This window comes from Dendrobates tinctorius, unplaced genomic scaffold (assembly GCF_039654945.1).
Source record: "Dendrobates tinctorius isolate UK_male_01 unplaced genomic scaffold, ASM3965494v1 ptg000104l, whole genome shotgun sequence".
NCBI classification, from domain to species: domain Eukaryota; kingdom Metazoa; phylum Chordata; class Amphibia; order Anura; family Dendrobatidae; genus Dendrobates; species Dendrobates tinctorius.
Genome location: NW_027361772.1, coordinates 16,080,770 through 16,206,661, shown reverse-complemented (window position 1 = coordinate 16,206,661; position 125,892 = coordinate 16,080,770). Strand labels below are relative to the sequence as shown.

At 44.4% G+C, this 125,892-nt stretch overlaps 1 protein-coding gene across 1 annotated transcript; it reads right to left on the bottom strand.

The window, feature by feature from the left end:
• Positions 1-19,695: 19,695 nt before the first annotated feature.
• Positions 19,696-122,968, bottom strand: PLEKHA2 (pleckstrin homology domain containing A2). Its single transcript, XM_073588817.1, has 12 exons — positions 122,558-122,968; positions 118,139-118,299; positions 113,246-113,302; positions 103,185-103,233; positions 99,791-99,888; positions 72,028-72,159; positions 71,695-71,847; positions 51,390-51,458; positions 48,968-49,038; positions 33,401-33,464; positions 26,365-26,442; positions 19,696-20,234 (listed from the first exon to the last, which is right to left on the bottom strand). The coding sequence occupies exons 2-12, from the start codon at positions 118,289-118,291 to the stop codon at positions 19,923-19,925; spliced, it is 1,236 nt and encodes a 411-aa protein (XP_073444918.1). The 5' UTR covers positions 118,292-118,299; positions 122,558-122,968; the 3' UTR covers positions 19,696-19,922.
• Between the last annotated feature and the right edge of the window lie 2,924 nt (positions 122,969-125,892).

Genomic DNA, 125,892 nt, shown 5'->3' with positions numbered 1-125,892 from the left:
AAGCAAAGCCGTGACAAACCTTTGGGCAAATCCTTCTTCTTAGAAGGATCTCCTGGTTCTATTCTAATCACACGTGTCTCGGAACCCCCAGCAATTAACTGTAATCTGTGGAGAAAACTGTCAGTGAGCGTTCAATTTCCCTACAGCGTCCCCACAGGTGAAGTTATATTATTCCTTATCCATAATTAACCTTGGTCTGATATTAGGCATTGTGAGGGTGTAAACCTTTCATAGTGGGTGAGATCACGATACAACTCGGGTCCAGTGTCAGCGCACATTTGAGCCAAATTTGGATCAAGAATGTGAATTAATCAACTCTCGCCTGGGAAGGAGGTGTGGAAGACGGGCGCATCCAACATCTGCCGCAGCCCATCAAACTTGGAGAGTGAGGTCAAGTAATATCTCTAAATGCAATGTCTTACCTAATAAGACACTCAATAAAATACACACTAGCTGAATTTACTAAGAGAAGCACAACTTGAGTTCGAGGGCAAAATCTGTAAAGGAGAGCTAACCTACCATGCGCCATTTCAGGAGTGGACAGACCATTGGTGCAATCTGAGTTAAGAGGGTTCATTTCCCCCTTCAAACAGGTGGAATTGTGCATTATGATGAGATATTTGCCCTCAAAGGGCCCATATGTTGTTCTTACACAGGGGTCCTTATCTGTCTGCCATTTATAACACTAGCATCTTCTCAGGTGGAAGTGGGGCCTTTAGACCACCCAATACAACCAACTTCGGGGGAAATGCATCTTCTGCACCGCCTTCAGCTATGACCTTGAAGACCAATATGGCCCAAGACCAAGGGTCATGAAGAATACCCATATGACATCCACAGTTCACTGTAGAGGACTGTTCTCATGCATAATATCTGGGAGGACACATTTTTTGGCACATTGTAGTCACCCAGTTATAGACCTGTAGTCAAATTTGGTAGTTTGGTGAGACCACTTCTTACAGCAATACTTATTTGGCACTCTTTTACCATCTTTGGTAATTTTTGTCCTCAACAGGTGGCCTAAAAAGTTCTAAGTCGTGATTCGTTATATCTAGTGATGGGCAAACGTGTTCGGATAAGATGTTATCTGATCATGCTCGGGTGCTAACCGAGTGTCTTCGGCGTGCTCGAATATTATGCTCGGGTCCCCGCGGCGGCATGTCTCGCGGCTGTTTGACAGCCAAAACAGACACGGGGATAGTCTATCAAACAGGCAATCCCTGCATGTGTTGAGTATGTCGAACAGTCACGAAACATGCCGCCGCGGGGACTCGAACATATTATTCGAGCACACCGAAGACACTCAGTTAGCACACGAGCATGCACCGATATATCGCCTTATCCAAGCACATTCGCTCATCACTAAGCATTTTCCTTAATTTTTTCTTTAAGTCACTTTTCTTTTTCGACTTTTGGCATCCAAAAAGGGTTGCATAAGATTAAAATGTAAAATAGCTGCTTTATTATAGGAAAAAGCAAATAATAATTCATTAGACTAAACCCTGGCAGAGATTGGGTTAATAAATAATAAGACGACTCTTACCGGGAATACAGCTGCCCACAACTTCTCCGATAAGGGATTTTTTTTAAAGGCTGTGGAACAGCCGTAGGGGACACTTATCAGGACATTGAAATCTAAAAGATTTATTTTTTCTTTCTTTCATCGGCTTTTATGTCTCTGGAAGTAAACAAGATTGTTAACCAGTTCAAAAGTGAAATCTGCGCAGAATGATCAGAATTTTGTTAAAGATTAGGGTGTCTATGATTAAACTACTGTTCTAGACATCTGCTTTATAGGGTAGGGGCTGAAGACCAGAAATTTGGGATTCTTAAGAATTCTTGTCAAATGGGTAAGGAACATACTGTAGAAACTCTCATAAACGAGTCCATGGAAAACATTGGACTGCAGTCGGATGACATTTGAGTGCAGTCCCATTTCCACAGACTGATAGAATGGAGAAGATGGAGACTTTTTTTTTCCATCTTCCGAGAAAATCGGGTCACAAGGAGTGTGATTAGCATTATCGGCCCGATTCTCTTGGATGAGAGGAAATACGGTGATCTGACCCTCTGAACCCTATTCTCTGAATGGCAAGTGGGCGTTTCAAAAAGTTCCCCTTCTAGGTACTTAACACATTTTTTTTGAACATTGAAGGGACTTTATTCATACATCCTAATAAAAGTTACTATAAAGGGGATGTATTTTTAATTAAGGAGGACCTACCACTTGTTAAAAAAATAGAATTAAATACATTACAAAAATTCCTGAACTCCCCTAGTTATGCCAGTATTGTTCATTTTGTGCTGCGTCTCTCCATTACAGAGATATCCACATTTCTTTCTTCTGGAGAGCAGTATGTGAAATCTCTGCTTGCAGATCATCTGGGCGTTTCTTTAGAGTCTGGCAGTGTACATTTTCACCCCTCTTTCCTAGATGCTGCCAATCACAGTACAGCAGATGATGTATCTGTTTCAGACACATACGTCTCCAGAGAAGATTGTGAAAAAATGCCTAGTTGGTCTGCAAGCAGAGATTTCACAAACTGTCCTCCAGAAGAAACAAATGTGAATATCTCTGCAATGGAGTGAAGCAGTGCAAAATGGAAAAAAGCTACAGAATCAGTGGATCTCATAGATTTTTACAAGGTATTTAACTCAATTTTTTGATCAAATGACAAATCCTTTGTAATGCATGTATTATGAACTATTAGCATTTTTGCACCGCTTGCCTCTTATATCCTCTGTGTTATATTGTCAATTGCTGATTGCAGAATGAGTTAACTGAGCATCTGAAAGTAAGCCCAACTTTTTATGAGCTCATTTGTGACTACAGACCACATAAAAATTGAACATGCAGAAATCAACGCCCATAAAAGCAAAATGGTGCAACATTTTTAATGAAACCCAATTTCAAAAATTATTTTTGCCCCAAATACATATATTTAAGTAAAAAAAAAAGGCCCCAAAAATGGAAAACTCCTTTAACAGTAAATGCAAGCAAAACATTATTTTTTAGTGTTGGATTTTTAAAAAAAGGTCATATTTATACTATTATTTAACAAACTATAAACCTGAAGTTTGAAAAAAATACTAAAACACAATTATGGAAAAAAGCTGTATTGGTAAAATCATAGTTAAAAAAAAAGATATTAATGTAAGGTTGGGAGTACACCGCGATTTTGGCTGTGACTTGGATGGCATGGCCAAAGATCGCCCTATGCCAACGCTACATCGCAGAGTCATGTTGGTGGATGGGGTCACTTTGCGGTACACAACTGGTTCCAACTTTTTGTGACTTGCTACCCTATCGCTTGCAATGCGACCCCATTTAGAAGCATTAAAGCAGCGTCATACAGCAATTTTACGCTGTGCAAGTCGCCATATGTTCCCAGCCTATAACAAGATGGAAAACAGCTAAATTGTGTCTAGAAGATGAAGGTTGAAAATACCCTGGTCCTGATCTGGTTAAATGGAATAAAATTGAGGATAACAGAACAAGAGAAGGGCTTGGGTATTCAGGTACAAGTATGCCAAGCAGCAGTACACAATGTCAGGCAGCAGCTGCAAAAGCAAATATTATTTGGGGTTTAGAGAGAGAGAGAGATACAAACCAATAATCTTAATGTGTTGCTTCCCTTCTATGCATTCCTTGAAGGACCACCTTGAAGGTCCGAGCATTCCTACATGAACAGTTTCCTGGAAAGTGGATTGGTCGTCATGTGTCAGTTGAATGGCCACCAAGGTCTCCCGATCTGACCCCCTTAGACTTTTATCTTTGGGCTTATCTGAAGGCAATTGTCTATGCTGTAAAGATACGAGATGTACAGCATCTGAAACAACGGATACTGGAAGCCTGTGCTAGCATATCTTCTGCGGTGTTGCTAGCAGTGTGTCGGGAGTAGGAGAAGAGGGTTGCATTGAGAATCCAACACCATGGGCCGCACTTTGAACACATTTTATAAGTGGTCATAAACTTGTAAATAACTCATGAAACAATAAAGTTACGTTAAAACCAATCACACCATTGTTTTTCTTGTGAAATTCTCAATAAGTTTGATGTGTCACATGACCCTGTTCCCATTGGAAAAAATAAAGTTGAATCCAAAATGGCCAACTTCAAAATGGCCACCATGGTCACCACCCATCTTGAAAAGTTCCCCCCTTTGTACCCAGTTGATTCTTCTCTTTTCCATTAGGTCTATGAAATCACGTAATTAAAAAAACTGGCTAGCTGAATCCTTCTAAGCTCTATGTAGAAACAGGAGGTCAGTTTTCTCTGCACAAGTCTATGGCAACAGGGAGGAGGTAGCAGCTGGATAAGGAGGTGACGAGGGGAATGATAAATGCAGGGACAAGAGACTTCCTGTTTCTACATAGAGCAGAGTAAAGAGAAGAGTTATCTGGGTAGAAAGGGAAAATGAGCAATTGTAAGTACACAGCGCTATATAATAGGACGACTGCAATATATTAAGAGGATAAACTCTTTGATGGGAGGAGTGCTTGTTTAAAGGGGATGTCCTCTACCTGGACAACCCCTTTTTAAATTAAGGAGTCCGAGTAAAATAAAATAGCACACACTCACCTACCGCACCAGTGCCATTGCAGCAATGTCGGCACTGGGTTTGCTGGGATTCATGTGACATTATAATGCCGTGTGAGGGTTGCAAGCCAATAAGTGGCCACTATAGGTGCCCATTTATCAAGAAAGGGGTTTTGCATGCCGGGTCTTAATGTAAGGATAAGAAATTTACTCCAGTCAGAGAATGGAGTACATTTCTGTCTTCATTTACGCCACTTTTGCTGCACAAACTATGATGAACTCATTGGCCAACCTTGCCATGACCCCTCCCAACTGATATGCGCCCAATTGCCAAAAAGTTGGCTGAGCCGGCCAAAACTGGTGTCATAGTGCCTAAATTTGCAAAATTGCACACAAATGTGGAGACATTTTTATGACAGAATTAAGGCAAAAAAAAAGTGAGGGTAATTTTTCTGAATTTCACATACGCATGAGATGCACCCAAGGAAGAGGGAGTGGGACAAAAGGATAGGGGAGCAACCTTGTACTTAATTTCCTTTAATATGATGGTCATGCTAATTCGATATTGACTCCCTTTTTTATTTTTTTGTGCTATAATTTTGCAATTTTTTTTTCTTATGTTTAAAATGTCTAATAAAAGGGGAAAAAAAACAAAGGAATTGAATTTATTGCTCCTTTATGCCTACACTATCTTATATAAAAGCATTAAAGGTAATATGTCAGTAGGTTTTGCTATGTAATCTGACAGCAGCATGATGTAGGGGCAGAGACCTTGATTCCAGCGATGCATCACTTAGTTTATTGGGTGCAGCAGTTGTGATAAAATCACAGTTTTCTCTGCTGCAGATCTAACAATGCTGAGCTCTGTATATCACTGACCACACCACTGATTGGCTGACTTCTGTAAATATACGGTGTGCGCAGAAAGCGTGGTGGGGGTGAGGCACGAGACACCTAGTCCTGTAGTGATAATCTGCTGATAAGACACTGGTTTTATTGAGCCAACAGCACACAGCCTAGTAAGTGACACATCACTGGAATCAGGGTCTCAGCCCCTCTATTATGGTACTCTCAGATTATGTAACAAAAACCTGCTGAGAGAATCCCTTTAAAAAATTTTTTTCTTTTCGTTCAATATTTAGTTCACGTCTAAATACATTGATATCAGGCGATGGAATTGGAGTACAGAGGATCAATTCCACTCTTGCAGGACGCCTTTTCAGACCCTATTATAATAGATACCATCCTGTAACGATGAGCGAACGTGCTCAGATAAGGTGTTATCTCAGCATGCTCCGTGTGTCTTCGGCATGCTCGAATGACATGTTTGAGTCCCCACAGCTGCATGTCTCATGGCTGTTTGACAGTCGCTACACATGCAGTGATTATATAACAAACAGGTAATCCCTGCATGTGTTGTGGCTGTCGAACAGCCGCGAGACATGCAGCCACTGGGACTCGAACATATTTTTCAAGAGCGCAAAAGTCACATCGTTAGCACCTGAGCATGCTGAGATAACACCTTATCCCCCCAGTACGATCGCTCATCACTTTTGCCCACATCTTGCATTGGAAATGTATGAAATGTAAATGAAGGGTAAAATTTAGTCCCTGATGTTCCAAAATCCAGTAGATTAATTAATTTTCCGCTTTAAAGGTCACAGCGTGCAGCCCGACAACATGTCTGTGATGTCATTCAAACCTTACAACATCATTATAACAAATTACGTTTTATTATTCCTCAGCGGGATGTGACCCAGCAAATTAAAGGACATTAGTGCCCAAAGTCATTAATAACCGGCAAAGTCCAAATTCTTGACTGTTTGTCCACTGTCCACACGTCCGACGTGACAAATATCTGTAGGAAGGCTTCAATTTCATGTTCTCAGAAGCCAGGATTAAGGAGGTGACATAATTACACTGTGCCGTAATTAATTTTTATGTGTCGGAAAGGATCAAATGTTTTTTAGTATAAGACCATGGCCAAGATGAGAAGGCCACGCAGACTCACCCAAGAACATTAACCCAAAACAACCTATGGAGTTGAGCTCTACTCCTGCCGGGGCTGCAGGCAATTCACTTTTAGAAATCTCCTTTGTTCGATGGCTGCCAAAGCAAGAAGGAATTCTTTGTATGATTTTTGGCCAATGGAACTGTACTCATGAAAATTCAACGAATGGCTCCTGGGGCTAGTAAATATATCAGGTGGAAGAACTTAAAAACTTTCATCCTTGTGCATATAATGAACTAGACAATGATGCTTGTATTGAACCTGTAGCGTGAGCGGCTCGCCACGTGTGCAGGACGAGAAGACAATTCTTCTTTGTTGTGATATCCTGTCTAAAAACACTGCATAGTGTTGGCTTTGCACCCTCAACATTTTCTACGGCATAAGGGAACCTCCAGTTGACTGGCAGTCCCTAGCTTGAGTAAACGAATAAATGCCAAGGGCATATGGATAGTTTTGCACCTTTGCTGTTCTGTTGGGATTGGCAGAAGATCTACTTTTAGTTGATCATGTCTTCAGCTCTACGAGATGATAGACCTGCACTCCTGACTTTCGACTTCTGCGCCTTGGTCATTCTCTTGTCCCCAAGGCTGGTCATACACATTAGATTGCTGTACGATGCTTTGGCCGACTAACCAACAGCCATTGTTGCCAACTCTCCCATATACAGGATGCTTGTTTGGCTGAGTTCTCCTGCGTTCTCTTTTAGAAAGCCACTGAATGACATGTCAGCCAACAACTGACTCGTCTCTTGGAGAATAATGCTATCAGCATGTTGAAATCGGACATACACAATCGACTTCTTCCCCAGCCATCAGATGCCTGGCGCCTCCATACACATTATTTTTCGAACCCGTTGATAATGACGTCTTCAGAAGACATTAGTCTTAGGGTACCATTATGTGCCAGCTGGCACGGGAAAGGAAAGGAAAGAAGGAGAAGGACGTTGACCTGAAGCCTGGGCTTCCATAGAAGGGAAAGGACAAGTACGGAACGTAGGAGTAAAAGGGAACACAGAGGACATGGGTTAGATGAATAACTCTGATTAGAAGTTCTAAGCGCAAGGCCGGGGCCCGGTCCCCGAGGTTGTATGAACACTAATGGTTCTGCAGCAGACACCGGTGGAGTAGTGGGCTGTAAATGCACTACTCCCATCTAAGATTTGAGGGCACAACAGCAATACAGATAGAGAGCCGGGACTTAGGATTAGAGAGTCCCCAAAGCAGGCTACAGCTGTCTGCCGTGCAAGTAGAGTTCTTGGGAACATCTGTCAGGAGGAACTCCAGTGTAACACGGTACTGGAGATCTTCACACTTAAAGGCGCTATAGAGGAGACGTTCAGGAAAGGCACATAAGTTGGCGCAGTGTGGAAGGGAGCTTTCCATCTTGCCTGGAGGTTGACAGAGTCCCTGACCCGGAGGACACGGCACAGAAGCGGGCACTACAGACTGTGAGTAAAGCTTTGGAACTACATGCCCTGGTGTCCTCCATTCCTTCCTGCGTCCGTCCACCTGACACTGCTACATCCCCTGCGCCAAACACTACATCAACTAAGTGTCTCCACATCTACACTGCCCTGGGACAACAGCCCTGCCTGTGGAGGGCTATACCATCATTGCTGCACCACACCATCTGTCCCGGAGGTTCTGCATGCAGCGTCGGCTTAACATCTCCCTTGCCGAACACCATAGGTGAGGTGGCGTCACAAACTATTCATTTAACTCACATCTTTCTATTACTTGGGCGCCCAGGGCCACGGTCCGGGTCACCGCCGCTGTGACACATCCCACTGATACCAAATTACACTTAGTGACGCACCAGCGATCCCGGCAATGATACGACCTGGTAGGGATCGCTGGTGTGTCGCTAAATGGTCGCTAGTAAGCTGTCAAACAGACAGATCTACTCAACGACGCAGAAATGATCCAGCGATCTGTATAACGACCTCGGTGGTCGTTAGGACCTTGTCACACAGCAGCTATTCTGATGACTCAGACCTGCGTCCATGGTTTCTGAGTCACTAAACGAGGTCGCTCGTCGGTGTCAAACACAGCTATGCATGCTGGCCAGCGGGACACCAGCATTCAAAAAATGGCCCAGGACATTTGAGCACGATCAGTGACATCGCAGCGGGGGGGGGGGGCAGTCGCTAGCGATCTCGCTATGTGAGACGGGGCCTTTAGTTTGTATGGGGGCTTTCAGAGACCAGGCGCTTGCTTCAATCCTAACTCTTTTAAAAAAGATTCCTCTGATGAAGATTAGATATCTCCAATGTCCTGCAACTTTTTGTCCAGTTGGTAGCGGATGAACTGCTGAAGATGTCAGGAAAATGTGTGGAGAGTGATACACATGAAGTTCGCAGGATAGCCAAGGGTCAGTACCAGGAAGGATCAGAGGAGCTGATCAGAAAAGTCAGCAAATAACCAAGATGTAACCAAAAGATGGAACCCTGACCAATATCAGACCAACAATCAAGGCATGTAAATCAGGAGCACTAATTAGATCATAAAGAAAGTTTGCAACCATAAATCATTTGCTACAATACAAATCATTGAGGATACTGCTAGTTGTTGGGTAAACTAGCTTTGAAATCAGATGAGCTTAAAAAGGCCATCTCTCATTACATCTTTGGGCCAAGTCAGTAGCAGAGAGTCACTGGTGGGGGTTGTTCACCTGTCTTGGCTCCCATCTCGCTTCCTGCTCTGGCTGGCTCCTCTGCACGCTGGGTTATCATAGTAACTTGGAGCACATTTTTAGGTACACTATCCTAGACTTTATATCCCAGCTCTGGCTGCGGCATGATGCATGAGTATTCAGGCAGTCGACGTGACACTACTTCAGATAACTATACTGCCGATACACTCTGTTGATCATCGTTACAGATAGTCTCCAGAACATCTCCTGGCCTTCTCAACTCTGATATATCATTTCAGTGAGTGTCCCGACCTACTTAACTGTGCTACATTTCTGGTCAATGCCACTCAGAACTCTGACATACTCTGCTTTCCCACATCTATGAGTCTTCTCTGCTGTTATCATGATTCTGCTTAATCTATCTTCCTTCACTGAATCTTCAGCCTTCTTGTGGCCTACTACTCTACCCCTCCAGGCATTATAGCATCCATTGCAGCCTCACGATTATCTTGCTGCACCATTGTCAGGCTTTGAGAATCCACCTCACCAAGTGAAACCTAAGGCCTCTTTCACACATCAGTTTTTCGCCGTCAGGCGCGATCCGGCTTTTTTTTGTAAAACCGGATCCGGCGAAACGCAATGCCGGATCCAGTTTTTCCCCATTGACTTGCATTAGCGCCGGATCGCGCCGGATGGCATTGCGTTTTATCCGTTTTTTGCCGGATCCGGCTACTTGTCTCATTCCGGCTTCTGGAAAAAACGGCTACTGTAACGTTTTTTGTCTCTGGCGAAAAAGCCGGAAGCGCCGGATCCGACGCTTCCAGCATTTTGCCACAATGAAAGTCTATGGGCGCCGGAATGCGCCGGATCCAGAAAAAGACGGATCCAGCCATCGGATCCGTTTTTTTAAGTCTGCGCATGCTCAGATCCAATTGGCCAGCCCCCAGTAAACAGATATAACCTGCTAGACTGATCCGGCAGAAAAACGGATCCGTTTCTACAGTTCTCCAAAATTTATGCCGGATCCGTTTTTTCTAAAAATAGCCGGATCCTGCCTGACAGCAAAAAACTGATGTGTGAAAGTAGCCTAACTGGGGAGTGGGAGAGCACAATGGTATCAGAACAAGGTGAGTAAGAAATTGTTGGAGACCACTATAGTATAGTGACTATGCTTGATTCATATGCAATACCTAAACCCATTACTGACTTCATTCTACAAATTATGCCATGATTCTGCTTCTATAAGTTTCCCATACATTTACATGAAGCCTGAAGAGGAGTAAGGTCTATCGCTATGAAGGACGCTGTTGCCTCTGCCAATACAGGATTGGGCTCTCAAGTTTTTCCTCTCTCACCTGTAGACATGATTCATCCCCCAATTCTCTGAAGCCAGAGGGTTTTTATTAAAGGTAGACTAATGGTAAAGGCATGGTAAGCATGAAGAACCCTTTCTTGCGCAAAAACATAGTAGCTGGAAAAATGAATCACAGTTATTAAAGAATGAATTAATAAGAGACCAATCCAAATCAGCTCACAGTTATCTCTTCTATTTATATAAAAACACCAATCTTTATCATCCAAATATCAATACAAAATTAAACAATTACTAAATTACCGCATCATACCTTCCATCCCTAAACTGACAGAGGAGGCAGGCACCCTATGACCTGCGCAGTGGCGCCCCGCTCCACGACAGCTCTCCCTGCTCACCCTATCGGGCCCTATAGTGGCAGGGGGTGTGATTGGTGTTAAACAGGTGGGTGAGAAAGAGGAGAGATGTCTAAAGTGTCATCTTCTTGGCTTGATGATGAAAACTCTGTGTAGGTGTGATTCTATCTAGATGATGATTCTTCTTCTTGATGGTCTAAAAGAATTATCTTATAATACTAGCAACAGGCTGTCTGATTCTTGATAATCTGATCTAAGTCCTATACTAGTCCTTGTCAGATGAAAACGGTCAGGGTTCTTGTCAACCCAAATGTAAAGAGTATATTCTAATCCGAGTATATAGGCTTTTAATACCTTAATCAGGACTAATAAATAGCACAGCAACACAAATAATAATAATTCATAAACAGATGTGAGCCCACATACCTAGCAAGGGTTAAATAGATCAAACAAGCACCAAAAAAAGTCAAGGGCCATACCAATGTAAACAGATATTACCCCAGGCCATATTGCAACTCATAACCAGCAAGTGTTAAATAGGCCAAGTGAAACTAGGTCCAAGAACCCCCTTTTGTATATAATAATAATAATAATAATAATAATAATAATAACATTAATAATAAGCACTTTTTGATATAGGTATACAATTTTCATGTGAGCCTATTATCTATTTTTGGAATATTGACTTGGGTTATAGCCATCTCTATACACTGCGTTCCAAATTATTATGCAAATTTGATTTAAGTGAAGATGTAATTTTTTGTTTTTCAAATAAACTCATAGATGGTATTGTGTATCAGGGCTCTTTGGATCACTGAAATCAATCTCAAATTCCTGTGATAATTAGTTTACCAGGTGAGCCCAATTAAAGGAAAACTACTTAAGAATGATGTTCCACATTATTAAGCAGGGCACAGGTTTCAAGGAATTTAGGAAAGGAAAAGGACCTCTCTGCTGCTGAAAAGCATCAAATAGTGCAATGCCTTGGTCAAGAGATGAAAACATTAGATATTTCCCAAAAATTTAAACGTGACCATCATACTGTTAAGAGATTTGTGGTTGATTCTGAGCACAGACATGTTTGTGCTGATAAAGGCAGAATGAGGAAGGTTTCTCCCAGGCAAGTTCATCGGATTAAGAGAGCAGCTGCTAAAAAGCCATTACAAACCAGCAAACAGATATTTAAAGCTGCTGGTGCCTCTGGAGTCCCTCGAACCTCAATGTGTAGGATCCTTCAAAGGCTTGCTGTGGTGCATAAACCTACTATTCGGCCACCCCTAAAAAGTGATCACAAGCAGAAATTGTAGCAGTGGTTCTAGACATACATGAAGACTATTTTTCATACAGTCTTGTTTACTGATGAGTGTCGAGCAACCCTGGATGGTCCAGATGGATGGTTGGTGGATGGCCACTATGTCCCAACAAGGCTGCGACTTCAGCAAGGAGGAGGAGGAGTCATGTTTTGGGCTGGAACCATGGGGAAACAGCTGGTAGGGCTCTTTAAGGTTCCTGAAGGTGGGAAAATGACCTCTGCAAAGTACTGTATATAGAGTTTCTGACTGACAGCTGTCTTCCATGGTATAAAAAGCAGAAATGTGCCTTCAGGAGCAAAATCCTCTTCATGCGTGACAATGCACCATCTCATGCTGCAAAGAATACCTCTGAGTCATTGGCTGCTATGGGCATAAAAGGAGATAAACTCATGGAGTGGCCACCATCTTCCCCTGACCTCAACCCTATAGAGAACCTTTGGAGTATCATCAAGCAAAAGATCTATGAGGGAGGCAGTTCACATCAAAACAGCAGCTCTGGGAGGCTATTCCGACTTCATGCAAAGAAATCCAAGCAGAAACTCTCCAAAAACTCCCAAGTTCAATGGATGCAAGAATTGTGAAGGTGATGTCACAGAAGGGTTCCTATGATAGCATGTAACTTGGCCTGTTAGGATGTTTTGGAGTTAAATAGCTTTTTTGTTCAGTGAATGTGACCTCCTAATGCTGCAAATTCCACAAATGAACATTTTCAGTTCTTTAAAACAGATCAAATGTTTAGAAATTCTACTGTGCCTAATAATTTGGAACAGTGCAATTTGAGTTTTTATTCATTTTGGAGATTATACTGTTATCATTGGGAGGTTTCTTCAATAAAATTTGATATATACTCTAACGGGTGATGACTTTTATTAGACTGACTGTCATTTGTACTGACTATTTAGGAAAATCATAGAAAAATATCACTTGCATAATAATTTGAAACACAGTGTATATAAAACGGAATGTATGTGTGTGTATCATCAACCAATCACTAAGCATCTCTCATTTCCCCAGAGCTGTTCAAAAGAAGCTGAGCTGTGATTGGTTGCTATGAGCAAGTTTTCCCACTTGACAACACCTCAGCAGACACTGACAAGCTGGGAGAAATCTAGCATCCCTGGGAACATAAGCTCCCAGCCATTGTCTGCCCCCCAGAAAGGAGCACAGAGCACATGACAGAAATGAATCCCCCCTCCCGTGCCAATATACACAGGTACATCTTCCCTCTTAAAGGGATCTCCGGTATGGAAGTCAGGGCAAATCCATCCAGCGCTTTGGTTTTGACCCCAGGCCTCTCTTAAAGGGATCCCCGGTATGGAAGTTAGGACCGTTCCACTCAGCTCTGTGGTTCTGAACCCAGGGTCTCTTAAAGGGATAATTGGTATGCAAGTTAGGGCAAATTCACTCTGTGCTTTGGTACTGACCCTAGGCCTTTCTTAAAGGGATCCCCGGTATGGAAGTCAGGGCAATTCTATTCAAATGCTCTGGTACTGAACCCAGGCTCTCTTAAAGGGATCATTGGTATGCAAGTTAGGGCAAATTCACTCTGCGCTTTGGTTCTGACCCCAGGCTCTCTTAAAGGGATCTCCTGAACGGAAGTTAGGGCAAATCCCTCAGTGCTCTGATTCTGACCCCAGGGTTCTATTAAAGGGACCATTGGTATGGAAGTCAGGGCAAATCCACTCAGCGCTCTGGTTCTGACGCCAGTCTGACAGGATGATGTGGGATATTAGTGGTAGTAGTCCGGTGGCTCTGGCTGATGGGATGATGTGGGATATTAGGGGTAGTAGTCCGGTGGCTCTGACGGGATGATGTGGGATATTAGGGGTAGTAGTCCAGTAGCTCTGACTGACGGGATGATGTGGGATATTAGTGGTAGTTGTCCGGTGGCTCTGGCTGACAGGATGATGTGGGATATTAGGGGTAGTAGTCCGGTGGTTCTGGCTGACGGGATGATGTGGGATATTAGTGGTAGTTGTCCGGTGGCTGTGATGGGATGATGTGGGATATTAGGGGTAGTAGTCCGGTGGTTCTGACTGACGGGATGATGTGGGATATTAGGGGTAGTAGTCCGGTGGTTCTGGCTGACGGGATGATGTGGGATATTAGGGGTAGTAGTCCGGTGGCTCTGACGGGGAATATTAGTGGTAGTAGGCCGGCGGCTGTGACGGGATGATGTGGGATATTAGTGGTAGTTGTCCGGTGGCTCTGGCTGACAGTATGATGTGGGATATTAGGGGTAGTAGTCTGGTGGCTCTGGCTGACGGGACGATGTGGGATATTAGGGGTAGTAGTCCGGCGGCTCTGGCTGACGGGATGATGTGGGATATTATAGTGAATGTGGCTATGCGGAGTAGGTGGGGCTCTATGTGGCGTCCTCAGGAGTATGGTCGCCACAGTGACATTACCTTCCTCCTAGGGAGTGTGATGTCATGCCTGGAAGCAATGAAGGGTCTCTCTAGCAGTTAATCAATACACACAACACAGTTCCCACTCCAGGCCAGCAGAGGGAGCTCTGAACCAAAACTGGGGGAAGAGCTGCTCTCTGGGGGCCAGGAAGGGGAAAAAGTAGTTAGTTCTGTGAGGAGGGTGAAGTGTGTGGACATAAGGAGAGGAGCGGGGAGATTGAGCAGAGAGTTGAGGCTCATTCCCAGCTAGAGCGCATGATCTGGAGCCTGGTCTCCAAGGTTGTATGGATACTGACGGTCCTGCAACAGAAACCAGAGGAATAGGAAGCTGTAAATGCTCTTTTCCCATCTAAGACTCGGAGGCACCACAGCGACGTGTGAGCCAAAGGAGATAGAAGGCTACAGCTGTCTGCCATACGAGGGAGTTCTAAAGAGAATAATCAAGTGGAACTTCAGTGTAACACCATACTGCAAGTACCTAAAAATAAGCGCTAGAGAGGAGACCACACAACCCGTCTGACAGAGAGATTCCTAAGTTGCTTCCAGGCTAATCAGCTCCTGTGCCATCTGTAATCTGGACCCTGGACTGCACTTACAAAGTAAAGGTAAAGAAACTACATTCCGCTGTGTCCTTGTCTTCTTCCTGCAACTTCTCCAGCACTGCTTCATCTCTGTGCCAGATACTGCACCCTCTTCCTCAACCCCTATTCTCTTCATCTACTCCGCCCTGGGACTACAGCCCTACCTGTGGAGGGCTATAACATCACTGCTGCACCCCACCATCTGTCCCAGAGGATCTGTCTGCAGCGTCGGCTTAACACCTCCCTTGCCGAACACCACAGGTGGCGTTACGAATCACTCATAAACTTTATTCCACCACTCAACCCCTTTTACATGGGCACCCAGGGCCACGGACCGGGTCACCGCTGCTGTGACACCTCCCTCTGAGAGACCGGCCCGGTACCGAGTACCCCACAGCCCTGGGAGGGCGACCCATCTACACTCAGCTTTATATATATAGATATAATCATTATAATTTGCTATAACTAACCGTAGTTAGTTACTATGCCCGGGCAGCGCCGGGCTCTTCAGCTAGTTTATTATAAAGAGTATTTCTGGGCAGTTGTGTCTATATTGTGCTTCACTGTAATATATAATTCTTCTTTATCTGTTAGGCTAAGTGCACACGTTGCAGAAATTTTCTGCTCAAAAACCTGAATCCCTTCCCAGAAACCGCACCTATTTTTCCGCTTGCGTTTTTTGCGCGGTTTTGATGCGTTTTTTCCACAGCGGTTTAAAACCGCATGGAAGGGGCGTAAAACGGGGAAAATCCGCAAAATTAATGAGCATGCTGCGTTTTTTACCGCGATGCGGTTTTTTCGCGGTAAAAAACGCATCAACGTGCACAAAAAGTGCAAAATGCATAGAAATGACTGTGCAGCTTATTTTTAGTGGTTTTATAGCGGTTTTATAGCGAAACCGCGGTAAAAAACCCTAAAAAAACGCTGTGTGTGAACACAGCCTAAGTGTCCCCAGTTTTGTCAGTTCCAGGGGCCCTTACAGTTTTTATGTGACAAGGACTAGTACAGGACTTAGATCAGATTATGAAGAATTAGATACAGTAGTCTATTGCTAGTATTATAAGATAATTCTTTTAGACCATCAAGAAGAAGAATCACCATCTAGATAGAAACACACCTACACAGAGTTTTCATCGTCAAGCCAAGAAGATGACATTTTGGACATCTCTCCTCTTTCTCACCCACCTGTTTAATATCTATCACACCCCCTGCCACTATAGGGCCCTATACGGTGAGCAGGGAGAGCCGTCGTGGAGCGGGGGCGCCACTGCGCAGGTCATAGGGTGCCAACCTCCGCTGTCAGGTAGGGATAAAATAGGCCAGTATAGGGACAGGCACCTCTCCATGGTGTTTCATTACTTTTAAGGTATGATGCGGTTGTTTAGTAATTGTTTTATTTTGTAATGATATTTGGATAATAAAGATTGGTGCTTTTATATAAATAGAAGAGATAACTGTGAGCTTAGTTGGAAAAATCTATCACCAGGTATGGAGATGTAAAGATGTTGAGGCTAGAGATGGGAGGATACATTTGCAGTACTACAGTCCATTGGCCAGGTTTGGAGGTTTTGGCCGCTGGATGGTACGCTTGGGAATCTCTTCCCTTCCGGGATCACCATCATGGCTTTGGATTAGTCAGGGACCTCATGATGTAAAACGTAAGAAACTACTGACCTGACTGGACCGGAGTCCAGCAAATTAATCTGCCTAACTCTAGTAGTGGCATTACGCAAGTCATTTTATCTTCTACTTCGTGAAGCTTGCAGGGGTAGATGAGGCTGACGTTGCAATGTTGACTATATTTCTTGGTCCTACCGACCAGATATTGAATTATGAGACAGCTACCTTCAATAGCTGGTACGAGAGAGAGGCAGTTTTCTTCCTCTTGAACGAGAGACAAATTGCATGTCTTTACCCCGGGAAGCAATGTGTAGCCTATAGGTCTCCACAAAGAGAAATATGGCGCCCCTGAGGCTCAGTCGCCACAGAGGTACTGCACCTTCTCCTAAGGTGTAGTGCCCCACCAACTAGGTAGGTTGGGAACTCCTTTCCACACTCCAACACCTGCATCCCACACACAGGATAGTTCAGTAGGTCCACCTGGCAGCTTCAGGCTGGGGGTAGCAGAGCACCCTTCGTGGAACCCTGCTTTGTAACACGAGATGTGCTGGGAGGTGGGTGGAGTTAGTATAAAAGAAAGGGAAAGTAGAGAATAGTAAGTCAGTCTGACAGAAGGTCAGTCTGGGGTGAGTCCCAGAGAAGTTCAGTTCTGAAGTTCAGTTTGAGTTCAGTTTAGAAAGAGAGTGCTGCAGCTGCTTCAGTGATCTGAGCCAGCTGGCACGGGAAAGAGAAGAGAATGAGAAGGACGTAGACCTGCAACCTCAGCTTCCATAAGAGAGAGAAGGAACAGCGTGGAACGAAGGAGTCGGAGAACAGAGAGGAGTTGTGGGTTGAGAGAGTACCCTGCCTATAGGTTCTCAGCACAAGGCCGGGGCCCGGTCCCTGAGGTTGTATGGACACTTATGGTTCTGCAGCAGACACCGGTGGAGTAGTTGGCTATAAATGCATTACTCCCATCCAAGACTTGGGACACAACAGCAACCGATTTGCGAGCCAGGACTCTGAGAGGAGTCCCCGATAGAGGCTACAGCTGTCTGTCATACAAGTAAGGTTCTAGGAACATCTGACAGGAGGAATTCCAGAGAACTATGGTACTGGAGCTCTTCACATTAAAAGGCGCAATAGAGGAGTCGTTCAGGAAAGGCACATGTTGGCGGAGTGTTGGAGAGGAGAACCCTGACTTGCCCGGGAGGTTGATTGAGTCTCTACCCTGGAGGACACGGCACAGAGGCGGGCACCAGTGGGTACCACGAACTGTGAGTAAAGCTTTGAAACTGCAAGCCCTGGTGTCCTCCATTCATTCGTCACTAACACCTTCAGCACCGCTACATCTGGGTACCAGCATCTATACCATTCTGCGCCTCTCCTCATCCATTGCACCTACACTGCCCTGGGACTACAGCTCCACCTGTGGGGAGCTATACCATCTTTGCTGCACCACACCATCAGTCCCAGCGGATCTGCATGCAGCGTTGGCTTACCATCTACCTTGCCAAACACCACGGGTGGCGTCACGAACCATTTAATTAAACCTTAACACCATTAACATCACCGCCATTGATATTGGGCGCCAGGGCCACGGACCCGGTCACCGCTGCTGTGACACCTTCCCCCTGACACCGGCACGGTACCGAGTACCCCGCTGCCCTGGGTGTGAGGGGCGATCCAGAATCAGTATTTCGTAAGCCTCTGTCTGCTAGGCTTCTAACCCATCCAGTACCCTGTTCTGTACTGACAAGAGAGAGCAACCATGAAACATTATCCTTTTTGGAGGAGTTTGGATAAATAAAGTGATGTGACAAGGTTGGTTACAGGGACGGGTATCCTGTAGCTACTTCCAGTTTGTGCAGTAGAAAGCCATCTTTCTTCCATCCTAGAGTGAACTTATGTCTTCTATTCCAAATGTTACCCAGAATAACTTAGGACCATGTTGTGCCCAGGTCACCAGGCTGCGGACTTTCCATTCTGAAACTGATATTAACACCGATCACTTTCAGATTCACATGAAGTTGGAGGTCTGATGAAGACATGGGTTTCCGTACACCAGTACCTGGAGAAATAGCTGCCACCATTGACAGTAAAATAACCTCTTAATTCCTCTATATTCCAAGCCCAGGGATCACGATCCCCATTCCCTCATCACGAGAGATCATTCCCATTCCTCCTTTAGACACCTTCTTAGGAGGATTATTGGACCATTAATGGTTAACAGCCCTCCCGACACTTGGAAGACCATGAATTCTTTCTATTTCCCAACAGGACACTTTCTCTACTGAACCACTAGACAACTAATGATTACAACTTCCCTCCTAACACTGGGATTTTTTTTTATTTCTCCACTCAACACCTTCTGTGCAGGACCACTATCTCCCCAATCGACTCCTTCTTTGGAGGATCACTAACCTATTAATGGTTGCAACACCGCTATTAACACTGAATGACCGTGAATTCTTCTCAGTTCCCAACAGGACTCTTTCTCTGCTGAACCACTATATCACTAATGATTACAGCTCCCTCCTAACACTAAGCCACCAGGGATTCTTCTCATTTCTCCACTAGAAACCTTCTATGCATAACCATTAAATCACTAATGTCCACAACACCCTCCTGAAAATGGAGAACCATAAATTCTTCCAACAGGACACTTTCTCTGCAGGACCATTAATGAGTACAACTCTCTTCCTAACACTAGACCACCAGGGATCAGGCATTAAATATACCACAAATTTCCAGTTATTGGATGTATGACAATGACACCACAAATTAATTTTAGACTATTTGGGTTGCCTTTTTTTGTACTGTCCATGATGTAACATTAATTTCAAGGCAGAGAAGACCTACTGTAATCATCGTGACAAAACGCAACGTGATATTCAACCCAGCTCCATACAGAAGTCATTTTGTATACGCCTAGAGCATCGGCTAGATAAACTGGACACTAATTCTTTATTATACTGAGTTGAAACAGGAAGATTAGAAAATTTCACAGTCAAATGCCAGACCACGGCAGTAACGAAGCAATGAAGCAATGTAGGTAGTATCTCGTCAAAAATACTGTATAATGGTTCACCCGGTATGTAATGTAAGAGTCTGTAGATGCGGCAGCCATCTTGTCTCTCTTGTAGGCCAGCTTTGTAAGCTTAGGCTTGGTTACACATCTGAAGTACGGATTTTTATGTTATCTAGATCATATGGAAACGGGTCATCTGTTAACCGCTGGGGTTCAGACATGTGTCTGGCTCGTACCCCAAATTCACCGTCAATAGAACCCCCCAATGTCACTTTTGCGATGGACTCTGTTTCACATTTCGGGACTGGCGTCCACGGCTGCCATGATGATTTGATTGACACCGATTTTTCCAGGGGCCGTCTAACATCACGCGATGGTAGAGAGTGGACGGAGGCCGAGGAAGAGGCTGGAATACAGGAACGGTGTAACGACATGGTACGGCCAAAAGACTCCTAGGGTGAAAAAGGGAGATGGAGAGCGGTCATTTGTGATCACTACAGATCAAAAACATAGAGAGATGCTGGACAATCTGAGACCTTCAAAAGACTCCAGACATTTCAATTTCTGTCACCCTGAATTTCTCAAACTATTATGCAATTTTCGGGTTTATGGGACTGACTTCAATTCAACCGTTACTGTTGCCAACAAGGCCGGCGCCAGGTTTATGTTGGCTCTTGGGCCCCTTTCTTGTTTTTGACTTTTTCTCCTCACCATCCAGGAGCTATAACTTTTTATTTTCTGATCAATCGCTGTAGTTTGTATCGGTGCCATTTTGGAGTCCGTACAACTTTCTGAGAAGTAAGGTTTCTCCTTGCGGAGAGTGACATGCCAGCTGTGGCTTGTCAAGGTAAGGAGACTTATTCGCCGTGCAATGCTCCTCTGGGAAAATAATATGCAAATTGCCTCTTCAGAAAGAAAGAGGACTTTTACTCTACAGCGCCACCTATTGGTAGTAGCGATCCTACAAGTCACAATCAACCCTTTAACGAGTCTTGTAGTATGACTTAGGATACAAGCCAAATCTGATTTGGCTTGTATCCTAAGTCATACTACAAGACTCGTTAAAGGGTTGATTGTGACTTGTAGGATCGCTACTACCAATAGGTGGCGCTGTAGAGTAAAAGTCCTCTTTCTTTCTGAAGAGGCAATTTGCATACAACTTTCTGATCACTTTTTATTCCATTTTTTTGGGAGATGAAGTGACCAAAAAACAGAGATTCTGATTTTTTTCTTGTTTTGCCTTTTTTTTTTCTAATGGAATTAATACTATAATATTTCATTAGTTAAGACACTTACACATGCTGTGATACCAAATGAGTACATATTTTCCGATTTTATGTTCCAGGAAAAGGGTCTTATTTGAAGTTTTATATATTTTAGTTTTTTTTTATGTTTTTCTAAGGTTGTTTTTTGTTTTTTTTTTTTACATATGTATTAGTACCCTTAGGGGACTTGAACCTGTGATCATTTATACAATACATTGTTATACTATAACACTGCAGCAACCAATCACAGAGCAGCTTTCATTTTACAAGTGCAGTTTAAGAAATGAAAGTTGAGCTCTGATTGGTTTTAATTACTGTGACCCAATTAAGGAATAATGGATATCAGTCCGTCTTAGGACTTCGTGAGGATTTCCTCTCGTTCTAGTTGTTTGGACCACGTACAACCCCAATATACAGACACCATAAACAGATCCTAAAATCTGTTATGCAGTTCTCCATTTCCTCTTCTCTGATACTAATACATTTGTGTATTGGTCAGATTCAATTCAGTGTTACAAAAAAGAAACGATAAATACTAAAAGTAATAGTATAATACTATGACAAATAGATATAAGATAATATGTACAAAATAACATGATAAAGCCATATACAATAATATAAAAATATTATTATAATACTACAGAAATTAAATAGAGAAAATAATACTATAGAAGTTAATGCTATATAAATTATATATATATATATATATATATATATATATATATATATATATATATGTATATCCAGTGGGTACGGAAAGTATTCAGACCCCTTTAAACTTTTCACTCTTTGTCTCATTGCAGCCATTTGGTAAAGTTCATTTTTTTCTCATTAATGTACACTCTGCACCCCATCTTGACTGAAAAAAACAGACATGAAGACATTTTTGCAAATCTAATATATAAAGCTCAAGTGTATGTATGTGTGTGTGTATGTATGTATGTATGTATGTATGTCCGGGATTGGCATCTGCACCGTCGCAGCTACAGCCACAAAATTTGGCACAGTCACACGTCTGGACCCCGAGAGCGTCCTAGGCTATGTTGTGAGGTGAAATTTTAACCCCGCGCGTTCCAATTCACCAAACAATTTTGCCCCTATCTACAAGTGTGTGTGTATCAAGCCCCGCCCCTCATTATGATGTCATAATGGTTGCCATGGCGACGCTGATGTCATCATAGGTTGCAAGCCCCGCCGCTCATTATGATGTCATAATGGTTGACTATGGGATGGAGGATGTGTGATGGGTATATGGGCACGGGACTATGGGATGGAGGATATGTATGACGGGTATATGGGCACGGGACTATGGGATGGATATGTATGATGGGTATATGGGCACTGGACTATGGGATGGCGGATATGTATGACGGGTATATGGGCACGGGACTATGGGATGGATATGTATGATGGGTATATGGGCACGGGACTATGGGATGGAGGATATGTAGGATGGGTATATGGGCATGGGACTATGGGATGGAGAATATGTATGACGGGTATATGGGCACGGGACTATGGGATGGAGGATATGTAGGATGGGTATATGGGCATGGGACTATGGGATGGAGGATGTGTGATGGGTATATGGGCACGGGCCTATGGGATGGAGGATAATTATAATTTGCTATAACTAACCACAGTTAGTTACTATGCCCGGGCAGCGCCGGGCTCTTCAGCTAGTTTATTATAAAAGATAAACTGAAATATCACATGGTCATAAGTATTCAGACCCTTTGCTCAGACACTCATATTTAGGTCACATGCTGTCCGTTTCCTTGTGCTCCTCCTGGAGATGGTTCTACTCCTTCATTGGAGTCCAGCTGTGTTTAATTAAACTGATAGGACTTGATTTGTAAAGGCACAGACCTGTCTATATAAGACCTCACAGCTTACAGTGCATGTCAGACCAAATGAGAATCAGGAGGTCAAAGGAACTGGCCAAGGAGCTCAGAGACAGGATTGTGGCAAGGCACAGATCTGGCCAAGGTTACAAAAGAATTTCTGCAGTACTCAAGGTTCCTAAGAGCACAGTGGCCTCCATAATCCTTAAATAGAAGAAGTTTGGGACAACCAGAAGTCTTCCTAGACCTGGCCGTCCAGCCAAACTGAGCAATCATGGGATAAGAGCCTTGGTGAGAGAGGTAAAGAAGAACCCCAAGATCCCTGTGGCTGAGCTACACAGATGGAGTAGGGAGATAGGAGAAAGTTCCACAAAGTCAGCTATCACTGCAGCCCTCCACCAGTCATGCCTTTATGGCAGAGTGGCCAACGGAAGCCTCACCTCATTGCCAGACATATGAAAGCCCGCAGAGGTTACTAAAAAACACATGAAGGACTCCCAGACTATGAGACATAATATTCTCTGGTCTGATGAGACGAAGACAGAACATTTTGGTGATAATTCTAAGCGGTATGTGTGGAGAAAACCCAGGCACTGCTCATCACCTGCCCAATACAATCCCAACAGTGAAACAAGGTGGTGGCAGCATCATGCTATGGCGGTGTTTTTCAGCTGCAGGGACAGGACGACTGGCTGCAATTGAAGGAAACATGAATGTGGCCAAGTACAGAGATATCCTGGATGAAAACGTCTTCCAGAGTGCTCTGGACCTCAGACTTGGCCAAAGGTTCACCTTCCAACAAGACAATGACCATAAGCACACAGCTAAAATAACAAAGTAGTGGCTTTGGAACAACTCTGTGACCATTCTTGACTGGCCCAGCCAGAGCCCTGACCTAAACCCAATTGAGTATCTCTGGAGAGATCTGAAAATGGCTGTCCACCAACGTTCTCCATCCAACCTGACGGAAATGGAGAGGATCTGCAAGGAGGAATGGCAGAGGATCCCCAAATCCAGGTGTGAAAAACTTGTTGCATCATTCCCAAGAAGACTCATGGATGTACTAGCTCAAAAGGTGCTTCTACTCAGTACTGAGCAAAGGGTCTGAATACTTATAACCATGTGATATTTCCGTTTTTCTTTAATAAATTTGCAAAAATGTCTACATTTCTGTTTTTTTCAGTCAGGATGGGGTGCAGAGTGTACATTAATGAGAAAAACAATGATCTTTTTTGAATTTACCAAATGGCTGCAATGAAACAAAGAGTGAAAATATTAAAGGGGTCTGAATGCTTTCCAAACCCACTGTATATATATTTATATAATACTATATACATTACAGTATATATATAATTTTATAATGTATAAATATAATAAAATAATAAATAATGCTAAAATAAATAACAGTAAAATAAGGCAATGCTATATAAATTATATATGTAGTAAATTATATTAAATATAATATGTGTGTACATATAATATTACAATGTAATATAAATATCGGTAATATAAAAATATTATTACTATATTAATAAGTGACGTTATACATATAAAATAATGTTATAATATTATATGAAATAATAAATATATAAAATAATAACATATCGTGACAGTTTTCATTTGAGTTATATCACATTTTAAAGGGATAAGGCGAAACTTTTGCAGGCATCCAGGCTGTGCCACCCACATATAGGGCAGATTTATTACTACTTCGTATGATGACACGAACTTAATCTGTTTTACATTCCAAACATGAAATTGCAGAATCTTGTTTTTTCCTACATGTAGAGGCTAAATATAGTTTCTTATGAAATCTCAGACTTATTTTGTGAAGTAAGAAAGTTGAAGGGACCTTAAAGGGAATCTGTCACCCTATTTTTCGCCTATCAGCTGCCAGCACCGACATCAGGGGCTTATGTACAGCATTCTGTAATGCTGTAGATAAGCCCCCGATGTAACCTGAAAGAGAAGGAAAAAGAGGTAAATTATACACACCCCGGCGTTCGGTCCAGTCCGATGGGTGTCGTAGTCCCGTCTGGCGCCTCCCATCTTCTAACGGTGACGTCCTCTTCTTTGCTGCCTGTCGTGGATCCTGCGCAGGCGCACTGCTCTGCCCTGTTGAGGGCAGGGCAGAGACCTGCACAGCGCAGGCACCGGGAAAGGACAGAGAGGTCTGGCGCCTGCGCTCTGCAGTATTCTGCCCTGCCCTCAACAGGGCAGAGCAGTGCGCCTGCGCAGGAGCCGTGACAGGCAGCAAAGAAGAGGACGTGATCGTTAGAAGATGGTAGCCGCCGGACCGCAACACCCATCGGTCCAAGACCGGACCGCCCCCCCGGTGAGTATAATATAACTCCTTTTACTTATCTTTCAGGTTACATCGGGGGCTTATCTACAGCATTAGGATCCCGTTACACATAGCAACGCTCCAGCGATCCCGACAACGATACGACCTGGTAAGGATCGCTGGTACGTCGCTACATGGTCGCTAGTAAGCTGTCAAACAGGCAGATCTACTCAACGACGCAGCAACGATACGGCGATCCCTCGGTGGTCGTTGGGACCTTGTCACACAGCAGCTATTCTGACGACTCAGACCTCGATAGATGTGCTTCAACGAGGTCGCTCGTCGTTGTTATGGCGTCAAACACAGCGATGCATGCTGGCCGGCGGGACGCCAACGATCAAAAAATGGTCTAGGACATTCTAGCACGATCAGCGATATCGCAGCGGGGGGGGCGGTCGCCGCTATGTGTCACATGTAGCGAGATCACTGGCGAGGTCGCTGTTGTGTCACAAAACCTGTGACGTTTCAGCGATCTCGCTATGTGTGACGGGGCCTTTACAGAATGCTGTAGATAAGCCCCTGATGTCGATGCCGGCAGCTGATAGGCGAAAAATAGGATGACAGATTCCCTTTAAATGTCCATGACAAATCTAAGAAAAAAAATAAAATAAATCTGAATTTAATTTTTAACTTCAAATTTGGAATGTTTTAGATGTGTGCGATACTGGAGCCGTAAATCTGCGATATTCTCTATCTATATAACGGAGACTCTAAGGAGGTGATACTGCTTTGTAGACCAGCGATTGGTTGCAGTTTTATTGACCTGTGGATGCTAATCCTAAATTGACCTTACGCTCGGCTATAAATCATATTGAGATGTCGGTCGAAAACTAATTCAGCCAACGGCTATTCCTCTTGAATCCACCATACACATGACTCAGACCAGATAGGCACGCCGAATTCACTCAGTTATCACCCAAGCATGCTCAGATAACACCTTATCCCAGCACTAGTGGTCACCCAAAGATGTGAAGAAAGTAGTGGTTACGCATGGGAACTACCACTCTATGCACACAAGGGCACAGTGATCAGACCCCCGGGATCATACAATAATTAATCATCACATAGGGAGGAGAAGCTCTACATGGTGAATACCGTAGACTATGGCAGGCAGCAGGCTTGTACATACCCGACAGCGGGTCCTTAAGGTTTGAATGGCGGCATTGATTGCCTTTATCCAGCTGTGCATCTCCTGAGGACTGTCAGTCTGTAAGGAACAAGAACACGGGGTAGAAATACAAGTACAAGTCGGGCCAGACTATACATAGACTAGAAAGAAAGCCTATCAAAAAGAAAAAAAAAAGTCTCTATGTAAAAACAGGTCATGCCCATTGAATAAAAATATAATTTATTGGGTTAACCAGTAGTACTAATCCATGTGGCAAAAAATGGTATTAAAAATATGTAAACAGTGCAGGACAGCACGAAACTAAATGCAAGACCTACCGCAACACCAGGATAAGTGTCGGGGTCAGAAATCTCCCCTATCTCATCATATAAGATGGCAAACTCGCCAGGATAGAAAATACAACACATCACATACTGTGTAAAGTGCAAAGTGTATAGAAAATCTGTGCAAAATAAGAAAGAAACTAAATTTGAGTATACCAATAAATAATATAATAAATATTGTATATAAATAATCATAAATATTACCAATACTACAAAAAAGAGTCATGGAGAAGGAGAATAAGGAAGCATATGGTAAACCTCACTAGTATTGCCACAAATATGACTTCCTCAGGGGACGATACCCTCCTCTTTGTTTTTTTTGTAGTTTTCACTTTGGTAATATTTATTTTTTTCTCCATGTTTATTGCTATATTTATCAGTCTACTCTATTCAATGTAATTATTTTGCACAGATTTTCTTTGCACTTTACACACTATGTGATTTGTAGTATTTTCTATGCTAGCAGATTTTCTGCCTTATAGGATGTGATAGGGGGTATTTTTTTACCCCAGTACTTACCCTGGTGTTTTGATAGGTCTTGTATTTAGTTTTGTGCTGTTATGTACTTTTTCAATCTTTTTAGTGGATTTTTTTACCATATGGATTAGTTGTACCGATTCTCATAATAAACAGTGATAAAGGGAATCTGTCAGCAGGTTTTGCTATTTAAACTGAGCACACCATGATGTAGGGAAGAGACCCTGATTCCAGTGATGTGTCACTTACTGGCTTGTGTTTTCCTGTTTGAACACAATCAATCTTTTACCAGCAGGAGATTATTACCACAGGACTATGTTTCTCATGCCTCCTAGTCCAACTACACCCCCCACCACTGATTGGCAGCTTTCTGTCAATACACAGTGCACACAGGAAGCAGCCAATCTATGGTGCAGGCGGGGTTATATAGGAGTCAGCATTCCGAGCTCTACTAAATCTTCAGCAGAGAAATCTTTGATTCTTTCACAACTGCTGCACCTAGTAAACTACTGTAACTGACACATCGCTGGAATCAGGGTCTCTGCCCCTACATCATGCTGCTGTCAAATTGCATGTCAAAATTCTGCTAATATATTCATTTTAATTGTCATTCAGTGTGAATGACCCACTTTTATATACAGTGGGGAAAATAAGTATTTGATACACTGCCGATTTTGCAAGTTTTCCCACCTACAAAGAATGGAGAGGTCTGTAATTTTTATTGTACGCACACTTCAACTGTGAGAGACAGAATCTAAAAATAAAACCCAGAAAGTCACATTGTATGATTTTTACATAATTAGTTTGCATTTTATTGCATGATATAAGTATTTGATACAATAGAAAAACAGAATTTAATATTTGGTAGCGAAACCTTTGTTTGCAATTACAGAAGTCAGACATTTTCTGTAGTTCTTGACCAAATTTGCTCTCACAGCAGCAGGGATTTTGGCTCCCTTCTCCATACAGATCTTCTCCAGATCTTTCAGGTTTTGGGGCTGTCTCTGGGCAACATTGAGTTTCAGCTCCCTCCAAAGATTTTCCATTGGGTTCAGGTCTGAAGACTGGGCTAGGCCACTCCAGGACCTACAGGACCTTGAAATGCTTATCACAGAGCCACTACTTACCGTAGTTGCACTGGCTGTGTATTTTGGTTCATTGTCATGCTGAAAGAACCAGCCACGACCCAACTTCAATGCTCTTACAAAGAGAAGGAGGTGGTTGGCCAAAAAACTTGCGATAAACAACCCCATCCATTCGTCCTTCAATATGATGTAGTCATCCTGTTCCCTAGAAAAGCACACCCAAAGTATGATGTTTCCCCCACCATGCTTCATGGTTGGGACGGTGTTTTTGGGGTTGTACTCATCCTTCTTTTTCTGCCAAACACGGCGAGTGGAGTTGATACCAAAAAGTTCTATTTTGGTCTCATCTGACCACATGACCTTTTCCCATGCCTTATCTGGATAATCTTGAGGGGCATTGGTGAACTTAAAATAGACCTGGATATGTGTGATCATGAGCAGGGAGAATCTGCGTGCCCTGCAGAATTTTATTACTGCCTTCTGTGTTACTAACAGTATTGTTTGAGACTGTGGTCCCAGCTCTCTTCAGGTCTTTGATCAGTTCCTCCCATGTAGTTCTGGGCTGATTCCTGATCTTTTTCAGAATCATCCTTACCCCACAAAGCGACATCATGCATGGAGACCCAGACCGTGGAAGATTGACAGTCATCTTGTGTTTCTTCCTTTTTCTAATAATTACACCAACAGTTGTTGCCTACCTACCAAGCTGCTTGCCTATTGTCCTGTAGCCCATCCCAGACTTGTGCCGATCTACAATTTTGTCCCTGTTGTCCTTAGCCAGCTGTTTGGTCTTGGCCATGGTGGAGAGGTTGGAGTGTGACTCAGTGTGTGAACAGAAGTCTTTTACAGGTAACAAGTTCAAAACAGGTGCAATTAATACAGGTAATGAGTGCAGAGTAGGAGGCTTCTTAAAGAAAAACTAATAGGTTTGTCAGAGACAGAATTCTTGCTAGTTGGTAGGTGATCACATACTTATTTCATGCAATAAAATGCAATTTATTTAAAAATCATAGAATGTGATTTTCTGGGTTTTATTCTTAGATCCTGTCTCTCACAGGTGAAGTGTACCTACGATAAAAAATTACAGACCTCTCCATTCTTTGTAGGTGGGAAAGCTTGCAAAATCGGCAGTGTATCAAACACTTATTTTCCGCACTGTATATACCTTTTTTTTGTGTGTCGTTATACTTGCTTTCCTTGCTAGATGGGATTAGAGCACCTATTTTTCCCATACTACATGGGTGCTGCCCGCTCCTTATGTAATGCTTTGTTTGTAGTCTGTAACCATAGAGTCACATATGTCTGCATGTGAGCTGTATACCTAAAAAAGTTGCATTTTTATTTTAGATGCAAAATCAGAGAGTTTTTCATTGCTCAACATATTATAAAGTTTAGATCAATGGAAATTATCCTTCTAGATCATTTCCCCCTTTGGCATCCACTATTTCCGATTGGACAACCCCTTGGGGAGAGGATGATGGAGGAGAGAGTAGAGACTATTCATTTTAAAGAAGTCTGAAGGACTTGGGGATTTATTTTTACATGTCATCATCCATGCCTGGCCAGCGGCCGTCTCTACGGATCTTCTAAGATCTCGACAAAGATAGAGGAGCAATCCAGGCGAGAGTCCATCATTCAAGGAGAAGGTATTTGTGAGGGCATGGAGCCAGGACTGATGTCATCCCGATCTACAGAAAGGTCTCCTCACAGCCATCACATTCTGTCATCACAGTCTTCCCGAAAATAATCAAGTAATGTGTCAAATCGAAGCTGAATAATCCTTCTTTCCAATGAACAGTTCATTTTTATGGGACTGGCGTCCCGTCCAATAAAAATCTGAGGTGCAGCCAACATAAATGGCCGATGTGACTTCTGAAATGTTAATTCTGGCTTAATGTGCCAGCTATTTCTGGAAATCTTACTGCGTTTTATAATTTCATGGAATCCGACAAGACAAATGGTCGACTACATATTCTTCCTGCCAAATAAAACCAAAATGGGGCGTTCCTTCATCCCACCTCCCAAATATACATGTTGTATCAGTAATCATTCATTGCCCGTATCTTGGGTTCCTACTTCTCAAAAAATTGTTGAGGACCCCATCCCATCTCCGGGGACACATACCCCATCACACCATCTACGAGGGGTGTTCATTAAAGATTTCCCCTGACCCCTTCTGTTTATCACAGGATGCTGAAACTGCACAGGTGTAATGATAGAAGTCTCTATAGGTTACGTGACAATTTGCAATTCAGTACTGATGAAGGTCTTGATGTTACAGGCGCTGATGTGGTGTGAGGTTTGATAATGGACCCAGTGGAATACCGAGTAGTCATCGAGTTCCTTTACTTGAAAGGCCGCACACCAAAGGAGACGTTAGAAGAGATGAAACAGGTCTATGGTGATGATCATATGATGTAGTCAGGAACTGGCATCATCAATTCATATGTGGTCGACCTTCGGTGCAAACAGCTCCAATTCCAGGGCGACCCCACTCTGCTATTGATGAACACATCATCCAGGAAGTGGAGGTCGCCATTTTGGAAAGACATCATGTAACCATTCGCCACCTAGCCCAAAATGTTAAGATTCGTGTAGGATCCGTGGAAAAAAATCATCCAAGACCATCTTCACATGCATAAGGTATCTACTCGCTGGGTTCCGGGCTGCTCACACCTCTCGAGAAGCAGGAACGAGTCGAATGCTCTCAGGCTCTATTGATGATGTGCCATGGAAACCAGGAGGACTTTATCAACAGACTGATTACACAGGATGAAAGCTGGGTCCATCACCATGATCCTAAGACTAAAGTCCAGTCATTGCAATGGAAGCATCATGAATCACCGCCTCCAGAGAAGGCACGTGCCCAACCCTCGGTCATGCTTACAGTATTTTGGGACCAGCACTGAGTAGCATTGATTGATTTTCTAGTAAAGGGTACCATGATTATTGGGGCATACTATGCTTCACCGCTGCGGATATTGCAGGAGGCCATCAAAACCAAGAGATATAGCATGCTCACCAAAGGTGTCCGCCTTCTGCAAGACAATGCACCAGTTCACAACTCACATGTTGCCCAAATGGAAGCATGCTCCTGCGGCTTTCATATTCTACCCCATCCCCCTTATTCACCCGACCTCACACCATCAGACTTCCACCTCTTTCCAACAATTAAGTTATTTTTGAAGGGCAAGCATTTTCCAGATGATGAGATGCTGATCTCTGAAGTCACAACATGGCTTTTGGAGCAACCGGTCGACTTTTACAAGCGAGGCATTTACAGTTGCTAAAAAAGGTGGGAGAAGTGCTTGTCTCTAGGTGGCACCTATGTAGAGAAGGAGTAATAACGGAGCCAAGTTTCACAAGTTTCATTGCTCTCAGTCTACAGGAAGTGGGTCAGGGGAAATCATTACTGAACGCCCCTCATATCATAGTCATATACTCAGGTCTCGTTCCACTTATATCTATGAAGGTCATAGAAAATGTCTAAAAAGTGACTCCTGTAGACGTCAAAAACTCACTGCGTGGTGGCGTTACCAACCTGCAAATGCCTCAGTATCTGGGAGGACACAATCTCCTACATTACCCGTTTTGGTGGGCATAACTTCTTGGTTGCCCTACTTATAATTCACTTAACGGGAACTTGTCACATTAAATACAAAGTCCGACCTGTGGGTGGCGCAGTATGGGGAAAGACAAGCTGAGCAGAATAATATATGGGCTGTGGGAAAAGATTCAGTATAACCTGTATTTCATTCATGGTAATCCCTGATGTTAAATGCGTGAGTCCAGTGGGCGGTCCTGCTCGTGACTGACAGCTCTCTCTGCATGCAGTTATACAGGAAAAACTGTCAATCGCTAGTAGGACCGCCCATTGGATTCTGCATGCCCAGTCATACAGGAAAGACTGTCAATAACTAGTAGGACGGCCCACTGGACTCGTAGTTTATTCATTGTAATCTCTGGTTTTTATATACATTTGAGTCCAGTGGGCGGTCCTACTAGTGATTGACAGGTAACTCTACATTCAGTCATACAGGAAAGACTGTCAGTCACTAGTAGGACGGCCCAGTGGACTCGTATTTTATTAATTGTAATCTCTGGTGTTTATATACGTATGAGTCCAGTGGGCGGTCCTACTAGTGATTGACAGTCTTTCCTGTAAGATGGGCATGCAGAGTTAGCGGTCAATCACTAGTAAAGACCACCCACTGGACGGTCATCAGGGATTTCAATGAATAAAATAGGAATCTAGTGGGCGGTCCAAATAGTGATTGACAGCTACCTCTACATGCACAGTCATACAGGAAAGACTGTCAATCATTGAGTAGGACCGCCCACTAGACTCATATGCCTACAAACGCCAGTGAATAAAGTGCAAGATTTACTGAAACTTTTCCCACAAAAATGTACAGTACATCAACCTGATCAGCTCCTCCTGCTATGTAAGATCCCGCCTGCAGATCAGGCACCAGATTCATCAGGACAGGATCCCTTTAAATTGAAGGTAACCTGTTTCTGTCTCTCGAATGTTCAATGGGAATTATGGAGAATGGAATAAAGGAGTGGAGACATAGCGTGGTTCAATCACATTCTGTGTTTCCGGTAGTTGGAGGCTGGAAGCAATTATTCCTATCTCCACCATGAAAGGTTGAGGTGGCAATGACCTTTTAATGCTCCCGTACTTCAATGCAAAATCTGCAACAGGACCCCCCCCTTCTATGGGACATTTATAATGATGGTGTCTAATTCTGTGACAGGGAGCCCTGTACCCCTCTGATTCACCAGGACCCTGGTAAGGCTGCCTATATCCCCCCCACGTCACCCTGACCACCACACTATCCAGGTCTCGTGTTGCCTTGTGATGTCCAGCAATGACCTCTGATTTCATGTCATGCTACGATTTCCATTGTTTCTCTTTGATACAATCCTGACTTTTAAGATCCAAAAGTTCTTCCTATATTCTCAGGTAGTGGAAATAATGTACCGAGCAAAATGCACCAGAAAATAAAGTCTAAGAGATGAGGTTTTGACATTTGTGGACCTTCGCTGACATTGGTTAAAAGTGACGTGGCTCCAAATCTGAGTCATTCCTTATTGCAAATAAGACACATGATATTCAATAAATTAAAAAAAAGTTATAATATTTACCTGGATATAAAATGTCCTGGGTGGGGTAATAACTTCAAATAAATTGTCCCTCATCAGCAAATCCCTGCAATAATACCAATATAATGTGTAAGTAATATTAATACAGGCTGTCAATTATAATCCTACTTGTATGTTCTCCCCGTGTTTGCCTGGGTTTCCTCCCACACTCCCAAAGTTAGGGAATATAGATTATGAGCCCCTTATTTTTCCTAAAATACAAAGGTTTTTTTTCTGCAGGAAATTCTGCTCTCTTGCCAGTAAAATAATCGGCTTACAAAAAGCAGGTTTCGATGCATTTTTGCTACATTTTTTAGGATCCCGTTCAGATTGCTTCCACCACAGAAGCATGAACACAGGTCTCCAATGCAAGACATATGTGAAACCATAAAACCATTTTTGGAAAATGTAGTGTGGGGCGAATTGGTTGCGAATAGTTTACCTAAGATATTGGCACAGAATTGCGTTTGTAGGACACTGTTTACTTTACACTTTGGTCAGCAACAGGTATTGTTCACTCTCACACCTTGGTCGGCCATTGTTTACTTTGTACTAATCCTATTAAATTGTACCAATCCTAAACTGCCATGAATATCAAGACTTTATGGTTTAAACTTGGGAAAATCAGAAAACTAGATGTGTTTCACATACTGCTGTACCTCCTTTAATTCACTAAAAACGTAAAAACTGATATCTTTGTTTTTTCAGCGTTTTTTCAGCAACGCTCATTGCTTTTAATGGGTGAAGAATGCTAAAAAACCCCACAGAAAACACTAAAAGAAATCACATGCTGCATTTAGCAAAAACCAAAGTGTTGCACATAATACCGAGGACAAAAAAAACAAGCTGTGTGCATGAGATTTCTGAAATCTTATAGACATAGCTGATACTGGAATACACAGCTAAAATTTGCATACAAAAACGCTGGGGAAAAAAAAACGCACCAAAAGCACATCAGTGTGAACATAGCCGTAGAGATCAACAGTTGTTCACAATAACAGTAATTTTGACCAGGGGTGCCCTAACTTTTACCTGTCACTGTATATGTATTTATACTGGCAATTCTTTTGTTTATAGTATGGTAGCATAATTTATGCGTACTCTATACTATCATCAATTATGTTTGCAGTATAGCAGCATTATTTACAAGTACTACATACTAGCACTAATTATGTGTATAGCTTGCTGACGTTATTTGTGTATTATATGCCAGAAATAAACACGTGTACAGTATAGTAGCATTATTTTTGAGTATAATATCCTAGCATTAAGCATTTGTACAGTATGGCAGCATTATTTATGTGTACTATATACTAGCATTAAAGTGAACCTGTCCTGAAAATCCCATCGAATCAGCAGGTACCTTGTTATAGAGCAAGGAGAGTTGAATAGACTAACATGTTTTTTTCTGAGAAAAGATGAAGTATTAATCATGGAAACTTCTGCTCTTTCTGGGATTTTTGGTCAAGTGGGCGGTCCTATCAGTGACTGACAGCTATCACTATATGCACACTTGTACTTAGTCACTGATAAGCCCGCCCACTGGACCAAAAATCCCACAAAGAACAGAAGTTTTCATGAATAAAACACAGATTATACGGAATCTTTTCTCAAAAAACCGGTGGCGTTATGATCGCGGTCGCAGAGAGTGCAACCGAGACCAGGCTCGTGAGGGAAAGGTCCGCCGATGCCCAGTCCATCTGCACGAGCATCCACAGACACATTCAGGTGGAATATATTGTGACCCAGAGATCCGCCAGGTGCCTGCACTGCAATACACGCCATCATCCAATCACAGGCCAGCAGCAGACGTCGGCATGCCAGTGACTCATGGCAGTGATGTCATGTTCTGCACGTGCCTGCATGCAGAAGTCAGCTGCCTGCTTCTGTTCCGGCTATATAAGAGGACACTGCGTGGCATGGGAGTGGGGGAAGGTGAGTAGAATCATTTGTTTCTTTTTCCAATGTGCTGAAGAACAGGAGTGGCCCAGGATGGGTGACATTATATCAGGATGGGGATATTATACCAGGATGGGGACATTATACAGGATGGGGGACAGTATACCAGGATGGGGACATTATACCAGAATATGGTGATTATGCCAGCATGGGGGGGCAATATACCAATATGGGGGCATAACACCAGCATGGTGGACATTATACCTGAAAAGGGACAGAACACTAGAATGCAAGCGAACATTATAACAGCATGGGGGACATTATACCAGGAAGGGTGGAATTATACCAGAATGGGAAAATTATACTGGAATGGGGGGGAATATTATACCAGAATGGAGACATACTAGAATAGGAACAACATAGCAAAATGGTGACATTATAACAGGATTAGGGGACATTATAACAGAATGGGGAACATTATACCAGGATGGGGGACATTATACCAGGATGGGGGATATTATGCCCGAATGGGGACATTATACCGGGATGGGGACATTATACGAGAATGGGGGACATAATGCCAGGATGGGGACATTATACGAGAATGGGGGACATTATACCAGGAAGGGGACATTATACGAGAATGGGGGACATTATGCCAGGATAGGGACATTATACCAGGAAGGGGACATTATATGAGAATGAGGGACATTATACCAGGATGGGGGGACATTATGCCAGGATGGGGACATTATACGAGAATGGGGGACATTATACCAGGATGGGGGGACATTATGCCAGGATGGGGACATTACACGAGAATGAGGGACATTATACTAGGATGGGGGGGACATTATACCAGGATGGGGGGACATTATGCCAGGATGGGGACATTGTACCAGGATGGGGACATTATACGAGAATGGGGGACATTATACCAGGATGGGGGGGGACATTATGCCAGGATGGGGACATTATACGAGAATGAGGGACATTATACCAGGATGGGGGATATTATGCCAGAATGTGTGACATTATACCAGAATACGGACATTATACTAGGATAATAATAATAATCTTTATTTATATAGCGCCAACATAATCCGCAGCTCTTTACAGTTTAACAGTTTCAAAACACAAGTCATAAGTAACAACGTTAACAATACAATAATTAAAGCAAAATAAAACGCCCCTGCTCGTGAGAGCTTACAATCTACAATGAGGTGGGGGAGATACAAAGTACAGGTGTGTATTTACAATGGTGTATTTACAATGAAGGTCCAGCCATCTTGAGGGAGTGAGGGACGGATGGAGATAGTGAATGGGCTACACACGCACCCATACACATAGAATGACCTGGCTGATGCATTAAGTATGGACTGGAGAGGGGATAGTCGAGTAATGGGGAGGCCAATTAATAGAGCGTTGCAGTAATCCAGGCGGGAGATGATCAATGCTACAGTGAGGGTTTTTGTTGTTTCCATGGTGAGAAAAGGGCGGATTCTAGAGATGTTCTTTAGGTGTAAGCGGCAAGAGCGGGCAAGAGATTGTATACGGGATGTGAAGAAGAGATTGGTGTCAAACATAACACCCAGACAGCGCGCCTGCTGCCGGGGTGTTATTGTGGTACCACCCACGGAGAGGGAAATGTCAGATTTAGGGAGGATGGTGGATATTATACCAGGAAGGGGTCCAGGATGGGGTGAAAATATTTTAGCATGGGGCCCAGACTGGGGGAGATTATTACAAGGAGACAGGAGAAGGACATTACTAAATAGTGGGCAAATACGTATGTCTTTACAGCATCTAGAAGGCTACAAGGGCCCATACATTTGACCAACATGCAGGTGGGGGCCCAGGTCCAAATTCTGCACTGGGGCCCATTGCACTCTTGTTACACTACTGTTCAAAAACTATATATCAATCTGCACAGCCTCCCCTGCTCAATATCATGATACCTGCAGAGATTGGACTGCATTTTTATGGTGACGGGTTCCATTTAATCATGAGTACAGTATAGCAATATTATTTATGTGCATTTATGCTAGCATTACATTTGTGCACATTATGGTAGCATTATTTTGCATACTATAAACTAGCATCAATTATGTTTACAGTGTAGAAGGATTATTTATTAAAACTACTTACTGATTATGTATATACAATGGCAGCATTAGGCATAGTATATACTAGTAGTAATTATGCGTACAGTATGTGTTTTCACACTTCTTGTATTACGTTCTGACCACAAGCAGCGCTGGCTTCTCCCCCTCTTTTTTCTTGACATTGGTTTTGTGGCTGACCACCACTGTAGCCGTGCGCGCTGGGTCATGTACGCCATTCTTTCTGTTTTCTCAGTGATTGATCTAGGCTGCTGTTCACATTAAACGGCAGCCCTGCCCTGCCCTAGGCTTTATTTGATTACGCACCTGTATCTGGGCCTGGATCGTCCTTTATCATGTGGTGCTGGACAGGCAGTGTGGAGGTTGGACCTGAAATGTCTGCATGGACCTGGCTAATCTTTATCTGCGCTTGTCCTCTCTGGTGCCATAGGAGCGATTCTGAAATGCTTGAGGTACAGTGTGCATGTAATGAGGTCTTGCTTTTATACATTTAGGAGGCCGTAATGGCACAGCGAATATAAAAAACGTAGAGTAGGACTCCCCATGCGAGACTGCCTTGACGTGGCGGGGTAGCTCAAACAATTGATCAATTTTTTTGCTAAATGTCTCATTTTTGAATACAGATTGAAACCTATGTGTGTTTTCACACTTCTTGTATTACGTTCTGACCACAAGCAGCGCTGGCTTCTCCCCCTCTTTTTTCTTGATATTTGTAGTATATACTAGAATTAGCTATGTTCACATTATGATAATAATATATATGTGTACTATGTGCTAGAATTAAGGATTTGTACGATATAGAAGCATTATGTTCTATATACTTGCATTAATTATGCCTACAGTATGCGTCATTATTTATGTGTTTATATACTAGCATTATGTGTACTTTTCCTAGCATCAACTATATTTACAGCATGGAAACATTATTCAAGTATAAATTACGGTATAATAATAATAATATTTATTTTTATATAGCACTAACATATTCCGCAGCGCTTTACAGTTTGCACACATTATCATCACTGTCCCCAATGGGGCTCACAATCTAAATTCTCTATCAGTATGTCTTTGGAATGTGGGAGGAAACCGGAGTACCCGGAGGAAACCCACGCAAACACGGGGAGAACTAAATAGAAGCATTAATTATTTGCATAGTGTGTAATCACAAAGGCATTTTACCTGTTTGAATGTGTATAGACACTGCCTATAAATACTTGCATCAATGAACCTACCAAATGACAACATTTTGGATAATTTGTAATCCTAATGAAATCGTATGCAAGGATATAGCTACAGATTTTATACCGCAACACAGTGTAAGTAAAATATGCATTATCTATGCACATAAATGCATCATTTCTCCCTGTACCAGTCTTCATCCATGCGCTCTGCTAGACGTGACCTCATGAGGAAGGGAAGTAATTACATGTTCCAGTAATTATGTTTACCAGCTGATACGTGATGGCTGTCCAGCTGTTGGGGCGAGTTGTATAAGACCACATGGTGGGATGAGAGGGGGAGGTTAGGGATAAGACAGTGTCCGGTTCTGTGTGTGCCATGCACACATTTCCACCATCCACATCCACACCTAATGTTGGAATGGTAGTGACTGGGCAGCACAGACACAGCTTAAATGTTTTCACCTTTACTCCCTAGAAGACGTGTCAATCTCAAGGCCCGTGAGCCTAATCCAGCCACCATGTCATTCTATGTGGCCCACGAGATCAGGACATATTTTAGCACTGTTTCGACCGGCTCTCCGTATGGGGAAAGTGGAGAGCCGGTCAGAACAATGTTGAATTGTGCACCGGATCTGAAACTCTAAGATGGCGCACCTGCCCCTCATGCTGGCGCCACTGGATGCCTTCTACATCAACTCAGCCAGTGCTTAGCAGAGGAGGCAGAGCAGGCACAGGGAGCGGATGTGATCTTGGAATCTGAGCGCCGGCACAAGGAGCAGGTGCTGATTTTGTGAGTGAACAGTGCACGCCATGAATGCAGCCAGCTTGCACAAACGGTGAACGCAGTGATCGCAGTCAGCCAGCAGAAAAAGTGAATGCAGTCAGCCAGCACAAACAGTGAACGCAGTCAGCCAGCACAAAAAGTGAACGCAGTCAGCCAGCACAAAAAGTGAACGCAGTCAGCCAGCACAAAAAGTGAACGCAGTCAGCCAGCACAAAAAGTGAACGCAGTCAGCCAGCACAAAAAGTGAACGCAGTCAGCCAGCACAAAAAGTGAACGCAGTCAGCCAGCACAAAAAGTGAACGCAGTCAGCCAGCACAAAAAGTGAACGCAGTCAGCCAGCACAAAAAGTGAACGCAGTCAGCCAGCACAAAAAGTGAACGCAGTCAGCCAGCACAAAAAGTGAATGCGGTCAGCCAGCACAAAAAGTGAATGCAGTCAGTCAGCACAAAAAGTGAAGGCAGTCAGCCAGCACAAAAAGTGAATGCAGTCAGTCAGCACAAAAAGTGAAGGCAGTCAGCCAGCACAAAAACTGAATGCAGTCAGCCAGCACAAAAAGTGAATGCAGTCAGCCAGCACAAAAAGTGAAGGCAGTCAGCCAGCACAAAAAGTGAATGCAGTCAGCCAGCACAAAAAGTGAACGCAGTCAGCCAGCACAAAAAGTTAACGCAGTCAGTTAGCACAAAAAGTGAACACAGTCAGTCAGCACAAAAAGTGAACGCAGTCAATCATCACAAAAAGTAAACGCAGTCAGCCAGAACAAAAAGTGAATGCAGTCAGCCAGCATAAAAATAGAACACAAAGAACGCTGTCAGCCAGCACTTTTGTGTAGTTCCATTTTTGAATCAGAGCAGATGCAGCCAGTACTTAGCATAGGGAGCAGTCCATCATGGATTCTGAGGTCTCGCACAGCTCTCTTAGCCTTACTACAGAGGGACAGTTCTCTTAGTCCTATTATCTAAGGACTGCTCTTTTAGCCCCACTACTTAGGGACAGCTCTCTTAGCCCTACTACCCAGGGACATCTCTCTTAGCCCTAGTACCCAGGGACTGACCTGTTAGCCCTACTACCCAGGGACTGCTCTCTTAGCCCTACTACCCAGGCACAGCTCTCTTAGCCCTACTACCCAGGGACCGACCTCTTAGCCCTACTACTCAGGGACCGACCTCTTAGCCCTACTACCCAGGGACTGACATCTTAGCCCTACTACCCAGGGACTGCGCTCTTAGCCCTACTACTCAGGCACAGCTCCAGCTCACCGTAGCAAACATCCTGAAAGGCTCTGAGCACGAAAACGCTCTGTCAGTTCGTGAAGCAATCAAAAGAATGGAGGATCCAGCTTAATGAAGTAGTGAAAAAAACTTTTCCATTATTCACTGAAAAACGTGCTCAGTAGAGGATAAAAACATCAGCGTAAACAGTAGATAAAATGCGATATCAACCCGTTTATGGTGACTAAGCACCGTTAATCATATCTTAGCTCTACTACCCAGGCACAGTTCTTTTAGCACTACTACTACTACCCAGGCATAGCTCTCTTAGCCGGTCTACCCAGGGGCACTGCTCTTAGCCCCACTACCCAGGGACAGACTTTCTAGCAATACTACCCAAGCACAGCTCTCTCAGCCCTACTACCCAAGGACTGCTCTCTTAGACTGTCAGCAGACTGCTATTGATGGATCTGACTTTGTCTTTTCCTTTACATAGTTCTTTGGAGGGGAACATTGTTGCCTTGCTATATGGAAGAGGAAGTGTCAAGTATCAAAATGTAATTAAGCTATCCTGGATTTACAAATAACTAGCCTGCTTGCTTGTGGTTTCCAGGTAGCAGCAGCGGTTGTTTAGCGGGGAAAAACAGCAACAAAGAAAGTAAAAGAGCAAATGTTGTGAAATCAGAATGTATTCTGTAAGGACTCTTTCACACTCATTTTTTTTTTTTTAAATTTCCATTTACATTTTTGGGGATTTTTTTATTCTTTTGCATTTCGTTACACTTCTGCCAATTTTCAGACACAATAAAAAAGCTTATGGCTTATAAACCACGAAAAAACTCCATACTCAGAAAAAGACACAACTAACCCCAAAAAAGTCACTAAATTATAGGCAGTACATTTTATATGGCACTACACGCTAGAAAGCAACATCCGGGGACAAAAGAAAAATCGCATTAAGCCATGAAATTTTGTTAGAAAAAAAGTGTTTTTTTCTTTTAACAAAAAAAAAAGCTGTTTGTGAATCCAACCTAAAAATTCAAGAATTAATCATAAGAACTTGCTGAGATTCAAGTTAATTAATATCAGAATATTTCACACTTGTAAACGGTTAAATAGGTGTTCCCATCTCCAAGATCCTATCCTGATATGTAGTAGATGTAATAATAAATATCTCCAATTAAAAAAGTAGTATAGTTCTTCTGATTTGCTATGTCTCTTTCCTCACGTGCAGGCATTGCAGGATCTTAGGTAACCATGGTTACGACCACCAATATAGTGACAGTTAGCTAGTTGCTATTGGTCGTAACCATGGAAGTCTAAGATCCTGCAATGCCTGCACATGAGGAAAGAGACATAGCGAATCAGATGAACTATACTACATTTCTAATTGGAGATATTTGCTAATATTATTATTACACCTACTACATATTGGGATAGAACCTAGGAGATGGGAATAGCCCTTTAAAAGAATTTGACATGTAATTTGCAAAATTTGCCACTAGGGGGAGCTGATTTATAAGTAAAATATCACAGAGCAGAAAATAAAAACTGACAGAGCAGAAGTAATGCACCTTATCATGCTGAGTTTAGAAACAACCCCCCCCCCCAGCGATAATTAAGTGATGGTCAATCTTAAGGATATGGCATTAGTTACTGATATAGTAAAACCCCTTTAAACCTCATAAATAGCAGCTGCAGCAGATATTAAAACGATATTCCCCAAATTACAAGTTAGCCTCCAGTCATTGTCAATGGGACTGCCAGAAAAGCCGAATACAGAGCTCTGCTATTTCTAAACGGTTCCATAGACAATGAATGGAGCACAGGTGGAACATGCCCCCCCCTCCGCTCCATTAACATTATAGGGCTACAGAGCCCCATTCTCGGGGTTCCAGAGCCCAAATCTCGGTATTGCTGGGGGTCTCGGTGGTCCGATCATCAGCTTTCAGAAAGTTATCCCCTATCTTAGGCCTCTTTCACACATCAGGTTTTCGCCGTCAGGCGCGATCCGGCGCTTTTGACAGAAACCGGATCCGGCGAAATGCAATGCCGGATCCGGTTTCCCCCCCATTGACTTGCATTTGCGCCGGATCGCGCCGGATGGCCATGCGTTTCATCCGGTTTTCGCCGGATCCGGCAATGTGTCGCGATCCGGCATCTGTAAAAAACGTCTACTGTAACGTTTTTTGTCTCCGGCGAAAAAGCCGGACACGCCGGATCCGGCGCGTCCGGCTTTTTCACACAATGAAAGCCTATGAGCGCCGCAATGCGCCGGATCCGGCGAAAGCCGGATCCGGTTTTTTTGTCTGAGCATGCTCAGTAGCTCTGCCCACAGGAGATATATAAAAGCAAGACAATGGGACCCTCAGCCACACCCAACATGCCACCCAAGCCAAGAACCAGGAGCAGGAGAAGGCAGCAGACATCTGCAGCAGCAGCACCATCAGCACCACCCCAAATGGAGCAGCAAATGGAACATGCTGAGGAGGGGAGTCCAGCAGCAGATGAGAGATGGTAATTATCAAATCCCCATTCCTCCAAACTAGGGCCATGGAATATCAAGATATTCATTGGCCCTTTGTTTCTCTTTATTCAACAGCCGCCAAAGAGATGCAGCAGCAGCAGCAGCAGCAGAAATGGCATCACTGGCAGCAGCAACAGCAGCAGCAATACCCACAGCCATGGAGTCTGGCCATCAATAGGACAGCACATCTTCTTCTGGGAGCCCTCCTTCGCATCGTCAGCGTTTGACGGTAAGTTTTTATTTCCAAAATCCATCATCTCTGTAATATATGTCTATTCATTGCCTTTTATTTCAAAACAGGAATCACAAGATGAAGAGGAGCTCCCAGAAGAAGAAGGAAGGGGTGGACAGACACCTGGAGTGGGCTCACAATTGGTAAGTTTTTTGCATCAAACGCAGAAACACAACATCACACTACACACAACACATAGAAAACAATGTTCTTCAGACCACACACAGCAAACAAATGCCTACATCCAAAGACATAACATTTTTTGTTTTCTTCTCTAGTCTTCCCAATCTGGTGCTCGGCCAAGAGGTCCTCGCAGTGCCTCCCAGGGTCGTCGGCGACAGCAACGCGGCGGTCACCAGCGTGTAAGTATAAATATTTTTGCTTTGTTTTTTTGCACTTTTTATTTCATTTCTTTTGTGGAGGCTAATTATGTTATTTTTGTCTTTTTCTTTAACAGCCTTCACAGCGTGCTCCCGACTCTGACGGTGAGGATGGAGGGATTGATGTGGACCGCCTCATCGATCTCGTCAGAGAAAGGGAGCCGCTCTGGAATATGGCTGACCGCCGCCACGCTGACCTGATCGTTACCCGACGACTCTGGGAGGAAATCTGTTCGCTCCTTGTGGGCCGCTGGGAGGACCTCGAAGCTCGGGCCCAGATTAAAGAGCGTAAGTATATACAGTACCGGTTGCTTGATGTAAACCAGTGTTTCCCGAACTCCAGTCCTCGTGGTCCCCACGGATCATGTGTTCAGGATTTCTATTTACTATGGAAATCCTGAAAACATGACCCCTGGGGACCATGAGGACTGGAGTTTGGGAAACACTGATGTTGTATACTAACCACTCCTTTCTCGTTTCAGGGAACAGAATTGTGAATCGGTGGCGGTCTGTGAGGGATCGTTTCAAGAAGTTCAATAAAGAGATGCGGGCCCCGAGTGGATCTGGAGGACGCAGGAGCAAGTACAAGTACGCACAAGCCCTGTCGTTCCTCCAGGAAACAATGCTCACCAGAAGGTAAATATTACACACCACATGTGAAAAAAATGTTAGATGTAACTTTTTTTTTTCAGCCAGGGCCATACCATGTCAGTATTTTAATTGTTTTTTTTTCTCTTTATTACACAGCACGGTGAGCAGCACTCGGGAGCCTGCACGATTGGACCCTTCTGAGGCGATCCCTGAGGAGACCGGCACCGAGGGACACTTCGACCGCCCCGGTACATCTGCACCTTCCCAGCCTTCCCACACATTCGACCCATCTGTCCCATCCACCAGCACAGGAGCATCGTGGCCGCCTACATTACATGAAGCTGCTGGTGAGGAGATCGCTTTCCCTTTACCCCACCCTTCTGCCCCTGCCACCTCTAGTACACCTGCGGGTACTGGGCGACAGCGGCAGAGGGGTCAGGAAAAGAGTTATGCGCAAGAGTTCTTGCATCTGAATGCATCTTTCCAGAACTGTCTCAAAGTCTTGTCAGAGCAAATCTCCGCAGGCTTTCAGCAGATCAACTCCAGCATTCTGGAGGTGAAGACACTTCTGCAAACCATGCATTCAGAAGCAAGATCTTCGCCAAACCACACCTTTTTCAGGTCTGTTGTGGAGCGCATGGCAACACTATCTCCTACCCAGCAGATGCATGTAATGCATTCGTGCCACGGTGCTCTACAGCAGGTTACCTCCCAACCTCCACCTCCCACCACTGTAGTTCCTCCACCTGCACCCCCTCCAGCCACTTTCCATCCTCCCCCTCCTATTACATCTGCACCCCCTCCAGCCACTTTCCATCCTCCCCCTCCTATTACATCTGCACCCCCTCCAGCCACTTTCCATCCTCCCCCTCCTATTACATACCAGCAACCTCAGCAGTACCAGCAACCTCCCCAGTACCAGACATCTCCCCACTTCCAGCAACCTGCCCCGTACCAAACTCCTTCCCCGTACCAAACTCCTTCCCCGTACCAAACTCCTTCCCCGTACCAAACTCCTTCCCCATACAACTTTCCATCAACATCATCTGCTCCTACAGTCCCTGCCCAACCCTCCACTCCACCGCCCACCACCTCTTCTGCCTCCCACATGTCCACCCATTCTGTAGCTTTTTCCACACCTTCACCTCTAACTGTTCCTTCCCCACCACGATCCCAGTCCTCTCTCCACACACCCAGTGTCGAAGTGTCCCGCAGCCCCTCCAGCAGTATTTCCACCCCACAGTACACAGATTTGTAATGTGTGTTTTTTGTAAGAAAAATGCCCATTGGGTTTAAAACCTTTATTAAAAAAGTTTTTTGCACTTTAAAAACATTTTACAAAAAAAAAAAAAAAATTTAAATAAAAGTTAAATTATCGTTTCACAATGGTTGTCTGTCATTTCTTTCTGCGGCGAACTATGTTTTAAAAAAAGGTTAAATACAGGGTATTTCAAAGGTAAAAAGGTATTCAAAATCAGGTATATAACTGTGGGTAAATTTTAGCTTTTTGCCACAGTTGTGTTCCTGGTTGTGATTGAAGCAAAGTATTTCACCTAAAAAGTTGTGTTTATTGTTGGTGATTTCCTACCAATGTACACAACTTTTGTTAAAAGGTGAAATACTTTGCATAAAACACAACCAGGTACACACCTGTGGCCTAAAGGTAAAAATAGAGACCATGACAAGATAGCCAACTTTGGTTGGCAAAGGTATATACTGTTGGTCCAGAAGGTACACAAGTTTAGGGCACAAATCTCTCACACTCTGTCATCCCAGTGTACTCTGCCTTGAGGTGACATAAAGTATAGTGGAAAATTGTCCCTGAAACCGTCACAGAACTTCTAGTGGTAATATTTCCAATGACAACATCCATCTTCGCCAGTAACTTGCTCTTCTCTCCAACCTGCACTTTCTTCTCTACAACCTGTCAAAGAAGGGCTGTAGGAACATGCTATATCTAGTTTTCCAGTAGCCAATCCCGTTCGGAAGGCCACAAGGGTCAATTTTAAAAACCGGATCCGGCGTAATCCGTCGAAAAACGGATAGAAAAACGGATGAACCGGATGAGACGGATCCGGTTTTGTCTGTCAAGAACAAGACGGATCTGGCAGAAAACCGGATCCGGCACTTCAGTTTTTACAAAACATTTGCCGGATCCGGCATTCCGGCACGACGCCGGATCGCGCCTGACGCAGAAAACCTGATGTGTGAAAGTAGCCTTATGAACTTGTAAGTTTGGGAATAATCATTTAACTATTAAAAGGGTTTGTCCCTCTACATACATTTATCGCCTATGCAGAGGATATCTGGGGGTCTAACTGCAGGGACCCTCACTGACATGGGATGGTATTGCACACGTGTGAGCACCGTGTCATCATTCAGAGTCCAATAGAAGAGCTGCATATTAAGATCCATGAACAGCAGATAACCTGCTTGCTGATGGTTTCCAGATAACTGCAAATCTTCCACATAGCACAGCAAAAAGACACGCTGAAATATAGGCCAAAGAAAAAATATAATGACATGACATATTTGTTGTCCAATATGCAGATAAGCTGATAAATACTTGGCGACATGGTGTGATGGGACTAATAACAGGGGGGGGGTCACGGTTTGGATGATAGGTGCGGCCAGGCTGTCTATCACATTGCTGATGGTTAGGAGTGTGATACAGAAAAGTGATGAAACTCAGATAAAGACATCCTGTGTGCTGCGGTTTCCTCCGCTGTCACAGCTGTGCTCCGCGCTCTGCAGGGGAGCGTTACTCTCTAATATCTACAATGTGCAACTAGAGATAAGACTGTAATGTGCACACCGAGGAAGGCAGAGCCCATAGCAAAGTCTGTAACAGGGCCCCCAGATTTACCACTGGGGTATTCTTACGTGGCAGAGGGTCCTAGTCCTCCGAGACACCAGGGCCAGGCTGCCACAATTGCTACCAATCTCTACGTCTACCCTCCTGTACCTGTTGTCCCTTACTAAGAACTAGATGGAACGCCTGACTGCAGGTTCTGACTACGCAGACCTTGTTTGTAGTCTGTTACCATGGAAAAACAGACAATATTTGTAATCATAACTTGTTACTATTGGAAAAATAATAAAAAAAATCTGCTGCAAAAAAGGCAAAACTTTGACAATATTGGATTCTAGTAAAAATTTGCAAAAAATTCCCCTCACTTGCCATGAAGAGTATACACAAACGCAATATTGAAGATATATCTGTAAGAAGCAGCACTAGATGATCTCAGTTAATATATAACCATTTTTCCTCATTATGTCCTACAGCAATAAAAAAAGAGTAAATATATGTCTAAGGAGGAATATTATTGCCCCCCACGTCCCTTCCGGTGCTTGTGCATGTGAAAGAAGATTTAGGGAAAATCCAGAACTCTGCCTTCTATACAGACTATACTAACGGAAGAAGAAAGCGCAATAGTGTCCTGATAACCGCAGTTGTGTTAGTAGGGATTACTTGCTCACCTGATAAGGCTGTGAATCCCACAACAAATACAGAACCACAGGTGGCCAAACCTCGAGAGAACTGTAGAGAAATATTAGGTGGTTTTTCAAGAATCCCGCAGGAAGGATCCAGAACACACAAGGATGGATGTACTGCGGTTTTATTATCAACGCGTTTCAAATTTATCAAACTTCTTCAGACTATAACCACGAAGATGGAAGTACTGCAGTTTTGTTAGACGCGTTTCGAAGCTATCAAACTTCTTCTTCAGGATTTAACCACAAGGATGGAAGTACTGCGGCTTTATCATCGACGCGTTTCGATGTTATCAAATTTCTTCGTCAGGATAAAACCACGATGATGGAAGTACTGCGGTTTTAATATCGATTAGTTTTGAAGTTGTCAAACTTCTTCTTCAGGCTATAACCACAGTGACAGAAGTACTGAAGTTTTATAACCAACCACAAGGTTGAAAGCATTGCTGTTTTATTATCGATGCATTTCGAAATTATTAAACTTCTTCAGGCTATAACCACAAGGATGAAAGTACTGCAGTTTTATTATCGACGCGTTTCGAAGTTATCAAGCTTCATTTTCAGGATACCACAAGGATGGAAGCACTGCGGTTTTATTATCAATGTATTTCGAAGCTGTCAAACTGCTTCTTCAGGCTATAACCACAATGATGGAAGTATTGCGGTTTTGTTATTGATGCATTTAGAAGTTATCAAACATCTTCTTCAGGCTATAACCACTAGGATGGAAGTACCTTGGTTTTATTATAGACGCGTTTCAAAGTTATCAAACTGCTTCAGGATATGACCACAATGTTGGAAGTGCTGCGATTTTATTATAAATACTTTTCGAAGTTATCACACATCTTCAGGCTATAACCACAAGGGTGGAAGTGCTGCGGTTTTAATTATCGACGCGTTTCGAATTTATCAAACTGCTTCTTCAGGATGTAACCACAAGGATGGAAGTACTGCGGTTTTATTATCAACGCATTTTGAAGTTATCAAACTTCTTTTTCCTGGATCCTTCCTGCAGAATTCCACCAGCAGTGCAGAAAAAACACCTAATATTCCGCTAGAGTTTTCTATGGAGACTGGGCTTATTAAAGCTGTCCCTCTATATAGACCAGTAGGTTTTCTGATAATGGAAGACCAGATATTCATTACTTACCCAGATTTAACAAGGCATTCATGTGTCTTCAAAATATCCCTAAGAAGTATGCAGCGCAGGGGCTCCCGATCCTAACGAGAGAAGATACAGAATTCAGAACCGGCCTCTGGAATATAGAGATTTACAAAACCCAGGGAGCAAACACCGCTGCTCTCTACATTGTAGTCTTCAAATGGAACATTCAATTTAAAAAAAAAAAATTCAAATGACTTTACATTATATTGTGACCCAGGGAGAAGCTCCATATCCCATGCAGACGCCCATAACTGACTAATGAAATACTGACTGCCTGCAGCCACCTCGGGGGAAGCTTACTGTGTACCAGCCTGCACAGTGCAGTAAATGGTAAGCTCCTATGCTCCCCCTAGTGGTGACCTCAGGATGCCAAATTTCATCCCTTTTTAACGATAATGTAAACCTAAAGATTAAATGATGTTAACATGCAGGCATTTACTTTAAAGGCAGTCACCTCTCTCTCTCCCAAAAAGAAAAAGGTGATTTAAACTACTTATCGAGTCCTGTAGGGGATTTAGTCCCTCAAAAACTCATATCGTCTTTAGTGGGACAAATAAATTATTTTATTAAATGTGTAAATTAGGACTTCTCGGTGCACCCTTGCTTTGGCCAAAGGCCCAGTGCACTGCTTCACCCCCTCAATCAACATACTGCGCAACCCCCATTATGTTGATTGATAGCGCTCACTTACCCAGAGTGAGCACTGCCTGAATTCAATGCCCAGCCCTGCACATCCGCACTGAAAATGCAGGAGGCGAGGGCACACAGTGTCAGTGCTGCCATGCTCAAATCCCTCTCTCCTGTCTACAGAGGCCGTGTACTACTGTGTGATTCTGTGTGCAGCAAGCGGCTGCAGACAGGAGAGAGGGATGAGATTGATCCAGCACTGACACTGTGCCTGTGCGTTTGGTTCCTATATAGTGTGAGTGCGGACGTGCTCTCACCCCCTCTCCTGTCGACGGCAGACAGGAGAGAGGGATGAAAGCACGCCAGCACTGACACTATGTGTGTGCACGCTTGATTGATGCAATGTCAGTGTAGATGTACAAGAATGGGGATTCAATTCAGTCAGCACTTGCTCTGGGGAAGTGAGTGCACTCAAATAACATAACGGGAGTATGTCATTTTGATGAAAGGAGCAAAAGAGCGCACTCAGACCTTGATCATACCAAGGACCCTCATCTACATATTGAATAAAGCTGTTTTTCTGTCCAGTTAAGGAAGCAAAATCTACACTGAAGATAGGACTTTTATAGGGGATAAGTTGCCTGTAAGAATGAATAAGCTTTTTAAAACGGCGTGTCAGGAGCAGAGCACCCTGGGAAATGAGGAGAGGCAGGTACAGCACCTATAGTGCTGGCAGAATGTAGATGAAGACGCACCGCCGGCTCAAAAAGAGCAATTGGCAAGTTAAAGATTATGAGAATTGAGACAATTCCTGTATATATTGCACGAATATGAGAACCAAAAGTGGGTTTATCCTGTGTGGAATGGCCGAAGCGATAATCATGTTTTTCCACAGATTTTGTGTGAAGTGACAGGTGAGATTTACACTTCCAGTTATTTTTGGAGGTTTGGATGGGGGAGGGGTAGAAATTGAGTGTCAGCAAATATCAACTCTCCCCCCCTAAAAGAAAATAAAAAACAAACAAAAACTTAGACAGTCATGGATCAAACACGCCAATGCAAGCCCATGGTTCTGTAAAAACTCGCTGATTGCATCCCAGCGCTGTCCTTTTTTCACTGATTGATAGGAAAAAAAATACTGAAACTCTGATGGTAAAAACAGACCAAAAACTGATGACAATCTGATTCAAAACACTGATGAAAATCGCTTCGTTTTTTAAAAAAAAATTTTCAATTCCAAAAAAAAGCATCTAAATTCGTCCCCATCTTGGAAATATGGTTTATATTGTCACTCTGTCTACATTTTCAATGAGAAAAACAGATTCAATAAGGACGCCATCCGGTTTTAAAGGATCCATAGCAATTATTAATATAGAATGAATGAATGAATGAATGAAAAAACAAAAAAATGGAAGAGTTTTCATACCCTTGTGTGAACTTAGCCATAAAGAGAGCTGAGAAAATGGAAACTAAAGGGCTTGTCTGAAAATCAGAAAAAAAAAGGTGTGCTTTCTTCTGGAAATAGCGCCACTCGTGCCCATAGGCAGTGCATGGTATTACAACTCAGACCAAGTCTCTTTACGACTGATTTTCTTTAGGCCATAAGAGCTCTGGTTGACTCCAATGGGCACTAGAAAATCAAAAAGTTAAAGTTGAAGCAGGCAGGTAGAGAGGAGTGAACTCTCCGGGGGTACAAGCATTGAGCTTTATGTCCCAGGACTGGGTGTATGGTTATATGGTCTCTTCTGCGTAAGGTTTACTGTAAAGAAGAAATAATTACCGTTTCACATTTGTAGTAGCTAATATTAAACGCGTTCAAGACAAAAAATCTCCTCTTCCAGTTTTTCCTCTGTAAAATAATAAAAAAAAGAACATAATTTAACCAGAATATCTATAAAACTAACAACAAAACTTCATCTTGAGCATCTCTTATAAAATATTACAGGGAATAACACAGTTAACGGTTATTTTCTGCTGCCTGATTCTGGCCCGAGAGGTATCTCATTATTATATAGAGCCCTGAATGACCCGCCGGATAATACAAAACTGCCCTATATGATCAGGTGGGAGCGGGATCTGGGTTTTCTCTCCGAACCTGTTGACTGGGAGGAAGGATTGTGTGAAGTTGTACGGGTCTCTTCATGTGCGAACCATCTGGAGCAGTTGAAAAAGACGCACCTGAGATGGTACCAGTTCCCGGTCCGAACGGCACATTTTGGAGCTGGTGGGTCTGGTGAATGCTGGAGAGGGTGTGGGATGAGGGGTACTCTTGAGCATACTTGGTGGTCCTGTCCGGTGCTCCAGCCTTGGTGGAGGGGTGTTGATTTATTGATCTCACAAGTCTTGGGTATCCAGATGACTCTGACCCCAAGCCAGGCCATTTTACACATTGGCCTGAACGAAATTCCTCATATTCTTAGAGGTACGCTGTCACATATTTTGATATCTGCTAGAGTGTTGACAGCGGCAAGATGGAAAGATCCAACCCCCCCCAGAGGTTGCAGGACTAATTGATAGAATTAACACTCACTGCCAGCTTGAACTAGCACTAGCTCACTCGATGACCGCCATAATAAAAAGACAGAACATTTGGCACCCCTGGATACATAGTAGACACTCCACGGTTGCCCCGCTCCAGCCTGCTTAGCCGTATATAATTAAGATGCCGGATATTAGATATTGGATGTTGTTTGTTTTTCTTTCCTTTTTGGAATATATTACTGTACTGCAGAACACTGAGACTTATTATGTGTACTTGCTGTTACACATAGTTCTATGGATGCCACTAATGCCTGTTCCTCCCCTCACCCCCCCCCCCTTCCTTTCCTGTTTTTCATTTGTCGGTCCCCACTTTCTGCTCCTTATTTTCTCCTCTTGTTCCCCTAGTTTCATATATATGGTGGCTGTAACTATGGTTGTCATTGTTTTGACTTGTTTTCTTTTTCAACCTCAAGAAAAATAATTGAGAAAAAAAAAAAATATTACAGGGATCTGCCTATGTCCCTTTCATTGAATCAGTGATGAACAGATCACCTCTAGGGATCCCACTGTTGGGATCTACTCCAATAATAAGAACAGGGGTCCTGTGTATCCCACTCAACGGCACTAGGGTCGCTGACTACAGGATTGAAGGAGATAGCCCGGGACTGTCCGAGAGAGCCCCGGAATGTCGGAAAGAACCCCGGACTGTTGTCGGAGAGAGCCCTGGACTGACGGACTGAGCCCCAGACTGATGGAGAGAGCCCCAGACTGACGGAGAGAGCCCCAGACTGACAGAGAGAGCTCCGAACTGACGGAGAGAGCCCCGGACTGAAGGAGAGAGCCCCAGACTGACGGAGAGAGCCCCAGACTGACGGAGAGAGCCCCAGACTGACGGAGAGAGCCCCAGACTGACGGAGAGAGCCCCAGACTGACGGAGAGAGCCCCGGACTGACGGATACAATCCCGGACTGACAGAGAGAGCTCCGAACTGACGGAGAAAGCTCCGGACTGAAGGAGAGAGCCCCGGACTGATGGCGAGAGCCCCGGACTGATGGCGAGAGCCCCGGACTGACGGCGAGAGCCCCGGACTGACGGCGAGAGCTCCGGACTGACGGCGAGAGCCCCGGACTGAAGGAGAGACGCCCCGGACTGAAGGAGAGACGCCCCGGACTGAAGGAGAGAGCCCCGGACTGAAGGAGAGAGCCCCGGACTGAAGGAGAGACTCCCCGGACTGAAGGAGAGAGCCCCCGGACTGACGGAGAGAACCCCAGACTGAAGGAGAGAGCCCCGGACTGAAGGAGAGAGCCCCGGACTGAAGGAGAGAGCCCCGGACTGAAGGAGAGAGCCCCGGACTGACGGAGAGAACCCCAGACTGAAGGAGAGAGCCCCGGACTGAAGGAGAGAGCCCCGGACTGAAGGAGAGAGCCCCGGACTGAAGGAGAGAGCCCCGGACTGAAGGAGAGAGCCCCGGACTGAAGGAGAGAGCCCCGGGCTGACGGAGAGAGCCCCGGACTGACGGAGAGAGCCCCGGACTGATGGAGAGAGCCCCGGACTGACGGATAGCAGCCCGGACTGAAGGAGAGAGCCCCGGACTGAAGGAGAGAGCCCCGGACTGAAGGAGAGAGCCCCGGACTGAAGGAGAGAGCCCCGGACTGAAGGAGAGACTCCCCGGACTGACGGAGAGAGCCCCAGACTGAAGGAGAGAGCCCCAGACTGACGGATAGAAGCCCGGACTGACAGAGAGTGCCCCGAACTGACGGAGAAAGCCCCGGACTGACGGAGAAAGCCCCGGACTGACGGAGAAAGCCCCGGACTGACGGAGAGAGCCCCGGACTGACGGAGAGAGCCCCGGACTGACGGAGAGAGCCCCGGACTGACGGAGAGAGCCCCGGACAGACGGAGAGAGCCCCAGACTGACGGATACAAGCCCGGACTGACGGATACAAGCCCGGACTGACAGAGAGAGCTCCGAACTGATGGAGAAAGCCCCGGACTGAAGGAGAGAGCCCCGGACTGAAGGAGAGAGCCCCGGACTGACGGCGAGAGCCCCGGACTGACGGCGAGAGCCCCGGACTGACGGCGAGAGCCCCAGACTGACGGCGAGAGCCCCAGACTGAAGGAGAGACTCCCCGGACTGAAGTAGAGACTCCCCGGACTGAAGGAGAGAGCCCCGGACTGAAGGAGAGAGCCCCGGACTGAAGGAGAGAGCCCCGGACTGAAGGAGAGAGCCCCGGACTGAAGGAGAGACTCCCCGGACTGACGGAGAGAGCCCCAGACTGAAGGAGAGAGCCCCAGACTGACGGATAGAAGCCCGGACTGACAGAGAGTGCCCCGAACTGACGGAGAAAGCCCCGGACTGACGGAGAAAGCCCCGGACTGACGGAGAGAGCCCCGGACTGACGGAGAGAGCCCCGGACTGACGGAGAGAGCCCCGGACTGACGGAGAGAGCCCCGGACTGACGGAGAGAGCCCCGGACAGACGGAGAGAGCCCCAGACTGACGGATACAAGCCCGGACTGACGGATACAAGCCCGGACTGACAGAGAGAGCTCCGAACTGATGGAGAAAGCCCCGGACTGAAGGAGAGAGCCCCGGACTGAAGGAGAGAGCCCCGGACTGAAGGAGAGAGCCCCGGACTGACGGCGAGAGCCCCGGACTGACGGCGAGAGCCCCGGACTGACGGCGAGAGCCCCAGACTGACGGCGAGAGCCCCAGACTGAAGGAGAGACTCCCCGGACTGAAGGAGAGACTCCCCGGACTGAAGGAGAGAGCCCCGGACTGAAGGAGAGAGCCCCGGACTGAAGGAGAGAGCCCCGGACTGAAGGAGAGAGCCCCGGACTGAAGGAGAGAGCCCCGGACTGACGGAGAGAGCCCGGGACTGACGGAGAGAGCCCGATACTGTGGCATCAATGTGCCATTTAAAGGGCCTCAAGCTCTCCCATTATATACGGCGCAGGACCACCTCTAAAGATCCGTATGGCCCAGCTACACCTCTCTGTGATAGATCAGGCAGCAGATCTCTCTTTTTTTTTTTCCCATTCACACTACCGGCTTTGTATCTTCTTCAACCATGAAAATTAACCACAGGAAAGAAGGCAGGAAGGTTTGACATTAGACAAACCCTTCCAGAAAGCCACAACTGACTCTGATCTCTCACCGTGGCACGTATTCACACCCCCCCCCACACCCTGTCTCTTACTATGAGTCTGTCTGGTACAATAAATGGTGCTGGAATAATGCTTTGCCATTGTGTGGTTTCTCCCATCTGGCTCACCTTAAAAGGGTTATCCATCTTTTGGAGACAATTTATTTATTTTTTTTAACTTAAAGGCAAGTGTTTGGGGCTAAAAATCATTATGCAATTGGGTGTCAGTAATAATTTTGCACCACTTGGTTTTTACAGGCTCTTTTATTCCCTGCAAAATTCAACTTTGGTGTGGTCTGCAGTCATAAATCAACTGGGAAGAGGTCAGAAAAAGCTGGATAAAAGAGCTAAAACATCCCCTTCAGACCAATATTGCAGACTCACTGAAGGATTCCCAGTTAACTCATTCTGCAGCCAGCCGGAGGCTAGCGAAGGCAAACTGTGCTAAATATTTAATGGCACCCAATTGCAGAAATAATTCATAGCCCCAAATATAAATTAAAGAATAAAATAGTTTTAATGTTGGCCAACCCCTTTAAACGGACCAGAGGATGGAGTCTAACTGGCAGTGAGCTATGGGGAAAAACATGCAAATTTGTTATCTAGTGCCAACTAGTGGCGGTATCTATGCGTGTAAATCCATGTCAGACCTTAGACATCTTGCAAGGCTCGATATGTTATGTTCCCACCAGGTTTTAACGCCTCAACTAACATATACGTCAGGTAAAACGCCCAAAGTTATGTTAAATGGAGACTCTGACCAGAGCCAAATTGTAGCATCCATCACACATAGACTGCCATGTAAAAAAAAAAACAAAAAAAAATTATTTGACCGATATGTTTGTTTTTTTTTACTGGATCCTGTGGGATGGGAAAGGACAGACTGCTACAAAATTCCATAAGTATATGTTTACTATGTATCTCATGTAAATAAATCAATATACATACTGTATAGTATATACTAATGTATACTGGACAGACAGAAGCCAAAGGCATTTTCTGACCTCCGTATGGCGGCCTAGCCCTACTGACACGAGAGCCCTTGCATCGAGAGTTTTCGTAGTGTGTCAGGCCTGGTGGTCAGACAGTCATGGACACTATAACTTCATTCTATGCTGTGTCAGGCCTGGTGGTTGGAGAGTCATGGACATTATAACTTCATTCTACGCTGTGCCAGGCCTGGTGGTTGGAGAGTTATGGACGCTATAACTTCATTCTATGCTGTGTCAGGCCTGGAGGTTGGAGAGTTATGGACGATATAACTTCATTCTATGCTGTGTCAGGCCAGGTGGTTGGAGAGTTAGGGACGCTATAACTTCATTCTATGCGGTGTCAGGCCTGGAGGTTGGAGAGTTATGGACGATATAACTTCATTCTATGCTGTGTCAGGCCTGGAGGTTGGAGAGTTATGGATGATATAACTTCATTCTATGCTGTGTCAGGCCTGGAGGTTGGAGAGTTATGGACGATATAACTTCATTCTATGCTGTGTCAGGCCTGGTGGTTGGAGAGTTATGGACGATATAACTTCATTCTATGCTGTGTCAGGCCAGGTGGTTGGAGAGTTATGGACGATATAACTTCATTCTATGCTGAGTCAGGCCTGCTGGTTGGAGAGTTAGGGACGATATAACTTCATTCTACGCTGTGCCAGGCCTGGAGGTTGGAGAGTTAGGGACGATATAACTTCATTCTACGTTGTGCCAGGCCTGGTGGTTGGAGAGTCATGGACACTATAACTTCATTCTATGCTGAGTCAGGCCTGGTGGTTGGAGAGTTAGGGACGCTATAACTTAATTCTACGCTGTGCCAGGCCTGGAGGTTGGAGAGTTATGGACGATATAACTTCATTCTATGCTGTGTCAGGCCTGGAGGTTGGAGAGTTATGGACTATATAACTTCATTCTATGCTGAGTCAGGCCTGGTGGTTGGAGAGTTAGGGACGATATAACTTCATTCTATGCTGTGTCAGGCCTGGTGGTTGGAGAGTTAGGGACGCTATAACTTCATTCTATGCTGTGTCAGGCCTGGAGGTTGGAGAGTTATGGATGATATAACTTCATTCTACGTTGTGCCAGGCCTGGTGGTTGGAGAGTTATGGACGATATAACTTCATTCTATGCTGTGTCAGGCCTGGAGGTTGGAGAGTTATGGACTATATAACTTCATTCTATGCTGAGTCAGGCCTGGTGGTTGGAGAGTTAGGGATGATATAACTTCATTCTATGCTGTGTCAGGCCTGGTGGTTGGAGAGTTAGGGACGCTATAACTTCATTCTATGCTGTGTCAGGCCTGGAGGTTGGAGAGTTATGGATGATATAACTTCATTCTATGCTGTGTCAGGCCTGGTGGTTGGAGAGTTAGGGACGCTATAACTTCATTCTATGCTGTGTCAGGCCTGGAAGTTGGAGAGTTATGGATGATATAACTTCATTCTATGCTGAGTCAGGCCTGGTGGTTGGAGAGTTAGGGACGATATAACTTCATTCTACGTTGTGCCAGGCCTGGTGGTTGGAGAGTTATGGATGATATAACTTCATTCTATGCTGTGTCAGGCCTGGTGGTTGGAGAGTTATGGACGCTATAACTTCATTCTACGCTGTGCCAGGCCTGGTGGTTGGAGAGTTATGGACGCTATAACTTCATTCTATGCTGTGTCAGGCCAGGTGGTTGGAGAGTTAGGGACGATATAACTTCATTCTACGCTGTGTCAGGCCTGGTGGTTGGAGAGTTAGGGACGATATAACTTCATTCTATGCTGAGTCAGGCCTGGTGGTTGGAGAGTTAGGGACGATATAACTTCATTCTACGCTGTGCCAGGCCTGGAGGTTGGAGAGTTAGGGACGATATAACTTCATTCTACGTTGTGCCAGGCCTGGTGGTTGGAGAGTCATGGACACTATAACTTCATTCTATGCTGTGTCAGGCCTGGAGGTTGGAGAGTTATGGACTATATAACTTCATTCTATGCTGAGTCAGGCCTGGTGGTTGGAGAGTTAGGGACGATATAACTTCATTCTATGCTGTGTCAGGCCTGGTGGTTGGAGAGTTAGGGACGCTATAACTTCATTCTATGCTGTGTCAGGCCTGGAGGTTGGAGAGTTATGGATGATATAACTTCATTCTACGTTGTACCAGGCCTGGTGGTTGGAGAGTTATGGACGATATAACTTCATTCTATGCTGTCAGGCCTGGAGGTTGGAGAGTTATGGACTATATAACTTCATACTATGCTGAGTCAGGCCTGGTAGTTGGAGAGTTAGGGACGATATAACTTCATTCTATGCTGTGTCAGGCCTGGTGGTTGGAGAGTTAAAGACGCTATAACTTCATTCTATGCTGTGTCAGGCCTGGAGGTTGTAGAGTTATGGATGATATAACTTCATTCTATGCTGTGTCAGGCCTGGTGGTTGGAGAGTTAGGGACGCTATAACTTCATTCTATGCTGTGTCAGGCCTGGAGGTTGGAGAGTTATGGATGATATAACTTCATTCTACGTTGTACCAGGCCTGGTGGTTGGAGAGTTATGGACGATATAACTTCATTCTATGCTGTCAGGCCTGGAGGTTGGAGAGTTATGGACTATATAACTTCATACTATGCTGAGTCAGGCCTGGTAGTTGGAGAGTTAGGGACGATATAACTTCATTCTATGCTGTGTCAGGCCTGGTGGTTGGAGAGTTAAAGACGCTATAACTTCATTCTATGCTGTGTCAGGCCTGGAGGTTGTAGAGTTATGGATGATATAACTTCATTCTATGCTGTGTCAGGCCTGGTGGTTGGAGAGTTAGGGACGATATAACTTCATTCTATGCTGTGTCAGGCCTGGAGGTTGGAGAGTTATGGACGATATAACTTCATTCTATGCTGTGTCAGGCCTGGTGGTTGGAGAGTTATGGATGATATAACTTCATTCTATGCTGAGTCAGGCCTGGTGGTTGGAGAGTTATGGACGCTATAACTTCATTCTACGCTGTGCCAGGCCTGGTGGTTGGAGAGTTATGGACGCTATAACTTCATTCTATGCTGTGTCAGGCCAGGTGGTTGGAGAGTTAGGGGCGATATAACTTCAATCTACGCTGTGTCAGGCCTGGTGGTTGGAGAGTTAGGGACGATATAACTTCATTCTACGCTGTGTCAGGCCTGGTGGTTGGAGAGTTAGGGACGATATAACTTCATTCTACGCTGTGTCAGGCCTGGTGGTTGGAGAGTTAGGGACGATATAACTTCATTCTATGCTGAGTCAGGCCTGGTGGTTGGAGAGTTAGGGACGATATAACTTCATTCTACGCTGTGCCAGGCCTGGAGGTTGGAGAGTTAGGGACGATATAACTTCATTCTACGTTGTGCCAGGCCTGGTGGTTGGAGAGTCATGGACACTATAACTTCATTCTATGCTGTGTCAGGCCTGGAGGTTGGAGAGTTATGGACTATATAACTTCATTCTATGCTGAGTCAGGCCTGGTGGTTGGAGAATTAGGGACGATATAACTTCATTCTATGCTGTGTCAGGCCTGGTGGTTGGAGAGTTAGGGACGATATAACTTCATTCTATGCTGTGTCAGGCCTGGAGGTTGGAGAGTTAGGGACGATATAACTTCATTCTACGTTGTGCCAGGCCTGGAGGTTGGAGAGTTAGGGACGATATAACTTCATTCTACGTTGTGCCAGGCCTGGTGGTTGGAGAGTTATGGACGATAGAATGAAGTTATATGCTGTGTCAGGCCTGGAGGTTGGAGAGTTATGGACGATATAACTTCATTCTATGCTGTGTCAGGCCTGGTAGTTGGAGAATTATGGACGATATAACTTCATTCTATGCTGAGTCAGGCCTGGTGGTTGGAGAGTTATGGACGATATAACTTCATTCTACGCTGTGCCAGGCCTGGTGGTTGGAGAGTTATGGACGCTATAACTTCATTCTATGCTGTGTCAGGCCTGGTGGTTGGAGAGTTATGGACGCTATAACTTCATTCTACGCTGTGCCAGGCCTGGTGGTTGGAGAGTTATGGACGCTATAACTTCATTCTATGCTGTGTCAGGCCTGGTGGTTGGAGAGTTAGGGACGATATAACTTCATTCTACGTTGTGCCAGGCCTGGTGGTTGGAGAGTTAGGGACGATATAACTTCATTCTATGCTGTGTCAGGCCTGGTGGTTGGAGAGTTAGGGACGATATAACTTCATTCTATGCTGTGCCAGGCCTGCTGGTCGGACAGTCATGGGCACTATAACTTCATTCTACGCTGTGCCAGGCCTGGTGGTTGGAGAGTTATGGACGCTATAACTTCATTCTATGCTGTGTCAGGCCTGATGGTTGGAGAGTTATGGACGCTATAACTTCATTCTATGCTGTGTCAGGCCTGATGGTTGGAGAGTTATGGATGATATAACTTCATTCTATGCTGTGTCAGGCCTGGTGGTTGCAGAGTTATGGACGATATAACTTCATTCTACGTTGTGCCAGGCCTGGAGGTTGGAGAGTTATGGACGATATAGCTTCTTTCTACGTTATGCCAGGCCTGGTGGACAGACACTCATGGACGCTATAACTTAATTCCATCTTGTGCCAGGCCTGGTGGTTGGACAGTAATGGATGCTATAGCTTCATTCCTCGTTGTGCCAGGCCTGGTGGTCAGACAGTCATGGACACTATAACTTCATTCTATGTTGTGCCAGGCCTGGAGGTTGGAGAGTTATGGACGATATAGCTTCTTTCTACGTTATGCCAGGCCTGGTGGACAGACAGTCATGGCCGCTATAACTTAATTCCATCTTGTGCCAGGCCTGGTGGTTGGACAGTAATGGATGCTATAGCTTCATTCCTCATTGTGCCAGGCCTGGTGGTCAGACGGTCATTGACGCTATAACTTAATTTCAAGTTGTGCCAGGCCTGATGGTCGTACAGTCATAGACGGTATAACTTCATTCTACGTTGTGCCAGGTCTGATGGTCGGACAGTCATGGATGGTATAACATCATTCCTCATTGTGCCAGGCCTGGTGGTCGTACAGTCATAGACGGTATAACTTCATTCTACGTTGTGCCAGGTCTGATGGTCGGGCAGTCATGGACGCTATAACTTCATTCCACGTTGTGCCAGGCCTAGTGGAGAATTGAGAGGCCCCCAGACACATCATCCGATGGCTGGCTAGTGAGTTTGGCCAACATTCATCTAATGTGCAAAGGGGGCCTCAAATCCCAAGCCAAACGTTAAGAACCAGATCTTCTCCAGACATGACACAATTCTGATCTGTGAGTTTGAGTGATGTCTAGTATCATAGCTGATCATAAGATGGGCTAAAGGGGGACTTGCATTGGCCTTTGCCACCCTGTTCCTCCTTTGTAACTTCGTATAATTTAGGCAATGATAGCAGTGATACTTGGGTATTAGGTGGCGCTGTTTTGGCACTATGTGGCAGTATTATGTGTACAGCACATTCTGCAATATTTACCAGTACATAATAAGATTATGTATGCACAGTATGGCACTATTACTTGACACGAAACATAGCAGGGGTATTCTTCTCTTCGCAAACCCAGATTTGTCAGCAGAAGCGCCCTTTTGAGTTAGAGTTTAAACTGTTCCTGAAAGCAGGGGTGCGTATAGTCTATTTGCTGCTATTTAGGGCAAATGGTTAAATAAGCACTCTACATAAGTTGGAGATGGGAAAAGACAAGGATGAAACACACCTGCTACGAAGAGGGTGTAGTTCTATGTGTATAATGTGGCCATTACCCTCTATGAGCATGTACAACCCTTTTAATGATCACCAATCACTTGGCATAAATAGTTTTTGTTTTTTTTTAATCTGGTGTAAAAGCCGCTGTTCTCCTGAATCCGGTGTCATCTTTCTTTTGTTCCTGTGCAGCTCTGTTCCTGAGATATGGCCCTCTCTCTCTGTAAATATAGTTTAGTTATCCAACTGGGAGTGGTCCTCAAGAAGAGAAGAACGGCGGACACGCCCAGTTATCCAACAAGACTAGATTTACATACAGGGAACAGGGGGCCATATCTCAGGAATGGAGAGGCGCAGGAACAAAAGAAAAACTGCGCCGGATTCAGGAGAACAGCGGAGTTTACACCAGATTAAAAATATATATATATTCATGGCAAGTGACAGATCCTTAAAGCCTCCCCTTGTTTGCGCTGATTGGCGGCCGCCCCATTTGCAAGTAAATGCCACCCATGAAGCATTCTTCCAGTGTCACACAGTCGAGCTTGGAAAAACCACATAGCTCCCTTACATCTGATCCCATGACCGCACGCTCACCTGAGCTTCAGGGCGTTGTCACTGAAATACCTGGCCGCTCACCCTCGGCACCAGAACTAATGAATGGAATATTTGAGCAGCTATAATCACCCATAGGGTGTCATTAACATTCCAATGTAAATGACTCCTTTTTATTTTTTAATTACAGTAGTCATCTAATTCGGTCCCAGATTAAGCTATACATTAGCATATAGTGAAATTGTAAAAACAGAGACCAGTGCTGAGCCATAGAGCTCTTAAGGCCATGAGAACTGATAAATTGGCTCACATGTCCATAACATCCAATAGTGGCTCAACATTTTTACACATATGTCCCCCTTCCCCTACAGTGCTTTTCCTATTACACTGATTCAGGCAAGAGTTTATCAATATCGTCGATTTAAAAAATTGAAATAGTGGTCTCATGAGGGTAACCCCTATCTACATATACAATAAGAGACCCCCTCTCTATCAACCAGAATGGGGAGCTGCTGTGTATGTGATGTTCTTGCTTTGGAGGACTCAATCCGTCCTTGTATTACAAAGAAGGCTATTAATCTAAACGGCCACCATGTAATACCACATTTTACCTGTAGTGGCCACTGCAGGAAAAATACCTTGCTGACCAGGTGCAGAATCTGGTGCGCTCAGTTGATCACTTCCAGTCATGCACTATGAAAGGGGTTGCTTTGTCTCCCCAACCTATATGTATTAGGTACTCCCCTTTTATTAGCCAGAATGGGGGGGCACATGTGCAAACATTGCCTCTTTCAGGTTTAACGAGCCACTCTTCATTAAAAGGGCATCCGATATATGAATAGTTGTGATGTAATACCACATTTCCCCTGTAGTGGCCACTGCAAGGAACCTGGCCGGTCTGGAACGATCAACTGATTGCCTCAGAGGATGCATTATGAAAGGGATAGAATCATAGAATCGTAGAGTTAGAAGGGACCTCCTGGGCCATCTGGTCCAACCCCCTGCTCAAAGCAGGATTCGCTAAATCATCCCAGTCAGATGTCTGTCCAGCCTCTGTTTGAAGACTTCCATTGAAGGAGAACTCACCACTTCTCGTGGCAGCCTGTTCCACTCATTGATCACTCTAACTGTCAAAAAGTTTTTTCTAATATCTAATCTGTGTCTCTTCCCATTCAGTTTCATCCCATTGCTTCTAGTCTTTCCTTGTGCAAATGAGAATAAAGTTGATCCTTCTACAATGTGACAGCCCTTTAGATATTTGTAGACAGCTATTAAGTCTCCTCTCAGTCTTCTCTTTTGCAAACTAAACATTCCCAAATCCTGCAACCTTTCCTCATAAGACAGGGTTTGCAGACCGGTCACCATTCTGGTCGCTCTTTTCTGAACTTGCTCCAGTTTGTTGATGTCTTTTTTAAAATGTGGTGCCCAAAACTGGACACAATATTCCAGATGAGGTCTGACCAAAGAGGAGTAGAGGGAAATAATGACTTCACGTGATCTAGACTGTATGCTTCTGTTAATACATCCTAGAATTGCATTTGCCTTTTTTGCTGCTGCATCACACTGTTGACTCATATTCAGTCTGTGATCTATTAGTATACCCAAGTCTTTTTCACATGTGCTGTCACTTAGCCCTATTCCTCCCATTCTATATATGCTTTTTTCATTTTTATTGCCCAGATGTAGTACTTTGCATTTCTCCCTGTTAAAAACCATTCTGTTAGTTGCTGCCCACTTCTCCAGTTTATTTAAATCTTTTTGAATCATCTCTCTCTCCTCTCTAGTATTAGCTATCCCTCCTAGCTTTGTGTCATCAGCAAATTTAATCAGTTTACCCTCAATTCCTTCATCTAAATCGTTGATAAAGATGTTGAACAATACAGGGCCCAGGACAGAGCCCTGTGGTACCCCACTTGAGACATTCTTCCAACTGGATGTGCAGCCATTTACGACCACTCTTTGGGTCCGATCACTAAGCCAGTTATGAATCCACCTAACAGTTGCCTTGTCCATTCCATACTTAGTCATTTTTTCAATAAGGATTGTATGAGAGACTTTGTCAAATGCTTTGCTGAAGTCAAGATATACTATATCTACAGCATTTCCTTGATCCACCCAATCAGTGATACCGTCATAGAAGGAAATTAAGTTAGTCTGACATGACTTATCAGTTACAAACCCATGCTGACTCTGTTTAATCACTTCATTCTTATCCAGGTATTGACATACATGTTGTTTAATAATTTGTTCAAAGATCTTTCCTGGTATAGAAGTCAGACTCACCGGCCTATAGTTGCCTGGGTCCACCTTCTTCCCCTTTTTGAAGATAGGAACAACATTTGCTCTTCTCCAGTCTTCTGGCACTTCTCCTGTTCTCCAAGAATTTTCAAAGATTATGGAGAGGGGTTCAAAAATTTCTTCTGCTATCTCCTTCAGTACTCTGGGGTGTAATTCATCTGGACCTGGAGACTTGAATTCACTTAGGTTAGCTAAGTGTTTCCTCACTATCTTTCTGTTTATAGATATCCTGGATTCTTCTATTCCCTTAATAGGACAGTGAATAACAGTTGATGTTGCATTTCCTTTCTGAGAGAAAACAGATGCAAAATAGGAATTTAAAAGTTCAGCCTTCTCAACATCCTGTCTTACCATTTCATCATTTTCATCCTGTAAAAATACTATAGCATCTTTGACTTTTCTTTTACTTTTGACATATCCCCAAAATCCTTTATTATTGCTTTTGACATCTCTTGCAAGCCTCAGTTCATTTTCAGCTTTAGATAATCTGATTTGTGCCCTGCAGGTTCTGCAGACAGCATTATATTCTTCTTTAGATATGCCTCCCTCTTTCCATTTTATAAACATTTTTTTCTTCCTTTTTAGCATGTGCTTAAGTTCTGTGTTCATCCATCCTGGTTTCCTTAAATGCTTCCTATTCTTCCCTCTTTTCGGAATTGTTAACAACTGTGCATTGAGAATTTCATTTTTCAAGATTTCCCATCCTTCCTGGACATTTTTGTCTTTAAGGATATCCAGCCATTGGATCCCTCCAATTCTCTTTCTGAATCCCTTAAAATCTGCCTTTCTGAAATCTAACCTTGACGTCTGAGTCTTCACAGGTCTTCCACCTCTAGTTATCCAAAATTCTAAAATAGCATGGTCGCTACGTCCTAGGGTCCCAGCCACTTTTACCTCCACAACCATTTCCTCCCTGTTTATAAGGATTAGATCCAAGGTAGCAGTTCCCCTTGTTTTCTCCCTTACCTTTTGGAAGATAAAGTTGTCAGCAAGAGAGGATAAGAATTTCCTTGACCTGTTAGTTTTGCCTGAGAGAGATTCCCAACAAATGTCTGGATAGTTGAAATCTCCCATGACAACCATGTCATATTTTTTGGAGAACTTGGCCATCTGATGCATAAAGAGTTCATCTATATCTTCGGCTTGCACAGGCGGCCTGTAGTAAATGCCTACAATGGTGTCCTTTCCATTGTTCTGTCCTTGTATTCTTACCCAAACAGTTTCCACAGAACTCCCAGTCTCTGAAGCTTCAATCTCTGTGCAGATATACGCGTTTCGAACATACAATGCGACACCCCCTCCTCGTTTATCAAGTCTGTTTCTTGCAAATAAGTTGTATCCTTCTAGTCTTGTATTCCAATCATGTGTATTGTCCCACCAAGTTTCAGTGATTCCAATGACATCATATTTCTTTTCCTGTGTTAGTAGTTCCAATTCTCCTTGTTTGTTGCCCATGCTTTGTGCATTAGTATAGAAACATTTTAGTTTGTGATTGGTTTCTCTTTCTCCAATATTTTTATTAATTAGATTCTTTCGTCTTTGTTCTTCCTTTCCACTTCTAATAGCAGAGTTCTCAATAGCATTTGTCAGGTGTATGGCTTTTTCTGGTCTTTTGCTTCCCTTCCCATGTTGTTCTAGTTTAAAGCTCTCCTTACAAGTGTAGCAAGGCGACTTCCAAATACATGCTTTCCAGTCTTCGTAAGGTGCACCCCATCTCTAGCAAGTAGTCCATCGTATAAGTAGTTCACTCCGTGATCCAGAAATCCAAATCGTTGCTGACGGCACCATCGACGTAGCCAGTTGTTCACCTGCAGAATCTTATTCCACCTCCTTGTTCCATGGCCATCCACTGGGAGGATGGAAGAGAAGACCACCTGCGCTCCCAGTTCTTTCACTTTCTTGCCTAAGTCTTCAAAGTCTCTGCAGATGGTTTCCAGGTCGTTTCTTGCAGTGTCATTTGTCCCCACATGTAGTAGCAGGAATGGGTAGTCATCTGTAGGTCTGAAGAGTCCTGATATCCTGTCAGACACATCTTTAATTTTTGCACCTGGAAGACAGCACATTTCTCTTGTAGTTATATCCGGTCTGCAGATAGCGGCCTCTGTTCCTCTCAGCAGGGAATCCCCCATGACCACCACTCTCCGTTTCTTCTTCACAACATTTTTCTTTCTCCATCCAGGAGGACTCTGAAGGCGTACAAGGTTGCTGTTTGTTGGCAGAGTCTTATCCTGATGTATTTCTTCATCGTTTTCCTGCGTGAGAGCCTGGTACTGGTTTCTGAGCAGTATGGGTGCTGACTGCCTCCTGATCCTCCTGCTTCTCTGGGTCACATGTCTCCATTCCTCTGTTTCTTCAGGTGCACTTCGAATTTCTTCTCTTTCTGTAACATGAAGAGATAATTCTGCTCTGTCCAAGAACTCTTCACCTTCCTTAATGATCTTCAACGTAGCTAACCTCTCTTCGAGATTTTGCAACTTTTCCTCCAACAGGGACACAAGCTTGCATTTGTGGCATGTGAAGTTTGGCTTTTCCACTGGTAAATCTGTGAACATGTAGCAAGAAATGCAGCTCACCAAATGGCTCCTGGCCTCTTCCATCTTGAGATTTCTTAAAAACGATGAAAGATGAGCCAAATTTCGCGCGCCGATAGGACTCAAGACTCTTCCCCTGGTTTTCCGATTTCCTCTTTTCAGCTGCAACGGCCAAAACCCAGTGATCGTTGAGCTCGCGGAGACTCTTCACTTATCCCAGAAGGCACTGGGAATATGCAAATGATCTCCTCAAGACTCTTCCCCTGGTTTTCCGATTTCCTCTTTTCAGCTGCAACGGCCAAAACCCAGTGATCGTTGAGCTCGCGGAGACTCTTCACTTATCCCAGAAGGCACTGGGAATATGCAAATGATCTCCTCAAGACTCTTCCCCTGGTTTTCCGATTTCCTCTTTTCAGCTGCAACGGCCAAAACCCAGTGATCGTTGAGCTCGCGGAGACTCTTCACTTATCCCAGAAGGCACTGGGAATATGCAAATGATCTCCTCAAGACTCTTCCCCTGGTTTTTTGTGCCAAGAAGACATCCTTTGTGTTCCTACATGTCCTATCAGTACCCCTACTACCCTCTATTAACCTGAATTGGGGGTCGCTTTGTATGGGCTTTTTGTCTTCTGGCAAACTTGAATCGTCTTTGTATTACAGAGACGCCAAGTAATCTGAATGCCTGCCATGTAATACCACATTTTCCCTGTAGAGGCCACTGCAGGGAAAATGTATGGCTGGCAAAGAGCAGGATCTGGGGCGATCAGCGGATCACCTTGGAGGATGCATTATGGTATTATGGAAGGGGATGTCTCTGACGAGATGACTCATTTAAGGCTACAGGAATCTCAAGGTTATGGCAACTCATACAGGACAAAATGTCATCATCATTCAGACGTAACCTAAATGTCTGCTGGAAAGCTGTCTGTTTTCTCTGCATGTGTGTAATTATGTATTCTCCAGCCTAATAACACACTAGTACTGGGAGAGAATCAGTCGGGAAGGAATGTGGCCTTTTAAATGTCAACCATTGTTTAACATTCATTAATTTACATTAACGACATTACTGAGCTGATTAATCAACAGGCGTGAGAACAAGGCTTATAACTCCCAACTGTACCCGGCCAGCATGCTCACTTTCACTGGTATAAACCTGCTCTTCACTGGAATTCCTTGTCTCATTTGGAAAAAAAAAGATGCTCCAGTTATGGCTTACCTGGCCAAATGCTGCCATACAGCGCCCATATTATCCTGCCTTATAGTACCAGAATAATGCCACCATACACAGCTAAATAGTATAATACTGTAATGCTTCACAGTGCCAGGATAATACCACCACACCCAGCTAAATAGTGCCATATTATACTGCTTCACAGTGCCAAAATAATACCTCCATACACAGCTAAATAGTGCCATATTATATTGATTCACAGTGGCAAAATAATACCTTCATACACAGCTAAATAGTGCAATTTTTTACTATTTTACATTGCTATAATACCGCCATACACAGCTAAATAGTGACATATTATATTGTTTCACATTTCTAATATAAGACCGCCATATACAGCTAAATAGTGCCATATTGTACTGCTTCACATTGCAAATATAAGACCGCCATATACAACTTGTGTCATAGTATAATGCTTTACAGTGCCATTAATAATACCTCTATACAGAGCTAAATAGCACCATATTATACTGCTTCATAGTGCCAAAATAATATCGCCATGCACATCTAAATAGCATCATGTTATACTGCCTTATTTTACCAAAATACCACCATACACATCTAAATAGCACCATATTATATTGCATCACAATGCAAAAACAATACTGCCATACACATCTAAATAGTATCGTGTTATACTGCCTTACAGCACCAAAATAATACCGCCATACATATCTAAATAGTACCATGCTATACTGCCTTAGTTATACTGCCTTATAGCACCCAAATTATAAAGGCATACAAAGCTAAACAGTACATTATGTCACCTTAAAGTTCCAAAATATTACCATCAGAGTTAAATGTTACCATAATATACCGCCTTATATTGGCAAAATAATAAAAACATAGAGCGCTACAGAGTAGCACATTATGTCCTCTTAAATTGCCCAAATAATATCACTATACAGAGCTAAATAGTACATTTTACCATCAGTTCCAAATTAATACTGCCTCACAAAATCGTACCGTATTAAACTGCCATACAGGTTAAAAAATAATGCCACGATAATTCTTCCCCATAGTTCCAAAATAATATCACCATGCACAGCTAAAGAGCACCATGTTACACTGCACTACAGTGCTATCATAATCAAGACACTAGAATGTCCTTAAGACTAATTTTTGGCACTTCAAACACAATGATACACTTTGGGGTAAAAAAGAATTCACTAATTATCCCCAGAAGAAGCGAACCAACACACCATATATATAAAAAATATTATTTTATTGAATATCAAAAATATTCCAATTTTAATAAAAATTGCAGACTACATAATACCTTACTCATAACATACCCCAACGGGGAAAAAAAAAATGCACAGACCATAAACACGGACAAATAATCCTTCTATTAGTAATCATAATATTCCTGTACAATTAATGGAATAAGGCAACAAGACCAATATTATAAGGCTGTGTGCACACGCTGCGGATTAGGTGCGGATTCATCCGCGCGGATTTTGTAAAATCCGCAGGTGAAACCGCAGGTCAAAAGACCTGCGGTTTTACCTGCGGATTGCTCTGCGGTTTTGCCCTGCGGTTTTTCATCTCCTCAATAGAGGAGATGGCAAACCGCAGGAGAATCCGCAGAAAGAATTGACATGTCAATTCTTTCTGCGGATTGAAAACCGCAGATAATCCGCGCGGAAAATTCCGCACCGTCTGCACTGCGGTTTTTGATTCCCATAGGGAATCATGGTACTGTACACCGCAGCAAAAACTGCTGCGGGTCCGCAGCGGCCAAAACCGCTGCGGAACCGCAGCAAAATCCGCAGCGTGTGCACACAGCCTAATAATCCTAAATAGGAAGCAATCTAACCTTGCCGTTATAAGGCGCCACTAAGTTATATAGTATGCAATCATAAGTCTCACTCTATATATAAAAATTCAGGGTAATAAGAAACCCTATATAATTATAGAGATACGACATAGTACCAGTACCATATAAAGCCGTCATATCGACATAATCGGGGAGGAATAATCTAACCCCGCTGTGAAAAGCACCAATACAACATAGGCTAAAATATACTTATAACACATAAAATGACAAGGTAGAAAAGCTATCAAACTGATAATTACCTTAGACCAGATTATGCGCGGGGGATTTTTGCACAGGATTATCTACACCTGCATAATCTGGTCTAAGGTAATTATCAGTTTGATAGCTTTTCTACCTTGTCATTTTATGTGTTATAAGTATATTTTAGCCTATGTTGTATTGGTGCTTTTCACAGCGGGGTTAGATTATTCCTCCCCGATTATGTCGATATGACGGCTTTATATGGTACTGGTACTATGTCGTATCTCTATAATTATATAGGGTTTCTTATTACCCTGAATTTTTATATATAGAGTGAGACTTATGATTGCATACTATATAACTTAGTGGCGCCTTATAACGGCAAGGTTAGATTGCTTCCTATTTAGGATTATTATAATATTGGTCTTGTTGCCTTATTCCATTAATTGTACAGGAATATTATGATTACTAATAGAAGGATTATTTGTCCGTGTTTATGGTCTGTGCATTTTTTTTTTTTTTCCCCGTTGGGGTATGTTATGAGTAAGGTATTATGTAGTCTGCAATTTTTATTAAAATTGGAATATTTTTGATATTCAATAAAATAATATTTTTTATATATATGGTGTGTTGGTTCGCTTCTTCTGGGGATAATTAGTGAATTCTTTTTTACCCCAAAGTGTAGTGCTATCATAATGCTGCCATATAGAGCTAAAGAGCATCACGTTATACTGCATTACAGTGCTAACATAATGCTGTCATACAGTGCTGAATAGTAATATTGCACAGTGCTCCCATAAACTTATTTTTGTACTATGTATGGCTCTGTAATAGTGTTATGTATGAATGTTGTGGTAGTGTTATGTAGGCACCAGATAAACTAGTAATTTAATACATTTATGGGAGCACTGTCCGATATTACTATTCAGCACTGTATGGCAGCATTACAAAACTGAACTGAATGGTATTGTTACTTTTGCTAGCAATACAGTGCTATAGGCCCATAGTGTAAAGGGGGTTTTACACTAAGCAATATCGCTAGCAATATCGCTAAATCGTCACTGGTTTTGTGAGACAAGCTGCCCAGGAGGAGTCGGCTGCACAGTATGTGGTGCCATATACATGATGATGCCGTCACATGTCGTTACCATATGTCCTTGCTTGACACAATATCCGCTCTTCAAAACACAAATGGAAGATGGAGGCTTATAAGGCAGCTGGGGAATGAGGCTATGACTGCGGCGGAGCAAGGTGTGGGAGGACACTTCATGGTGGAATACCTCGGGACATTCGCTTCCATTCTATAAGAAGAGAGAATAGCAGTGTGAATGCAGACTAATAAAAGAGTTCTTGAGACCTCAGGGCCCCCAGAGAGCTAGTGGACGTAGCAGCTCCCTATGGGGTGGACTCAGAGGAACTCCGGAAAGAAGGATCAAACATTTCAGGAAAGGAGATTCCAGATTAAAGGGATAAAACGTCACCTGGATAATGGGAGTCTGCACCACGACTCCGCCAACGATCTTGGTCTCATATGCGGTTTGTGTCTTTTTCTCCTGGGATCCAGATCCAGTGGACCCTATTTCAGATGTCTGAGCCGATCCTGGTCTGGGTACCTGTAGAACAACAACTTAGATGAACCGGACAACAACAAAAAAAAAAAAAAGAGTTGTGCGTTGACTACCCGATCGGTGGCGCAATATGCGCCAGGACAGGTTGTTACTTCTCATCAAAAAATTTTTTGGGCTACATAATTATTTTATAGGAAATGTGGGTAATATCTGAATATGGGGTCTGAGGAGTGGGCCAATTTCAGAGGAAGGAAAACTGTACGAGCGCACAGAATCTTATAGATGTAGGCATACTGGCATTGCAGTAGAAGACACCTTGCTCCACATGGAATCCACCTGATAAAGGTAGCGTGTTCCAGGAAGAATCCGCCTGAAAAAGATGTCAGGTCCACGCAAAATCTGCTGGAAAAAGACGCCTTGTTCCGCACGGAATTTGCCTGAAAAAGACGCTGTGTTCCTCATGGAATCAACTGAAAAAGACGTCTTGTTACTCATGGAATCTTAATGAAAAAGGCAACAGTTCCATGGATAATCCACCTGAAAAAGACATCTTGTTCCAGTTGAAATAAACCTCAAAAACGCTCTGCGTTCCAAGTAGAATCCACCTGAATAAGACGCCTTGTTCCAGGCAGAGTCTGCTGGAAAAAGATGCTGTGTTCCATGCGGAATCTGCTGGTAAAAGATGCCTTGTTGCCCACGGAATCAACCTAAAGAAGGCGTCTTTTTCCAGGCAGAATCCTCCAGAAAAAGACACGTTCCACATGGAATCCTGCTGAAAAAAAGATGTTGTGTTCCAAGAGGATTCCACCTGATAAAGCTGACGTGTTCCAGGAAGAATCATTTCCAATATGGAAATTATGGGACCAATGCTTAATTTTATTACTATGAAAAAAGCCCTATCCAAGGGTCAACATCACCAGTTTCTGTCCAGATGACCCATAAGAGAGTCCTCCATGTGGATATGCCTTGTTTTATCTGATGGAGCAAATTCTATAAGATTCGCTTGTACAGGCTCAGACTGTCCCACAGGAGAACAGGAGAATCCTCCGGTAGGCCCCCCATGAAGGACTGCTGATGAGTAATGCTATTACACTTAATTCACAATTTTCAGAAAAAGTTCATGCATTAAACAATCTAGTTAAATTAATACTATATAGAAGCAAAAGTAAATTTGTGAACTAGAGTCAGGATATTTTTTGCATGTAGCTGAACAGTCAGCCCCAAGAATCAATGTTACTGGTGGGCCTTTGGCAATCCTGTCCACTTGTATCAGTGTGTACAAAACAGCCGCCAAAGAAAGACCCTGGGGTGAAAAGTTCCTATACCCGCTTGCATTGTTAGAAACCTAGGAGTGACTTTGCCTTTGGCACACCGGCGTGCTTCTTCACCGCCATTCAAACGAAAGAAGTGTTAATCATGTATATGGCTGGCCTCCTACGCCAGGCAGTTACGCAATCCTGGAGCGCGGCCCATTTCTCACAGTATTATTAGCCCTATCGAGTGTAGCGCAGAGAGGACCACATGCCCTGCAGCTTGTCTGATTCTCCATTGATTCAGATCAAAGCCCCCATTTTATCCCCTTTGCTTTCCCCATCGCACATTTTTACCAGGTGTGCTGTACGTGAGGCTGACAGGAGACTTTATCATAGAATATCAGAGATGACCTTACTTCTAATATCTAAGTTGACTCGACCTAGTGTGTGTACCTGAATGGGGAGAAGAGCGGAGGCCGCTGCCAAATTCGTCTGAACGCAGCTTATCTCCACTGAGAACAATAGGATCGGGCATGTTCAAATCCAACTGCCCGATCCTTCTTTCCTTAACAAATGCCATTGGGTAATAACCATGACACCACCTAATAACCAGGACATCACCTGTACACATTTGAGCAAGGGTCAGTCTTATCAAAATTAGCAATAATCTAATGTGCATGAGTTATTCAAGAGCACTGTAGCAAAGTACTGTACTGAGGGCATATTAGGGGCATAGTACTGTACTGGGGGCATCATGCGGTATTAGGTTCACTGTATTGGGGGAACTGTGGGGGCATCATACTGTGTTGGAGAGATATAGGAGAATGACACTTTATAGTACTGGGGGCGGCTCTGTGGCAACCACATACTGTTTTGGGACACTGTGGGGGCATCATATTGTATTTGGAGCACCATATAGTATTGGGGTGGTCTGCGACAGCCACATAGTGTATTGGGTGCACTGTGTGAGCATAATAATCTATTAAGGGCCCTTAGGGGGTATACTTTATTTTTTTTTGGCGGGGGGGGCTGTGGGGGCATCACAATACATTCACAATGGTGTCCTCATACTGTATTGAGTGGCATTGTGGCAGTCTTATATTGTCTTTGAGGCACCATGGAGACATCATACTTTATTCGGGGGAAATGTTGCAATCTCATTCCGTATTAAGGGACACTGTGAGGCCATGAAACTGTATTGGAGGGAACAATGGAAGTTTCATACTGTATTGGGGCACTGTGGGGGCATCATACTGTATTGGTGGAATATGGGGGAATCACACTATATTGGAGGCACAATGGCGGCCTTATACTATCTAGGGGGACACTGTGAGTGCATCATACTGTATTGTGGTGCACAATGAAAGTTTCTTGCTGTATTGGCAAGCACTGTAGAGGCATCACACTATATTGTGGACCCTGCGGGGGCATAATAATGTATTGTGGGGCACTGTGAGGACCTAAAACTGTACTGCAGGCACAATTGCGGCCTCATAATGTATTGAGGGCAACATAGTGTATGTGGGGGCATTTTGGCAACTTCATATTTTATTGAGGGCACTCTAGGGGTATCGTATTGATGGATTGTAAGCTTATGAGTAGGGCCCTCACTCCTCTAGGTAATTGTTGAATTATGTATTGCTGTGAAACGCCTTATCTTGTTTGTACATGTCCCCTCTTAATTGTAAAGTGCAGCGGAATATGTTGGCACTTAAGAAATAAAAATTATTATATTATTATGCTGTACTGGGGCCCTCTGGGTGCATTATACTATACTGAAGGGCACAGCTGGGTCATTATTTTGTATTGTGTTGATGGGCAATGGGAGAGCATCATAATGTGTGTGGTGGACATCATTGATCCCCCCATACTACACTGAGAGGCATCACACTGGGTGGGGGTCATCACTGAACTGTTATACTCCTAAGGTAGGCATCTTACTGTGTCGGTGGTATCATTGGGTCTTCATACTGTATTGGGAGGCATCATACTGTGTGGGGGACATCACTGGGCCATAATAATGCAGTACTGCATTGGGAGGTATAATACAGTCTGGGGGCATCAATAAGCCGTGATATTCCATAAGGAAGCATCATACTGTGAGGGGGCATCAATGGATGGTTGTAATGCATTGGGAGGCATCATACTGTGTGGGGGGGCATCATTGAGTAGTCATGCTCCATAGGTAAGCATCATACTGCGTGGGGAACATCATTGACTCGTCATGCTCCATAGGGAGGCATCATACTGTGTGAAGAGGCATTATTGGGCTGTCTTACTGAATTGGGAGGCATTATATTGTGTGGGGGGCATCACTAGTCCGTCATACTGCAATGCGAAGCATTATACTGCGTGGGAGGAATAATTGAGCCTTGATACTCCATAAGGAGACATCATACTGTGTGGGGTCATCACTGAGCCGTGATACTCCATAGGTAAGCATCATACTATGTGGGGGGCATCATTGAGTCTTCATGCTCCAAAGGGAGGCATCATAGTGTGTGGGGGCATCACTGAGCCGTGATACTTCATAGGTAGGCATCATACTAGGTGGGGGCATCATTGAGTCGTCATGCTACATAAGTAAGCATCATAGTGTGTGGGGGGCATCACTGAGCCGTGATACTCCATAGGTAGGCATCATACTATGTGTGGGGCATCATTGAGTCGTCATGCCCAATAAGGAAGCATCATAGTGTGTGGGGGGGCATCACTGAGCCTTGATACTCCATAGGTAGGCATCATATTAGGTGGGGGGCATCATTGAGTCATCATGCTCCATAGGGAGGCATCATACTGTGTGAAGCGGCATCATTGGGCTGTCAAACTGAATTGGTAGGCATCATATTGTGAGGGGGGCATCACTGGTCCATCGTACTGCATTGCGAAGCATTATAGTGTGTGGGAGGAATAACTAAGCCGTGATACTCCATAAGGAGGCATCATACTTTGTGAAGAGGCATCATTGTGCTGTCTTACTGAATTGGGAGGCATCATATTGTGTGGGGGGCATCATTGGTCCATCATACTGCATTGCGAAGCATTATACTGTGTGGGAGGAATAATTGAGCCGTGATACTCCATAAGGAGGCATCATACTGTGTGGGGTCATCACTGAGCCGTGATACTCTATAGGTAAGCATCATACTAGGTGGGGGGCATCATTGAGTTGTCAGGCTCCATAAGTAAGCATCATAGTGTGTGGGGGTCATCACTGAGCCGTGATACTCCATAGGTAGGCATCATACTATGTGGGGGAATCATTGAGTCGTCATGCCCAATAGGGAAGCATCATAGTGTGTGAAGAGGCATCATTGGGCTGTCATACTGAATTGGGAGGCATCATATTGTGAGGGGGGCATCACTGGTCCATCATACTGCATTGCGAAGCATTATAGTGTGTGGGAGGAATAATTGAGCTGTGATACTCCATAAGGAGGCATCATACTGTGTGGGAGGCATCACTGAGCCGTGATACTCCATAGGTAGGCATCATACAAGGTGGGGGGCATCACTGAGTCATCATGCTCCATAGGGAGGCATCATAGTGTGTGTGGGTTATCATTGGGCCATGATACTCCATAGGTAGGCATCATACTGTGTGGGGGGCATCACTGGGCCATGATACTCCATAGGGAGGCATCATAGTGTGTGGGGGGCATCACTGGGCCATGATACTCCATAGGGAGGCATCATACTGTGTGGGGGGCATCACTGGGCCATGATACTCCATAGGGAGGCATCATAGTGTGTGGGGGGCATCACTGGGCCGTCATTCTGCTTCATACTGTGTGATACATGACAAATCATCAGTGCTCAGATTTTTGTAGTAACAGGTCCTGTGGGACCAGAAATAAGGCCCCGGTACAAAGCTACGAACAAATCCGTCCACTCATCAGTATATTGGGGTAGACGCAGTATATAATGACAGATACAGATTTTGTGTAGTATCATCTGGTAACAGACATGAAGTATCACCGAAAATAACTTATATTCATTGATAACTTTTTACATTTCAGGCTGAAAATATCTCATTGCTTACATCATGCTGCCCTAGTTCTTTATTAGTAGGATATTATAATATATTCATATGGGCTATATGGCTAGAAAAGCGCAGCAAATAACATTCATTACTGATGTCTGACCATTTATTTTTGGCGTTCACTGAAGCAGAGCATGAACATGACAAAAACAGCAGCTGGCGTGGGCAGAGCAGACATGGCGGTACGGTTATGTGTGTTGTTGGAGGAAACGGTGCTCAATGGAGCAATGCAACCTCCATCTCCATCATACAACCGTTACCCACATACATTTGTTTGGACTGCCAGGTGTCTAAAGCAGTCAAGATTTGATGCATCATATAGAAACTGAATATTTTTTTTTTTATTTGGGGTAGATAGTTATTCTGATTGAGGAATACAAAATATTGTACTCCCCAGCATTGACACTGCAGCACCAAGAAGGAAAAATCTTGGCATCCTGGAAATCACAGGATGGATAGACATGCTAATGATAGGCAAATGATGAAAAAATGAAAATAGAATTTTCAAAACATCAGTATGGAGTATGGGCACCAGGTGTAGAAATCCCCGCACTTACATGGCTTGTCTTCTATCAATGAGGTTATTAATGGTTATCTGGGCAATGTTCTGCCATGCTGAATTCACTTGAACAAATCATCAAGATCCTCTGCTGGCATCTCCTTTTTTAATCGCCGACCAATGGTGTCCCAGATGTGCTCGATGAGAGAGACCAGTTTGGAGACTCTGCAGGGCATGGTAGCACATTTAAGCCTCGTAGGATGCTCACAGTACTATGAGCTACTGTTGAAAAATGGCTCATGGGAAACATTGGAAAAATGGCCGTACCACTGGTTTCACGACCAAATTAATGTAACGCCGAGTTGTTAGTGAACCTGGAATAAAGGCTAGAAGCGTCTGGCTACCGTGTATTATGCCACCATACACCATAATTCAGGGAGTAGGATCGGTGTGATGTTCCCTCGTGAAGGGTTCTTCATGGTGTTGTCCACGCGGTCTCTAAATCGAGACCAGAGGCTGAAATGGAGCAATGCAGGCTGGAATTGAGGACTATGCTCTTCAGCGATGAGTCCTACTTTTGTCTTGTGCTTAATGATAGATGGTCTTGAGGCCGTGCTGGCAATGCCATGAAGAGGTCTTGATGAGCGAACCTCACACTGGTCCTACTCTTGGGATTAAACTGTGGTGGTGATAGTGACATGTGTGGATTTTGTATACAGGGACAGAGGGCTGAGAGGTCAGGAAAGGGTGGACAGGACATAGAAGATGTTGAAAAGCATAAGACTTATGACCTGTTTCCAAAACTATTTTTCCTCTGATGGTCCTCCTGGTCTCAATTTTGCACACCTGATGAGGCTTTTAAGGCTTCCATGAAACACAATAATTACGAGTGTTCTCCAATATGCGCCTATGATTCCCACCCTTCGAGTAAAATCCCATTGAGTAAATTCGCAATGATAAATCATAAATCCGGCTTAAACTTTATTTTCGTAACTAACAACACCCACATAACCACCCACAGCAAGCGCAGAGTGAAATATTACATGGATGGCATACATGCTTTGACTATTTTTCAAGGTTACTAAGCGTCACCAGATTTTTTTGCTTGCGTGTGATAACATATGAATACAGTCTCATGGAGTGCAAACGGATAAAGAGTGGAGCACCACACGACAGTCTGTATATGGGCCATTCCATGGTAACTTATGTTACATTCACAAGCCAAAAACTGAGTTAATAATGGCTACAGACTGTTTTTTGAAGGCAGGCACAAAAATGAGTGAATGTATATTACGTTGCGTTTGGCGGCGCCTGCGTCCTTTTGATGGTGCGCCGACCAGCGCCAAACGCAACCTGTTGCAATTTGGTTGCGCTCGGCACACCGTCAAAAGGACGCAGGCGCTGCCAAACGCATACTGCGCACGGCCTGCGTCCTCAGTGATAAAGATAGGGGACACATGACGCATGCAGCGCCATGCGCCCGGAGGCGGAGCTACCGGCAGAGGCGCAGCAGGGGGCGGGGCTTAGTGGCGGCCGTGCGCAGGCCGTCGCTGCGCCCTGAAGCGCAAATGTGAAACCGGCCTTATTACTTGGTAACTTACTTTACAACACAATGTAGTAACTTACGTTACAAAGCTGATGGTAACTTACGCTACAATACCATTACTTCATATGAGAAGTAAACTTATTGTAACGTAAGTTACTAACTGTGTTGTAACGTAAGTTACCACGGAATGACCCATATATGTCATGGGTGAATAAGGCCTTAATTGATGTGATGTGGTGTGGATGTGGATTTTCAATCTGTAGTATGTTCATTTATGCTGTGGGATTTCACAACTAACATCCCCCTCTGAGGTGAATAGGTTGAGATCTGCATTTTCCCCAATTAAATGCAAAACAAAAACTGCAAAATTTTGGTGTGGGGACCTACCCCATGGTTACCTAGGGGCCTTTGCACAATTTTATTTCCCTAAAATGACTCCAAGTTCTGAGCTCCCTGTAACTACGGTAGTATGGTCGGGTAAACGTCTATAAATCAGGGATTAAAATACTCAATGGCCACTTTTTTTTTTGCCATATTAAAGAATAGATGTCTCTTGCCACAAATTTGTATTTTTACTTGGTGTAAATGCCGCTGTTCTCCTGAATTGTTTTTGTTTTGTTCCTACACCTCTCCATTCCTGGGATATGACCACCTTTCTCCTGTATATAAATCTAGCAATTTTAGCCAAGTGGGCGTGGTCCTCAACGGCTCTAAGGGGAGTATCTTCTTAAGGACCATGCCCCCTTGGCTAACAAGACTAAATTTGTTCACAGGGAAAAGGGAGACATATTTCAGGAACGGAGAGGGCGGAGGAACAAAAGAAAAATAACAATGGATTCAGGAGAACAGCGGCATTTAGACTAGATAAAAAATTGCATTTTTTGTTGCAAGTGACAGGTCCCCTTTAATTAATAACTAAATAATTTTTCATCATAAATCTGTTTTGTTTGCTGTCCTAGCCCTTTATCTAATTATTCTGACCAAGGCGGAGTGGCTTGTTGGCATTGCCTTGGTAACTCGCACTTGGCTTTTTGAGTATGTTACCAGTGTGATGGCAGAATCCTTTATATTATAGCAATTCTGTAGGTAAAGTCTTATGGATTGTAAGATATACACAATGAAAGCAGCGCACAGGTACGTACATGTCACAAGCAGGACAATCCACCTCCTAGAGAAGCTTAGGGAGTCAGTGCCGCTCCCAAACACCTGACACTGGAGTACAATGCAGATGGGGATTTATTGATTGCAGGATAATGGAGGCTCATTAGGTGTCTAATAATCCGTATAAACTAATGTATAACAATACTACACCGCGAGAAGAACATTCGTCTGTCAGTGTGCGGCCGCTTATAAAACACACACGGATCAAAATCCGTCTTTCTTGTAGGTATCCATCAAATATAGGATCCCAGGTCCAAAAACCCTATACTGCCCAGGAAACCTTTTTAAATGGATTGCCTTTGGAATGAGCTTGCAAACTTCAGCATTCTTAACATATACTGCCTGACCATGCTAAAAAGAGGCTCTTTTGGAGCCTATGTGTCCACTTGTCCTTTGTTGTAGGCGCTTTCTGTCCCGGGAATATCACTACAGAGAGGGGCCAGAAAATTGCAGCATTTGGTCACAGGAAATCCAGTACTGATTAGAACTTCTTCACCATCCTATTAAACAGTGCAAGCTTTTCCCTTGCTCTGTCATTGCAAGGGTTAATCAGTTCTGTTGATCTCGGTCCTGAATTGTCTCAGCTATTCTGTGTTGGCCACTCCCCTCTGGTTTATATGCTTGTCACTGGCACTTGGGAATTGCCAGTGATAGTTCTTATTTCCTGGTTAGATGTTTGAGAAGAAATTCAGTGTTTGGAGTAGGAGATTGGAGATTTGTTCAGAAGATATCTGCTTGGAGTTAGTTTGCATGCTTATCCTCATCCTCTCCTATTTGGCTTCTCCTACCTATCCCTCCCCTGTGTTCCACTCTGTTGTTTTGTGAGTATATCTGTATGATTGTATTTTTTTATATTCCTGTCTATTAACACTGTCTGTCTGGTTTTCTAAACAGCCTCACATCTCCCTGGGTGGGGTAGGGAACAGATAAGATTTAAGATAGGAAAATAGCAAGGTATGTGACACTAATGTCTCCACCTTCCAGGGTAATCAGGGGGATAGAGATAGATTAGGGTGCTAGTTTGAGTGATCAGGTAGGTGCCTAAATTCCCTAGTCACTCCGTGACACTTTCTTGGCACATATGACAAACTGGTCAGTGAAACACGGACTTAAAATAAGAATAATTGAACTGTAGTTAGTCACACAGTTTAGATTCTGAGATTAATATGAGAAAGTGGGTCATGCATACGCAGAGAACAGACCACAGAGACATGGTGTCACGTAACAGATAGACAGCAAGCCACCGGCAGAGTGGGTGCTGATATATCAGTCTCCTCAGAGACAAAATGTGCCAGGGTTCTACCTGTGTCATACTGTGACAGTCTTTGGTAACTAAGGGGGACTTCAAACTGTCCCTGTAACTGGGACCCCAACTATCCCTAAGTTTAAGGGGTACTCTTAAAGGTAGAGAGGCCCAAGTCTCTGACCATACTATGCTCCTGTTTATGTCCTATACTGACCCCTTCCCCAGGAGGCCTGAAACAGATATGTTAGTGTTTAAACAAACAGGTATAACAAAAAGCAACTTAAATACAAAAACTCTCACCAAGGTAGAGAGGAATAAAGGGAAGAATAGGAATGTACAAACCAAATGGGAATAGGATAATGTAGAAAGCATACACCCAAAAACAGCATACAACAATCTCCAGCAGCAACTACGAACTCCAACTTCAGCACACCAACTCCAGCAAGCCAAGAAGTAAACTTTCACAGGCAGCGATGAGAAAGTCTGGCAAATTTTTATAGAGAGAGAAAATGAGCAGGTCAGGAGCATCTGTGAGATGGAGCTGCATGTCTCTAACCAGTATACAAGGAGTCGTTAACCTTTTCAGCGCCAAAGGAAACAAAGTCCATTTAATAAGAGAAACAAAAACACAAAGGGTAAATGGAAGACCAGTGATTCACAATACGTAATGAACGCTCAACCCGGGATCTCCTAGGAGGACGTTACACACTCGTGACAACCTGACACAGAACAGATGAAGGCCCTGCCACAGATGGGGCCAATGTCTAAATTAGGCTTTTGTCCTATTAACAGAGATGGATACAGTGTCTCCATAACAACATCGGCCTCAACACCGAGATCCACACTGCCACCATAGAAGCAGAGCCCCTCAATTCTGGAAAGCCAAGGCCAATTTCCACCAGCCCATTTTCCAATAAACTGCATGACGTTGGTATTGTCAAGTATTTACCTCGCACGGGGATATCAAGTATCTTGACTTACCCCCAAAACCCCACCGTGACCATAAAATGACCACCCCCACCTCGGCGCCCACTAATACACGGACACCAATATTTCTTTTGGAATTTTATGGCCACAGCAGCCTTTTATTATAACAATACACAAACAATAAACATTGTATCATAAACAACATGAGTACAATGAAATTAACCCCTGGAAGGAGAAGTCCTTGAAGCCACAAGATCGTGGTGAAATAACCAAATATCGTGGACAACCCCCGACCATTTGCTCCCAGCCGTTACCCCACAGGCTCGGGAGCACCAGCACACCAGTAGATGTTGTCCACAAACTCCTTGGGGATCCGCCCTCTTCCGACGGAAAACTCCCCATCCACCTTTCACCAGATCACGACCAGCATACCTTTAAATGAAGGAGACCCTACCCAGAGAGTCTCCCAAACCAATTTCCACCGACTTCAAGGACTCCCCCTCCCCCAAAACCGCCACAACGAGGGGCCTTTGAACACCTCAATGACCCGAGACCCCCACAACCCGCCAAGCGACAGCCTTCTCTATACCCTCCTGAAGGGCAAGGGCCCAAATATCGGAACCCACTGCATTCAAGTGAATACCGTCCGCCAACCAGTAATCGCCCTCACCCTTCTCCAAATCGAAATGTCGCACGGCAACTCCCCCGTTTTTAACTATAAAAGCGGACACTGCTCTGTTAACCTTGATCCTGGCCCGATTGACCTTCTCCAACGATCTCATGGACCGCCAACGCCTGCGTGGCACAATCTCCGACCACACAATCGTGACTTCCCGATAAGTCACCCACAACCGCAAGCAATCTTGCTTAATATCCCTGATCAACTCCCGGAAGGGACGGACAGCCAGATCATTACCCCCAGCATGAAGAACGAGAACGTCTGGTGCCCGGTCCAAACGAACGCACTCTTGAATTTCCGGCAACACCCGACGCCACGCCAGGCCCTGAAAACCGATCCACCGAACCACCGCCACCGATCTGGAAATTCCCAACTGTCTGCCGTCAGTCCTGACATCAGCTCTCACCGCTCCCCAGTAAACAAAGGAGTGACCAAATATCCAGACCAGCAGCGGACCCATACCTGAAACACAAAACAACACTCACAGAAACATATCGCAAAGAAACTCACCAACTCTTGCAATATCAAAATCCACCCCTTGAACAATACCAACCGGACACACCTCCTGCATGCCTTAAGGCCAAACATAACTACGATATCGACTCGACCTCCAACCTCCGATACGCTGAATAAAAGAGGGACCCAAACAATGCTCAGCTGCCTTAGTCGCCGCACCAATCCGAAAAGAATGCGAAGCAAACCTAGAATCATCCAGCCCCAAAAGCCGAATTGACTTCTTGAACACCGCAACAAACTGATACCGAGACAGACTCCCGCCATCTGCATGACACAACAAAGATCCGCCCAGACTGGGACAAAGGTCCCAAAATCTAGCCAAACAGTGAACCGGGCACATCCCGGAACCAGAGACAACCCCCAACGCAACTCGACGGCCATTCCCAGACTGGTCCGTTTTTGACCTCCGCAGCCAAAATTCGACGCCCTGAGCGCTCAAAATCACATCCCTGGCTAACAACCCACAGACTCTTTATTGTGAGACACGAGTTCCCCAATCCGCAGCGCCCCAAAGAATGCAAAGGAAAAAGCCAGACGAAACAACGCAACCTCATAACCATCCGCGCAAACCGATCCCAAAACCAGTCCCAATTGCTCAAGCATATTAAACGACACGGGCCGCCTTAAATCACCCCCCCCCCCGAAAGCGGTGAAAACCTTTCACCGTCTGTCTTACCAAAAACGTTTTTGTCAAATCCCTGTACCCACGTAATCGAAAACCGAAAGACAGTCCGGCCAACAAACGTGTCACCTTTGTCCGAGACCAACCTTCGTTTGCGCCCTGCCCCAAACATGACAACAACAGACCCTCCTGTTCAAGCCTGGCCCCACTGATGGAGCCAGCCGTAATGACCTCTTCCCACGCACGCCACACATTCCGGTAGGCCTCCCAGGTTTTTGGTGCCAAAGATGAGACGATCAATGACTCAGCGGCTCGTAAGCCACCCTCCACAATTCCTCCGGACAAATCAGACCCTCGAACTCCGCCTCCGGGGCCAAGGAACGAAAACGATCCCACTGCAAGCGAGAAAGAGAGTCAGCTATCTCATTCTTCACCCCAGGCACGTGTGTCGCCGTCACATGCGCATTCAAAGATAAACATACCAGCACCAACTTCTGCAAAACCCTGACCACTGGAGGGGATGATGCAGTAAGACCGTTGATCGCGCACACAACACCCATGTTGTCACAATTGAAACGAACGCGCCGATTCCGAAACTCCTGACCCCACAAATGAACAGCCACCAGAATCGGAAAAATTTCCAACAACGTGATGTTACGCACCAACCCCGCCGAAACCCAAGCAGCAGGCCACTGACCGGCACACCATTGCCCACCGAAATAGGCACCAAAACCGAATCCGCCCGCCGCATCCGTAAACAAATCCAAAGCATCGTTGCAGACCACATCGGCCATCACCAACGAACGACCGTTATACTTCTCCAAAAAGGACTCCCAAACCACCAAATCGGCCCTGAGCTCCGCCAACAACCTCACAAAATGATGGGGAGCCTGAACCCCCGAAGTGGCGCTAGCCAGCCTACGTGAAAAAACTCGACCCATCGGCATCACCCGACAAGCGAAGTTAAGCTTTCCCAACAACGACTGAAGGTCCTGCAACGATATTTTCCGCAACCGACGTGCACGAACCACCTCAGACCTCAAATCATTAAGCTTGTCCTCCGGCAACCGAAATTCCCATGCAACAGTATCGATGACAATCCCCAGAAAACGCAAACACGTACTGGGGCCCTCAGTTTTTCCGGGCGCCAGCGGAACCCCGAACCGGTCCGCCACCCACTCCATCGCTTTCAAAATCCTAAGACAACGTGAAGAATCCGCTGGGCCAATGCACAAGAAATCGTCCAAATAATGAACTATTGAATCGCAACCAGAAACGTCGCACACGACCCACTCAAGAAAAGAACTAATAGCCTCAAAATACGCACAAGACAAAGAACAACCCATAGGTAAACACCTATCTACAAAAAACCTGCCTTCCCAGAAACAGCCCAACAACCGCACGCTGTCTGGGTGAACCGGAAGCAAACGAAAAGCGGATTCAACATCAGTCTTAGCCATCAGGGCCCCGCGACCACACTGCCGGACCCAACTCGCCGCTTCATCGAATGAAGAGTATACCACTGAACAAATCTCCGGATCAATACCGTCGTTAACCGACCTCCCCCGTGGGTAAGACAAATGCTGAATGAGCCGAAACTTATTGGGCCCCTTCTTCGGAACCACCCCCAACGGGGAAACAACCAAATTCGGAAAAGGAGGAGACTCAAAAGGGCCCGCCATGCGACCCAACGAAACTTCTTTTCGGATCTTTTCCGAAACAACTGACGGATGCTCCAAAGCAGAGCGCAAATTTCTCAAAACTAACGGAATTTCAAACGTAGGATCCGGAATCCGAAAACCCTCCTGAAAACCAGAATACAACAGCCCCGCTCTTACCCCATCAGGGTATCTATTTAGATAAGGGACCATCCTTTCCAGATTCACCGGAGTCTCCCCCTTGCGAATTACCCCCGCCGGATTTGGATTTCCCTTTCCTAAAACACTTCGATGCCCCATGTGAAGCACCGTTGCAGTTGGAGCAGAGGTGTTCAAATTTACAGTTGGCCCCAAACTTGCACTGGCCGTCATTAAACTGCCAGCAAACGCCCGCCTTGTGCGTTCCCGACTGCCCTTGACCCCCACCCCCCGTAGAGCCGGCAGTGCCGCTATTCTGGCTGGTGCTTCCAGCCCCCCAAGAAAGGAACTCCCAGACTTATTTTGCGCTATCACACGCATCCACAAGCCAATGTCTTTTTGGTCCCAGCGGATAGCCGGACGCACAGCATTCCTCTGACGAAACTGCTCGTCATACCGCAGCCACGCCTGACCGCCGTAAACTCTATAAGCCTCCCCGATAGCATCCAAATAACAAAATAATGCGGAGCAATTATCAGGGGCCTGTTCCCCAATAACACTCGCCAAAATAGCAAACGCCTGCTGCCAATTTACAAATGTCTGAGGAATCAAGCGCCACCTCCGCTTTTCCTCCTCTTCCTTTTTGCTATCCTCTTTCTTACTTTTGTCCAAATTAAACTTCGCAAGAGGCAATAGCGAAAATATTTCCACGTATTCATCCTTCCAAATCCGCTCTTTCACCTCCTTTTTCAAATGGGCCCCCAACGAACCCTCAAAACACACATACACCTCGCCATGCGCACGATCATCCAAATGCACACGACACTCCTTTTCGGTTTGCACCGACACCGGTGTACTGACACAAGGGCCTGACGCATTCGCGCCCTGACCCTCCAACCCGCCACCCTGTGGCCCAACCCACGCAGCCACCGGTGACGACCCCACAAAACCCTGCTCCAAACGCAAAAGCAAGCTACGCACATGCGCCAGCATACCACCTACTCCCCCAGCCGACCCTGAACTGCTCAACCCAGCCTCGAACCCACCACCCCTAGGTTCTGCTAATGAGCCCCCCGCCACCACTGACGAAGACAATAGGGGGTGACAAACAGGGAACATGGACGCATACTCACCAGGCTGCGAGGGGGCTGTGTACCCTCCAGCCGGAAATCCTGGATCCCCTGACGTCTCGTGGACCACGCGCCTCTCGAGGCCGAACTCACCGCCTCGCCGTTGCTGCCCGGACACCCCCGCAGCCTGAGCCGGGGTAGAAGGCCAGGACCCCCCGACAGAACCAGGCCGCGGTACCTCCGTAAATAGAGGCTCCCGGCCCCCCCGCCGAGTCACTTCAGCCAGGCCATCACGGGGCCTCCGACATCGTCCTCCGCTCCCGTCTTCTGGCAGCCGGCCGCGACTCGGCCGGGCTGCACTCCGGACCCCCTGCAACCGCAGGGCTGTGACACATCATCGGGGGGTCAGGAGCCAGCGCCGCTGCCGGGACCCCGCAGCAGCGCCCCCCCGCACCGATCGGGTCCCCCCCAACGCTGGGGGACGGAACAGGCCCCGGCCCTGCCGCCTGGCAGGCCGCCTCACCGCCGGAAACCGAAACCCTGGCTGGGACAGGCCGTGCGGCACGTCCACACCCGCCGCGGCCCCCCGAAGTTCCTGGTGCTGTATGCTCCCCTGGATGGGGAAGGCAGCGTCGCGCGGCCTGGAGGGTCCCGGGAGGGGCTCCGACGGCGACGAGAGGCCCGCGGCGCAGCGTCAGGGGACAGCCGCTCAGGAGGCCGCGCCCGCCGGGGCCTCCGCTCCCTCACCTCGGCCCGCGCCGGCGCTTACTGCAGGAGTCCGGCCACCTGCGCCTCCAGCCACCCAGGAGGACGCCCCGCAGCTGCCGCCCGCAGCCTGTCCAGGGCCCGGTCCACTCCAGCCATCCGGTAAGTTCTGTGGAACTGCTTCAGGAGCTGGGTACAGGAACAGAGGGCGGGTTACCCCCAGACCCTGCCTTTAATACCCCCTAGCTCCCCCTCCCCTTTAACCCTTCCCCTTCCCTCACTACCTTCCAACCCCCCGTCATGTTGGCCTCCGCCCACGCCTCCTCCAGGGGGTTGGGAGGCTCACTCCGGCCATTTCTGTACTGCCCTCTTTCAACATACATGATTTCGGCCATGTTTACAAGGGTAGATGTGCTGTAGACAATGATGATTTAACACGTTCATGACCTTGCGATTTTCCGTTTTCGTAACTTTTTTATTTTTCTGTCAATATGAGGGTATGAGGGCTTGTTTTTTGCGAGACGAGTTGTACTTTTGAATGGAACCATTGATTTTATCTTATAGTGTACTGTGAAAAGGGGAAAAAAGTCCAAGTGTGGTGAAATTGCTTTTTGTTTTTTTTTATTTACCATTTTCACTATATGGTAAAACTGACCTGAGAATATGATTTCCCAGGGCAGTACGAGTACACAGATACCAAACATGTAGAGGATTTATTTTTTATTGAAATGGTGAAAAAAAAATCTGAAGTTTGTTAGATAAAAAAAATGTCATTTATGTTGCCATTTTCCGAGACCCGTAGCGTTTTCATTTTTCGGGATCTGGAGCTGGGTGAGAACTTATTTTTTGTGGCTTGAGGTGACGGTTTTATTGATACCATTTTAAGGTAGGTAGGATGTTTTGATCGCCTCTTATTATGTCATTCTTTAGATTTTGATAGATCGCAAATTTCTGAACGCAGCGATACCAAATATGTACATTTGTTATTTTTTTTATTGTTTTATTTTCTAAGGGGCAAAAGGTGATTTATCTGAACTTTTGTGTTTGTTTTTCATATTTTTAAAAACTTTTGACTGACTTCAATATTCCCCTTAGGAGACTTGAAGCTGCGATCACCTGTGCTACACATATAAAAAAAATCACAATCTATGAATGCTGGCCACGAACCGACGTTCACAGGAGATTCACATTGAGAGGCACGGAGGGCATTCTGCAGACCCCCAGCTGTCAGGAAAACCCATCAGCACCCCACGATCCCATCACAGGTGCGCCGATAGGCAGAATTTGTGATGCGCTTCTGGCCAGCAAATGTTAAATCTCGCTGTCAGTGATTGACAGCGGGATTTAGCAGGTTAACAGCCGCGGGTAGAGCACCGATCCACCCACAGCTGTTAAAGACACATGATGGCTGATTAAATCAGCTGTCATGTGCAGGAAAGATGAGGGCTCAGCACTGGAGTCCACATCAATGGCACTACCTATACATCATAGGTCGTGAAGGGGTTAAAGAGTAACCGTTGTTTCAATGTTTTTTATATAAATTGATAGGACAGGTGACAATAAGAAACTTTGTAATACATCTTCTTAGGGAAATCTGCTCCTTTCTCCTCTTGAATTGATCTTTCAATCTCAAAATTCTTGTCATCTCCTCTATCTCAGTAATGGGAAAATCTGCCATCATTGAATACATATTTTACGTCTGCGTTCCCATAGACTGTAATGTGATTTTTTGTCGCATTCCGTGCGCAAGCGTGCGCATGCGTTTTTTTGAGACAGGTCGGACGGACCAAAAATGCAACAGATTGCGTCCGGCGCGCCTGGGCGCACACCACAAAAAAACACATACACATGAAAACGCATACGAACGCGTGCAAACGCAAGACCATGCGCCCCCATGTTAAAGATAGGAGATCAGGACGCATGCATGCGCACGATGCACTGCGCTAAAAAACGCTAGTGTGAAACCAGCCTAAGGGGGCCATTATAACAGTGTAGGGGCTACTAAGGGGGCTATTATAATAGTGTGTGGGCTACTAATGGGGCTATTATAATAGTGTGTGGGCTACTAAAGGGGCTATCATACAGCGTGGGTACTAGTAAGCGAGCCATCATACAGCATGAGGGCAATGTTAAAGGGGGCCCTCACACATAGTGGGGGCTACTAAGTGGGCCATCATATAGCATTGGGGCTACAAAGTGGGCACTCACACATAGTGGAGGCTACTATGCTGGCCCGCTTACATAGTGTAGGTTACTAAGGGGGCCATGATACAGTGCGTGGGCTTCTAAGAAGGACATCATACCACGTGATACAGTGTTGGGGTTACCAAGTGTTCCCTCATAAGTCGCGGAGGCTACTAAGGGGGACAATCATACAGCTTGGAGGCTACTAAGGGGGTCATAATACAGTGTGGGGGCTTCTAAGGGGGCCATCCTTCAGAGTGGGGCCTAATAAGGTGGACCTCCTACCGAGTTGGGGCTTCTAGTGTTGTCATCAGAGTGAGAGCTATTAAGGGGGGCCATCTTACAGGGTGGTGGCTACTAAGGGGGACAATATACAGTGTGGACTACTGTGTCAAGGCCATCATACAGTTTAGAGACTACGGTAAGGGCCGTCATACAGTGTGGGAGCTACAGTGGGGACATCATACAGTGTGGGGGCTACTATGGAGGCATGGTATAGTTTTTGGGACATTATACTATCTATAGTGGATACTGTATAGATGGCAGCTGTGAGGACTTCATACTGTGCATAAGGGAGATGTGGTGACAAATTATGTATGGGAAGTCTCCGGGGACACTACTAATGTTAAGGGGACACTTATTGTTATTAGGGGCACCTGGGTTATTGTGACTGTCGAAGTGGCTCACAGGAGACATTATTACTTTCTAGGGGGCAAAATGTGGTCACTGTTTTCTAGGGTACCTGCACAGGTCATAAATATATCCTAGAGTTCTGTTTTACCATCTAGAAGGAATAAAGAAGGCATTTTACTTTATAAGCGGCACAGTGGTGGCATTGCTATGTGGGAGCACTAATGGGCACACTGTTTTTGTACCACACAATAGGTGCAGTAATAGGGACACATACGGCAGCAGCGGCTCAGTATTGGGGTATCAGGTGCAGTAATAGGGACACATACGGCAGCAGCAGGTCAGTATTGGGGTGTCAGCAGGATGAGGAGTTTGTGCAGGTTGGGGATAGATGGTGACGGGGCTGGAAATGTGAGAAGTCAGATGTGTCTTTGCTGTAATCCCTGCAGATGAGTCCTGGCTGGAGAAGTTGTCATGTCGGTCTGGGCCAGATGGAAAAGACGGGAAAAGTGAACGACTCCATTAGAAAGATCGTCATCTATAATTCACCATTTATAACCGTACTGTATTTGTGGCGCCCCCAGGAGTATGGTCGCCACAGTGGCATTACCTTCCTCCTAGGGAGTGTGATGTCATGCTTGGAAGCAATGAAGGGTCTCTCTATCAGTTAAATACAACACACAGCACAGTTCCCACTCCAGGCCAGCAGAGGGAGCTCTGAACCAAAACTGGGGGAAGGGCTGCTCTTTGGGGGCCAGGAAGGGGAAATTAGTTAGTTTGTGTGAGGGGGGAAATGTGTGTGGACGTGAGGAGAAGAGCTGGAAGATTGAGCAGAGTTCTGGCTCACTTCTAGCTGTAGCGCATGTTCTGGAGTCTGGTCTCCAAGGTTGTACGGATACGGATGTTCCTGCAGCAGAAACCGGAGGAATAGGAAGCTGTAAATGCTCTGTTCCCACATAAGACTTGGAGGCACAACAGCAACGTGTTAGCCAGAAGAAGGCGGCTACAGCTGTCTGCCATATGAGGGGGTTCTAAAAGAGAGCAAGCAAGAGGAATTTCAGTGTAACACAGTACTGCATGTACCTCAGATAAGCGCTAGAAAGGAGACTACACAACCCATCTGCATAGAGAGATTCTTAAGTTGCTTCCAAACTTGCCAGCCTCTCTTTCATCTGTAATCTGGACCCTGGACTTTACTTGCAAAGCAAAGTAAAGGTAAAGTAAATTGCACCCTGTTGTGTCATTGCCTTCTTCCTACAAACCCTCCAGAACTGCTACATCACTGTGCCAGACACTACACACTCTTCCTCAACACCTATTACTACTGCCCTGGGACCACAGCTTCACCTGTGGGGAGCTATTACATCTTGCTGCCTTATACCATCTGTCCCAGAGGATCTGCCTGCAGCGTCGGCTTAACCCCTTTATTGCCGATCACCACAGGTGGCATCACGTATCATCCACTTATAAACTTTAACCAGCCACTCTTAACCCCTTTTACATGGGCGCCCAGGGCCACGGACCGGGTCGCCGCTACTGTGACACTTCCCTCTGAGATACCGGCCCGGTACCGAGTACCCCACGGCCCTGTCGGGCGATCCATATTCACTTGTATGTTCTGCAGTACTGATATCTACCACTATATGGTCACCATATGGCCATAACATCTTTGGTCTTTGTACAGTGATTTATTTTCAGTAGCAGCGCAGTCATCTTCTGAGGTTCCCCTTTATCTAGCATTAGGATGCGCCACCATAGTTGTACACATAGTTACCAGGTTAGGGTCCAAACTCAGGTACTTCACCCCGAGCTCAACCCCTAGCTACGCCTCTGATTACACCTACTACATATTGGGCGAGGATATTGGAGATGGGAATACCCCTTTAAACGTACCTTTAGAAAAAGCTGATTAATACCGCCAATAAGTGAGGGAAAATCATTGTGCGGCTGCTGCCCATCTGTAGTCAGCACAATGGCAACTCAGCTCCGAGTGTTCTGAGCTCGTGACTAAGGCTTATTGAGCAAGGCTTATTATATGGGACAGTCAGGCAGAACGTTTTCTGTCTCTTGGCCTTATTATATTAATAAGAATTCTGTACAAGTAACTGTAGGAAGATCTGAGAAAATATGTGGATGGTCCTCTCCTCCGCGGTGCACCCTGCACATGGTCAGGGCACATCATTACGTGTTTATGGTTATATATGTGACACCTAGTAATCCTGTGCTCTCGTTAAAGTCACTTCTAGCCTGACTTTATGAGCGGAGTCCGCTTTGATAGTTCGGAGTGTATCGGCTCGTGGGACATTGCACATGAGCGTAAATAGTTGTAAATGTGAAGATTTCCCTCCACGCCGTCACTTCCACTTTTCTGTGTTTCCTCATCACATCATGACTGTCCCTGTCACATGAAGGACAGTCACGTGGAGTGGATAGGTCTCTGCCTCCCGCATGATCAGTAAGGGGTTTTCCTGATATTCTGTGTGCTCCTGTGGAACTGTGATTCTTCCACTACAGAAATCAGTCTGGAATTCTCTGACATTTGGGGCCAAATCCAAATGGGTCGGTTATTTCCTCCTACGTGGTCAACACGGGGATTTCCTGAAACTCTCTGTGCTGCTGGGAACTTCAATCCATTCAATATAAAAACGAGTCTTCAAGCTTTTCCATCTTTCTGTGACATTTCTTGTCTTGTCATGTGCAGGACTGACCTTCCTGAGATACCTTTCTAAACCTTTCCGTAGTGTGTCCTGTCTTATAGCGTGAGACAAAAATATGGTATATATGGTCATAAGTTCCATCTAGATGAGCTGATAATCGGCAAACACTAGCTCCAAAACATGGTGATGATCCTGCGATAGTGGGTCACCCTCCCAGGGCTGTGGGGTACTCGGTACCGGGCCGGTGTAAGCGGGATGTGTCACAGCAGCGGTGACCCGGTCCGTGGCCCTGGGCGTCCAATTAATAGGGGAAGTTTGAATGGTGGAATGTAGTTGATTAAATGAATAGTTCGTGACGCCACCTGTGGTGTTCGGCACGTGAGATGTTAAGTCGACGATGCATGCAGATCCTCTGGGACTGGTGGTGTGTTGCAGCCAAGATGGTGAAGCTCCCCACAGGTGGCGCTGTAGTCCCAGGGCAGTGTAGATGTAGGGGTAGAGGAGAGGCACAGGCAGTGTAGAAGCTGGTACCCAGATGTAATGGTACAAGGTGTGTTGGCGCGGGAATAAATGGAGGACACCAGGGCTTGTAGTTCCAAAGCTTTACTCAGTCTGTAGTACATACAGGTGCCTGCCTACGTGCTGTGTCCTCCGGGTCAGGGACTCAGTCAACCTCCAGGTCAGATGGAATGCTCCCTTCCAACACTCCGCCAACATGTGCCTTTCTGAACGTCTCCTCTTATAGCGCCTTTGGTGTGAAGTACTCCTAGTACTGAGTTACACTGGAGTTCCTCCTGACAGATGTTCCCAAGAACAATACTTGTACGGCAGACAGCTGTAGCCTGCTTCGGGGACTCCTTACTCCTGAGTCCCGGCTCACTATCCAAGTTGCTGTTGTGCCCCCAAGTCTTAGATGGAGTAGTGCATTTACAGCTCACTACTCCACCGGTGTCTGCTGTAGGACCATTAGTATCCATACAACCTCGGGGACCAGGCCCCGGCCTTGCGCTTAGATCTTCTAGGCAGGGTTCTCTCCTAACCCACGTCCTCTGTTCCCTTTTACTCCTACATTCCGTACTAGTCTCTCCTTCTTATGGAAGATCAGGTTTCTGTTCAATGTCTTTCTCCTTCTTTCCTTCCCTGTGCCAGCAGACCCAGGTCACTGAAGTCTGCTGCAGCACCTCCTTCCTCCATCCCTCTCCCAGGGATCTTCTCTCCTCACTCCCCTCCACTCAACTCCACTGAACTCCTAAACCTCCCCGCTCTTTTATGTATTCTAACGCCACCCGCCTCCCAGCACGTTTCGTTTTCAATTCAGGGAGCCACCAAAGGTGCTCTGCTACACTCCAAGCAGGGAGCCGCAATGTGGCTTTGCTGAACTACTGTGTTGTGTGGGATGCAAGTGTTGGAGCTTGGTCAGGAGCCCCCAACTTACCTGGATAGTGGGGTACCACAGCTCTGGAGGAGGTGCAGTACCTCTGTGGCAACTAAGTACTCAGGGGCGCCACACTAGGATAGTTTATGGTGGAATAAAAAGCATCATTCTCGGATGTGCTGCCAATACCGTGTGTGACAAAGTCACTGGTAAAGTACTGGAGGGGAGATAGGTGTCACTACGTTTAATGGCGTCAGTGATGTAAAACCAGAGTAATTTCCTCCAGCACGCTATGTGCTGTGAGAGTTAAGCTAAGTTCCATAATGGGCTGTTTTTTCATGTGGACATTCATAGAGTGGGTGGGAGGATGACCACCTTATCTCCCACCTGCAGAGCTGGCACTACCATGTACTGACAGGACCTGTATGGTGTCACAGTCATGTGATCAGTCACATGAGTGGAGGAGTCACATGGTCTGGGCTTAAGTAGCTGGCCTCCAAAGGCAGGAGGGTGTCAGTGGCTGGAGAGGAACACTCCAGAGAATTGGTTTGTGTTTTGTTTATGCCTGAACCATAGGTCTTGCTAACTCTGAGTGGGCTGAACCTTACTAATGCAAGGACTGTATCTAGTGCTACCGTTCTGTTTTGCTGTTTTGCCCAGAGGGCCGTGTTTATTCTTGTGCTTAAACTTGGTTTATGTTGTGTCTAATAAATCAAGTGCATCTTTAAAACCGCAGTTTTCTCTTGACTATCTCTGTGTGTAGTCGAGTGACCCGATTGTGGACAGTCGATCGTTGCTCGTTAAGGGGCCACTATTGTCCCGTCTAAATGGACCTTTACTGTGATCCCACATGGAAACACCATGGCGAGGTGACGCGGCTGGCATGAACTCGGGGACTACATAATCATAAAAGTCAATCTCTCTGGAACATCCAGGAGGTTCTCGGGGAAAAAAAGACCCTGAAAATTTGGCAAATCTCCTCGGCCCACACAAATCCTCCCACGACATCTTGGAATGCAGTGTTTCCAGGAAGGTTTCTCCTGTGGATGGAGTGTGGGAATAGTGTGGTCGAAAAAGGGTGCGGCTGGGGTGAAAACATTTTTAGTGGCGCACAAAGTATTTCTCCTAGACGAGCTTACCTGAAGTATAACCGTAGTTTTATTTTACTTCATTTTGTTTTCAGATATCAATATCAAGGTGTATGGCATAGCATACTGTATATAGGTATATACATACAGTGTGTGCGCATGTATAGCATACAGTGTGTGTGTTTGGTATGTGTGAGTTTACAGTGTGTGTATGTATATCATACTGTGTGCATCACACAGTATGCGCTTGTGTATATATAACATAGTGTGAGTGTGTGCGTGTGTGTGTATGTGTTTGGTATGTGTGAGTTTACAGCGTGTGTCTATCATCCACATATAAAAATGCTGGCAGCACTAGGCAATCGCCAAATAAACGCCCATTCATTAAGTAATTGGGTCGTTTATGCGGGAATAAAAATGATCACTGTTGGCAGCACATTGCCTGGTGTAACTAGGACATGTGCTGCTGATTGCACAGTATGTGTGGGAACGGAACCACGGCATTAGCTGTCATTCTGCCCCCATCGTTCTTCGCCAGCTTGTGTAAGGAAGACGGTAAACGAGCGCTGAATGACATTTACATAGTTGTTTAACAGTCTGACATCAGCTTTTGTGCACCCTAAAAGTTGCTATGATATGTTAACATTTGGGGCCCAAAATTAAAATTTTTCCCCAAGACCCGACTTTGTCTAAAACCCATGAGTCCATCTATGACCAGTTTCAGTTCTTGATGGGTGTGGACTCACTGCGCCATGGGCCGGGCTTACCCTGGAGGGGCATGACTAAGTGACTACTGGATCTTCACTAGAGCCTCTGTTGGTGAGGATAGGCTTGCCCGCAGGTAGTCACCAGGTACCACTCCCGGTCAGTCCCCGAGTCTGCAGCAGCTGACCATAGGGTCAGAGGCATGGGTATGAGGTACATGGGGACCAAGCCAAAGATGTGATCAGACAATCCGAGGTCAGGGCAGGCAGCACAGGATCAATACACATAGCTGAGGACATGAGCGGAGAAATCAGGATAAACGGCAAATGATACGCGTCAATAACAGGAGAGACAGACCAAACATACGCAAACAGGAACAAGAAACAAGCAACCTACTGTATGTTCAGAAAAGGAGTAGTGGGATGAGCTGCCTGATAAACCCCCTGCTGCTTAGTGATTGGCTAAGGAAACCAGACTCTGCAGGACATAAGTAGTTAAGTTCCTGCAGAGTCTGGCCATCCCTCCCTGTAGCCAGGTGGAAACTCGCCAGCAGCAGTAGGATGCAGCAGAGCTCGAAATGCTGCAAGAGGCAACTCAGCGAGATGACCCGAGACTAGGAGGAGCGGAGCAGTGACCACAGTAAGAAGGGCGGCGCTTAGTGCCCGTGTGAGTCGTTGTTGTGACAAGAACTATCAAGTGACACATTATACAGACTAAAGAGAAAAAAAGAAAGCTGAAGTTAGAGACTTGAATGTGTCATCAAAAAATTACCTATTGCTTTAATCAGGATTTTGTGGTAAATGCATGTTTTAAAAAATTTGGCAATGTGTTTTTACCGTATCACAATCTGTATTAAAAATTACAAATCTTGCAATTTTCACACCGGCCACTGGGACTTCTTTAGAGTCTAATGTCTTGTTGTTTCAGGAAACAACACATGTACATTAGCAGCAATGGTCAGAACATTATCATTTGTATTAAAGCATCTAATGAGCATGTGCAAAGGTCATTAGAAAGGAGGGGGAGCAGGATTATCTAGCTGTGATACCACCTATTGTGAATGGTGGATTCTGTGCAGTCAGCAGGGTATAGAGGTGTTACCTGTCATTCTAAGGGTCCCGTTAAGGCCCCGTCACACACAGCGAGATCGCTGATTTTGTGACGCCACAGCGATCTCGCCAGCGATATCGCTGTGTGTGATATGGATCAGCGACCGGCCCCCCTGCCGGGTATCGCTGATCACGCTCGAATGTCCTGGGCCATTTTTTTATCGTTGGTCTCCCGCTGGCCAGCATGCATCGCTGTGTGTGACAGCGAGAGACCAACACTTAGCGACACTGGGAGCTGGTTTCCAATGTAAACAGCAGGTATCTAAGAGCCGCGCGGCTCTTAGATACCCGCTGTTTACCTTGGATACCAGCTTACTCGCTGGTCCTGATCGCTGGTGGGTCTGTCTTAGTGACAGCTCACCAGCGATCAGCTAACTATGTCCCAGCGATCCCATCCATGTCGGATCGTTGGTGGGATTGTTGGGACATTGATGCATGTAACGGGGCCTTTACACTAAACGACGCACCAGCGATCCCGACAACAATACGACCTGGTCAGGATCGCTGGTGCGTCGCTACACGATCGCTGGTGAGCTCTCAAACAGGCAGACTTATGCTGTCTATGGAGGTCCTTGCGCTTAGTTACCCGCTATTTACCTTGCTTACCAGCGTCCTTGCTGGTCCTTGCGATCAGGACCAGTAAGGACGCTGGTAAGCAAGGTAAATAGCGGGTAACTAAGAGCGCGGACCTTTGTTACCCGCTGTTTACCTTGGATATCAGCTCCCAGCGCGAGCACGCTGGTATCCAGGGTACACAGTGGGTAACTAAGGGATGCGAGCGCTTAGTTACCCGCTATTTACCCTTGATACCAGCTCCCAGCGTCTGCTTACAGCGCTGGGAGCTCGCTGATCGTTGGTCTCCCGCTGCTACACGCAGCGATGCGTGCTGGCCAGCGGAAGACCAACGATCAAAAAATGGCCCAGGACATTCCTGCACGATCAGCGATACCCGGTGGGGGGGCCGGTCACTGATGCGTGCCACACACAGCGAGATCGCTGGCGAGATCGCTGATGCGTCACAAAATCGGTGACGCATCAGCGATCTCGTTAACGATCTCGCTTAGTGTGAAGTACCCCTAATCCTACCTTAGATGATAAAGAGCCTGCTGAAAACTCTATTTGAAAAGACAGAAAGAGTGAACCTAATTATGCCCAGCATGAAAACTGAAAGATTGCTAATTTTGTTTTTACTAAAGATTGTGATCTGGATATAAAAAACACCATTTCTGTTTTATTTTTGTAAAAAATACATGTAACATAAACACCTAGTTCATTTCCTGATAACACATTCCCTTTAATATTAAAAAGAATGGCCACACACAATGCCGACACAATGAAATAATAAGGGCTACAGATGTAGAAATTTCTATGCTGAAAAGAAAAATGCTGTTTATCATGAGGCATCTTGCTTTAATTATATCCTGGAATGCAGTTTAGCAAATTATCTCATAGATTTGCAAATTAGATAATAGATAATGAGATACAACTAATGATCTAATCCTCAGAAATCCCTTAATATAGCATCAATTTTAAGTTCACAAATACATATTTGATACGGCTTTACTGCCGCAGACTGGCACCAGGTAGATATAGGATCAATCTCATAAGCTATGAAAATGCTGAGATATATAAAGGTACATGTATCAGAAAAATGAGAAGCAACCCAAAAATTCCATATCACAAATGACAAAAGTTGAAATGGGATCACAAAAATTAACCAATATTACATTGAAAATCTTGAAACGCCAAAGCTAATATGTGACATTAGGGAGACCCCTACATGCTACATTATAAGGTCTGCCAAAATTGGATGATCCCCACTATTCATAGAATATATACAAGTCATTAGTCATTATTGCTACTTACTGTGATTTTACTTGCTGCGTTTAAGGCATCAACCCATCCTTGAAGATCCTTTTGGTCACTGGCTTGAAAGAAATATCTTTGCGATAACGCATTGATAACTGGTGGAAATATAAAGAGATTTTAGTAAAAATAGTGCAAATATTACAATAGACAAGACAGTAGAGTTGAATAAAAGATGTGCAGGATCCAGGTTCAGTTCCTCCTACTTGCCGGCATTCCCGACTCCTCTTAAGATTAGCAGATCTGGAGCGACACCGTTGTGGTGTGACGTTGGACTATCTAGTAAAGGTTCGCGGGTCCTGCAAATACTTTTGCTCAACTCTGCACCCAAAATTTCACAGCACTGATGTTAGATAGATAGATAGATAGATAGATTCCAAAAAGGAAGGCAGAGGTTCAAGTGAAAAAATGGTTTAATCACATTATAGGGGCATGATGCCTTTTCAGATTGTGGGTCACTGTCGCTTTTATATTGGTGGGGGGCACTGTGGCCTTTAATGTTCTGGGGGAACTGAGGCTTTTCATACTGTGGAAAAACTGTGGTTCTGTATATTGTAAGGCACTGTGAGTTATCATATTGTGGGATCACTGTGGCTTTTCATATTGTGGGGGTACTGTTACTTTATATTGTGGGGGCACAGTTGCTTTTCAGATTGTGGGGGGCACTGTGGCCCTTTATATTGTGAGGCACTGTGAATTTTCATATTGTGGGTTCGCTGAAAGTTTTCATATTATAGGGGCACTGTTATAATAATATAATAATAATAAATTTTATTTTTATAGTGCCGACATATTCCGCAGCACTTTACATTTCAGAGGGGATTTGTACAGACAATAGACATTACAGCATAACAATAATCACATACAGTAGATTATAACAAATACCAAGAGGAGTGAGGGCCCTGCTCGCAAGCTTACAGTCTATGAGGAAAGAGGTAGACACGAAAGGTGGGTGGTAACAGTTGCCCTGATTGTATGGACCAGCCATAATGTTAAGTGTGTAACAGTACAGACACAGAGGGCTAATGGATGCATAAAGCATGTGGGAACATGATGCTGGGAACCTGGTTATGGTAAAACTTTTGGCTCTGCCACACAGGGATAGGTTAGGTTAATGTGTTGAGGCGATAGGCCAGTCTGAATAAATGCGTTTTCAGGACACGCTTAAAATTGTGGGGATTGGGGACTAATCGTATTGACCTGGGAAGTGCATTCCAAAGAATTGGCGCGGCACGTGTAAAGTCTTGGAGACGGGAGTGGGAGGTTCTGACTATTGAGGATACTAACCTCAGGTCATCAGCAGAACGGAGGGCGCGGGTAGGGTGGTATACTGAAACAAGGGAGGAGATGTAGGGTGGTGCTGAGCCATGGAGGGCTTTGTGGGTGAGGGTAATAAGTTTGTACTGGATTCTGGAGTGGATGGGTAGCCTGTGTAATGACTGGCACAAGGTAGAGGCATCGGTGTAACGATTGGTGAGGAATATGATCCTGGCTGCAGCATTCAAGACAGATTGGAGAGGGGAGAGTTTTGTAAGAGGGAGACCGATTAGAAGAGAGTTACAATAGTCGTGACGAGAATGAATAAGAGAAACAGTAAGAGTTTTTGCAGAGTCAAAAGTAAGAAAAGGTCGAATTCTAGAAATGTTTTTGAGGTGCAGATGACAAGAGCGAGCCAGTGATCGAATGTGGGGGGCAAAGGAAAGCTCGGAATCAAGTATGACCCCAAGACAGCGGGCATGTTGCTGGGGAGTAATAGTGGAACCACAGACGGAAATGGCAATGTCGGGTGTAGGTACATTAGTAGCGGGAGGAAACACAAGGAGTTCAGTCTTTGACAGGTTCAGTTTCAGATATAGTGAGGACATGATATTAGACACAGCGTTTAGACAATCGCCAGTGTTTTCTAGAAAGGCTGGCGTGATGTCAGGAGAAGAAGCGTATAATTGGGTGTCATCAGCATAGAGATGGTACTGGAAACCAAATCTACTGATTAGGGGCACTGTTGCTTTCACATTGTGGGGGCACTGTGACTTTATATTGTGGGGGCACTGTTGCTTTCACATTGTGGGGGCACTGTGACTTTATATTATGGGGGCACTGTGACTTTATATTGTGGGGGCACTGTGACTTTATATTGTGGGGGCACTGTTGCTTTCACATTGTGGGGGCACTGTTGCTTTCACATTGTGGGGGCACTGTTGCTTTCGCATTGTGGGGGCACTGTGACTTTATATTGTGGTGGCACTGTGACTTTATATTGTGGGGGCACTGTGACTTTATATTGTGGGGGCACTGTGACTTTATATTGTGGGGGCACTGTTGCTTTCACATTGTGGGGGCACTGTGACTTTATATTGTGGGGGCACTGTTGCTTTCGCATTGTGGGGGCACTGTGACTTTATATTGTGGGGGTACTGTGACTTTATATTGTGGGGGCACTGTGACTTTATATTGTGGGGGCACTGTGACTTTATATTGTGGGGGCACTGTGACTTTATATTGTGGGGGCACTGTTGCTTTCACATTGTGGGGGCACTGTGACTTTATATTGTGGGGGCACTGTTGCTTTCGCATTGTGGGGGCACTGTGACTTTATACTGTGGTGGCACTGTTGCTTTCGCATTGTGGGGATACTGTGACTTTATATTGTGGTGGCACTGTTGCTTTCACATTGTGGGGGCACTGTGACTTTATATTGTGTGGGCACTGTGACTTTATATTGTGGGGGCACTGTTGCTTTCATATTGTGGGGGCACTGTGACTTTATATTGTGGGGGCACTGTTGCTTTCATATTGTGGGGGCACTTTGACTTTATATTGTGGGGGCACTGTTGCTTTCATACTGTGGGGGCACTGTGACTTTATATTGTGGGGGCACTGTTGCTTTCACATTGTGGGGGGGCACTGTGACTTTATATTGTGGGGGCTCTGTTGCTTTCGCATTGTGGGGGGCACTGTGGCTTTTCATATTGTTGGGGTCAATGTGGCTTTTCATATTGTGGGAGCACGGTGGTTTTTCATATTGTTGGGGGCACTATAGCTTTTCGTATTCTGGGGGCACTGTGGCTTTTCAGGTTGCGGGGCACTGTCACTCAGATGTGCTTTTTAGGGAGCAGCTGTCCTGTGGATGCAGTGGTGAGGATTCAGATGCGTGAGTTTGGGGGGGCACGTTGGCTGTGTCCTGTATTTTAGAGGCTGTACATGCGTCTGATGATATGGCGTACTCCCCACGCTGTCCTCTAGACATCATTTCACAATAGGAGACCAGCATATGTATAGGAAGCCCAGTGAGGATGATGAGGGCGGCTTTAGGACAGCTGTACATCAGATATAAGCAATGTTGCAGGAAGCAATGGGTTAATGATATATATATATATATATCAGATATCCTTACCAAAGCAATGCGTCAGCTTTGATTTCTGTTTTGCAGCAGCTATGCTGACCTGATGAAAGAGATAATCAGACGGGTTATTTCAGTTGTGGACCCCCTAAGGGTGATGTAATAAATACCATATACTGTTCAGTATTGGAGTCCATACACAAGTCAGAGCCCCCGCACAGACGCACATGAAGCCTCACTGACAGGAAATGTGGTTATACATGAGGCCATTCCTATAAATGGCCGACCGTGTAATAATAGATATGACTGGTCTACCACAGTGACGTCTGTTGGTGGCCCTTTGGCTCCTAGAGGGGTCCCGTGCCGCAGACCCTCCATTATGTCCACATGCCCATCGTCATGGTGACACAACCCTTCCAATCCAGGCTTTGTTGTGTGCGCAGGCCGCACTCATCGTTACCTCAGTAGTCAGTCATACAAGTTGAGACAGGCCTCGGCCTCATTGCCCAACACCGATGTGCTGGCTCATAAACTCTCACTTCCTCATGGCCGCTTCCCCTTTTCTTCCAGGCGCAGATGATTTTCTTTTGCTGATGTAGAAGCCTGAGACACTGAGCGTCCAGCACATGGATGTGACTCGTGGGTGTTTCACCCTCAAGCATTTTAGTCAGCTCGTAACGACTCATTGAAAACCCTTTATTCATACACTATATGGAGAAAGCTATGTACCACCTACACGTCACCTACAGGGGCTTTTATGACCTCCATAGACAGCATAACACACAGGTTCACATGCACTTTTTAATCAAATATATACTTAAATATTATTATACACTGCAAAATAATCACTATTCAGCGCCCAAATAACTGATGCCTAAATAATTAGCCCATAGTCTTTACATAATTCTACCATATACTGCCTAAATAACACCGCCATATATTACGCACGCAATGCTACAATTCAGCACCTAAATAATACCTACCCAGCATGCAAATAATACTGCCATATAGTGTCCACACTATTGATTTGCAGTGCTGGTGTCCGGGGTTCAAGTCTGACCAAGGACAACATCAGAATGGTGCACGTGTGTTCTCTGTTCTTATGGTTTCCTCCGGGTACTCTGATCCCTTTCCGTACGCCAAAGGCTATGTGCACACGTATGCAGAAAATTTCTGCATAAAAACAGGACTCCTTCCCAGAAAACGCACGTTTTTTTCGCATTTTTTGCCGCAATTTTTTTTCTCGCATCCCCAGACACATAGAAAATAGCCAGAAATGCGGAATTTACCGCGAAGTTAATGAGCATGCTGCGTTTTTTACCGCAAAGCGTTTTTTTGCGGTAAAAAAACGCATCAATATGCACAAAAAGTGCAAAATGCATTAAAATGAATGGGAAGCTTCTTTTAAGCGTTTTTTGAGCGGATTTTTTGGTAAATCCGTGGGAAAAATGCGAAAAAAAACGCTGTGTGTGAACACAGCCTTACACTTCTGATAGGGAATTTAGATAGTGTGCCCGGCGTACTGTGAGTAAAGGCAATGTGAAATGGCGCTACAGTGCCTTGCGAAAGTATTTGGCCCCCTGGAACTTTTCAATCTTTTCCCACATATCATGCTTCAAACATATAGATACCAAATGTAAATTTTTGGTGAAGAATCAACAAAAAGTGGGACACAATTATGAAGTTTAATGAAATTTATTGGTTATTTTAAGTTTTTGTGGAAAGTCGAAAACTGAAAAGTGGGGTGTGCAATATTATTCGGCCCCTTTTACTTTCAGTGCAGCAAACTCACTCCAGAAGTTCATTGTGGATCTCTGAATAATCCAATGTTGTCCTAAATGACTAATGATGATAAATATAATCCACCTGTGTGTAATCAAGTCTCTGTATAAATGCACCTGCTCTGTGATAGTCTCAGGGTTCTGTTTGATGCACAGAGAGCATCATGAAGACCAAGGAACACAACAGGCAGGTCTGTGATACTGTTGTGGAGAAGTTTAAAGCCGGATTTGGATACAAAATGATTTCCAAAACTTTAAACATCCCAAGGAGCACTGTGCAAGCGATCATATTGAAATGGAAGGAGTATCATACCACTGCAAATCTACCAAGACCCGGCCGTCCCTCTAAACTTTCATCTCAAACAAGGAGAAGACTGATCAGAGATGCCGCCAAGAGGCCCATGATCACTCTGGATGAACTGCAGAGATCTGCAGCTGAGGTGGGACAGTCTGTCCATAGGACAACAATCAGCCATACACTGCAGAAATCTGGCCTTTGTGGATGAGTGGCAAGAAGAAAGCCATTTCTCAAAGATATCCATAAAAAGTGTCATTTAAAGTTTGCAACAAGCCACCTGGGAGACACACCAAACATGTGGAAGAAGGTGCTCTGGTCAGATGAAACCAAAATCGATCTTTTTGGCAACAATGCCAAACGATATGTTTGACGTAATGGCAACACAGCTCATCGCCCTGAACACACCATCCCCACTGTCAAATATGGTGGTGGCAGCATCATGGTTTGGGCCTGCTTTTCTTCAGCAGGGACAGGGAAGATGGTTAAAATTGATGGGAAGATGGATGGAGCCAAATACAGAACGATTCTTGAAGAAAACCTGTTGGAGTCTGCCAAAGACCTGAGACTGGGACAGAGATTTGCCTTCCAACAAGACAATGATCCCAAACATAAAGCAAAATCTACAATGGAATGGTTCACAAATAAACGTATCCAAGTGCTAGAATGGGCAAGTCAAAGTCCAGACCTGAATCCAATCGAGAATCTGTGAAAAGAGCTGAAAACTGCTGTTCACAAACGATCTCCATCAAACCTCACTGAGCTCGAGCTGTTTGCCAAGGAAGAATGGGCAAGAATTTCAGTCTCTCGATGTACAAAACTGAGAGACAATACCCCAAGGGACTTGCAGCTGTAATCGCAGCAAAAGGGGGCGCAACAAAGTATTAAGTTAACGGGGCCGAATAATATTGCACGCCCCACTTTTAAGTTTTTGAATTTCTACAAAAATTTTAAATAACCAATAAATTTTGTTCAACTTCACAATTGTGTCCCACTTGTTGTTGATTCTTCACCAAAAATTTACATTTGGTATCTTCATGTTTGAAGCATGATATGTGGGAAAAGGTTGAAAAGTTCCAGGGGGCCGAATACTTTCGCAAGGCATTGTATATAAGAAACAGTAATTAATAAACGTAACACCTATATTTACAATGCCAAAAATTATGTCAATATAGTATTTGAATAATACCGTACTATATAACACTGTCATATGTTTCCCATACAATACTGCCATTCTGTGCCCAAATAATACCACCATACATCATTGAAAGGCTTATTCCTAAAATAGCATAGCAAGCCATCTCTTATTTGTAGGATATGGCATAACTGCTAGATTGCTAGATATCTTTCCAATGGGACTCCACTAAGACTCCCAAATCTTGGTTCTGTCTTAAATGGAGCTGATTGATTGACCTCCACTCATTTTATTTGTTTAGGGTATTTGGCGAAATAGCGGAGGTGCTAGTGATTGCAAACTCTGGAGGTGACTAGAGGATAAGACATGATGTAACAGCAGAATAGTGATTGCAGCTCTGGAGGTGACTGGAGGATAAGACATGAGGAAACAGCAGAATAGTGACTGCAGCTCTGGACACCCAGTCACATTACATATTCTGAAACTTTACGTGCAGTCCTATGCAAAACCACAGGTAACACATCATGATATCGCCAAATGACTGACTCATCTCTGCTACATCAGTGATATAAGAAATGCAGATAAAAGAGGAGTTCAGACTGAAACCCTCTGATTACGAAGACAGGTTTTATAATGCAAGCTCAAAGGATAACTAAAACCACATCAGATATTTTCGCTCTCTTCTTCAATTCTGTCAGCTTTCCTATTCAGTAGGAAACCAGTGGTTGCTGTGATGATCTGTACTGGAAGGATTGGCGTCTTATCTCCAACATCAACAACTCTGATGACACTACGGAGACCTGAGGGGGTCTCGGGTAACATCCCAAATGGACATTCTGAATAATTATGTCCAGTGTTGGGTTATTTGGATTATTTTTTGGGGTCCTGACTGCTATGGATACTACAAAATAAAAAAAAAACATAATACAGCCATATGGTATCCAAGTAATAGAACCGCCATTTAATATTGCATTACAGTGTCCATGTTTTTGCACCGTACATGCCTGATACAACCATTATAAGGATAACATATTTTATGTCTAGCAGTAAAGATCCAGAAGAAGTTCTATGTGTCACAAGACACTGGTGCAAAGAATAATACAGCCATACAATGCTGAAATCTCGTCGCGGTACAGACCTGAAATGATGCCACCATACAGATAGCACAACTGGAGGGTTATTCCCAACATCACAAGTTATCAGCAGTCTAAACAATAGGAGATAAGTTGTGGATCGGTGGGGGCCCGACCTGAACGAGGGTCTGAGATACCCCATCCGAATTGAGTGGTGGCCGCGCAAGCGTACCACTGCTTCGGTCTTTCACTATGTGACTGCTGGACGTAGTCATGCGCTATGGTCGGCTATCTCCGATGGATATTGGGGAGGGGATCTTATATAATAGGAATAGCCCTAACTGTGTCTAGATAATACCGTCATACGGTACTGAACTAACAGTACCATACATTGCAGATGCACCTGTACAGTAACACCATTCTAGTACTTTACTCGGTACCCAGATAACATGGCTATAATGCACCCACATAATTCTACCATACAGCTCCTAAATAACAGCGCCCACACAGATAGACTAGACTTTACAGCTCTACACAGGGGCTAGACTCTACCGCCAAACAGTGCCCTGAATAACTCAGGATTAAGTAGGCCCCTGGGTGACCAAGACCCTCTTCATATTCTTTCTTTTTTCTTTCCACCTTCCATGATGTGTAACTTTTTTATACTTTTATTTGGAAAAGAGGGGGGCAAATTGACCAAAAAAACCCAGACATTTTGCCATTTTTTCTTGCCTTTACTGTCTGGGATAAATATTATAAGATTTTATTACATACCAAATATGTTTTTTTTTTAATGTATTTATTTTTTTTTTACATTTCATTGCTTTCTTAGAATTTTTAATTAGCTTTTTTGGAGTCTTGAAACTGTATAATACACCGGAATATCATAATATTGCAAAATTAATGTACTGTATTGAAGACCTGTGACTGGTTGGACTTCAGAGGCAGACGTGGGGGCTTTCAGTAAGCCACAGAGATGGCAGAGGTGGGGGCTCTCAGGAAGCCACAGAGATGGCAGATGTGGGGGCTTTCAGGAAGCCACAGAGATGGCAGACGTGGGGGCTTTCAGGAAGCCACAGAGATGGCAGACGTGGGGGCTTTCAGAAAGTCACAAAGATGGCAGACGTGGCGGCTTTCAGGAAGCCACAAAGATGGCAGACGTGGGGGCTGTCAGGAAGCCACAAAGATGGCAGACGTGGGGGCTTTCAGTAAGCCACAGAGATGGCAGACGTGGGGGCTTTCAGTAAGCCACAAAGAGGGCAGACGTGGGGGCTGTCAGGAAGCCACAAAGATGGCAGACGTGGGGGCTTCAGGAAGCCACAAAGATGGCAGACGTGGGGGCTTTCAGGAAGCCACAAAGATGGCAGACGTGGGGGCTTTCAGGAAGCCACAAAGATGGCAGACGTGGGGGCTTTCAGGAAGCCACAAAGATGGCAGACATGGGGGCTTTTAGGAAGCCACGAAGAGGGCAGACGTGGCGGCTGTCAGGAAGCCACAAAGATGGCAGATGTGGGGGCTTTCAGGAAGCCACAAACATGGCAGACGTGGGGGCTTCAGGAAGCCACAAAGATGGCAGACGTGGGGGCTTCAGGAAGCCACAAAGATGGCAGACGTGGGGGCTTCAGGAAGCCACAAAGATGGCAGACGTGGGGGCTTTCAGTAAGCCACCATTGACAGCAGCATCTAGGGGATTAAAGAGCAGTGATCAGAGCTTGCTCCGCTTGCTGCAGCTGTACTGGGAAAGTGGCTGTACAATACAGCTCATACACGCATACACACAGGTCCGAGACGGCCCCACGGAAGCGCTGGGCCCCGGATCCTGTGTAACCAGGTGCTGGCACCAGCCCTGAGCTCCAGCTTTGACTACCCAGATCTGTCATATTGAGGCCGTTACATGGAGGGTATCTTGGAGTATTTGTCTTTTTTGTCCCTTTTTCACATGATACAATGTAAAAATTCCAGGTCAGGGATTTTGTATTTTAATTTGCACTGTGAAAAAAAAAAAATTAAAAACTAGAAGCTGGAATCTGGTTATTTTGAGTAAATCCGTAGAAACCCTTTGAAATCTTATCCAGGTCGCCATGTTGATAGCATCTGACAGGCAGATGTGTCCATTGGCTCGGTAGGAGAGAGTCTGAAATGACCTGATCCCTTCCCTGGACGGCGTGTGTAGAATGTCACGCTCTAATGTCAGTCGTGCCATTCACTTCTCATAAACATTTAATTAAAAAAAATATAACAAATATGAGTCATCCGATCGATTGATTAAGGCCATTGCTTCTAATTGGAATGAAGTTGGAGACTTGTAAATGGAATTAAAGGGTTATTCCTAAATAAAATCATGTCCTATCCAACAGGAATCGGAATTACTCACTGATCGCTGGTGGTGCGACCACTGGGACGCCCAGCGATCCCGAGATCAGAGCTCTGGAACATCGGCGCTGTGCTACTTCCGCTACACTGCAGCGACTCCAATCAGCTGATCGCTGGTGATGGCAAACACCCACTGAGCTGATACCGATGTCCTAAAAATGGATAAGCTTAAGGATGGGAGAGATGATCAACATCTTATTGGTTGTAATATTAAAATGATGAATGTATAATCGGTGGAAGTCCAAAGGTGGGACCACTACCAACTACAAGAACAGGTAGAATCATGACTAAGAATTCTTTTTCTGCCTGAAACGCCTAGGAAATGACATCATACTTGGATTTATTGTGAATGCCGACTGTTATTATAGGGAATAAAGTTTTTTTTTAATATTTTAATCAAGAGTCGGCTGGAATATCTTCTATTTGTTATGCAGTCTTTGGCCACAAGGGGCAGTAGTGGCATTTCCATGTTGAGAATTATTAGTCCTCAACCAAAATGTGTGTTATGATTGCGTATGTAAAAAAAACTGCTCTCATAGGCCCATAGAAGTGAATGGAGTAGTGGTCATGTATGTGCAATACTGCTCTCATAGGCCCATAGAAGTTAATGGAGTAGTGGTCATGTATGGCATTATACTACTCTCATAGGCCCATAGAAGTGAATGGAGTAGTGGTCATGTATGTGCAATACTGCTCTCATAGGCTCATAGAAGTGAATGGAGTAGTGGTCATGTATGTGCAATACTGCTCTCATAGGCCCATAGAAGTGAATGGAGTAGTGGTCATGTATGGCATTATACTACTCTCATAGGCCCATAGAAGTGAATGGAGTAGTGGTCATGTATGTGCAATACTGCTCTCATAGGCTCATAGAAGTGAATGGAGTAGTGGTCATGTATGCACAATACTACTCTCATAGGCCCATAGAAGTGAATGGAGTAGTGGTCATGTATGTGCAATACTGCTCTCATAGGCCCATAGAAGTTAATGGAGTAGTGGTCATGTATGGCATTATACTACTCTCATAGGCCCATAGAAGTGAATGGAGTAGTGGTCATGTATGTGCAATACTGCTCTCATAGGCTCATAGAAGTGAATGGAGTAGTGGTCATGTATGGCATTATACTACTCTCATAGGCTCATAGAAGTGAATGGAGTAGTGGTCATGTATGGCATTATACTACGCTCATAGGCCCATAGAAGTGAATGGAGTAGTGGTCATGTATGGCATTATACTACTCTCATAGGCTCATAGAAGTGAATGGAGTAGTGGTCATGTATGGCATTATACTGCTCTCATAGGCTCATAGAAGTGAATGGAGTAGTGGTCATGTATGTGCAATACTGCTCTCATAGGCCCATAGAAGTGAATGGAGTAGTGGTCATGTATGTGCAATACTGCTCTCATAGGCCCATAGAAGTGAATGGAGTAGTGGTCATGTATGGCATTATACTACTCTCATAGGCCCATAGAATTGAATGGAGTAGTGGTCATGAATGTGCAATACTGCTCTCATAGGCTCATAGAAGTGAATGGAGTAGTGGTCATGTATGTGCAATACTGCTCTCAGGCCCATAGAAGTGAATGGAGTAGTGGTCATGTATGGCATTATACTGCTCTCATAGGCCCATAGAAGGGAATGGAGTGGTGGTCATGTATGCACAATACTGCTCTCATAGGCTCATAGAAGTGAATGGAATAGTGGTCATGTATGTGCAATACTGCTCTCAGGCCCATAGAAGTGAATGGAGTAGTGGTCATGTATGGCATTATACTGCTCTCATAGGCCCATAGAAGAGAATGGAGTGGTGGTCATGTATGCACAATACTGCTCTCATACTCCATAGAAGTGAATGGAGAAGTTGTCATACCTGTGCAGTACTGCCCTTATGGGCCCATAGAAGTAAATCGGCCATTTAATTGACATGAAATACCTCAAAGCCACCAACAAATGCACTAAACCCTTCTCCATAAGCAGCTGAAGTTTTTGAGGCAGTTTAGAGTGTAGAAAACCCCACATCATGAAGTGCTTAAAAAAACACCACCTGGACAAGAAACATCCAAAAAGTTCACAAAACCCAATAATGACCAAGAGGACCCCACCAACAAAGCCTGTATGATAAGGGTATATATAAACACTCATTCTACATACTGGGTATAAATCAGCCAAGGAAACTGGTAAGGGGTCCGTCAAAGAAGGGGGCTCCACATCAAGTGTGCCCTAACTTCTTCACCACAGGTGATGTAAACCTGAACATCCAAGCAAAAAACAGCTTCAAGGCCATAATACCCTTTTATTATGCAAGAGATTAGCAGGACTCGGAGTATCATAAAGCACCAGGCATATAAGACCTTGCAGCTATCGCATCACATGATATAACACAGCCAATCAGGAAGGACAATCAGAGCCACTAAAAATGCCAAGGCAGAGAATGCAGCAGCTATATTATGGTGAATCTGGATAGTACGAGGACGTCACAGCTTACAGTTTAGCTATAAAAATAGGAAGAGAAAGTTATAAACCACTAAAAAAAACTGTATAGGTAGTGTGCGACAACACAGTAAGTGAAGAGGATTAGCGTAGGAGGAACAGTTACCATAGGTTTACCCATTGAGGTTGCTTTTGACATTACTAAGAATTAAAGTAAGCCCTATAGGGTCCAAATATGTTGTGCGTGTAGTAAAGCATCTTCACAATGACAGTTATAAACTTAATTTTACTTTGATATTTCTTTAAAATTTAACTTTCTTGCACACAAAACCTAAAAATTCAATGTTATTAAAAAAATAATAATAATTAGGTTTTTAGCATTTTTTTGTTCCAGACAATGGTCACTGACGTCTGAACTGGTCATAACCTTTCACATTCTTGTGGTTTAAAGACAGACAAAAATAAGTGAAGAACGAACGCACTAAAAATATCCTGAGACAAAGACAGGAAGCCCGGCCACACGGCTCAAAAGAGAAAAAGAAGAAAGTGATTAAAAGCAGCAGCCCCCTGCGCCATGCTCTATAGACAAGGGTTCAATTGAAGTTTAAAATCTGTTTCCTTGCACACAGCGCCACTCCTGTCTATAGGTTGTGCTTGGTATTGCAAAAGTTAAGTGAATGGGGCTCTGCTGCAATACCAGAGATGGCCTGCTGAAGAAGGGTGGCGCTGTTTCAGGAAGAAAACGGGTGCATTTATAATTTCATGCAACATCTTTAAAGAGGGTCTGTCACCTGACTATGCTAAAGGGAAATCAATTGGCCCCACAATGCCCCCTGAACTGTGAGACCACTCAGCACTGTGTAGTGGCCAAGGGGGTTCAGGTGAGTATGCCTTACCACTACTTAAAAAAATAAAATAATGAGTAGACCTGAGCCTCGAGTGCCCCTCCAAGCACTTATATTTCAATGGGGTGGCCTAACTGTAGGTGGACGGTGTGAGCACACCTTCGGGTGAGGGGATACTTACTTTTGATATATATGTCAGTTTTAATGATCCCACCGCTCCTGCTCCTCGAGGCAGGTTCTGAAAAGTAAAAGACAAGAAAGTAATTAACATCTGTCTATCTACCCAGGATTACTAAACAGGGTTTGTTTTCCAGAAACAGCGCCACTTTTGTCCATGGCAGTCTCTGGTATTACAGCTCATCCCCATTCATTTAAAGTCTGCCAAGCTGCAATACCAGACACATCCTATAGACAGATGGGGCGCTGAAAAAAAAAGTTTTCTAATTCTGGACAACCGTTTTAAAAGTTTTTAAAATTACTTGTAATATTAACACATGATCAGCAAAACCCTCCATTGTGTCCAATCTATAAAGCAATCCACAGACAGCAAATTTCTGATCATCCAGCATTATAGGACTGGGGACCACCGCGGTGCCAGAATTTGCCTGCAGTATTCATTCTATGACCGGATGACCTATATCTGGGTATATTCATAAGCACCGCAGCATAATAACTGTATAATAATACGCCAATATAAGAAGCTTCTGCTATAATTGACCGCAATCAGAAAGTTGTATTTTTTAATCAATGTTCACATGACAAGTGATCAATGAGAGTGATCAATGAGTGGAACAAGCTGCCACGAGAAGTGGTGAGTTCTCCTTCAATGGAAGTCTTCAAACAGAGGCTGGACAGACATCTGACTGGGATGACTTAGCGAATCCTGCTTTGAGCAGGGGGTTGGACCAGATGGCCCAGGAGGTCCCTTCCAACTCTCACATTCTATGATTCTATGATGATTCTATGACAACTCTTCCTGTCCTCGGCTCTAACCATATAGCAATGTTACATTAAAATCAATTCACCATCTGCACCAATGTCTGTATATGAGACAATATATTTTTTCATTTTCAAATATATTTTGTGCTCCTTTAAGATGAATTATTACTGTCCCCAGACGCTGCTGCAGAGGACAAGAGTTGGTGCATTTTCCTGAAGGTTTAGTAAATTAAATAACGGAAGAGGAAGTGGCATGAACAGAGTGTCGTGTGCTGCAGAATAAGACTCAGAGAGGGGCCTCTTCAGTGGTAGCAGCTGTAAAGGGTAACTAAACTTTTTTTTAATTGCTCAGTCTTTGCAAAGTTCTGAATCTTTGTAATATACTCCATTACCTTTTCTTGCTTCCTTTTCTCCCATGCCGAGAGTCTTGTTTCATCTGCTTTGTTCATGCTCTTAGAGCAGCTGTTTTGAAATGCAGGTCTAGCAAATATCCATACTCTTGTTTGAGCTTCATTATTGATCAGTCTTTGCAAGGTTCTGAATCTTTGTAATATACTTCATTACCTTATCTTACTTTCTTTTCTCCAATGATGAGAGTCCTGTTTCATCTGCCTTGTTCATGGTCTTAGAGAAGCTCGTTAGAACTGCAGGTCTAGAAAATATCCATACTCTTGTGTGGGCTTCATTATTGATCAGTCTTTGCAAAGTTCTGAATCTTTGTAATATACTCCATTACCTTATCTTGCTTTTGTTTCTCCCAAACTCTATGCTGACAGTTCTGTTTTACCTGCTTTGCTTGTGCACTTAGAGCAGTTGTTTTGAACTGCAGGTCTAGAAAATATCCATTCTCTTGTGTGAGCTTCATTATTGATCAATCTTGTGATCATCTCTGCTCCCCTCCCCTATGATCAGACACTATGCCTGTCTGAGCTTAGGGAAGGGGAGCAGAGTAGTTCACACAAGAGTACAGATATTTTCTAGATCTGCGGTTGAAAACAGCTGCTCTAAATGCATGAACAAGGCAGGTGAAACAGGACTCTCAGCATGGAGTTTGGGAAAAACAGAAGCAAGGTAAGGTAATGGAGTATATTACAAAGATTCAGAACTTTGCAAAGACTGATCAATAATGAAGCCCACACAAGAGTATAGATATGGATATTTGCTAGACCTGCAGTTCAAACCAGCTGCTCTAAGTGCATGACAAGGCAGGTGAAATAGGACTCTCGACATGGGAGAAATGGAAGCAAAATAAGGTAACGGAGTATATTACAAAGCTTCAGAACTTTGCAAAGACTGATCAATAATCGCATTAAAAAAAGTTTAGTTTCTCTTTAAGTCTGGGGAGCTGATCGCTGTCACTTCTTAAGCATAAATGTACTATAACTAAGAATTTTTATTGTGTTTTTACTTATGTAGGGCTATGGGGCAATACTGTATAGTTGGCTTTTTCAGTGACAAATACACAGATTATTTTAAAAAAGCACTCCAGACAAACCGGAGGGGTGGAGCATGACACAAGGACTTAAAGAGGTTGTCCAGTGAAAATAAGTTATCACCTATCTTGTGGATGGAGGATAACTTGTTGATTGGGGGGGGGTCCAACCGCTGGGGAAAATTTATACATGTTATAATGGAGAGGCAGTGGGCATGCTTGATCACCCTCCAGTAATTCCCTACGCACTCAGCTTTTTCTGACATCCCGCTAGAAAAGGAATAGAGCATCTAGTCCAGCCACTCTATTTTGTGACAGGGATAAATGTGCCTCTTCGGGGGGTAAAAATCCCTGGTTATGCTGATCAGTCTGGGTCCCAGTGACAACCCCTATATCCGGACAACCCCATTAAAGAGAGCATCCCTGTTTTAGGCTGTACACTGAAATATCTGTTTTTATATATACATGTATTCCTCATGAAATATCAATTCTGGATATTTTTTTTTTTACCAGGAACTTTGTATTACGTTATTCCCTCCATTATTCCTATTGGATGAAAATAGTAACTGGATGTTGCTGTTCCCCCTTTCAATATGGTGTGTTCTTACATAGTCTGACACGGAAAGCACAGCCTAGAGACTGTGTAGGGACATACCTTAATCACAAGAGGATCAGTAATACCCTGCTGTCAACTTGCATATAGATTTCCAGGAGGAATAACAGAGGAACAGTACAATGCAGAATTCTAGGAAAAGATGTTCTAGAATAGTTACCTACCAGGGAATGTATGTCATTGTGGAAGCAGAGTTCTCAGGAAAGCTGTGGATTCTCTCAGTAAATCACTTCCACATACCGTCCACTCACCACTATCACTCAGGGCAGTTTCACACGTCCAGATAATTCCGGTACCGGAGCTATACGTGTCCGTGTGCATACGGAGGCCATCCGTGTGACATCCATGTGCTATCCGTATGTCCGTGTGTACCATCCGTGTGCTGTCTGTGTGTCCGTGTATTTGAAAAATTAGTTTCAATGTTAACCCTTTGACTTTTAAAAACACACACGGACAGCATCTGTGTGCGGTACGTGTTTACACGGACCCATTGACTTGTATGGGTCCGTGTGATCCGTGCTTTACACACAGTCCGTGAAAACACGCTGACATCTGCATAGACACATTCATTAGAATGTGTCTACGTGTGTCAGTGTCTCCGGGACGTGAGAAAACTGTCACTACACGTACTGGAGACACTGACGTGTGAAACTGCCCTCACTGTGAGTAGGAAAGGAAACAGGACTCACAGGCTTTATATGTGAGAGTTGAAGGAAGCAGGACTCACAGGCTTTCTCTATGTGTGGGAGGGGAAATTAGGACTCCCAGACTTTTTTAATGTGGAGAGATAGAAGCAGGACTCACACTCTTTATTTGTAGGAGAGGAAAACAGGACTCACAGGCTCTCTATGTGCGGGGAGGGAAGAAAGACTCACCGGCTTTCTTTATGTGTAGGAGAGGAAAGCAGGACTCACAGGCTCTCTACGTGTGGGGAGGGAAGAAAGACTCACCATCTTTCTTTATGTGTAGGAGAGGAAAGCAGGACTTAAAGGCTCTCTATGTGCGGGGAGGGAAGAAAGACTCACGGGCTTGCTTTATGTGTAGGAGAGGAAAGCAGGACTCACATGCTCTCTATGTGTGGGGAGGGAAGAAAGACTCACCGGCTTTCTTTATGTGTAGGAGAGGAAAGCAGGACTCACATGCTCTCTATGTGCGGGGAGGGAAGAAAGACTCACCATCTTTCTTTATGTGTAGGAGAGGAAAGCGGGACTCACAGGCTCTCTATGTGCAGGGAGGGAAGAAAGACTCACCGGCTTTCTTTATGTGGAGGGAAGAAGCAGGACTCACAGGCTCTCTACATGCGGGGAGGGAAGAAAGACTCACCATCTTTCTTTATGTGTAGGAGAGGAAAGCAGAACTCACAGGCTCTCTATGTGCAGGGAGGGAAGAAAGACACACCGGCTTTCTTTATGTGGAGGAAGGAAGCAGGACTCACAGGTTTTGTCTTTGTGGGAGTGAAAAGCAGGACTCATATTCTTTTTCTATGTGGAGGGAGGGAAGCAGGACTCAGGTTTTTCTTTCAGCAGTTAGGCTACTTTTACACTTACCGTATTTTTGCGGGCTGATTTTGCGGCCCCAATAGATTCTTATGGGGCCACAAAATTGGCCCGCAAAAATTCAACGGTGCGCCGTATTTGCGGCCGTAATAAAAGATCGAGCCTGCTCGATCTTTTATATGATGTACGGACATGGCCCCCATTGAAAAACAATGGGGCCGCAAAAACAAACGGAAGTTTGTTTTTGCGGCGCACGGTGACTTCCGGTTTTGCAGATCGCCGTTTTTTTTTTCCAATTCTATTTCCATAGTATTGGAAAAATAAAAAAAACAGCGATCCGCAAGCTTTTTTGGGGGCCGTTATTGCGGCGGACTGTAAAAATTGCGGCGATACGGCCCGCAAAAACGGGCCGCAAAAAAAGCGGTAAGTGTAAAAGTAGCCTTAAATAGATTTTTTTTAATGAAAATACTCATATCATAGAAAATAACATATCCCTGAACTTAGCGCCTCCGTTTCTATCCTAGACTTCATAGAAACTTGACATACTCCCGTTATGTTTTTCTTTGTTCAGAGCAGATGTTTTGCATTGCTCACCTGAGGATTATCCATGTACCAGATGAGGTGATTGGCCTGTGTATCCAGGATAAAATATCTTCGGAGAAATCTCCCACTTTCTGCATCTTCAATGTCCAGAAACCCACAGGTTCTGTTCTTTCGATCCACATAAGGCATTCCTAATGCATGCATACATCACCCTGCAGCAAGAAAAACAATACATTTCATCAGTGAGGATGACCTTACATTTATTAATATATGGATAGTCTGATCACGTCCAACAATGGAGGATTTTAATCAGATCTCTGGTAATTAAGGCTTTAACAGTGTTCAAAGAAGATTGGCCACCACAGTCCCAGTGTCAGCACAACTGACTTCCATAGTTCCGACCTTTCATTTGCCCAGTATGGATATACTACAACTCCTATATTTTATGTTCCAATTACATACAAAGGAAATAAACATGTGTAATTGCAATAATTTTCTGGGGAAAAATATAATATTTTATTTTATGGACACAACTTCAAGGGTGCCAACAATTTCAGCCATGACTGAATAATGAGCTATGAACAGAGCTCAGTACCCTTAATACACATGGATGAATGATGACTGGGCTGGGTTTATCATTATTATTTGTTTTCCTCATCCAAAACTGTATTAATAAAGAAATAGTACAGTCCTTTTGTGTGTTATATGATAACTAAAGATGAGCAAATCTGTGAATATTGATGGCTGAATGGGCAAATATCCTAATAGGAGACTGCAATACTTTAATGGAGACTGCTATTTCAACATCCATGCCAACAGAAGTCTTCTTCTGGGAACATCTATACATTGCTTAAACACCAGTAAAACCAATCCTAAAACTAGATATAATGAGCTATCAAATTACTTAACTCAGTATCTGTAATACACATGGATGAATGGTGCCTAAGATGGGCTTTATAATTATTTATCCTGCTCAATAAAAATGTACTATAGAAGGCTTCATAATAAAAAATGCACCCATTGCTAAAACACCAGTAAAGCTAATCCTAAAATTAGAAATAATGAGCTATAGATAACTGTGCCCTTTAATACATGTGGATGAATAGTGCCTGGGCTAGGGCTTTATCATTATTAAGTTTTCCTTAATCCAAAACTGCCCTATAGAAGGCTTGGTAATGGAAAATGTACCCATTGCTGTTAGAGTAAAATTAAATGTAGTGAAATATAAATAAATGAGCTCAGTACCTTTGATACACATGGATGAATGGTTCATAGCCTTGAACTATATCAATATTTATATAGTTCATTCAAAAGTGTCCTATAGAAGGCTCTGTAATGGAATAAATGCCAGTTCTCGAAGGATCAGCAAGGTGAATTTCCAGATGTATTCATCCTAATGATAACTCATAAGCACATCATGAAAATTACCAATTAATAAAAATAAAAGGTGAAATCTTACATAGGGAGGGAACAGAAAAAATCTGTAAAAAGGCCCTCACATACGTGAGCCATTTATATTACTGGTGTATCTCATGCGGCAGAGAAGCTTTATAATAGTCAATTTGGAACATATCCTCTAATGGACTTAAAGGGGTTCAACTTTTAGGGACTTTTTTTTTTTAACCTAAGTGCATGTATTTTGATGCCCGAAGTATTTTTTTAAGTTGGGTTTCATTAATAATTATGGGCTTTTGCCAGCGCTTTTTTTTTACCCTGTTTTCCTGCACAATCAATTTTGATGTGGTATGTGGTTGTCAGGAGATGGACATACGGCCCATGTTCCCCCTTGAAGACACGCGTACTCTCGTAATGTTTAATGTGTACCATGACATGTGTTATTAGTGACGGTATTGTAGTTTGACGGACAGTAGGGAGAGTTAGGGTTAATGTTTGTTACTAGCCCACAGTGGGAGAGGTCAAAGTGAAGGGACAGAGTCAGTTTCCTGTCAGAATGTTAGATAGGGCCCTGTCTGCAGTGAACACAGACCTAAGGACTAACTAGTCAACAGAGTCGCTTGACGTGGGCATCCCTGAAGTGAGTGGAGACCGAGGCAGAGGATAGCGAGATCTAGAGTAGTGACGAGGAAGAGTGACAGAGTGATGCACAGGAATTGGGTCCTGGGTTTGTTGGTGGTCTCTTTCATTGAACTTTTCAACATCAGGTCCTTATCAGGAGAAGTCACCGGCAACATGCGGCCTTCAAGAGCGTAGCACCCCCATAGACAAAACCCACACTCCAAGCCAGGACCCCCATCTTCATGTAGCGTACCGGGATGTGAAAGACAAGTACCTCGCCCACGGCTGCTGCCCCACTCCACGTTAAATGGTCATAAATCAACTGTCAGGAGCTCGAAAAAAAGACAGATAAGACTTATAGACTCTCCAGTTAGACCAAGTTCACTGGCAGATTCTCAGTTAACTCATTCTACAGCAGGTAACAGACAGTGCAACACAGACGCGATAGAAAACAAATAGTTATTTTCATCCATAAATTCATGCATTTACATTTAGAAAAAAAACGTTCCCAAAAGTGGACAACCCCCACTAATTCTACATACAAACCCATGACAGGACATTCATGCTGTGCCGTCATGTTACCCCACTGGATTTTGTTATCCCACCATATTATTATGTCATCTGATAATCTACAATCAGGTGATCAATGGATTTACGAAACAACTGTAATGTGATATTATCTGTAATAATGTACAGTCAGGACCCCACAATGCAATAACTGCCCCCCCTCAGCATTATATGGTCCGATGTGATAATACAGGGAACCAGTGGATGGAACATAGAAAACATGAGAGGTGTGACCATCCTAATCTCTCCATGTCCATAATAGTCCTGTATAACAGGGCGACAGTAACCTGCAGTAATCTACAGTGAAGAAGTCATCGATATTCGAGTGACCACTGACCCCTCATATAATCTGGTGACCACTGGCAACTCGTATAATCTGGTGACCACTGACACCTCGTATAATCTGGTGACCACTGACACCTCGTATAATCCGGTGACCACTGACACCTCGTATAATCTGGTTACCAATGACCCCTCGTATAATCTGGTGACCACTGGCAACTCGTATAATCTGGTGACCACTGACCCCTCGTATAATCCGGTGACCACTGACACCTCGTATAATCTGGTTACCAATGACACCTCGTAAAATCCGGTGACCACTGACACCTCGTATAATCTGGTGACCACTGACCCCTCGTATAATCCGGTGACCACTGGCAACTCGTATAATCTGGTGACCACTGGCCCCTCGTATAATCTGGTGACCACTGGCCCCTCGTATAATCCGGTGACCACTGGCAACTCGAATAATCTGGTGACCACTGACCCCCTCGAATAATCTGGTGACCACTGACACCTCGAATAATCCGGTGGCCACTGACACCTCGAATAATCTGGTGACCACTGACACTTCATATAATCTGGTGACCACTGACACCTCAAATAATCCGGTAGCCACTGACACCTTGTATAATCTGGTGACCACTGACAACTCGTATAATCTGTGATCACTGACCCCTCGTATAATCCGGTGACCACTGACACCTTGTATAATCTGGTGACCACTGACACCTCGTATAATCCGGTGACCACTGACAACTCGTATAATCTGTGATCACTGACCCCTCGTATAATCCGGTGACCACTGACACCTTGTATAATCTGGTGACCACTGACACCTCGTATAATCCAGTGACCACTGACAACTCGTATAATCTGGTGACCACTGACAACTCGTATAATCTGGAGGATAGATAGACAGACCAGACAGGCACATTATAGTAACCCTAACTGTGATCCTATCCCAATCATTGTGGCATTTATTAGACGACTTCGCTAATATCATACCAAGGGTGGGGTGAGTTGTAGTTTGGTACCAGAGCGACAGATTGGAGACCACTGACCTACAGACATGTGACCACTGGTTAGTTACTTCACATGACCTTTTCTTGATCTGATACTACACTGTTAGGTGGTCACTAGACCCTTAGATATGTTCGCACAAGCATTTTTTTGGAGTCGACAAAATCCTAAAAAAAAATGTAAGCGGAATCCACTTCAGGAATCACTTTTTTTTTTTAGCTGCCTTTTTTTTTTTTTTTTTTAAAAAAAAAGAGGTTCTTGCAGCATTTTTTGGCCACACATTTTTTTGCAGCCTTTATGACATGACGGGTCAAATTTGGAGAGGATTCTGTGGAAACTGCCTGAAAAAAGTGACCCTTTTTTTTTTTTTTTTCGGGGTTTCCGAAACTGGATATCATCACGATCCCAACGACTGTGTTCCTTTCCAAAAACCCTACCATCCGGTGATTCTAAACGCATAAAGTCATATGTGTGACCATACGGGTATATATTATATACCGCAGAGAAGCCGTGATTCCGTCCAGATTGATAATCTAGTCTTGTGACGTGTATGATCTCATGAAGATCCTAATCGTGACCTACCTTTAACACTTTTCTTGGTTGCGCTTAGATTTTGCCATTTTTCGGGCAACGGATCCCATCTGGCGGCTCCTCCGCTGAGCTTCTTAGATTGTATTACTTTCGTCTTCCAAGTCGTTTGGATAATATAAGGCAGAAGATCTGGAATTTCAGCTTTATCTAAGTCCAGAATCCTTCTCGCGAAGCCCCGAATGTCTATAGGGCGGCTCAGAAAGTTTTCAGTCTCCTGCCAAAATATTCCTAGAGCAAGTGAAGAGTCAAATCTGCAAATTCCTGCTCCTCAGAACCCATCTCTGTGCCACTTCCCCTCCTTGTGTGTTTGTTTGTCTCCTTCCTAATCACTTGAGTCTTCCCCTGACAATCAGTGTGACAGGCACGCCTCACACTGCACACCCCTCCACACACAAAAGACACACTCACAAGTGTGGGCCGGGTCATGGTGAAGTGAATCAGGAAGCTGGAGGAGCAGACAAATGCCCACAACACATTAACACTCTGTGGCTCAAGCCGCTCGATGTCACCGCACAAATTTCAGATACTTTTGGGATTCGCAAAAAAGTTTTTGTTTTAACGGTTAATCGTAGTCGGGGGAAAAGTGCAAACAAAAAATGTCGCCAGTCTACACACAAAAACTGTCAAGATAAGGCTGCGACCACACCACCGTATTCTCTGTCCAAGTGTCGTCCATGGAAAAAAGTGACCTCACACCGACCGATGTAATTCAATAGGGCGGTTCAGATGACTAAGTGTCCGCGTGAAAACATTTTTTTTAAATTAAAAAAAAAACAAAACGCAATGAGGACCAGACCTCTCCATATGAGATGCGCCTATTCACATCTATGGCGGAAAAAAAAGTACCCCATGGATCAACCTCATAGCATCCAAATTTTCCGGGAATTATTAACTGTATTTGGTCTTGTAAATTTTAATATTTGTTGATGTATAAAAGCGGACGTCATAGGATGACAATACAGATGAGAAATCGTCCATTTTTTCTGGATGAAAATCAGACATTGTTATTTTACGTGTGTGTGAACGCAGCCTAAGGGCTCATTCGGACATCAGATTTCCTCGTATGAGTTCCTTCTGTGTTTTTCACTGATAGCAATTGTACCTATTAAGCCACGTTCACACGGTCAGTATTTGGTCAGTATTTTACCTCAATGTTTGTAAGCCAAAACCAGGTGTGGAACAATCAGAGTAAAATCATAATAGAAACACGTCACCACTTCTCTATTTATCACGTTCATACTGATAGTGTGAACGTGGCCTTAAGTGAGATTTGCACTCCGGATAAAACTGGTGTAGCTGATCCAGGTTTATAGGTCGCCTTGCTCACACTGGCATTTTCAGCTTTGCCTATGAATTTTCAATAGGATTGAGATCAGGGATTTGTGATGGCCGCTCCAAAACATTGACTTTGTTATCCTTAAGCAACTTTATTACCATTTTGGCAGTATGCTTTGGGTCATTGTCCATTTGGAAGACCCATTTCCGCCCAAGCTTTATCTTTCTGGCTGATGTTTTGAGATGTTGCTTCAGTATGGCCACATAATCTTCTTTTCTCATGATGCCAACTATTTTGTGAAGTGCACCAGTTCCTCCTGTAGAAAAACAACCCCACAACATGATGCTGCCACCCCCATGTTTCACAGTTGGGATGGTGTTCCAAGGCTTCCAAGCTTCTCCCTTTTTCTTTCAAACATAACAATGGTCATTATGCCCAAAAATTTTAGTTTCATCAGACCACAGAAAATGTCTTAAAAAATTAAGGTCTTTGTTCCTGTGAGCATTTGCAAACATTAATCTGAATTTTTTATGTTTCTTTTGGAGTAATGGCTTCTTCCTGGCAGAGTGGCCTTTCAGCCCATGTTAATACAGTACTCGTTTCACTGTGGATAATGACACAATCTTACCAGCCTCCTCCATCATATTCACAAGGTTTTTTGCTTTTGTTCTTGGGTTGACATGCACATGTTGGACCAAAGCACGTTCATCTCTGGGACACAGAACCTGTCTTCTTCCTGAGCGGTATGATGGCTGGACATTACCATCTTGTTTGTACTTGTGTATAATTGTTTGTACAGATGAATGAGGCACCTTCAGGTATCTTGAAATTGTACTCAAAGAGGAGCCAGACTTGTGCAAGTCCACAATTCTCTTCCTGATATCTTGGCTGATTTCTTTAGACTTTCTCATGATGGTACAGAAAGAAGCAGTGTGTTTCAGGTGTGCATTAAAATACATCCACAGGTGAATCTGTAAGTAACTCAGATGTTGCCAAAACCCCTATCAGAAGCGTCCAAACACATGACATCATCATATGGACAATCTAGTATTGTTTAAAGGCATAATAATCTTAGTGTATGTAAACTTTTGACTTTCCAGTAAGAAATAAAAATGTCTTAAAACATCTCTCTCTCACATTATTCTGGCATTTAGCAAATATTAATTATGGCAATTCTATTTGACCTAAAGCGGGAAAGGTTTATTCTGATTTCATGTCAGATATGGAGAAAAACATGCAGATGTCTTTTTATATAGTGTCTGTAAATGTCTAGTTTCAACTGCATAAGGCTGATTTCACATTAGCATCTGCTTGCGCAGCATTTCATCCGCAGCAATCAGCATGTTATGTTTCCCTATCTTTAACCTGGTGTACGCTGGTGCATGCTTTTGCATCAGTTCGCATGCATCAGCGTACGTGTGGCGCCCTGCGTCTTTGTAGCCACAAAAGGGTTAAATATGTACTGTTTTGTATGTGTTTTGTGAGCAATGGGAGTTATGCTTTCTCTGCTAGAGACCACAACACACACACGCAATTCACCTCACTCCCTTACTTGTCTGAAGCTTAGAGCTTTGCAGACACACCCTAACTGGGAGGGGGAGGAGTTGAGAGTTGTTGTTTTCAGTGTGAAGAAGAAGGAGGAAGAACGCTCCTTGAAGCCATGACATGTGCTTGATCCAGGAGTAAAGCTAAGAAGAATCAGGGAGTCAGCCCCTAGGCCATCCATGCTTTCAGAGCAGGGTGGTGAGCTGAGAGACTGTGTGAGTTTATACAACCAACAGCGCAGCGTTTTCCCCGGGATTACAGCAGCAAACTAGGATCAGTGAAGGAATGTGCAAGAAGGAACTCGAGCTTCACACAGGAACCAAGCTGCAAGAGGAGGAAAACACAGTGAGTAGAGGCTATACTAGAAGTTCAAAACTCTGGGAAGCCTTGGTCCCAGAAGGGATTAGATTAGCAGGAAGCTTACACTGAGTCACAGCAGAGAGAAGGATAACTCCCATTCTGCAGAGCAGACTGTAACCTGGTGAGAGTTGTAATATCTCCTCTG

What these genes read in the sequence shown, in the direction of transcription:
- PLEKHA2 (XM_073588817.1), bottom strand. Translation starts at nt 118,291, where the DNA reads ATGCATGCATTAGGAATGCCTTATGTGGATCGAAAGAACAGAACCTGT. An exon ending in GAATGCCTTGTTAAATCTGG is followed by an intron (nt 33,465 to 48,967) that starts GTAAGTAATGAA and finishes GTATTATTGCAG; the next exon opens with GGATTTGCTGATGAGGGACA. An exon ending in CCTTAAGGACCCGCTGTCGG is followed by an intron (nt 20,235 to 26,364) that starts GTATGTACAAGC and finishes TTTTCACCCTAG; the next exon opens with GAGTCTTTTGGCCGTACCAT.